Here is a 142712-nt window from a genome sequence, read left to right on the forward strand (position 1 = left end):
AACCCCAAAACCCAAAACCCATGGGTGGGGAAGAGCCATTACTGCCACTGACATTTTGACAAGCCTTTTTTAGCTAGCTTTAAGTAATGAGGTGTATGCAGTGATGATCAGCTGCATTTGACAAGCAAAATTCTCCAAAATACTACGTTTTCTGTGTGAAAACAAACCACAGAGCAGAGGAGAAGGATTTTTGTATTATCCTTACATGAGGAAAGAGATAGGTTTAAATCTTTCATTAAAAACCGAAAATCTATAGAGGACCAATACCTTATTTTCCCACTTGTATTAAAGCTTGCTCTTTCTAAAGGCCAGTCAACCAAATATAGAATATTAGTGTGCAGGAAACCAAATTTCTTTATTTCTGGTACTATATTTTTTTTCCTTTTCTGAAAAATTGATTTTGAAGCTGGTATTTGGGGATATGATCATACTAGCTTTATGAGGTATGGCAAACACACAGTGCAAAAGTTCACAGAACACTATTAGAATTGGAGATATAATTGATTTTTATCCTGACTCAGTATGGGTTGTATGCTCACAAATCTCAGTGAACCTGGGTGGTGTCTGAAACCTTTTTCTCATACCTGGAGTCAGTTCTTTTTTCTACTGTCAATTTTTGCTGATCCATTTTTTGTTTTAGTATTATTTCTCTTTATAGACATGATGAAAACTAATTTCAAATAATTCTTATTTTTATTGTGATGGGTTTACTCTGGCTGAACACCAGGTGCCCACCAAAATTCTATTTACAGCCCTCCTGAGCTGGACAGAGGAGAGAAAAATATAACCAAAGGCTCATAGATTGTGATAGGAGCAGAAAGAGATCACTCACCAGTTACTGCCACAGGGAAAAAGACTCAGCTTGGGGAAACCAATTTAATTTATTAGCAATTGAATCAGAGTAGGATGATGAGAAATAAAAAAATCTTAAAACACCTTCCCACACACACTCCCTTTTTGCAGGCTTTACTCCCAAACTCCCAAGATGCAGGCACTTCTGCAGTCTCCTGCTCTTATTTGCTGTACTCAAAGTATTGAAAGTTAAGAACATTTTTTTGTGTCCGTTGCCATTTCACAGATACAAATTACTCAGAATTGGAGTGCATCACACACTGTTATAAGTCTCTTTTACCAGACAGGCCAAATACCTTAAGGAAAACCATTTTGGGTTGTAAATCTTTGAAAATGATTTAATGAATTCAGAAAGCTGAATGTATGTTGCAATAATATCCAGGGATTATACGAGTATTTCATTTTCCATGGAAGTGAGCTTCAAAATAATGTGTTTATTTTGCTTCTGAGCTGGAGGCACTGTAATTGCCCAAATTCAGGTTTTACCTTCAAACAGAAATCTAACTGAAGCAGAGGGGTCCTCATAACCATTCTGTTTTTTCTGTGCTTGCTTCTTGTATTTGTTATGCCATGTTTTGTATGTAGTTTAGGAAGGATTGTACCCTACAGTTTAATTTCACTAATTTGGAATAAAAAAAAGTTCGAGGCAAATAAAATCTTAGAGAGCCAAATGATTATTTTAACCCATCATTTTGTTGGAAAGTAATATTTTGAACGGAAAAAAAAATAACACTTGATGTTTACCACTTACGTCTATAAGCCATGGTAACTTTACAGGTATGATAGAGGTAAGTAGTTTATATAATTTACGTAGTAATATACAGTCTTAGTTAAGAAATACTACTTACAGAGCTCTTGAAATCAAAACAGGGTTTTGCAGAAAAAATAAAAAAATTAAGTATCCTAAAATTCCAGTTGACTCTTTTGTGTGCATATATATTTCATTTTCATTCAATCTGCTTGAAAATGAAGTTTTTTGTTAAAGCGTTTAGTTGGCATGTGTTTTTCCAGTCCTTCTTTGAAAAGTAATTTTTGAAGAATCTTTAGTATCAGGTAATGCTTTAAATCGCAAGAGACAATTTTCCTTTTTTCAGAATGCTCCAATTTTTTTGTTTCTTACAGTTTCTAATGTTCTTTTTTCTTTCAAGTCAAGTAAAGCAGGTAGATGCTTAGCAACTCTGAAATTCAAACTATATATCTGGGTATCTAGTTTGGTTAAAACATTGTGGCTCAGTTTATCATCTTATAAATTAAGTGAAACCAAGTAATTCTTGTTTCCCAGACAAGTTCTAATTAGCTACTTTGTACTCTGTCCTTCACCTTTTTATCTTAGACTCCAGCATTTTGTGTTTCTCAGTTGCAGTTTCAATCTGTAAGAAAATTACTGTTTTCAGAATCTTTAAAAAGGCTATAATTTCTTTTCAAATGCAGGTGGGAAAAAACCAAATCAAAAAATCCCCAAACAATCAAAATTCCTACTTTAAGAAATAGAACAGATGTAATAGAATTAATGTAATTATTGCCATTAAGTGACTACAAGCCTTACTGGAGACTTGATGTCAAGTTCATTTTAAATCCTTGCAGTCCTAATAAGTCAAGTGAGTGCAGATACACAATGTCCCTCAGTAAGGATTTTTACTGGGCCTAAGGGGATTTTCCAAGATGATCTTGGCTACCTTTCAAAATGTATCACTGAGGATGCTTTTTCATCTGCACTGTATGTCCAAGCTTTATCTGTATTCACCCTGAACTTTGAAAAGACCCTTGAGACCTTTCATTGTATGGAACATCAGCAACATCAGGTGTAACTGCAATGACAAAAAAAGGGACAGCTGAGGTGGCTTTGCACAGCTGTCCCTTTTCCCTCTGGGACTTATTAATGTTAAACAAACAAGATTCTGGTTGTCTTGCAGACTCTTTTCAAACTATGCTATCTGGCCTGTATTGTTTCATTATTATTATTATTATTATTATTATTATTATTAACATTTATCATATAACATGATAATTTTGCAGGGTTAATTACTGGTGAACAGGAACAGTTTTGTTCTGAAAAATTGCCTCAAGCATAGAGTATGATCTCATTTGGTCTGTAGATTGCAGTTATTTTAGGTAAGGCTTTGATTATTGAAAATTTAACATTACAAAGTTATCTGTCAGAGCTGGGTTTTCTGATTTGATGTTTAACCTTCTGTGGAGCTGACCACAGCTTGCAGCTGAATCTGTTTTTACTAGGTGTTGATTATGTGTAAGCCAAAACACAGCCTGCATAATTATACCATAGTTGGCTTTGAAATAGTAGCAAGCATTTGAAAACAAGGAAGATTTGTAGTATTTTTTTCATTTATAACTTTAATAGGAGGAAGGGGGTTTGAGCAGCATGGAAGGCCTTTGGAGCAGAAGTTGTATTTTGTCTTTTGTCTAATCCTTTCTACCTTATTTTGCTCCACAGGGCTTTGATATGGGATTGAATCTGTGTGTGCATAGATCTGTGTATATATATATATATATATATATACACAGAAATTTCTTATTCAGGGCAGAGTGGTTTCTTGAAGTTCCTGCAAACCTGGAAACAGGGTGGGTAGGGTGTCTAGTTCTCTGGGTGTGCAAAACCATAATACACTCTTCAACACAGAAAATAATGCCCAGGCTTATTACCTATCCCATATATTTCCCCTTATATTTTGAAGTTGGATACAACAAGACTCAAGGACTCCTTTGTGTACATGTGTTATTCCCACTATCGACACATCAGGAGGAGGATTTACCCATTGGACTAAATTTAGTATCTTCTCTAAAACTGGACAGTTTAAGCATCACTCTTACCTCTGCATTTTGTATTATTTTTTTTTTTTTCCTAAGGAAACAGTTGTGGAAGTAGCAGCTGGGAAACATAATGATTGCACAGTGTTACTTTGATGGAAATTGCAGCTCAAAGTTGTTTTTCTGGAAAAAATAGCCATTAAGGTGAACCCTGGTAAAAGCTGCCTGTCATAAAAGCTGGTTTCATAAATCAAAGAGAGGATTCCTTCTTTTTGTGTTATATAAGATATATTTTCAAGTATTCAAATATTATTTTCAGTTGTTAGGCCAGATGTTAAATTCTCAATATTATTGTGATTTATTTTTCCTCTTCTACTGCTATCTGGATAGCTAATATCTTTAGCCACATAAGTGGCATTTATATACATCAGACACATCTGGACATAAATGTTGTTGGACTTGATGTGCTCAGGTCTTTCCACTATGTAAATAATAGTAATAGTGTGACATAAACAAGGGTGCAAGAAGGGTTTAGCTTATAAATGCTTGATCTTTCATTTTATGGGCCTTTTGTGGGTTTTTTTTTAATTATTATTTTTTTTTCCGTTTTTGAATCTTCTTTGGTAATCCTGTGTGGAAGCTGTCAGGCGTGGGGCACTCCAGCATCTTTGGAGCTCCTACACATTTCCAAATTGAGACCTGCGAGAGTGTCATCTTAGCGAGAGAAAAGCTCCCTCCTGTGGAAAACATGAACCTCTGCTGTGACAAGGAGCAGCCACAAGGGCATCACACCGGGATTTTAAATTAGCAGGAAAAAGGGTTACAAGCACTGTGGGACCTTGCAAATACGGGAATGAAAGACCCTGCTCCCTGTTTTTTTTTTGGTGCTGGTTTTTTTTTTTCTCAAAGTAAAATTTTAATTTACTATGATTTATAACTGAGATACAGTTTTAAAAGTAACTACTTGCTGTAAGTAAAACTAGATCATTTAAATGCTATGATGTGGCCACAGTGGATTCTGTATTGTTAAAGGGATCTAAAGCAGCTGATGCTGATACTTTTTCAGATTTTGCTTTCTTTGCTCTTTTTTCAGCTCTTTGCTGAAAACCCATAGTATTTTCAACATTTCTATGAATTTGAGTTTGTAGAGCTTACTTTAAAAAAATTCATATTAATTTTATTTTTTTTAAGTTTGATAATCTGTATATATCGAAGATCTGTATTAAAATGATTTTCAGTCTTGCTGTGATTGGTGGTCCTTGGTAGAATGTTCTGCTGAGCTCAAAGCCATGTATGACTTGGAAAATAAAACTGCATAGAAAGCATAAAGATGAAATTGTGATGGAGGGGCTGGAAGTAGAACTTGATATAAAATTCCTGCTAGAAATGGTATTTTTACCTTTGAGCTGAATATGATTCATGCTTGTGATCTGAAGGTGGAAGGCTCTAGCTCATTAGCACATTAACAAAACCCTGAGGCATTTATTCCATAAATGCTAATGTTATTCCCCTGAGAATGAAGCACTTTTGGGGAGGGGGAGATGGATTTTTAGTATTCCAGTGGAGTTTTAATTTTACCAATTCCAATTCATTGCCAGCTAGAGCAGATTGAGCCAGCACCAAGTGCTCTGACCCACTGCAAAAACCTGCTCTGTTGAGATTGAATATTGGGATCCTATCCATTGGCCAAATTTCCAAATTGTCATCTTGTTCAGTTTGGAGTCATTTTTGAAGTAGGGAATGGTTGCTGTGCTAAGGGAGTATTATCTTCATTTATGAGAGCTGTTAAGATGTTATCGTTTGGGTGAGCAGTCCTAATGATTGTGCTTGCAAAGAAATGCAAGCTCCCAAACTTGTGGGCAAGCAGAGATTCTCACGAGGCTGCATGTAACAAAGGATGAAGTCAGGGTCATGAGAGATGCTGGCAGAAATGTGGGTCTCAGATTCAGTCAAAGAAAGAAACTGAGAATTTCTATCCAGGCAAAAGCCTGGGAAAGAGCTGGGAAAGAATGTAAATAATTCTTTATCTCTCTTGTTGTTCACATTGTTTATAGTTAAGTTCTATCACTGTGTGTCAAGCACTCTGCAGCAATGGTTTGGGTTGTTTTCACTTCAGAACCAGTGGATTTGATCCTTGCGAAGCTCTGTATAAAAGAGCAGTGTATTTTGAATAAATTGGAGTTTTACTCTCACAGCCTTCTGAGTCAGTCTTCTCATTCCCGTCCTGCCTCGACAGTGACCAGTGATGTCCAGTGGTGTGTGAGCTCCCCTGGACCTCTCTGATCCCCTTCTGGACCACACAGTACTCGCTGGCTGCTGCTCGTCAGGTGCCAGTTCAGATTAGAGAAAATCAGCAATAGCAAAGGGGAGTTCACTCAGAATTACTTGCACTGGGTTCTGCAAGGCTGGAGTGTTTGTGTGGGAGGGAGAGAGGTCTGTGCAGCTCAAATGGGGATGGGGAGGTTTTACCTGTGGTTTACAGCTCACAAATGGCCTTAGGGTTGAAAGTTCCTTCCTGGTACAGATGAGTCACCATGCTTGCAGGGATTGAGATGTGTGGATGTGGCATTTGGGGACATGGTTCAGCGGTGCACTTGGCAGAGTTAACAGTTGGACTCGATGATCTTAAAGGTCTTTTACAACCTGGCTAATTCTACAGTTCTCTATTTCCTGTTAGTGGCCCCATCTACCGATTGGCTGGGATTTCTGATTGCTGCTTTTTTCCCTACAGCAATTTTTTCTGCTCTTCTCCTTCCTCTGCACCCCTCCACCCCCAATATTAAACATTTTTTAAATGAAAATCAACTCCTGAGTTGCTTTAGTTTATGAAATTACAAATCTGAACACAGTATACTGGATGAAACTAAGTTTCCCTAATGATAGAGGTGCTGCATCATGAATTGAACTGTAATGTTATATCACCAGGGAATCCACAGGAGATGGACAGGAAATTAGTCTCTATAATTCCCATGGTTCACCACGACACACTAAGAGAACAAAAGTAAAATGAAAGTTGTACTGTTTTTAGCATTCACATGGCAGTGATTTCTGCAAAGCAACTGTGACCTGGAAGAAATGGCTTTAAACCTCTGAATCCTCAGCAGTTAATTTTCTTCTACTGGAGCTGTGTGTGGCAAGCACATTTCTCTCCCTCTCAGGATTTTTCATAGAGGTGCACAGAGAGAAATGAAAGAGAAAACAATTTCTATTTCTGCTCCTTGTTTTTCCTATGTGGAATGTGTTTGGAGATTTGTTTACCTGGAGTGAGTGCTTGATTGGATTCTGGTGAGGATTGTTTGAGCCTGATGGACAATCCAACCCACCTGGGGCTGGGCTCTCAGAGAGGGTCACGAGTTGTGTTAGAGTGAGAGACAGAGTCAGAGAAAGTAGTATGAAGTTTTAGTATCCTCCTTTTATATAGTATATTAATGTATTTTAGCATAGTTATAATAAAGAAATCATTCAGCCTTCTAAATTGAGTCAGACATCATCATTTCTTCCCATTGGCTTCACCTGCATTTACAATACCTGTGGAAATTGAAATAATGATGAAAATACAGAGGAGAAAACTTACCAGAGCTGGACATTTACTCTCTACTGGAATGGCTAATAATTTGTACCAGCTCACTTTAAATGAAGTCTTGTTTGAAACTTGTTGATTATGGTTGAAACAATTTCAGAGACAAGTTCTGGTGTTTTTGAAGTAATTTAAAGCACTGGTTTGTATCACCTATTGCAGATTGCATTAAAGCCTTGTCCTCCTCCCAGGAATTCTGTATTAAAGGGGCTAAACAACATGTCACTCTGAGCTGAGATTTGACAGCCTACTTTTTTCCACTGCATCCTAAAGACCATTGTTTTATTTAATTTTTCATTTCTGTGAGATTTTAATAAAAGCCCAGGAGGCAAGAAGGAGATGGGCCAAAACTGATTCCACCCTTTTTTCCACTCAATTAAAATTCTTTGTTAAGTAGTATAAAACTAGCTTGAATGTTGTTCAGCAACATGAGCAGCATGCTTGGCTTGGCTGAGCTGTGCCAACTTCTCCTTGGAGTATTCCTCTAATGTTTTGAGGAGTGCTGCTCCACAGGGTACTGATGTACTCCGTTGCTATGCCCTCTGTGCTGGAGGTGTAAGGGCTTCCTTGCTCATTCCATACTATGGAATATTGTGCTGCTTCGCCCACCCTCTTGGATTATTACTTTAAAAGTTCCTGAATGACTGAGGGCCTTATATTTTGGAAGTTGCCACTTACTCCAGAGCCTTCAGGGAAAATGAGTGGTAGATTGAACAGCAAATGCTGAGAGAAGAGAAAGGCTTTTCTGTCTCTCCATTATGGATGAAAGATGAGAGAGAGGGGATGTAGATAAGCAGTGACAGGAAGTGAAACCTGAGAAGTTTGAGATTAGTATGAAATCTGTGGAAAGTTACTGACCCTGAGTTTAGTAAACCAGAAGCTTAAAGCTACTTACCAATAAAAACCACGGGGAGTTCAGAGGGAGATTTTTGATGTTAGGAACAGTCTTTCTAGCAGAACTGAGAAAAAGCATTAATGGTGACAGACATGGAGACCACCAAAAGAGATTTTTTTTTTTTGGGGAGTTCTCTGCTAGTGTTATATTTTCATATGGAGACTCCTAGTGACTGTTTCCCCCAGTGCCTGTGGGTCAAAAGCACACTCTGAGATTCTCCTATATCTTTCTTTGTATCATGACTCCAAGCCCATGCCTCTCCAATGATTTCCCTTTAGATACCTGGACAGAAGCTGGTGTCTCTGATTAAGGCATGGTTCCTCCTGGATTTGTAGAATCCAGGAGTATAAGTAAAAATTGTGTACTTAGCTGTCCTAGTCATGGTTCTTCAAGAATAAAGGTTATAGGCAGACTGTAAGGTGGCAAATAATCTCCCTTTCTTGTGCTGCTTGCATCATCTCTCAGTTCTGGAGCTAAGTATATGGCAGCATTCCTTCTTTGCTTATGTATTTGTGTTTGAGGGCTGCTGCTGGAATTGCAGGGCTGAAGCAGAAAGAAGTCAAAATTGATAGTTGCTTTTATTAAAAAAAAAAACCCAACCCTTCAAGAAACTTTTCAGCTCTGTAAGTTTATTGTACAACTGATTCTCTACCTGTTTCCAAGTGCAAAATGTTAGTTCTTGCTTCCAGGAGAAAAAGAAATGTATTTTTTAAGATAGGGTAAAATCAGTAGAGGAAATCTTTTTGCTGTATTTGTAACAGACAACCTCCCTGGAAGTGTTTCCTCAACATCTTTAAGTTATACTTAATCTGTATTTAAATGGTTAGGTCCAAATTTTTACAGTTCTGTTTTAAGCAAGGGAAGTTCATTCACATTTTAGCATATTAGGGCAAATTTGTCTCTCCTGTTTACTCCACATGTTTCGGTGGAACTTTGTACCAGCAGTGCATTTGGGACTTTTGTTTTCTTAACTATCTACCTTCTACCTCCCTTAAGGTTAGCAAAGTTCAGTGAAAACATTATAAATTTAATTTATTGTGTGACCAGCGCATTTATATCTGGCTAGTACTTTGTCCTGATACACATAATGCTGCCAGACTTGAACAGTGTAGATGCTTGATACTTTTTTGTTTGTTTATTTTAATGCTTTCGAAGTCTTTGGAGGGTAATCATATAGTTTCCATACAAAACAGGGATGACTGCAGTTGTATTTTCATACCCTGCTGTTTCCTACATTTGCTCAGCTTACCTGTAGCATAGTATTTAGTCAGAGATGTCTCAGAAGCCAGAAGTGAAAATTATACAGTTAATTAAAAAAAAAACTCCTATACCCAACAAATTAAAAAAAAGGCACCAACTCAGACTATATACTCTATGCACAGAATTGATCATAGTTTGTTCTCTACAGTAAGTCTGAATTATGGAAGTGCCTGAGGTGAATCTATTGGCATAGCAAATTAGTGAGCAGGAGAATGCCATCCATCACAGTCAGAAAAGAGTGTATGTTGTGCTATTGCACTACTGCCACTTGTTTGCAGACCCTCTGGGGTTCACATTAAACTCATAAAGATTCAGTTCAAACTTCTGAGAACATTTGGTCCCTGCAGCACATATTCTGTAGTTTCACGAGGATGTTACTGACAGTGCTGTCACAATCACTCCTGTAACAGCAGGCTCCCAGCCTTGTCTTTACTGTGCTGAGAATGAGCAGAAGGTCCAGGTAACCACCAGCATAGTTGTGTAGTTCTTGCTTTCATCATCATGCCCTAAAAGTTTGTAATTTCTTCTCCCAGGATTGTTCAGTCTGCAGATCTTATATAGGACAGCAGGCTGTTCCTCACTGTTGGAATAAAGGAAGTAGGAGTGCCTGTTGTCTGGGGGAGGGAAACATGTGTTACAGAGAGTGTGCAAAGCACTTGCACGTGGATTGCAGCATCAAGACTCAAGTTTGTGTGAGTGAGGACAAACAGAATATCAGAGCTTTACACCTGGTCAAGGCAGATGTGCTGCCATGAAATAATTCACTATTTAAATAAAATTTACTATTTTTTGGCATAAATATTGATGGAGAGTCTGTCTGTCATTGCTTTTAAGCCATGTCTCCAATGGAGATCTGTTTGTCTATGTGCTCATAGTGCAATTCACTGTGGGTCAAATGGTAACAGACTCCAATGACTGCAGTGGGATAACATAAAACCTTACAGCAGACAGAGAGAAGCAATGCAGAGAGAACTGGCTTGTCTCTTCCTAGCTTGATGCCACCTGTCTCCCTGATTCTTAAGATTTTCTAAAGCCTTCTGAGTTTACATTCTGTTAGAGAACTTTCCCACACATTTTCTATAAACAACATATTGTTTTGCATTCCTTCGTAGGGGTGGAGGAAGTTGATGTACTGGTGGTTTGTCCAATGTCTTTGGAGAGGTGGCCCATTCACTCTCCAGTCCACTGTCACCTTTGGAAAAGTATAAAAGTTAGAGTCAGAAAATAAACCTTCTTCTTTTTTACCTTGCCATCGCAGTGGCTCGTGTTGTGCTTTCTCGTGTCCTATAGTGACAGCCACCTTGTCTTCCTAATGCTGAAAGCCAATGCTCAATAGGGATTTGAAGCCTTAAATCCTGGTATCAGGAGAGGGGGGAAAGGAAGCAGTCCAAGGAATGCTGGTGGCAGCTGCCAAGCATGCAGCAGGGGAAGCCTGTGGGCAGGAGTGAGTGCCTCTTCTGGAGCAGCTACACTAAAGGGGACTTTGCAAGTCATTACTTGTGAGCTTTGGAGAGTTAGGAGAAAACATAAATGTTGAAAGACTCATTATACTGCTGCTACTAAGGCAATGCTCACTGCTTTGAATTTTGAAAGTCATAGCATTTGTTTCAGATCTCAGAGAGGGGTTAGCATTTACAACGTGCCACGTCCTTATTTAATCACAGCTTTGCATGAGGCTTTAGAAGAATGGAACATGCAGCACATACATTAAAATTTTGCACAGCAAGTGAGGGCAGTGCTCTTAACCAAGAGAAAGAGAACCTCTCCTGGCATGCAAAAGCCTTGTATGACAAAACTTACACCTTTATTGTACAGAAGTTCTGTCACATCTTCTAAACAAAGAATTACATAAATGATGTCTTTTGATTCTTTGCTAGTCTGGAATCAGTAAGGGTCACTGCATTTGCAAACCAATGGGCAGAGCTTCAGCTGAAGCCAGTAAAATCTCTTTACCATGAGAAAGCAGAGCATTGAGACTTGAGGTGAATTATTTCTGTTTCATATGCAGTCAGCTGGTGGGAGATACCAAAGTCTGTAGTAGCTGCACTAAACACAAAGCGTGCAAAATCAAATGATCTAATACAAAGCCCTGTGCAGGATCACAACTCTAAGAGTCATGACTAATAACTTGCTTTTGAATCCTCTTACTCAGCAGTATCAAAGAACTATCTGCTACCTCAAAATATAGATGAAAAAGTGACACAAAGATTTGGAATGTTTGTTTCATTTTTCTGATGAAAATGACAGCTGGACACTTCATGACAAAAATCTTGAAGTTTCTTATTTATAAAACCTCCAGCTATGAGTGCTTTGTGGCTTCAGCTGGATTGACACATTGTCAGCATTTTCTGACATATATATTAAATCCTAATGTACTGTGTCCTGAATTATGGAGTTCTGTATAAAAATGGACATATTAATTAGAAAAAGCTGTGTAAAGAACAAACTTGTCTGGAGAATTAAATGCTGCTTATTGAATAATGCATCAAACTGTCACAGTAACAGTTCTGTAGGGACTCAAATGCTATGAATATTCAACAGAGTTGTCCTGGATGAAAGAAATTTAGAACATTACTTTCAGGGAATGGCTGAAGTCTTGGGTCTCCTTTACTAGGTGCAAATATTTACTTTGTTAGCAAAGCACTTGATGAGCAAGAGGAGGTTGATGGGACTTTTGCTTTACATGTGTGGAGTAGCAGAGCTGGTGGTATGGATACTCAACCAACATCCCATGAATAATCTATTTAATAATGCACATCACATTTCTGTATGCTTAAACCTCACCCGGGGGAGAAGGATATAAGAGCTGATAAATGCTATTTACACCTTCCCCAGAGAAGTGATTAACCAATTCTCATCTTTTCTATCCCTGCTGCTTCTGTGAAAGGGGTGCTGAAATGTTCAGTCTTAGGATATGGTATGTCCACAACAGTTGTTCTTGCTGTTCTCTCCTTCCTTTTAAAAGCAACTCACTCCGTCTGCAGCCTTTTTCTCTTGAGCATCCTCTCAACTGAATTACTACGGGACATGCTGGGTTGTAAGTGAAAAGATGCTCTATTTGGCATTAATGTGGGCACAAGAATTTACCTTAGGAAGGGTATACTTCCAGCTGGCTGAGAATAACCATCCTACTTTGCCAGGATCAGCTGGATTTATTCATTGCAGCATTTTTGAAATGCTGGACAGCTAGGACACTGTGTTTTTTACTAGGACAGAAGTCTGTGAATTTATGTGTCACATATATTTCTTGCCAGTGTGTAAGTGTAGATATGTGTTAATATGTAGAAACAAAATAAACCCAAATATGCAAATTATTGAAGAATAAAATCACTTTTCTAGCAATGTAGAGACAGAACAACTGGAAGTATAGAATCATTAAATCATGTTATCTGGAAACTTCTGCTAAAATGCTGGCAGTAGTACTTCTGCCTGAAATGCAGGTTTCAGTTTGGTCAGTTTTTTCATTTTGAAGAATTCTTGCTAGGAAAAGTCTAGGAAAGAAGTTAATGGAGAAGATTATTTCTAGATTTTCATTTCAGTAAAATTTGCCTATCTAATGTTGCCTTAGAGTGGAGATGCAGCTGGCTGGCTCACCATTCCACAGCCGTGTTACATCAGTGCCACTGTCAGTTGTTCTGGCTGCAGAAATCTAGTAAAACTAGAAAACTAGTAAAGCCTTTTGATTAATAATTCAGTGGAAGAAAATAGTTATTTGCTCATTCAATTCTGTCCTAAATCTCTACTTTTCACACTATATTACTGGAACTAAGTGCATATGAATAAGCTCTTCTGAGTGTTATCACATTAACCATCTGCATTTTAGCCCACTGGGTCTGTGTTTCCTAGAAACAGTAGCTTTGGGTGAAGAACAGAAGGTACTTTGGACTGCATTCTCAGAAAGCACTGGCTCCATACCCTCTCCTGTCTGATTCTCTAAAACCACTGCCTTTTATTATACACTGTTTTCAGCTTGTTAGATGGCCACAGTAGAGAAGAAATTGTTTAGGTCCTTTATTACAAAGATCAAAAGTCATGTTTACCATTTACATATACAATTTACAAATTATTCACAAAGGGAATAACAGATATGCAGGAACTGACAGCTTACTTCAACCCAAGCTGGGGACAGGACAAATGTAGTTGTTTCCTTGCTTCCCTGTCTTTACTGAAATAAAAGATATGTCTGTTTTGTGTTGTGTGTTTGTGTCAAACACTGATCTAGTGTTTATGAAGCACCTTTTGTTATAACTATGCAAATGCTTGCATGCTTATCTCTATTTGAAAAAATGCAGTGCATGTATAAACATGCACTGGGATCTGCACCCTTCACACTACTGAGTGCTTGTTGGTCAGAAATCTTGTCAATGAATACAGTGGTCAGGCTTGAAAATGTTCATTTGTGAGATTTAACTGATTTCAGCAATGTGCCATTAAAATAAAAATGGAGTTTAATATCAGAACTCTTACTCTAGGAAATAAATTAAGTATGGCTGCTGTATCTCTCAAGGATCCTATATGATCTTAAGATAGGTCTTAGCCACGTTGTTAGATGTCTTGGATAACACAACTGATTTATTGCTCTTCCTTCATAATATTTTATACCATTTCCTAATGCTATTTCAAAGACTGGGCAACTTAATAAAAAAGAATCCTCTTTAGGTTTGGTAAATTAGCAAACTTCACAGAATATCTTACAGCACTTAACAAAAGGGAGAATGAGTTCCCAAATCCCTTGGTATGAAAGCACAATACCAACAGTGCATTAGCTGCCGTTTAACTAAACCTACAAGTAACCATATTTTTAATTTTTGGTGCCCACTGGGAGGACAGTACGACAAAATGCTTGAAGGAACACACCGATTTTGGAGCAAACACAAACGTAAATACAGAAATCACCAATGTGATGTTAATCCAAATTCTAAGCAACGAAGCAAAACACTTCACAAAAGTTGTTACATCTAGTCAGAATAATCCAAATACTTACAACAGTATTATGATATGACTTCCTACCAAGCTATCAGATAATCCTTTACCATGAACCTTTTAGTATTCTCAGGGTGACAGATAAAGAATGTTGCAGATGCCATGGTAAACTTAAAATACAGTAATAGGCAAATATTTTAGTGGCACCACCTGTATATACAATGTAGTTGCTGGAACCTTATGGACAAAGCAGTGTTACAGTATGCCTTTGTTAAGGCTTCTTGCTGGTTTATAAAGGTAGATTTTTCTTTAGGGAGATTGTCCAGCAGTATTGGTTTCCCATCTCTTCAGTGGAAGGTCTCTTTATTGATCCACATGAGGCTGCGTGTTTCGTTTGGTTTGCATTCGTACTCAATACTGCCAAAGCTGTTTCCCCACTGGCAGTGATCCCGTTTGTGGTAGTTGTAGAATTTGACTTGCCAGACTGTCTCAAAGACACCAATGTCATTAAACTGTGAGGAAGAGGGAATACCAGTGTTAGTGAGCTGGTTGTTTTGTTGGTTTCTCTCTCATCCTGAGAAATAGCACTTGTGAAGCTGCAGAACATAAAACACCTGAGATAAGGATCTTTGTTCCTCAGATCAAGAAATCGAAGACCTGTAAAACCTGCTCTAGCAATCAGAAAGTATTTTATTTTTAGCCATGAAGGATAAGATCCTGCATGTACTGTCCTCCTCTTGCACACACACCTGGGATAGACAAGGGAGGAAAATACTCAAGTTGGCTAATGGATAAATGTTACTGACAACACAAATCAAAGCCATAATCTTTCTTAAGATGACAGAGCTTGTATGCACTGTAGATCATGTACCAGTGGTCTGCAGTGATACAGACCACCACTTTAAAGTATAATCACAACATTTACCTTTAAAGGAAAATGGTATTTACCTTTATACCATACCTACAAGCTGCAGCTGGGATTGGGAAGATTCTTCTTTTCCTTAGTCTGAAGCTTGTAATGTATCTGCATTTTGGAGACTTGTGTTTGTAGTGTATTGACTGAGATGTGCTGCTCTTGCACACCACTTATGACATTCCTGGGATTCCATTCCACATTTTAAATGAGACTTGAGCAAGAGAATTTCTGTGCGCATATCTGGAACTGTTAGTTGGACTGTGATAGTGCAGCTGAGTAACAGGAGCTAGTAAAGAGGTAATCAGCCTGTTTAGCAGATAAGTGTCTAATACAGCAAAGTAGTGAGACATTGACTTTGAATTGTCTGTGCATGCAGCTTTGAAGTGAGTGAGTCTGTGGCTATAATGAAAGCTCTGTGGCTATAATAAAAAAAGTTCTGCAAAATAAAGGGTTTTTTTTTTTTCTCTAAGCCACTCCTAGACACCTGTACAACATCAGAAAAACCCCAGTGAAGCTTTCAAGCATAAACTATGATTTCAGTTTTAATGGTAATGGAAAATTTGAGCTCCTATGCCTTGAGACATTGCAGAGAATCTCAAGTGTGGGTGTGAAGCCTATATGTATTGCCATTGGTCCTAAGCCAGTATGGCTTGTTGATTGTGTTATGGTTTTAGAAGATAATAAATAGTGAATTTAGTGCTACTCAATGGCACCATTCTTCAGTACTTTTTCCCTTTCAGTATTTCCATCACTCGCTTTAATGACAGCTTCTTCATTTGACTGTTTTCCATTCCTATCATGTGCCTGGGAACTGATCTTTGATCATCTGCCTGCTACAATCACACTTGCAAAATCAGTGTGAAAGCCCTTTTACAGAGAAATTGTTCCTGATTTACAAGCAGAGTCTTCTGTATCCAGATTTTTTCAGAAGGACATATTTATTGTTGTTTTTTTGAAATTCAAATGTGGTTTGTAAGGTGCTGCTGTGTAACAGCCATTGCTTTAAACCTTCCCTCTGCCCACTGTGGTAAGTTAAATTTAGCCTTGACAATAGCAGAAGTTGCTGTGTGCTGTAAGTGGAGGGGTTTTATTGGCTCCAGTTACAAGTGTTACCTTGAAGGAGTCACTGAAACATTTCTGCCACTTCCTCTAAGAAAGACTCAAATATACAGGCTATTTTATCTTAACTAAAACCTTAATTAAGAACATTTTTAAAATCAATTGTCTTTGATAGTAGCCCTGTTTTGCTTATAATGCATGACAGTAAAGGTTAAGTACACTGGATATTACTGTGCACAATCCACCAAACTTGTCAGAGAGGAGAATCAGCCACCCTCAGTGCAGAAACAGAGGAAGAAAAGGCATTTCTAATAACCTTTGTAGAAGGTGATGTGACACAAGAGCATCATTTGATTTCATTAATGTACGAAGGATCTGAATTTCAAAAAGACAGATGAAGAAAGCAAATTTAATTTTCCTTCAGTGACCCTGTTTGCTGAGTTATCCTGAGTAGTTTGACTGCTGTGGATTTCCAGGAGAAAGAAAAAATTAATTGCACAGCTTTTCTACTACCATGTGCCTCCCCTAGCCCAGTACTTAGCACGTGCAGAAGTTCTGTGGCATAAAGAACATTCTGTATCCTCAGAGCTCCCCTGGTGGCTCCTGCAATCCAACCCTGGCTACTCCACTGAGTTTATATATGGGCATCCCCAGGGAGGAAGAACAGCCCTGCTCTTTGCAGGTCAGCCTTCAGGTTAAGTGCATTTCCCTGTCTGCTCTTCTCTATCATCTGGTGCTGTAGGAGTAAATAGTTATTGAATCACTCCCTCTACATTTGCATGCTGGGATGATTTTATAGTTATTACTGTGAATACAGTTCTAGCTTATTTTTTCAATCTTAGACTGGTCTGATCAAGAATAAAATGAGGCCCAAAGGCAGACTTCTAACTTAGTTTACACCATTTGCCAGACAGCTGAGCAGTTTCTGGATTGTGTGCCTGATTGACAAATCAGGTAACAGAAACCTGTAATCAGATCCTGGAATTCAGAAACAGGATTGTTGTTTAACATGTATAAACTCTGGCTGTCATGGGACAGATCTCTACTAGCCAGTTAAAGCTGCAACACAAAGCATTATTTATTTAAAGTTTCAAAGCAGATAGGAAAGAAGTTCTTATGGATCTTAATGTACCTGAAGTCATTCAGACACTAGATTGGCAGTATCAGACTTGTTTTCGTCTGCAGGACTGATCTCACAATCTACTTCTAATGTGAATTCAGTTTTTATGCCTAAAATTCTGTCCTTAGCACCATAGGATGCACTGGGATTCTGTCTGTTCTAGAAAAGGAAGTGGAGGCAGAAGTTCCTCATGGCTGAAGGAAATAGGAAAATTTAAAGCTGCTTGCAATAAGCTCAGTTTTGAAGATTCAGGAAGTAGGTATCCAAAGCAGTTTTCAGACTGGGGTATCTGAGGTTTGTTCCCTAAATCTGTTACAGCTCCGCTTAGCTAAGCAGCTAAATCATGAGTTAAACATGGAAATCCCTGTTGAGTTGCTTATATTTAATACTTAAAATATCATGTACTGATGAACCTATCTATCAAGATCAGTTCCTGAAAGGACTTAAGAACCTGCTTAACGCTTGAAAATCCTATTAGCTTCATGGTTAATATCCCAGGATCTGATCTGTAAAAGCAGCTCTTTGGGCAAATATTGTGGCTACTCATTCTGATGCTGCAACAAACCATGCCAGAGCTTGTAGGAAGTGTAAGAAATCCTTACATTTCACCTGTGATTTGACTTGGTTTTCTCCAAAGGAAAAGTTAAACTTCTAGATTTTCAGAGTTCACATCACTGCCTCACTTAAGGGCAAAGGTGACCAGCAAAACAGGGATGCCTTAGTCAAAGCAAATGTTTTTTTGGGAATGCAGTCCTTTCTCCTCCTGGTGCAAGGTGAAATATAACTACAGTGATCAGCAGTGGCATCCAGCAGCTATGTTCAGCTTGTTGTGAAAAAATACTGTGCTTTGTTTTCCTGGGTGTTAATAGGAGGTGGCCGTATATAAAAGTGATTAATGTAACACTCCATATTAGTCTTAATAACCTAAGATGATGAAATAGTAATGTGATGTAGTCTCCAAAATTAAGTAAGGCACACTGTAATTATTAGAAATACCAAATGGAGATGTTACAGTTCTTATTCAGAAGGGGATTACTATGCTGAACTATGATTCCAGAAAAAATCCTGAAGAGCAATATGAAATCCCGTGTGCAGTAAGCAAATGTTATAAAATTCTGAAATCTGGTGGGCTTGTATAAACTGGAACAGACTCTTAAGAGAGCTTCAGATGAAGATGGCTTACTGCCTTGATTTCTTTTTTTGGTACAGAAGACATGGAATAAACAGCAGGAATCCCTCACAGCTATAATCAGGAGAAGAAAATAAAAAAAAAAACTGCCAAAATTGAGCATACCACCCAAAGAGTGCTGTGGAAATCTGCCTGCTGCTCTTCATGTCTTCTGTCAGCTCTGCTGCCTTGTGGGCTGGAGCTTTTGTCATCTCACTCTGGGGCCATGGAGCCTCTCTTTAAGGCTGGGGTGAGGAGCCACTGAAACATGAACTTTGGTTTGTGGGTGCAGATAATGGAAACATATGGGAAAAGAGAAGACAGCCTTAGGTGTTGTTCTCATGCATGCTTCTAGTCTCTGGCAAGTCCTCAGGCGTGCTGAGGGTGACAGATGGAAGGGGAAAGCAGTCATCCCTTGTGCTTGGGGCATGCTCTGTGCCAAAAAAAAAATGGTGCTGCCAGGCAAAAGAGGGTCCCTGTATGCCAAGGGATTGGATTTCTAGCCAAGAACCTCGGTGGGAGCTGCCTGATATGTGTAGTATGTCCTATAGAAGGGGTGGGATGTTCAGCTCACAATTCTTTCTGCTGCAGCACCCCAAAGGGTTGCTAGAAAACCTTCTACTTCCTCCTGGCCTTTGCTGTTTTCCTGGGAGTGAAGGCAGCAGGATTTGTATTTCCCAGCTACGTTCTGGCCAGCGACCTTAGCAACCCAAAGCAAAGAGGAAGGCAGCAGCTGCCACCAGATTTTGCCCTGGAATATTTCGCCACACTCTCCCTGGGAATCCACCCCCTGCTGCCCTCCCTGGTTCTCTCATGGCAGCTTGGAGCACCACGTACCTGCATGTTGACTTGGATGGGCTGTCTCTCCCCACTTTTGGTATGGGGCACCCCTTCTGTGTCGTAGATCCCCGTGTAAGAGGCCACTTGTGCATCCCGTGATTTTTCCTCCAGCGGGACATTGACACCGCCGATGCCCATGGTCCTGCAAAAAGACAGGATCCAGCCTTTCACAGCCCCGAATTCCCCCTTTCCTTGCCAATTTGGAGCCAGCACGTGGGTTTGCAGCCCGGCAGCCTGCGTGCTGGGGAAAAGCTTCAGGGATTTTAGCAGACCTGCATGTGCTGCTGACTCACTGGGGCTGCTGAAACACGCCAGGGCTCTGCAGTCACCCAGAGAAGGAGCAGAAAGGAGAGGAAGGCAGGATCTGATTTGGAAGGGATAGGGAGAGGCCAGTGGAATCTCTTCGGCGGGGAGAGGTTTAATTTCCACCCAGAGCTGGTTCCCCATCTCTGTCCCTGCTTTGCCACGCCGCAGCCGGGCTCGGGCATTGTGTAGGAGGAGCTTCTTCCTCCGGCGAAAAGGAGGGAGAAAAGCAGCTGGGCTCGAAAAATCTCCGGGAGAAGGCGGGGAGGGAGAGGGAAGGCAGCGATTCCCAGCCCTGGCACAGGGAACAGCTGGCAGAAACGGGGCCACCGACGGGGAAGGGCGACGAGGGAGAAATCACGGCAACCCTGCGCTGTCAGCCTGCCAGGAAAAAACATTAAACATCTAAAAATAAAGAGGATGCCGCCCTGAGGAGGAGGAGGAGGAGGAGGAGGAGGAGGGCAGCACTTACGTGGCTTGCACGGTGCCGGGTCGGAGGGACACCTCGATCTTGTACTTGGCCCCGGTGAGCAGCTTGATGGTGCGGTTCTGCCCGAAGCGCTGCCCGTCCACCTTGAAGTACACGGCGCCGTCGTTGGGCTGGATCCTGAGCGAGACGCTGATCCGCACCAGCCCGGGGATGTCGCCCATCGCCGGCGGGGCCCGCGGGCTCGGCGCTCGTCTCCGAGGAACAGCGGCTGGCCAGCAGCGAGCCAGACGAAGAGGAGGAGGGAGAAGGAAGAGGAGGGGCTGCCGGATCCCAGCCAGCCCAGCCCTTCCCAAAAGCAGCGGATGAGATCCTCGATTATTTATTTTCCCTCCCGTTTAATCGCGGCGTAGCATCTGGCCGGGTGATGTCTGTCCCCCCACTCCCACAATCGTGCTCCCCCCGGCACCCCGCCGCATATCCCGGTTTGGGGGGGACATTTGCAGCTGCTCAGATCGCAGCCGGTTTCCAGGGAGTTAATCCGGCCCCGATTAGCGCGGGTTTAATCCCGGAGGAAACGAGAGCGGCCCGGGCCGGGCTGCGCCGTTCAGCACCACGGGCGCGGATAGCGGCCAGGGCGGGCAGCGCCCGGGGCTGCTGCGGGGGGGACCCGAACCCCCGAGTCCTCACCTGGGGAACCCCAAATCCCACCGAGGTCTCACCTGGGGAACCCCAAATCCCCCCGAGTTCTCACCTGGGGGACCCGAACCCCCGAGGTTTCACCTGGGGGACCCCGAATCCCAACGAGTTCTCACCTGGGGGACCCCAAATCCCACCGAGTTCTCACCTGGGGAACCCCAAATCCCACCGAGTCCTCACTTGGGGAAACCCAAATCCCACCGAGTTCTCACCTGGGGGACCCCAAAACCCCCGAGTTCTCACCTGGGGGACCCCAAATCCCACCGAGTTCTCACCTGGGAGACCCCAAAACCCCCGAGTTCTCACCTGGGGGACCCCGAATCCCCCCGAGTTCTTATCTGGGGAACCCCAAATCCCACCGAGTTCTCATCTGGGGGACCCCAAATCCCACCGAGTTCTCATCTGGGGAAACCCAAATCCCCCCGATCCATCACCTGGGAGCCCCAAATCCCCCCGAATTCTCATCTGGGGAACCCCAAATCCCCCCGAGTTCTCATCTGGGGTACCCCAAATCCCCTCGATCCCTCACCTGGGAGCCTCAAATCCCTCTGAGTTCTCATTTGGGGGAACCCCAAATCCCCCCGAATTCTCATCTGGGGAACCCCAAATCCCCCCGAGTTCTCATCTGGGGGACTCCAAATCCTCCAGATCCATCACCTGGGAGCCCCAAATCCCCCCGAGTTCTCATCTGGGGGACCCCAAATCCTCCCGACCCATAACCTGGGGAACCCCAAATCCTTCAAACCCATCAACTGGGGGACCCCAAATCTCCCCGAGTTCTCATCTAGGGGGAACCCCAAATCCTCCGAGCCCTCATCTAGGGGAAACCCCGCAAATCACCCCCGACCCCTACCTGGGAGAACCCCCCAAATCACTCCCCACCCCCTCACCTGGGGGAGACCCCAAATCCCCCCAACTCCTCACTTGGGGGAACCCCAAATCCCCCAGACCCCTCACCTGGGGGAACCCAGCAAATCCCCCCAAGCCCTCAGCTGGGAGCCCCCAAATCCCCTGACCCCTCATCTAGGGGGAACCCCCAAATCCCCCCGACCCCTTCACCTGGGAGCCCTCCCAAGCCACCTGCCTAGCCCTTATCTGGGGATCTTTGAAACCGAACCATTTACCATAATTCAACTCTCAGCCCATCTCATTCCAATCTTTTAACCCAGGCAGGTTTGTGTCTCTTTTCCATTCTTTTTTATTTGCTCTTGTTTGCTGTTAAAACTGTTAGTACCCATATGTCTGACACAAGCTTTGGGCCACAAACATATTTTTTGTTTGGACATTATGGCAGAGTTAATGGTTTTGTTAGGAGAATTTCATAGGTCCATGTTGCACTGGACCTAACCTGTTCTTTATTTCTCTAAGGTTGGGATGTACATGTGGTGCTGTAATGCAAAATAAGAAAAATTGTAGATACAGCATTGCCCAGCTGCATTTTCTTATGCATGAAAGTTATCCAGTGATTTAATTTTATTATGAACTTTAAGCAAAATAATACATTCTGCTGAAAACCTCTCGGAAAAAAACCCAAACCCCTCAAATCCTACTGAATACCCCTTGCTTAGAGTCTGTAGGCTTTATAATGTGTTCAGGCATTCAGGTTCCCACAAATATAGGGGCAGGATATGATCCCTGCCTCTCAGAACTGTGTATCTCTGCAAAAATACTAAACAAACAAAACAAAAACAATAACAACACCCACCCCCGGTGCATTTCTCCTTATCTCTTTTCATCCCTGCCGAGAAATCTCATTTTGCATTGCATTCTGCAGAAACTGCTGCATTTTGTGGCCTATTGGAAGTTTTGCTGGCAGTAAACGCCCTTTCTGTAAGTTTAAATGTAATTCTGTATGAAATCACAGAGGTATGACCTGAGGGGAATCTGATACTGTCACTTAAAGCAGTGTGTGAAGAGTAATGGCCATTGCCAGGGATCAGATTTACTTGCTTCATGGGCCAGACATATCATGTTGTAGTAAATTGTGTGTAGCTGAAGACATTGATTGCAATTAGCTTCTGAAGTACATGAGAGGTCAGATCTATAACGAGGGATTTTTTTTCTCTCTCATTATTTCTGCCTGAATGATTATCTTTCTATGGACACAGCTCAGACTGGGATTTTATCCCTGACCAGTACTGGGCAAACGTGAGGGATAAATAAAGAAATATCATATTACGGAATGTGTATGTATAGTAACTGTTTACCATATGCAAGTGTAACATTGTGAGAGTAGAACATTTATGAAGAAGAAATTCTTAATTTAGGCAATGAACTTCTTTTGATTGATCTAATCATTTCACTTGTGTTAATACATTTACTTACCTGATCCCACCAGATGTCCTTTATCAGTATACATCAAGGGCTTGCCTTTGCTAAATCCTTCTGGGAGATGAGTTCTGTTGCTGCCCACCTCAATGGCCTCGACCAGCATCACCTGGGGGTGCCCATGGTTTAGTTTTAGTTTAGTTTTGGTTGCCATGCCCTTCCTGGATTACCCTTAGGATGGCTGTTCTCCAGCTCTGACAGACATCTCCAGCCATGGATACCCCTGACCTCGCCCTGCACGTTGAGTGCTGGCTTGACCTCAGCCCAAGGATGGAGGTGTTTGATGCTGTGGGATGGGCCCTGGCCCTTCCAGTTCCCATGGGGATTTACTATGGATCCCAGATTTCAACACTACCTGATGTTAATCGCTTGATATTCCATAAACAGCAAAATGCCCAAAAGAAGAAGAGTTGGTGTGGTTTTTCCAGGAGCACAGAGTAAACATACTGACATTTACAAGATTCAAATCTAAATAAATTATCATAGACTTAGGACAAAGTCCTATTTCTCCAAAGTCACAGCAGGAATTCGCTTCTGGGAACAAAAAGATAAAGTTGTGTCAATTCCACCATTCTCTACACCATTTGAGGGGTGGGGCTGCAATATTTAATGTCTTTCAAATTGCAAAACTGTTTTTCTGCTTTTCTGTTTGTTTGTTTGGGCTTTTGTGAACATGTCTGTGTTTTGGTTTGGTTTCTTTTTAGTCCTTCAAATCTACTTTTCATTCCCCTGGCAGCTGAGGCTTCCCAGTCTCTTGTGGGGAGTCAGGGAGGTACACTAAGCTAATTCCCTGCCCTTGGGGTGGGAAGACTGGAGCACTCACCTGTGCCCTGGCAAAGGCTTCAGTGCTTTTGCAGGGAGTGCTGAGTGAGTGGTACCCAGCAGTTCTATACCTCTTTTCTTCCTAAGACTATGAAAGTCTCACCCATCCTGCAAGATGTGTGAGCTACAAACAAGCTGCAATTCTCCAAAACCTCTTTCTTGTGCACAGACCTTCCCTGCTGCACCAGCATAACCTGCATGTGTCACCGATGGGGAACTATTGCAGGGGAGGGGTGAGGTGGATGTGTTCCATGAAAACAGTTCTAAATTATCTAGAAAACACTCTGGAGAGATGTGTTTGGTCTTTTGATTGCTTCTACTCAATATGATCTCTCTAGGCATGATAATATGTGTCAACTGCATAAGCTTTCAAGTATTAGCATTTATGCAGACCTTCTCACTAATGCATTAATCCTGCTGCAAAGCTCAACAATCGTTAAACATGTAAAATGTACCTTGAGGAAGAACAAGATGGTTCATTTAAGATGGCCAAAGCACAGCATTTAGATTCTAAGGTGACATGTGATACCTGTATTAGCCTTTTTATGCTTGCCCCTCTTTGATTAATTTCTTAAGACAGTGCTAAATTTGGAAATGTTGTGGTTTGGGGTTTCTTTTCAAGAAGGATATGCAAAGCCACAATCTCTCATGCTCTATAAATAGCCATATGTGTGATTCTGTATGTAAGGAATTGTGCTAAGGCTTGCACCTGCCAGCTCTCAATTTAAAACTGATTCTTTTGAGCGCTTTGCCTCTGTGCAGAAAGAGAAGTGGTTTTTTTTTTTTTTACTGAAATACCAGCTGGACAGTCTTTATCTTGTTTGGAAATCACTTGAGTGCATCATCTTTCCCATACAGACAATTATTTTGAACATATAACATTTGTTATAATTTCCCCTGCAGATGCATCTTGATTTGCTGTAGTGACATATTTATGGAGAGGCCATGTGTTTTGCTGTAGATCAGGTGGAACATGTTAGAACTATCTCTGCAAGGGCTTCTGGAGCAATGGAGCAGGTGTAACTGAGAATTTTTCCTTCCTTGTAGCTCCTGTATAGCTCCAATTTTTGGTATAAACACTTCTTAGTCCCTCAGGTAGATCTCTTGCTTAGATAAATGTGGTTGATCACTTTTTTGTTCAGTCTTGCAGGAACTCATATTCTGAAGGAGCAGAAATCAAGCAGAATTTTCTGAAGAAATCCAGCAGTAAGTTCTCCTGTACAAGAACAGTAAACTAACATATTCAGCTCTGCTGCAGATTGTGATATTGTGACAAATTCTGCTCATCTGACATCGTGCACTTTTACCTACCTGAGACAGAAATGGAGAGGACGTAGTAAATTATAGCAGATTTCCACATTGCAGGTTATCTTCTCTTTCTCTTTCTTCTCTCCTTCCCTTTGTGGGGAGGTGAAAGAAATGCAGCTTTTCCTCTCTCTCATGCCTGGTGCTGCTCTTTAGGAATAGCTGGACAAAGTCCCACATCCACAATCCACACCTGCCACAGCCACTGTGTGTTTAAGGACCATTTTGCCTCACATGAATGATTCAGCTACATCAGCCTGTTTCTCCCTGGGGAGGGGTGAAGTGCTGACTTCCCTGCAGTGGTGAGTGGTAAATGAAACCAACCCTCAGCATTAAAGAACAGGATTGTACCAGACTTGTAAAGTGGAACAGCAAAAGGACCAGCTGAGCATTGAAGAAACAATATAGAGAAGTGTTATAAAAGTGGTTGCCTGCAGCAAACATTAGATGGAAGTTATTTTGTGTCTTGACACTGAGTAGAATAAATAGTAATGGTAAATTCTGGAGCCTTTGGCTAGGTGTCACTGTGTTTAGATTTACATTTCATACCTCCAAAGGCTTTTTATGCAGGTAACTGAGAAAAAGGAGCTTTTGTGAAATTGTGTAGTCACCATCCTTTTCTGTTTTCATTGAACCACTTTTTAGAATAGGGATATATAGATATTCTATTGAGAAGTACCCATCCATGGTCATCTCATATCACCAACTCATTGTGCAGAGCCCTGTCATCCTGATTCAGCACAAACACTGAGTCAGCAGGAGCAGGTGAGCAGGAAAACCTGCACAAAGGATGCCTGCAGGGAGGGAAATATTGGCAAGTTCTTTTGTCTTTGCTCCCCATAAGGCCTTCTGTGGGAATCCAGGGCTTCCCTCTGGCTGCCCTGCAGGTCTGGGACCCTGGCAGGGGTCAGGAACCCCCCTGGACAGAGCCCCCAGAGACACTGGCTGTGATCTCTGTCCATGGAAAAGAGTTTTCAATCTTACAGGATGAATTACCAGCTCTGAGGTTTGATATCAGTAATAATTAAGTGTGGCACAGGTGCAAAAGTAAAATTTTAGGATTCTAGATTAGGGGTCCAAAGGGGACAAGATGGAGGAAATTGGGTGTGTCTTGTCCTTTTTCTCCTTCTCCATGCCCTCCATGTCTCACTGTGGTGTTGGCATTTTTCTGTTGGTTCAGGCTGGGGACACACTGTCCAACGTAGGTGACAGATATTGGCACGTTCTTGTAAATCCAGCCCAGGGAGTTTCTGGTATTTAATGTTTGTAACATCCCACTGAGGGCAGAGACCCACACGCTGCCCTGCAGGACAGAGCTGGGCAGGGCAGCAGAACATGTGAGAGATAAACAGAATAAACAACCTGGAAACCAGCACAGACCAATTATGGCTTCTGCTTTGGCAATGGGGCTGAAAGACAGGGACTTTCTACATCTCAGAATCATCAACACCTCAGATTCTGACAGCCTTCCAGCTGGGAATGGGGGTTCCTTTCCTCAGACCCGAGGTGGGGGAAGCAAAGTAGAGACAGAAGGAAGAGCTAACTGTGATTCTGTTCTCAGTCTTTAATCATAGCTCCAAGCTCTGAAGCATTATGTCTTCAAGGCAGATAATAAAAGGATATCCAAATTACACTTTGAGAGTTACTGTTGTCTGTGACCAATATTTTTGTTTTACCTAATTGGAGAAAAGGAAAAAAAAGTATCTCTTCCTGAAGATAGAACCACAGAAATTAAAGAGAAGAGAAGGAAACAATTCACCTTCTTAAAGCAAAAAGTATTAGTGACCAAAAAAGACATTATACAAAAGGATTCTACAAGCTGCTCACTCCATCAAACATCTTTTAAGATTTATGTGGGATGAAGAGAACCTTCACAGAAATATAATTCAGAAATCCTGTTAGATCATCTCTGCTTTGGGAATCCTTGTTTAGGGATCTTTACACTTGGTAGAGGTGACAGATGGAGTCACCCTGGGCTCAATCAACACTTATCAACAACTCAATCAACACCTGAATGAGTTTAGCTGCAAAAGTGACCTGGAATCCTGTGCTTGGAAGAACACAAGAGGCTGCTTCCAGACACCATGAAACAGCCATACTGCTTCCCATATACCCCCACTTTCTTCTATATGGGGAAGAGGGATTGTGACTCTGGTATTTATAAAAAAACTATGGGTTTGCCTTGTCTTTTCCCAAATAAAGCCAAACAAGCTCTGCAGCAAGTAAAAGATACTTTCAGAAAGCATTTTGTGGTCAGTGCTTTCTGTAAGGCACGGGTCTAATCCATTTGTGCCTGTTTGACAGCTGACGTATATGGGAGGTCTGAGCATCAAAATCCAAATCCTGATGAGGTCTCATAAACAAATTTCTCATATCAGCAGAGGGCGCATCCTCATTGCCCAGGTGAGGTCTTCACCTTCCTGCCAGGCTCACATGCTTGCCCTGAGGGAGCCAGGCTGGGAAGGCAGGGTGGAGTGGAAGCACAGATGCATTGGAAACCTGTCTCTGAAATCATTTGGCACATGCCAGGCAGCAGCTCCGTGCCCTTTGTGTTGTTCTGGGAGAGCTCATGTATTTGCAGAGCAGGCCCAGTTTCTTGTGACTGAGCACTTATTTAATTTATTTAACTTATTAACTTATTTAACCTCCCAGGACTCTGTCATCGAGGCTGGCTGTGTTTGATACGAGGGAGGGTTTTGCCAGGCTGCTGTCTGTGCTGTCAGAGACGGACTATAAATAAACACACATGTACTTCTGCATTTCCCTATCTCTCACTCGGTAAGAGGAAATGGGCCTGCGATTAGCATTGAGAGGAACTTGTGAAATGACACAGCTGTGCTGTAAAAACACCATCCCACAGCCTCTGCTGCCAGAGGAACCCAACAGGCAGCACTGGCAGAGCCAGGAGCGGGACTGCCCAAGCCATGGAGCGAGAGCCGATGCGCATAAGGGAGGGATACTTGGTTAAGAAGGTAAGTGGGGTAGCTTTGGACTGAGTGGAAGAGAAAACTAACCCTGAACAAGTTGGGAAGATGTAGGGGAACATCCTGTGGAATCCTGGCAAAGAGGTTAACAGGAACTAGCCACACCCTACCCAGCGGCACTTCATTGGGTCAAACATCAAGGAAGAATAATGAGATTAAAGAGGTCACATCACCGTGGCCTCCAGACAGTGGTGGGGCCACAGGCACATCCAGTTTTTGGGAAGGAGGTGAAGTCTTTGGGAAGGACTCTGCTTTGGAGTCTTTTGTAGTACAGCCCATAGGATAGAAACTTTACTTTTGTTTAAATCCACAGTGGCTTCCACTGGCAGAGCAACTACAAGGGGAAATAAATGGTGGTCAGAAAAATAACAACAGTGTTTAACTGCATAGTAGATGGGTGAGGCTGCGGCATGTTCCCCTTGAAACACAAATTGTAGTTATTTTAGCATCAGTCAGACACTCCCTGGAAGCTCCCATCTTCCTTGGGTATCACATGAAGAGGGCTTCATTGAACATAATATGTGATTTATTGATGCAGGGCAGCATGTTTAATACCTGGAAGCCAATGTGGGTTGTGCTCTTAGAAGATGGAATTGAATTCTACAAGCGGAAGGCTGATAACAGTCCCAAAGGGATGATCCCACTAAAAGGAAGCTCTATTCACAGCCCATGCCAAGATTTTGGGAAAAGAATGGTATGTACTTCTTTTATATAAAGAATTGATGGTATACTTATACTTCTGGAAGCACTGAAAAGGCAAAAGGGTGGTGGGCTGCAAATTCCTGGCACTCATCCTAGTGGTGATTCTCACTTGCCTTAAGAGGTCACAAGCACACTTGGAATTGTGCACTATTTGAATTCAGGACACTTCAAGAGGAATAATTCAGAAAGCATTTGGGAGGGTTGGTTGGTTGGTTTTGTTTCTAAACTTCTGAGTCTCTTGGAGAGCAGAAATAAATTGTATTGGTGTGAAGACATTTTTCAGCTGAATGGCAACAACTCCTGTATTAAATATAAATCTAAGTGCTACAGAATAAAGCTGTGGGAAAATATTTTGTGAGCAGGAGAAGCATGTATTTTTTGTCAAATGCTGTGACACGTATATTTTGTTACAGGATTCCTGAAAAACAGTTGTTGGTAAAACAGAATTTCTCTTATGAGCAAAGAATCATATAATTAGTCACTTATTATTTTGTCAACTCAGTTTCATCAAATAGGCATGACACCCCCATGAATTCCTCTGACAAAGGGGTGGCCCAGAATCTGGAACATTAGTCCACCACAGTTTAAAGTAATTTACCACAGTGATAGCTGACTAAAGACAGAATTCTCTGTGAGAGTATTAGAAAAATAGAAAGTGTGAGAAATGGCTGAGACAGTGAACTTTACTTTTTTTCATATGAGTAAAGTGAGGATACTTAAAGCTGTCCTTAGGTTTTGTAATAAGTGGAATCAGCATCCCTTGTATCAGATTTGGACCTGCTGGCTTTGCTTTTTCCTTAATTCCTTTCTTCTGATTTCTTCCTCTCCTTTTTTTTATTAAAAAAGGGGGCGGGGGGGGAGTTGGTGGGGTTGGTGTTTTTTTGTTGCTTTTTTTTTGTTGCAGAACCCCTATTTATATGAAAAAACCCACCTTGATTCTTACTAAATCTTTTTAAACTCACATGTTAAAGGAAAGGATCTGTTAACTTCCAAGATGTCTTTGAGACAGTATAGAAAAAGGATGGGGCAGAGAATAAAGATTGCTGTTAATCCTGTGCTGATTATGTAATTAACAAGGCTCAGCACAACACTCCTTACTCCATACATGAGGTATGAAGGGTACTATGCAAGAGTATCACAGACCTAGATTATAATGGTAGAAATTAAGTTTTTCCTCACAAAGCATTCTTCTCCAGTTTTGTGTAGGGTTTTGGCTTTTTCCTTTAACTCTCAGAAAGGCACTGCCGTCAACTTTGTTTCATAGTAGTTGCTTGAAAATATCAATAACATATTTACAATAAAGCAAAAATAATTCACCAGCATATGTGCATTCAACAAAGCAGGCACAGAGGTCTGAAATAGCTGAAGGCAAAGTGAGAGAGATCCTCACCTGCCCAAAGGATTCCTTTCTCCAGTCTCCAAAAAGTGCATCATATCTGCATGGAAGGGTGACATCTCTGAAGATCATTCCTTTGGCTGCACTGGGTTTTCTGTTATGCTTCATTCTACATAATGAGTTTTTACATAATGAGGTTTAAATTATGTTTCATTTAAGTTCCTGGGGTCTTTTCTGAGGGATAATAAAGACAAAGAGAGACCCAGGGCTTGAGGCACCCAGAACAGCTTTTCATAAATGAGATCTGCTGCAGGGTTTGCTAAAGTCAGTAGAAACAATCCAAATTACTTCAGCAGGCATTGGAGCAGATCCTCCATATGAGGTGGAGAGATTGTTCTGCAAGTCCATAAACTAGTAGCCCTGGAGATGGATTTTCTCTTAAAATTTCAAATAGTCAAAAATCAAATATGTTCATTCACTGAGTAAAGCTATCACCAGGATTGTTCTTGCTAGTACTGCCCAATATGATTAAACCTAAGCTCCTACATGCATTCTTGAAAATGTAATATCTTTATTTTTACATTTTACAGCTTTACTGGACTGCTGAATTCAGTGTTTCTGCATTCTGTTCTGGCTTCTCACTAGTTATATGTCAAAGCATACCTCTTATGGGAATTACTCGGGTTCTTAAGTTTATATGGCGAGAAATGAAAGGAAAAGGAATTCTGTATGGTGAATAGTGGGATAATTCTCACTGGATCAGTTTCAAGTATGGTCTCATTTGTCTGGGCCCAGTTTGGGGCAGGGACTATTGGGCCGTAAACAAACTTCTGTATTCCTCTGGTTAAATTTTTGAATCAGCTTGTGTATCTGCACCAGGACTTTGTTTGAAAGCTGAGAGCAGATCACCAGCATGCTTTGTTTACTACATCAATTGCAAAATGCAGGTTCTGAAGGGAAAAGAAGCAATCTTGGATTTGTTAAGCACAGATAAAGGCTGTTCAGAAGGGGCTGCAACTGCATATTTTGAGATTATATTTCAAAATGCATTCACCACTGTCTTCTGTCTATGATTTGATGTTTGATCATTGTTTAATGTAACATAAATTCTGATATTCTTCAGCTTTTTCTATTTCCCCCATGGTTTTCTTATGGACAGCATTATCCTGTTTGGTTGTTCATAGTTAGATTCATCTCTAACAATTTAAACTATGTAAAATGCTGGTATTTAGTTTAGTCTAATGGTCTACTTTTCTCAAAAACACAGCCAGATATATATAATCAGAGGGAGGCTTGGTCACATATAGGATTGGAGACTCAACCTCTTTACCAATTTCAGAGGAAGCCTGGAAGTCTATCTAAAATACTGGCCTAACTTTGTAAATGCTAAAAAGAAATGGCTTTGCCAGTCTTTTCCATGTGCTGAAAATGAAAACTCTCCTTAGCATTTCACTGTATGCTGCTTCTCAGCTCTTTGAGAAGCAGATTTTTCCCTTTGGTAATAAATCTCATCAATGCTTTGGTATTTCATCCTGTTAATCTGGGGTATTGGCTTGAATGTTGAATATTGGGATTTGGGTAGATCTGTCTCTTTGCTTTTGTCACACGCTGTACATTGATTTTCAGTGTGTAGGTCTTTCCTGCATAACAGAAAAGGTGAGTATTGCTGGAAATATGAACAGTGTATAAGATAAGAAAAGGCTACTTTTCCACCTGAGATGGACTTTGAGGACTTGTTGCTTTATAAGTTTTCAATGTATCGTCCATGAAATTCAGTTGGACTTCTGCACAATTTCAGGATGTCAGAATTTTTCCTGTTGGCCGTAGTTTGGAAAATGCTTGTGAGGGGTGTTCAGAAATGTATCCTTTACTAACATGGACTTCAGCAGACTCATTCAGTGTGTGGATTTCATGATGTAAATTTGCTCTCTTTGACAGTAGCCTTTGCCTTCCTTGCCCCAATCAAGTCGTGCTGCTGGCTTGTGGCTTAGCTTGGCATTTTCAGGCACCTGCTGAGTCAGAACCTGTGATATTTATATTAACACAATTACAGAACAAATTAGTGTCACTCATGGGGAGCTATATTTTAGAGGAAGTGGAAACTTGAGTAATTAGTTCCAGATTTTCCATCCAGAAGATCACTGGATGGAAATGAGTTCAAACAGTGTGAACTTTGTTGGACCGTTTTGGGGGTTTGTTTTTTTTTGCTTTGGTTTGGAATTTTTTTTCAGATTATTGTTATTTTTTCTGTTTGCAACTACTTCTTGATGATCTATTAAAATTTTTTGGGAAATACAGTCTTTCCATTGTTGCTAGTGTGTTTAGATAGGTGATCCTAAGGTGTGGCCAAGGGTTGGATGTATCATCTCCCTACTAAGCCATAAAAGGTTTACCAAGCTGCAAATATACTTGGTACTCTCTAGTGTATGGCCTTTTCCTCCCTTATGAGTCAGTAGCTGAATATGATATGGGGTATTTTGCCTTCTTCAGACTGTTCACGTGTCTCTAAACATTAAAACAAATTTACGTCCATTTTAAGCCTGCAGGGGTTGAGTGCTTCTGATGCCTTAGTATTTTAACTTTATAATTTTTCAAATCCTATACTGTTTTAGTGTATAATTCTAAAACTCCACATAGAGTGTTAGCTACTGTCTTCACATTTTGGTCAGAAAAAATGATTCCTCTAGGCCTGCAGCTCAAGGACATCTCACTGTCCCAGACCCTGAAAGTATAAGCAAAAGTAAGTTGGGAGGGAAGCAAACTGGGGTTACATGACTTCATTACCTGAAGTTGTAATTGGAATATTAATCCCTGATATGTAAATAGACCAAACTTATATCTGTCTGAAAAACTCGTGAACATTGTCCATCTCGTCCTCCCCTTGGAAGCTTCTGACTGCCCAAGGTGTACCTATTGAAAGCCTTTAATAAATACTCACTTTTATTCTCTTAATCTTGTCTAGCCTCTGTTCCAGGTAGCCACTCCAAGGAATCACTTCAGCCTTTCAGCTGTTTTGAACTTTCCAGCAAAAGTTAGAATCAGCTGTGTTGGTGGTGCACACTGTCACTATTGAGTCAGAAATGACACAGATAAATGAGTGCCACACTCCATGCATTCACAGAAGGCTAAATCATTTTATTAAAAAACCCATTCCTTTTTTTTTTTTTTTTTTTTTTTTTTTAAATTTTAGTTCACTGCGGGTGGACCTGATTGGCCCTTTAATTAAAACACCATCACCACTGGCTAATTAAAAAACCACCCTTTTGGTAAACAAATCTCCATAACACATTAACACGTTCCACATGTTCACAACACCAGGTGCAGCAAGTCAAGATAAAAATTATTTATAATTTTTTTTTTGTAATTTATAATTATTTTATAAATTTATAATTCTCTCTGAGCTTCTCACAGCCTTTCCCAGAACAATGCCTGGGAAAGTTGTCTGTTTCTCTCTGTGACCAGAGAGCAGCCACCACAGCACACCTTGGATGTGCTGATGATGTCAGGATCAGTGAAGTAACAAAAGGACTCAGTTATGTGCAGTGCTTGTTCATGGTTTTCTTCAGAGTTTCTATCATTTCCCTGTGTCTCTAAGGCACTTTCCAAAGTCCTTAGGTGTAGGTTGGCTGTATGTTGTGGTAGCACTAACTTAATTGTGCCCAACTGGTTAAGCCAAAGCAACCTTTAAAAAAACCTCCCATAATTTATTATTCCAGTTTGTCTTCAAGCTCACTGTGGCCAAGCAGCAGGACCACTTTTTTCAAGCTGCCTACCTGGAGGAGAGAGATGCCTGGGTGCGGGATATCAAGAAAGCAATTCATCACATAGATGGAGGCCAAAGGTTTGCCAGAAAATCCACGAGGAAGTCCATCAGATTGCCTGAAACAATCAATCTGAGGTTTGTTCTCATAGCTCTGCTCCCCCGTTTACTTCCATCTGCAGTCAGTGTGTCAGACATGTAACCCTGGTCAGGAAGAACAACGAGCCTGTCTGTCCATGGATTCTCTCACAACCTTTCTGCATGACTAAAATTTCAGTTTGTACAATGTGTCAGGAATGAGCTAAAAATCAGAACTGGGAAGATCTTTTTTAATATACTATCATTTACCAAATCATGCTTGTTTATCAAAGATTTTCGTTGATAAAGAGATTTCTGGGCATAATGGAGTGCAAGAGGATGTGCCAGCCAAAGTGTGACTCTTCCAGAAGCATTTTATACAATAAATCATTTATTACAAAAAATATTTTAGATCTTTTGTTTGCTCTCCAAAGAAATGCTGATGTTAGCCTAGTTTTTGGATGGTGAGGGGACTGTGGTGCCTGCCAAAGACCATGAAACTGGCCAAGGGAGAAGAAGAGCTAAAGGGAAGCAATCTGTTAGTACTTTTCAACATCAAGCATGACTTGTTTTCTGCCTCTGAGCTGTAAATAGCAAGATAAAAATGAGCCTGCAGTGTTCTTATAAGACAGTAAAACTGCACAGGGCCAAGATCATTTGAGAGCATGCAGGCTTTGGGACAGGAACATGTTTTCTGCTCAGCCCAGGACCTTTGGGTGAATACAGAGCACAGCAGTGAGCCCTCCTGCAGGGGCTGTGGGGCCCTGGGAAGGTGCCTCAGCTGTGGGTGTTCTCTTCACGCTATAGTCACCACAAATAGTTGCACTCTCAAAATAGGGAGATGTGGTGAGCCCTTTGTGCACTCCACCCTCTGCTCCCACAGCTGTGAGGTAACGCAGTGAGACCTCCAGGCTTTGCAACTTGAATTTTTCAGGAGATGAAACTAAGCCACGTTACAGCTCTGCAGAGAGCTGGACATGAAGCCCCCATGAATGACAATGACACTGTTGTACAAACTGGCAAAACCTTTTTATTTGCTAACAGTTTCTGTGGTTCTTTTTGTGCATAGTGCTTTGTACCTCTCCATGAAAGATCCTGAAAATGGAATAAAGGCCTTGAAGCTGGAAAAAGATAAAAGAGTGTTCAATCACTGCTTTACAGGTAAGGAGCTCCTGTCCCTCTATTCTATACAATAAAGGGAGCATAAAGTTGAAAAACTAAAGAGATGAATCAGCTCTGTAGAGCACAGAGAATTTTGATATTTTCTTGACTAACCCAGGAGATGCTAAAAGGATGTATCTTTGAAAAGTGTTCAGTTATGGCCATGGTAAACAAAGGAGAAGGATGAAATTTTACCTGTGTCAGAAAGATTGAAGTAATCTTTTGAGTAGATTGTAGTGTGAAACACTTGAATACAGAAGAATTATTCCATCCTGGATTTTTCATCACTGAAGAGTGTCCCACTGTAATTCCAGGTTCTCTCAAAGTCAAATCTGTGTTTGTGCTCAAAAACACATATGTGTAGCACTTGAGGACACGGCTTAGGGGTGGACATGGCAGTGTTGGGTTAATAGTTGCACTGATGATCTTGGAGGTCTTTTCCAACCGTAGTGATTTCCAACAGCATTACGTTAGCAGCCTGGATCCAGGCTTGGCTATCCTCCATACCTCCCCAGCCACTGTCTTTGAGGCTTCCCAGCTCAGCCCTGCATCCCCTCCCAGCTCTCTTCTCCATCAGGAATGGTGCTTGAGAGCTGTCCTGGCCCCTGCCATCAGCTGGAAAGGCTGCACCTCACTGGATGGCCAGGAACCTCCATAGATTAGCTCCTCATGTTGCTTGTCACCCTGATTCTTAAGATTTTCTAAAGCCTTCTGAGTTTACATTCTGTTAGAGAATTTTCTCCCACAACTTTCTATAAACAACATATTGTTTTGCATTTCTTCATAGGGGTGGAGAAACTTGATGTACTGGTAGTTTGTCCAATGTCTTTGGAGAGGTGGTACATTCACTCTCCAATCCAATGTCACCTTTGGAAGAGTACAAAAGTTGGAGTCAGAGAATAAACCTTCTTTACCTTGCAAATAAGAGGTAGCTTGCGTTGTGCTTTCTCGAGTCCTGTAGCGACAGTTGCTATGAACATTTTTCAGGAGATTGATGAATACATAGAGTTTGCTCGTTTCCTGTGTACTTTTAGGCTTCTTCACGTCTGTCTTGGTTTGTGGCTGATGTGTTGCTCCTTTGTAACCAGGCACCGGTGTGATTGACTGGCTGGTGTCCAGCAGCTCTGTCCGAAATCGCAGAGAAGGTCTCCTGCTTGCCTCTTCCCTCTTGAGTGAAGGCTACCTGCAGCCTGCTGGGGACACGTCCAAGGCAGCTGCTGAGGGACTGTCAGACACCCCCTTCCTGGACCTCAGTGATGCCTACTATTACTTTGTGAGCATTATATTCTGATTTTTTTTATTGTCTCAGACTTACTGATGCTCTGCTTTTCTCATGCTTCTTGTTGGGCTTCTTAAATCCTGGAGGAAAGATTGTACAGAAATGGAGAAATCTATCTTAATTATCTTTTTCCTGTGATACTCAGAATGAGCCTGCTCACTTTAATACTCAGGGCAGATTTTTTTTTTCTGGTATATAAGTGTGAATTGAGTGCTGAGACTAAGTGTGGGAAATAAATTCATAGAGAATTATCAAAGCTCCCATCTTTAAGCTGGGTTCTTTTTAACTTAGACTTTGTTCTGGTAATTGTATGGATGACCAGAATTTAACCATCTGTTTCCCTGTTGACTCAGTGGAAGAGAAGAGAGTAAATCATTATCACAGAGTTTCACAGAGTGGCAGAAGCTACAAACCTATTTTTGTGCAGAGCCATCAAATCTGACTCAGTGCGAGTGTGCACACACACAGCTTGCCTGTGAGCAAAGAAGTAAAAGTTTTTAATATCCCCCAGTAATCTCTCCTGGGTGTCATACCCAGGCTCCTCCATTTATTACTTCATATTCTGTGGCCTGATTTGAAGAACTTGAAATATCACAGTCAAATACTGTTTGAAAGATGTTTAGCTTATGGACTTAAGGTAACAAAAAAGTATGCCTTCTATAAAGTGAAAGCAAGTAAATTGGCATTACAATTCTGTTTGTATTTACCACATGGAATCACTTGGCTTCAGCAAAATGCTTCTCCCACTACTCATTTGTTTTCCTAAACATGTTTTTGCTAGGGAGACTTTACCAGTTCAGCAGAGACACTCCTGGTGAAGGCAGCCTTGTGGCCTCCTGGGATGCTTCCTGTAGCAGCCCACGTGTACCCTGCTTGCTTTTGGATTATTTCTGGGTTGGATCAATACCACTGTGGTGTGAGGAGGCCACAGAAAGTCAATGTCTTGACTTGGTATCATAGAAGTGCAGTCCCACCTCACACTGAAATGTGCCCATGGTGATTTGAAGAGCTCCTCAACTTCACTGGGAGGCTCTTCCAGTAAAAGGTTAGATTATTTAACAATAACCATAACAACAACAACATCAATAATAATATCTTCTTTGGAGTGGCAAAAAGCAGCATGGAGGGAAGCCAAAAGATGCCAGATTGGTACATGTACATAAGCATGCAGCAACTTCTGTAACATTTCTCTTGTGGTCTTTCAGCCAGACAGTGGATTTTTCTGTGAGGGATACTCCAGTGATGATGATGTGGTCCTAAAAGAAGAATTCAGAGGCACAATTGTCAAACAAGGATGTTTGCTGAAACAGGTCAGTGTTGCCCATGTTCCATTCTAACTAGGATGATGTTACATGGGTGCAAGGTTACTCTTTTACACTTAAAAGCTTTAGGTAAGAGAGAAATTACCTTATGGCATCTCCACACTTGGCAGGTTTCATCTCTGTCTCTCTTGCCTTTGCACAAGGAACACTTGCTGCATACAGCACAGCAGCAGTACTCTGGGCAAATATTGCAAGGTTAATTGCTCTCACCACAAATTAAAGTGGTTGATAGCTTTAATTAGGAAAGTGTTCCAACACAGGAGAAGTGACAAGTCATTGGTACAAGGCAAAACTGAACTCAGGTAAAAAAGCTGCCACTCCTGTGTCCCTTTGGACACACAACTGGATTCAGTTGCCAATTTTCATGGACCTTTTCAGCATGCTTCAGCAAAGAAGTTGTTTCAGTCACTAATATTTGATGTATAAGACAGAAGATGAGTGGGTGCCTTCATTTCCAGCAAAACTTTAAGCAATACAGTGAATGTCATGTTTCTAAGGCCACTGCAGGCAGATATTACTGAACTGGAGGCAAAATCAGGATTTTTCAATGAATAAAATGGATCAGGTGGAAGGGACCTGCAACAACCCTCTGGTCCAATCACCTGACTACTCTAGAGCTGACCAAGGGTTAAAGCACATTCTTAAGGGTTTTGTTGTCCAAAAGCTTCTTACACATTGACAGATGTGGTAAATTGATCACCTCTCTAGTTAGCCTGTTAAAGTGTTTGACCACCTCCTCTCTAAAGAAAAATTTCCTAATATTGAGACTGAACCTGTGCTGTTAAAATAGTCTTTTAGGCCTAAGAACTTTTTGGTGGTGCTAACAAGTATTTCTCTTGTTTAATCAGTTTACTCAGTGGAAGAAATAAGACCCACACCTTGCTGCTCTTTTTCTCTGTCATGTTCTTACCAACCTAGTTAGTAAGAGCTTCCATGCAAACAGGAGCTAATTGAGAAACTTGTATTTTGAAATGCCAGAGGAAATGATTCATGACAACCTTCCACCAGTGTTAGTCTGCACTTGGTCACCCTCAGTGAGTTGTGGGTCACTGCTTCTGAAAATGCTTCCACATCCGTTCTTTTCAGTCATGAAAAGGGGCCATGAGGCACCTATATATCCATATTTCTGCCTCAGCTTCTCAGCCATGAGCACTCCAGGGTGTTTAAGCTAGATAAGCTGTTTTTTTCTTTTTTTGCTGTTATCTTTGCAGGGACAGAAAAACTTTCAGCTAATCTTTGCCAATAATTCAAGGTACCTTCCTGCAAGGCCCTTTGCACCCATGTTTTCTAGCAAGCAGTAAAACCCAGTTCTTACAGATCTCAAGTGAATGCCATAACTACCAGAATGTGGGGTATGTTTAGGGGAATCTCCTCTGCTTAGCACAAAAAAAAAAAAAAGAAAAAAAAAGGAAAAAAAAATGAAAGCAGTTTGATAGTCCAGTTCTTGTGCAAAAGATTGGAATGTAGAAAAGGCAGATTCAAGTCCTACTCCAGTGAGTATTTCCTGTCCAGAATATTCAGGTTTTTCCCCTTTTGTATTTGCCTGTCCTCTCATGTGTGGGTAACATTTGCATGCAGGCAAAGCAGCTCTGTGACATTCCTGGTTTTGAATTTTCCTAGGGACATCGGAGGAAGAACTGGAAAGTGAGAAAGTTCGTTTTAAGAGATGATCCTGCATATCTTCACTACTATGATCCTGCTGGAGTAAGAGAGATTTGGGTTATTTCCCTGTTTGTTTTGAATCCAGTGCCTTGTAGAAGTACCTGCATGGAGTATTTGCATGAGAATGTGACAGGGAAGATCAGGCAGGACACTGGGACTGCTCTTCCATGGCCTAGCCATCCCTCTGGAAAAACAGAGTGAAAGTTTCTGGGGCTGTCAAGTCAGGGTGGCAAGTGCCACCCAGACCTGGGAATAAGTAACACTGATCTGTATTTTCACCTCTTATCTGTGATTAATTGGAATTAATGTGGACTCTCACTTGAGCAAAACAAATTAGGTCCTAAGTGCAAATGAACACAATACAGTAGTTTTGCAGTTTATATTTGAGGTATTTGCCATGCTAGGCTGAGACATGGCATCTTGTGTACTTCTAATGGGCCCATTCCCATACTAAATACTCTGCAGACCATGAATTCTAAAGCACAAGAGATTCCCTGATTATTTGCAAGCCTTTCTCTTACCACACCCCCAACCCTTCATATCAACACAGACTGAAAATCCCCTGTTCTCTCAGGGGGGACATACTAAATAATCAAATGGTTTTGTCTTCATTCTGGAAATGTAGCCATATATTAACATGCTACTTTCAGAAGTGTTGCATTTAATTTTGATTTCATGTCCTCCCCAGGGAGAAGAACCACTGGGAGCAATTCACTTGAGAGGCTGCGTGGTGACAGCAGTGGAAGATATGCCAGACAGTAAGGATCCATATTAAATTACCTCTCTAATAAGTTTTTAAACCCCCCCTTTCAGTCTGCCTAAAATCATGAGTGTTTTTGTTCCAAAGCAATCTATGGACAATGATTCAGTAATTCTAATAACTGATCTCTCTCTTTCTGTCTGAATTACTGGGAAGGGCACTGTGGTAAAAGTAGCAGTAGGAAATCTTGTGCATTGTCAGTACTTTGGGGAAGGCTGGTCAACAAGATGACACAAACCCTGTGTTAGGAGAACTGGCCTTTAGGCAAAGTAAGCTGAGTTTGATCTCTTTGGTTAATGAATTTGGGATGGAAGCTTCATGTTAGAAATGGTTATGCCAACAAATTGCTACTGTCCAGCTTCTCTTCCTTCCCAAAGCTAGAAGTTGTGGGAACAGAAACAGTGCTGCTGCAAGGACCAAGAAACCTTCATTTCATGCATTCTCCTCTCCCCAGGAGAGGCTGGCTATCATATCCAGCAAGCAAGTTTGTTGGCATCTCCGAAAAGAAATGGACTCAAACATTTTGTTTTCATAGCTGGCAAGGCATGGGAGGGTTTGGGGAATATGATCTGTCCTTCCATGATTTGAGACCAACAAACCAGAGACTCCTGAAGGTGAAACATGCAGAATTCATGAGTGGTTTTGCTGAGAGAGGGACTCATCTCTTGGACCCAGTCTTTGTGAAGGCCTGATCAGGCTCAGCTGTAAAAAGAAAGGAGATCCCCTTACAGTGTGTAAAGGAGGAAATATTGAAAGTACAACAAGACTTTTTTCTCTCATAGCTGATTTTCTTATTTTTTCCCTGTAGCCAAGAAGCATGATGCTGACAACATCCTCTTTGAAATCATCACAGCAAATGAAATCCACTATTACTTGCAAGCAGCCTCATCCACAGAGCGTACAGAGTGGATCAAAGCAATCCAGTCAGTTTCTAGGACTGGTAAATGAAGATGATCTTCCAACAAGAAGACAGACAAATTTATTCAGAAAAATAGAAAATAGAATTTAGCATTTCACCAAGAGAAAGCAGTATCACCCCAAAGGGCTTGTGTGTTGAGGTTGAGGACTGGGTGGAAGTTTCAGTTCTATACTGGGCACTAACAAACTAACATTTTTTCCACTTGTGTTATGGCAATATTTTACTAAATTATATCATAGAACATGCCATATTAGTGTGTTGCTTAGAGAAATCTGTCTACCTTGAAAAGGTTGCACCTGTTGCCACAGCTGATAGTGGGAATCTCCCCATTAACAGGGATCTCAGTCATGTCACTGACAGAGAGTACCTCCATTAATCACCCTCTTCAGCCTGTGATGTGTTTCAGGATTTTCACGTACTTCAGTCTTCTCCAGACAATTTTCACATTTTCTTCTTTATCAGTTCTTGTTGCTCCTTGTTCACTTATACAAATAATGCCATAGATATAAGGAAAAGAAGTCAACTCATTTGGAAACCTGATCCACTCCTTTCCAATCTGTCAGCATGGAAACACCATGTGGAACCAAGTTTAACTCCATGACAGCAGTTGTGGAGTCTCTTCCCACAGTATTTCAAACACAAAGCAATCTCACTCCAAACTCCATATCACCCAATTTTAAGTCTTGCCAAATTTCTCCACAAGAATCTGCCCCAGGACCATTGTTTCCCTTTATTTAGGTCTCACAAAGCAGATGCTGGGTTGTTAGGTACTGCACTCTATTCGAATTAAGAATCTTGCAGAAGAAGGGGAAGGATGCATGGTTGGTTACTTGAACTTTTGATTGAAGTAGTTTTGATTAGGTTTTCCTTTTTTAACCTCCAGCAACATACTCAGTCCTTGATTCTGTGCCTTAGCAATATAAGAGAAACCTTATGCTTGTAACTGAAATAAATATTTTTATTTGATAGGGTCAGTTCACCTGATTATTCCTTGCATTTTTGTCTGACTGTATATCAAACAAACTTATAAGTCTTAAACTCTAAGGAGGAGTTGAAAATCAAGTTAATGTCAGACCGTGCATGTAGGCTGTTCCTGATACAGACTGATGTTTGACTGATGGAGACTTTAAAATCTTTAAAACTCTGTTCATAGATCTAATAAGGTACCTTATCCTCAAGAATCCTTATTGGGATCTCTTCCATCTAAAAATAAACGCAGAGCTAAAGCTTCTCTCTGGTTGTGCTTAATTATACCTGTAGCTGAGATAATAAGCCTGAAGCCTTGTTGCCTTGCATTACTTTTGCCAAAGAAAACACAGCTTTGCAGGAGCAGCAGGCTCAGACACTGCATCATCGTGTCCACTTCAGCTGGCCAGCAGAAATCAGCTTCTGGCAGGCATTTCCTGTCTCCCATGCAAGCTGTCTTGAAGTCTGATGTGTCATTCTGAGGAAGGAAGACTCATGGTAAAAAGATCCACTTTTTGCTCAGCCTGCTTTCTTGATAATTGCTGCTTGTTGCTGCTTATTTTTGCTCTCAGAGCTCACTAACCCAAAAACACCCGAAGGCACGGGAAAAGAGAAAAAAAACACCCCACACAACCAAATAACAGAAACTTGTCCAGCTTACCAAAGGAGGGACGTGACTGCCAAAATTTAATAAAACTAAAATGTTTTACCAGTCCATGACCTTATCATTTTAACTTGTGTCCAGTCCAAGGCATGGCTGCCCACCTATAAATGGTGTCTTCTCGGGCAGAGAATGATAGAGTATTTATGGGAGGGCTCTTATGTTTGTACCATTCTATATTGATGGGGTCTGTAATCTCATGGGTAGTGTTGGAACTCAAAATGTCCCTCAGACATTTTTGGAGGTTCCAGGCCCAGGTCAGAAGCATTTGAGACCCTGGCAGGCAGCTGGAAACAGCTGTGATTCTGAGCTTGAGCTATAGTATGATTTACCAACTTTGCAAGAAGAACAAGAAGTCACAAACTTTTAAATATTATAGCAGAAGTAGTTATAAAGTAGAGGGAAGAATTTTTTAGTATTGTACAAGGGGGTTCTAACACCTATACAGGTTTTTTTTAATTCTATACATAAGGGTCAGAGGGTTTAAGATGGAAGAATGTAGGCCAGTGCTGTTCCTCCTTTTTCTTCTTCCTTGCCTCCATATTCTTAATGATGTTGGCACTCACAGATTGGTTTAGAGTAAAAAAGCACCATTTAATATAAATAGTAAGTATTAGGGAAAAACTATAAATATTTATCACATAATATACCATATAAAAGATAGCAGCAGCCCTGGGGCGAGGAGAAAAAAGAAGAAATCAGAGGACAAAGAGGATGTCAAGGGTGTGTGTGCCTCTGCCTAAGCTACTAACCAAACCACAATAGCCCAAGAAGACAATCTTTTAGATAGCTTACAATAAACTGCCTTGAGACCAAACAACAAGAAACTACTAAGTCTTTCTTTAAAAGTACAAGTTAGAAAAGAAACTTTTCCACCACACGGAACCCCTAAACCAAGCCTGGGTTCCGTCAGGTAGGAACATTTCAACACTTCAGAAGACACATTTCAAGGGTTTGTAGGTGTCTCTGCTTCTTGGCAGCAGCGAGAAGGTCTTGTCCAAGGGAATTCAGAATTAAAAAGCAACTGCATGTCGATCAGAGATGATAAGGCCAGCCCAGTAACTCAGAAGGCATGGAAGAGGCACAGATCCTGAATACTGGCACAAAGAAGAGAGAGGCAGCTTTGTGCAAGGAACCTCTAAACAAAAGGGAGAAAACGGAAGGGCAGAGCTACATGTGTCATGCGTCCTCTAACTTTCACCCTCTGACTATTTAAATCACACTTCTACCACACCCTCAGCAATTACTACATTAACATCAGTTTCTGTTTTACTTTTAAGAAAGACCTAGTCTAAAGGACAGCAAAATAAACAAACCATAGCAGATAAAGATTGTATTTATTATCTTCAGTTACTGAAAGACATGTGCAATATAATCTCATATAAACATCCTCTTAAATTCATGTTTGTCTTGCCACAACCTGCACTGAGCAATTTTCCCTGCCCTGGAACACTGCCTACTTGCTTACTATAGTCAGTCAGATTTTTGAGAATGTTGCCTAACCATGCAAACCCATAAAAACACCCACACAGACACAGTACTCCTACTTCCATTTTAAAATGAAGTTTAAAAGAAAATGGCATGAAGCAAACCACAAACACAGATGCTGAAGAAATAATAACCCCAGCCCAAGAAGCTTTCAGCTTGAGTCAGTGTTAGTACTTCTTATAATCCAACAGAAAACACATATGGATGTAGTTTGGGCTTTATATGTCTCTAGCATTTTTTTCAAAGAGCTGTTTACTTTCCCTGCCCCAGAGTTTTCTTCTGAAGGTGATATAACTTTGTTGATAAGTGTGGTTATTTTGGTGCTTTTCTTCCCAGTGTGCTGTCTTTGCTTTTTATTTGAAAGAGTTAACAGAAAGTGTGAGAGGTCTCCTGAAAATGTGGATTAGTAATAGAACAGTTTACTTAGTAGCATTTAATCAAAGTTGTTTCATAAAGACAAAAAAACTCGTTAAGGCCTCAGGTATCTAACATTTACTGTCAAACCTCTCTTTTAGAAAAGTTTTTATTTCATTTCTTTTTGCAATATTACATATAACTCTTCAATGCAGTAGCACCTCTTCTGTCTTTGGCTTAGAGTTCACTTTACTACAAACGTTAAACACCCATTTTTCTCCCCCAGTTTGTTCTCAAATATTTGAGAAGTTATTTTAAGTTCAAACTACTTGCTTCACAGGGCTCTTGATTAGTGCTTTTCACTGTTTGAAATGCTCCTCCATTTGTTCTGAGTTAGAGCTTGGGCAACACTGAAATCCAGAAAAAATTTCCTTAAATAATCTTTTTGGTGAGGGCCAGAAACATTTAACTAGAGTGGGAGTTTTTGGGGGAGGGCAGTGGGGTGGGAATGGGTTGGGTTTTTTGGTTGTTCTTTTTCAGCTCGTACCTTTTAAGACTGTAGGAGACTATAGGAGAAACTTAAAAAAGGAAAATGAGTAGATAAATGTCCTCTGCAGGTTGTTGGTATTTCTGTGGGTGCCCTCAGTTTGTGTTTTGAAAAGTGTAGGTGATTTTTGTTTGTGAGCTGGGATCTTCTCGTTGATGTATAGAGATTTTTCTGCACTCAAGGTGAACTCTGACCGAAAACAAAGTTCTTCTTTTGTTGTTACTCATCACACTATTGGAAATAGAACTTCTTTATTTGGCTTCAAAATAAGCTTGGGAGGGAGGTTTTGATTAGAACATAGCACTTCCTGCTTTGCATTTGGAAGAAAAACTGTGGTTTTCCTTACTTTGTTTCTGGTTCTTGTAGATTAACTTTTTTTTCTTCCAGTGCAGTAAAAGGGAGACTAAGACTCTATGAAAGGTGAATAAAATGCTGTTTTTAATGCTTCATTTGCCTTCCATGTTAAATGTTATGGGCTCCAGTAGAACTCTTTGCTTTCCTGCATGGACTTTGCCTTTTTTTAAGATGACAATGTATTTCTCTCCTTTTCTTCAACTCATTAAAAGATGACTGGGCAGAAGGGAGGAAAATAATCAAAGGGAAATGCTGATAAAACTGATAGAATTTTGCTTCCAGCACTTGAAAGGGAGAGGGATGATGTTAGTATTGTTTAAAATTTGCCTTCAGTATGTTTTTCACCACAATTTTGAATATTAATAAACTAGAGTGATCAAGGGAGAGGAAAGAGACCAGGGGATTGACTGGTTTAATAAAAAAATACCAAAAAACTAGTCGCCCTAACCTTCCTACATCCTCAAACTCTGATATAAAAAGGACATTGAGAACTCTCAGAGAATTGTCAGCAGCCTCTCTCTCTATCAAATATACTAGAACAACCTAGTTCAGACTAAAAGAGTATCAATTATGTAAATCAGTATATGATCAGTCTTTTCATGTACCTGCTTCCATATCATAAAGAAGAGTCTGAAAATCCTTTCTTAATCACCAAAGTATATCAAAAGAAAATCAAGAACACATCTCTTTTGTCCCCCATTGCTTCTGCTATATGTGTATGTATGTATCCTGCTTTTGAAAGCTTAAGTTGCTTAAATTGCTGTGTTTCCCAAATACACGATGGTTAAAATGCAGTAACAAAATCAATGCACATATGTGAGATATTTTTGAATAATAGGAAGAATTATTTAGATCAGGCTTTTAACACTCTTATGTAGTTTTTTGCTAAAAGGAAGTATTTCATGATTCTGGTATGCAACTGGTAAAATAAGACTGGTTTGTTGGTTTGGGTTTCTCTTAATATTTTTTACTTAAAGAAACGGTTTATTTCCCAAGTTAGATCTTCAATTTTCCCTTTCTTCACTTCTGCCCTCCCCCATATCCTTCTTCTTATAACTATTTTGACCTAAACATCCTAAAAGACAGTTTGTGTTTCTGCTTTTAGGCATCACAGAGTGGATCTTGGAAGAGAAAACATAAATGCCTAGTGTCATTTCAGAATTGCTACAGCATGCCATGTGTTCTTTAGTCACCCCCTTAAAACAGTAAAAACTTCCTCTCTTCTCCTCATACTTGTGGGCTGTACATAGATATGCAGCTCCTTTATGGTTAGTGGGTCCCTGTTTGAGCAGGTCCCATGTTAAAATTACTTTAAAGAGCAGTGTAACTTAGTGAAACAAATTGTCGGCAGACCAGTGGATGTTCAAAAATAAAGGTGCATTAGAAAAGCCAATTTAGTCTGGTCAGTCACACTGGGTGACTTCAGACACATTTTTGTCTTTGGCTATGCTGGTAAAGGGCTAAATAGAGTACCTGGTGAAACCTAGGTGTTAGGATATCCCAGATATATTTGTTCAGTGCTCTTGTTCTTTAGCAATATGATGGAAAAGTAAAGGAAACTATTTTCAATATTCCTTCAATGAAAAGTAAAACTCTTATGGGGTATTGTAATATTTCATTTATTAATATTTCCTTTGCTGCTGCTGCTGCTGCAAAAAAAAAAAATACTTTGTCTTTCTCAGCTTTTCCTTTTTCCCATATAAGGATTAAAGGCTTAAGTTGGCTGGTTTGTTAGATTTAAGTTTTCTCTCTGTCCCCAGCTTGCTCAACCTACACCTTCAGTTCAAGTCTTCAAGCTGAATTTTCCAATAAGCAGCTGGCAGCATCTTTTGGTTTTGGCATTCTGAGACCATGGAAATGTTTAAAAGCAATATTTGGTGCTATGACTGATACATTACTTCACGACCACTGCTGTCCTGTGGCATCTGGAGAAGCCTTTGTGGTTAGCTCTGGTATCTCAACAAGAAAAGCAGCCCATGCAGTCAGCACCCCTGGACTGGCAAACAGCAGCTCCTTTGCCCCTTTTTAAGGTTTTTAAAAATGCAGTTTAACAACATTTTTAAATGTGAGTTAAAAGCGGCTAATGTTGCACTTAATTTGAGGTTAATTTGAGTGCTCTAGCAGGCTGGATTTTATTCCCCTGTGGCTTTGTAAATCCATAGTTGCTGGGCAGGGTGATTCTGAGGCATAGGTAATGGACAGGGTGATGCTGAGGAGCTGGGGGAGACTGCAGCAAACTGTGCCAGTACATAGAATTATCCTCTTGGGTTTCATCTTGGCAGATCCTCCAGGATTTCTGAGTTTGCAGTCTATCACCTCCCTCCTTCCCTTTCAACCCACAGTTGTAGCTTGGGGTTTTTGGTTTAGCAGAATAGCAGAAGTGGGTCTAGCCCTTCCTACACTGAGGCCTCAACCCCTCCTGGCCCCCTGCACTCAATTCTTGGCTTTGTGCTGATCAGAAGTTCCTGCTGGCTTAAGGTGTTAAATGCTCAAAGAAGGTAATTTCTTCTATGGTTTTAGAGATGGACTTTTCTGAACAATCAATATGGTGAAAAACAACTGCCAAGAGTCACCATGCTCTTGGGAACTCAATATACCTCATCCCAAGTTAATTTGGAGGGAAAATAAAAAAATAACACCATCACCACCTAAGTCCTCCCAGCTGTATGCTTTTATTGTCTTCCTGTCAGCTCTGGTGGGCTGAAACAACTGATCCCAGTCCTGAGCTCAACTGCTCGGCCTTCAGTTGCGATAACTTTGTCACTTGGTACCTTCTAAAGATGATCAGGACAAAGACATGACTATCTGCACGTTCCTGCCTGTTGGCAGAAACACTTGACAAAATTAGCCTTGAAATTTGAGCGGTCTGATCAAAAGTCAGTGCTGATTAAATACCTCGTGCATACTTTTTCATTTAGTCAGTTGATGGTGAATGGCCCAAAGCCACATCCTGCGCCATGGTGAAATAAAGCCACACTGTCAGCCAGTCACTTCAAAAATGGAGCACTGCAACAACGAGCAGCTGCAAAGAAGCTTCTAACACCAACGGGTGTCATTAAAAACACCACAGGTGGTTTTGGAGATGCAGAAATAAAATGTTGGTCTGGGGGGCCCTCCAGCTGAGCTTCGATGCTGCTTTATTTGATACCCAGCTGTGCAGCACCTCACAGGGTTTTGTGCAGGAGGGATGCCTTTTGTCCTTACAGAAGCCTGGCTGGTTTAAAGCCTTGATGCATAGTGGAGTTGTGTGGGCAGAAAACATTTGCAAACAGCTCTGCACACCAAAATTCACGTGCTCTGTATCCTAGGAAAACCAGGTGGGCAGGATGGTGAATGTCAGGAAGGCCAGGTGATGCCCTGTGAAGGCTGACCTAAAACAAAAACTAGTCAGAGCTCAAGAATAAAGCAGGTATTTGTCGCTGTCGAGGCAGGACAGGAATGAATAGACTCTGACTCAGAAGGCTGCTGAGAGTAAAACTCCAATTTATTCAAAATACATTGCTCTTTTATACAGAGCTTCACAAGGATCAAATCCATTGGTCCTGAAGTGAAAACAACCCACAGCATTGGTGCAGAGTGCTTGACACACAGTGATAGAACTTAACTATAAACAATGTGAAAAACAAGAGAGATAAAGAATTATTTACATTATTTCCCAGCTCTTTCCCAGGCCTCTGCCTGGATAGAAACTCTCAGTTTCTTCCTTTGACTGAATCTGAGACGCACAGATTTATTAGAAGGCCTCAATGGATCCACCTTGGACAGCACAAGAGCCCAGCCAGGGCTATACCCAAGATGAACCCAAAATGGTCACAAAATGCACGAGTGCTCACGGGGTCTCACACTTTTATAAATTCTGGTTCATTTTCATATTAGAGTTAAGTGTCCAGTTACAGCTTTAGCCCATGAAGTCCCATCCTCCTTGATTTTCTCTCTTCAGTACACGTTGTTTAAGCTCTTGGGCCTGAAATTTGGAACATTTGTCCTTGATCCCCAGATAGAGAAGGAATTGTTTTGTCTACCTGCTCTGTGAAGAGAGTTTAGTATCCTCTAATATGAAGCTCAAAAGTGCACACTAAAGCAGCACAGAATCTGAAAAATAGAAAAGCTAAAACCTGAGACATCACAGGTGGCTAATGCAAAGCCTAGGTGATGGACACCCTGGGCACCTTTCTGCAGCTGACACCTTCCAAGTGTCAGGGGCACAAAAATGGCATGAGAATGGAAGGTCAGTGGGGTTTGCAAAAGCAGAACTTTGAGAATGGGGTTTGCAAAAGTAGAACTTTGCACTTCAGCAAAAAAACCTGTGGGTAAGAGGTAGGCACTGGAGTGGAAAAAGGGTTTCACCAGCCAAGGTGTGAGGGTAGCTAATGCATGCCCTGGGTGGTGAGGGCTTTACACGTGTGGTTTTAGCTGCTGAGCACACTTTCTGGGGAAGGACACCCACATGAGTGCTAATTTAGGTACAATCTTCCTATTTCTTGCATTTCAGTGGCTTTTGTTGGCAGAGCAGAAGGGGCAAGAGATGAGCCCAAACCAGGAGGTGCAAGGAGCACAGAACTGGATGGGATGTTTTTTAAGGGAAGGGAACACATCCATCCTGCAGCAAAGATGGGAGGCTGAGTAGAAGGTGCAGGGGCAGAGAGAAGAACAGATGATCAGATATGATGTAATGAAATCTCCAGGGGGAATTAAAACCCTTAAAGGAAGGAGTCAGAACGGGGAGAGGAAGAAAACCTTGTTTTTATGTGGATTTGCAATTAAATACTATTTTTTCCCCCTCACTAACAGATTTTTCACAAGAATTTACACCACTGTTACTCCAGCTTTAAAGATGCAGGCCTTGTGTAATTGCATAGCTGCATGTTTAATTCCTTGATTAAAAGAGGCACAGCCACCTGATTTCATCAGAGGCACAACATATATTGAGGATTCTTAATGCTTATTCAAGAATGGGGAAAAGCTACAGCCAAGTGCACAGTGAAGTAACTTTTAGGATTCATACTTGAATATTATTCTATTTACAAACGCTATCCTGAGACAAATACATGAGAATTTACAGCAGAAGAGCATGAGAGGAGCAGGAATAGGGGATAAATGTCAGGGAGTTACAGACTGGAGGTAACAGTGAAGGCTGGATGAGAAAGGTGAGGGACCAGATCCATTATTGTGCAGTTTCCCTATGTTATGATTAAAAAACGGGGCAGTTTTGAGGTGAAGAGAATGTACTGCTAGAAATGTTTTCTTCTTTATTAACTTAGATGCACTTTTTACACTTTATACTCTCTTCAATCAGGGTAAAACATTCTGTGAGCAGGGAGTGAAGCAGTACCCTCAATGTGCTTGGGTGTGCCTTTTTCTGCTGGTTTTATTTTTTCTTTAATTTGCACTAACAATCTTGCAGCAGAACAGCTAACAATAGCAGAAGCAGTGTTTGCAATTGATCTTTTTGCTACATCCTCTGTATTTAGGAATGCTCTTTACTCTGAGTTACACTTGTTGGAGGTTAGGATTTTTCTTTTTTTTTTGTTTCCCTTTTTCTCTCAAGGATTTTTCTCCCGTCTATTGCCTAAAAAATTATAATAATGGTACTTAAGAGAGACAAAACATGTAGCCAAGGGGGAGGGGGTGCACTCTTATAGGTGAGGAGTTTTTTTCCTTTGAAAGGGGGAGATTTTAGTGAGGGGCTGGGCTCAGCTCCTCGTTCTCTCGTTTTTGGCTTGGAGGGGAACGAGCATTGCTGCCCAGAGGATTCTTTCCAGTGTCTGGATTTGCCCCTTCCCCAGCCTACTTCTGTAAGCTCTCATGTGCTGCTGATACAATACATTTCATATCAAAAGGTCAAACACACCTTAGGGTGGGTTTTTTTTTTTGTTTTTTTTTTTTTTTTGTTTTTTTTTTATAATATAAAAATCATCTCTTCCAAAACAAAAAGTGCAAACTGAAACGATAATCAGCATATTTTTGACAGTGCAGTAGAACATTAAATTTATAAATATAAATTACAACTGAAGATTTAGTTGCCTTTAGAATTTTGCATAAAATTAATACAGTAAAATGCAAATTAAAAAAAAGACACCCGTAACTTTCTTTTGGAGAAGTTTTCATCATAAATTCATAATCAGTTCAAAATCAGTTTCACAACTGCTGAACGGTGTGACTGCTATTGGCAAAAGTTTTCTGAGTTGCAAGAATCAGCACTGGTTTATCATCTCTCAAGTTCTGCTTCCAAGATTTCTCCCCACGTGTCGACATCCATTGGATACATGCTTTTGTCTGGCAAACTGAATTGAGAAGGAATGTTGCTGTATTTCCCACTTAGCCATTCTTGCTTCACTTTGCTTTTCCAGTAGTTTCTCAACAGTGTAATCTGGTGGAAAAACATAGAGACAGATCTCAGAAAGGAACCAATTTAAAATGCAATCAATATTGCAAGATTATACTAGAAGAATAGTGCTGGAAAAGGGATTTGTAATGTGCCTTTGGGATTTGGAATGTGCCTTTGGATATCTAGACCTTAAGCCCAGGAAGGTGCAATGCTGCCGAGAAGCAGAACATGTTCCACTTCCAACTTTTCTGTTCCTGCCTCAATTCTTTAGTGGTCAAGATGAAAACCCAAACCAGGAATTCCTCTTACTCCTTAAAAAAGGCACCTTTCACTTTCTGTTTAGGTTGTGACCTTTCTTTGGTTTGGAGGCCGGCTGGGTTCTTTTCTTCTGCCAGCCTTTAAGGGCAAGAAAATGTAGACTGGGTGTGTTTGTAGATTGTATTTCAAATCCCCTCCAGATAAAACTGACAATCAGCACAGGGAGTTCTGAAAATTGCTGTGCTAGGGTAGCAAGATCTGTACACTGAAAGGGTAACCACTATCTGCTCATGGCTCTGCCTCATACTGCAGAAAATTTATTGAAATGTCAGAATCCAGTGGCTGCTTTTGTTTCTTTTGCGGCTGCTTCTCTCTTTTCACCCCTCAAACACACCAGCTTAAATAAGGTGGGAGATTACCCTATAGCTGGCCCAGAGTAACCTGTGGAACCAGTGACCTGGTCTACCTGATCAGGTTCTGATCTATCTCAGCTTCCAGGCTGGATTCATCAGTGAGAGATCATCCAGCAGGTTCTGAAGCTGCACCTGCTGCAAACTCCTCAGAGCAGTCTGCATCTGGGGCGATTTTCTAAAAAGTTTATAAAAACTCCTGCTCATTTCTGTTGCTATAGGACACGAGAAAGTACAACATGAGCCACTGCGATGGCAAGGTAAAAAAGAAGGTTTATTTTCTGACTCCAACTTTTATACTTTTTTAAAGGTGACAGTGGATTGGAGAGTGAATGGGCCACCTCTCCAAAGACATTGGACAAACTACTAGTATGTCAACTTCCTCTACTCTCACGAAGGAATGTAAAAGAATATGTTGTTTATAGAAAATGTGTGGGAAAGTTTTCTAACAGAATGTAAACTCAGAAGGCTTTAGAAAATTTTAAGAATCAGGGTGACACATTTCCTTTTCTAGTCCCTTTTTTTTTTTTTTTTTTTTTTCTTTTTTTTTTTTTTTCCTGAATGCGTCTCACTTGAGATGCATTGAGACAGCGCTATCCAGGATGCTTTTTCAGGAAGTCTTTCCTAACCAGCAGAAAATACAAAAGACAGAAAATACAACCAGAGAGCAGACGCTGCCTATCGGAGTTGAGTCCATTCTCCCTGCCTGCGGGAATGTGGCCTTTGCCCCGTGAAAGACGACTAATGCGAGGCGGGCAGGCTGTATCCCGGGTGGGAAAAGGGCCAGCCTTGCTTTATTCCCAGTATATTCATTCCCAGCTGTCCGCCTGCCGGGATGCGCTCCGGGATGCGCTCCGAGCCACGCTGCGCGCATCCCCCGCCACCACCCCGGGACGGGCGCGACAGGCTTGATGTCACTTCCTTGCACTTTTCCATTGGCCCTGGGCATCCTCGCCCGTGTCGCTGCCGGCGTGGGGCGGCCGGAGGCGTTCTTACCTTCCAGGAGTAGCCGTGCCCGCGGTCGCAGTCGATCTCCCGCTGGCAGACGGCGCGCACGGCCAGGCAGTGCTGCCGCCACAGCCGCTCGCTGCCCTCGATGAGGCGGTGCCAGCCCTTGCACGCCACGGAGGCGCGGCACAGGCTCTCCACGTCCAGCCCGCTGAAAATCCGGCAGCTGATCTCGGGAGGAAGGGCAGACACCAAGTCGCCCGCTCCTCCTCTTCCCCCCTCGGCGCTGCCGCGGTCCATCCCCGCGGCGGCGAGGCGTCACTGCGGCCCCTCCGAGCGCGGGCGGCCGCCGCCGGCAGCGCCGTGTGCCAGCCGCCCGCCTGCCGCCATGTCCCGGGGCGGGCGGGCCCGCGGGGCGCTGCCCCCGGCCCGAGGCTCCGCGCGTTCGGCTCCGCGGAGGCGGCGCCGCCGGGCGGCCCGGGGAACCGCGCGTCACGGGGCGGCCGCGCGTCATCAGCCGGCGGCGGCTCCCGCGGGGCTCGGCGGCGGCTCGGTGCCCGTCCCGGCGGGGCTCGGCGGCGGCTCGGTGTCCGTCCCGGTGGGGCTCGGCGGCGGCTCCGTGCCCGTCCCGGTGGTTCCCGCGGGGCTCGGCGGCGGCTCCGCGCCCGTCCCGGTGGCTCCTGTAGGGCTCGACAGCGGCTCCGTGCCCGTCCCGGTGGTTCCTGTGGGGCTCGGCAGCAGCTCCGTGCCCGTCCCGGCGGTTCCCGCGGGGCTCGGCGGCGGCTCCGTGCCCGTCCCGGCGGTCCCTGCCGCCCTCGGCAGCATCTCCGTGCCCGTCCCGGCGGGGCTCGGCAGCACCTCCGGCCCCATCCCGGCGGTTCCCGTGGGGCTCGGCAGCGGCTCCGGCCCCGTCTCGGTAGCTCCTGCGAAGCTCGGCGGCGGCTCCGTGCCCGTCCCGGCGGGGCTCGGCAGCACCTCCGTGCCTGTCCCGGCGGTTCCCGCGGGGCTCGGCAGCAGCTCCGTGCCCGTCCCGCTGGTCCCTGCCACCCTCGGCAGCAGCTCCGTGCCCGTCCCTGCCACCCTCGGCAGCAGCTCCGTGCCCGTCCCGCTGGTCCCTGCCACCCTCGGCAGCAGCTCCGTGCCCGTCCCGGCGGCTCCGGCAGCCTGGAGGTGAGGCCGGCCCGGCCCCGCTCAGGGGTTCCGAGGGCACCGCTGGAGCCCCGAGGCGGCTCCGGCGCGGGTGGAAGGGGCAGGGAGAGCTCGGCTCCAGCAGCGGGGATGTTTGGGAGTGGAGCATCTCTCGTGGGAGGAAAGGCTGGGGGAGCTGGGCCTGATCAGCTTCGGAAAGAGACAGCTGAGAGTGGACCTCATTCATCAGTATAAGTGTCTAAAAGTGCCAAAAGAATGGACCGGGCTGTGCCCACCGGTGCAGAACTATGGGACAGGAGGCAGTGGGCAGATACTGATGCACAGAAGTTCCACCTGGCTATAAGGAAGAACTTCTTTACTGTGCAGTGGCTGCACGTGGAACAGATTGCCCAGAGAGGCTGAGGAGTGGGAATATCTCTCAGTGGGATACTCCAGAACCATCTGGATGCCATCCCGTGCCATGTGTTCTGGGATTACCCTTCTTGAGCAGGGAGCTGGGGCTGGATGTCCCGCTGTGGTTCTGCTGAACCTCGCCCATCCTGGAGCTTTGTGAGACCCTGCAGAGCTGGAGGAATAAGGCAGAGCTCAGCCTTTGGTGCTTCTCTTCTCAGGGTGACAAAGAGAAAGTTCAGCTGGTCAGTGTGTGCTCTCTGCAGTACAGCAAGTTCTGGAAGGGTTGGTGTCAGAACTCAAAATGTCCCTCAGACATTTCAGGAGGTTCCAGGACCAGGTCAGAAGCATTTGAGACCCTGGCAGGCAGCTGCAAACAGCTGTGATTTTGGGTTTGAGCTGTGGAACAGTTTACCAGCCTGGCAGGAAGAACAAGAAGTCACAAAAGTTTAGATATTAGAGTAGAAGTAGTTACAAAGTAGAGGGAAGAATTTTTGCGTGCTGTACAGGGGGGTTTCTGTTTTGTACATGGGGGTCAGAGGTTTTAAGATGGAGGGATTTGGGCCTGCCCTGTCCTCCCTCTTTCTTCTTCCTTACCTCCATGTTCTTGGTGATGTTGGCACTCACAGATTGGTTTAGAGTAGAAAAGCACCATTTAATACAGGTAATAGGCATTGGGGAAAACTGTGAACATGTAACATGTAATGTACCATATAAAAGATAGAATATCACCATTTAATATAGGTAATAGGCATTGGGGAAGAACTGTAAACATGTAACACGTAATGTCCCATATAAAAGACAGCAGCAGCCCTGGGTGGGAGAGAAGAAGCAGTCGGGAGTCAGAGAGGATGTCAGGGTGTGTGTGTGCCTCTGCCTGAGCTGTGAGCAAACCACAGCAGCCCAAGGAGAAAATCTTTTAGATAACTTGCAATAAACTACCATGAGACCAAACAACAAGAAACTGCTGAGCCTCTCTTTGGAAGCACGGGTTGGAGGAGAAGATTTTTTCACCACACAAAGCCACCCCGTGACTTAGGGTGGTCTTCAGCAGGTTGGCAGAGACACCCCAGTGCTTCTCTGCAGGCAATACTGCACCAATTAGACTCGTTTTCCCCTGATCTTTTGTGCTGGTGCATTGAGTAGTGTAAGGGCAACGTGTTGAAAGAAAAACAGTTACAGTTTGGGTGTGCTTTCATAACCTAAAAAGCTTTTTAGACGTAGTGGCTCTGAACTGAGGCTTTTGAGACTAGCACCGGTGTATCTAGTGTCTCCTCGATAGCCTGTATGGAGAACTTGCTTGATTCATTGGGCATCTGGTCCTGAAATCCTAAAATCGTTGCCTGACTTTTAGGATTGGATCAGATTTTGGGGAGTTGTGAAGATTTACCATAAAGCAAATTCTGAGATGCAGTTTCAGCTTTCTCAAAGTTTTGTCATGGCAGCAACCAGTGTAAATTATGTACTTAAACCCCAAAACACCACAGTCGTGGTCGGCAGTTATTAGAGAGTCTTTTGGTCAAAACTTTAGGTGTGAGGTAAAAGGAAGGTGCATTTATTTCCTCTGTAAGCTGATGCTAAGAGGATGTTGATGGTCAGTTTCAAACTGCATTTGTTAATGGCAAACATTCAGACCAACTTTTGTGTTTGAGTCAAAAGTGCATGTTTATATTTGCAGCGTGTGAGTAGATAAAATCGTTTTTTGTTTTGTCAGAAAAAAATCAGGAGGCTGATGCAGAAGCACCAACTGTTCATGCTGTTGAGATGTCCTGTATTCCATTGTTAATGGAACCAGCATGTTCCAGCTCTGAGGTAGAGGGAGCCGCAAAAATGAGGAATAATGATGCTGCCTCCAGATTTTTGGTGGGTGTTTAAGTTTTTAATGAAGTTTAATATTTGTAAGCATGTGTTGGAAGTTAAGGAGGTGTTATGTTCTCTATACAAATGAAATGTCAGCCTTTGTTGTGGTTGCGATCCTGGGGGTGGACTTGCTCAGGAAATCCAAAAGGATAGTGTTGTTTTCAGTAAATAATGAATGTGACTCAGAGATTTAGAATCTGATTACTTTCTGGAGAAATAAATTGTAGCAATGCAAAAAAGACTTTTATGTTTGCAGGTTTTTGCCTTTTTTTTTCTTGGACAAATAGGCTTTTGTTAAACTTGCTCTTTCTGTTTTATATATGTAGGGAAACTAGAGCAAGGTGGTGGTAAAGCTCTTCTATGAATCCTTCAGTTTGTAGCCTTTTAGATATTTATTCCAAATATCTAAGAATATTCTGTTTTATTTTCTTTTGTTTTTACTGCACAAAGTTTCCTATAAATGTTGTTTTTCTGAGTGGATGGAAACTGCAAAAAAAAAGTAAAATACTTGAGCAATGGCCACCATACAAAAAGTAGGTTGTTACCCAGGCTGCTTTTGGAGGACATAACTGAGTGCAAACTGTGGTCTGGCTTCCCCCCACTCTTCTGTAACTGGATAAAGGCACTAAACAGTAAATGTTCTTTCAGGTTCCTCTGTCTGACGATAATGAAAGCAAACAGTCAAAATCTATTCAAAGAAAGAGAGTGCTTCCATCCTGGATGTTGGAAAGAGATCTTCTGGTGCAGAGGGTTTCCAAGCCTGTTCTGACAGGAGGTAGGTTTGTAGTGGGACAATGATTGCATTCCAGTGTGCATTTCTGTGCTTTGATACAATTTTTACAATTATAATGATGGTGATAGGAAGTATAATTTGCTACTTCTCTTTCCATGCTCTATGTGGGGCAGCTGACAAAGTCTGACTTCTGTTGTCTCCTTTGTCATCAGTCCTACGGGTGTTGTAGAGCTCTTTTTTCATCACTTAATTTTCATTCTGTTCTTTTTGTTTTTAATGCCAGATAATAAACTCTGTTTGTACAGCTGAGCATTGGATGTTCAGGAGCCCTTTCCTACAAACTTGACTATTTTGTATGTAAATTCTAAGTAGTTTCTGTCTCTTTAATTCCTAGCCTTCTCCACACTGATGTTTTGCTTTTCTAAATTTAGATTCTTAATTTCACAGGTTTTACAGGCAGAAGGGTTTGGGTGGTGTTGCATGTTAGTTTTTTAATCATTGCTGAATAAAACTTGGTTACTTAGTCCAAACTTCAGTGTCTTTGCTGATCAGTCCAAGTGCAAGAACTGTGGCTAGTGAGTGTGTGTCTGCTCCCCTCTGTGCAGCATCTCTACTCTAGTGACTCTTTCCAGAGTTTAAAAACTGGTTTTCCTGTTTCTGCTTTTATGCATTTGGATCTTAATATCCAAGCAGGCCCCCAGGAGTGTGCTATGCAGTGTCTGGCCAGCTGCTTCTTCCCTCCTGTTGTAAATACAGGTGTCTGTGTGCACTGATGAGGGCAGCTGTGTCTTTAAACACCTCAGTCTGTGTCCTCCACCACACTGCCTATTCTTTTCATCTAAAGCTAGTTTGGAAAAAAATATAAGATGACAAAGAAAAACTGTGTTTCAGTATTTTTTTCTTTCATCCTATCTAGACTTTTCCCTTCTGCCATATTTATATAAAAATTGCATGGTGTTGAGTGCTGTACTGGTGTGATAGTTTTCTTATGTTTGTGCTTTTGTTTTGTATTTTTGGGAGAGTTGGGATTTGTTTGTCCATTTGTTTGTTTCTCTGCCAGTCTATAACGTTTGTTATATGTGTGAATATAATGTTTATTTCAAAGACTGAATGTTTTGGTTGTGTTGGTGTTGAGATTAGGAGCTGTGTGGGGGAGATGTATCTGAAGGCTGACTTGAGGGAACTTGGGATGCATGCAAACATTGGAATTGTTTAAAAAGCCTTTCTCACAACTGCTGCTGTTTCTCATGCCATGTGCCCAATGTTCTGCTTTAATAATTTCTAGTGTCAGGATTTCACTAAAAAGTTGCATTCCAAAAGTACCCTTTTTCTTTTTTTTTAAGGTAGCAGGAAGAAAAAAGGGCAAGGAAGGGGAGAAGGTCATACAGAGTCATTCAACTCAGAAGTACATGTACAGAAGAAAAAAAGATTGGCTTCTGAAGAAACTATAGAGGACCTTGAAGATGGAGAGCAAGATCAAGGGAAAAGGAGCTGCCTTTCCATCCCTGTTCACTCATCTCAGGTAACTTTTTGGCTCAGGGCAGAATTTTGGCTTTAAGGTTAATTGAAACAAACTGTGCATGGAGAACAAGTAGTAGTAATAGTTTGGTATAACAGTGGTCCACTAGGTCCATTAATGACAGCTGCTGAGCTGTTTTCTCTTTGCCAGGTTATAAATTGAGTGACTACATAATGAATTATTCAATTTTGCAATCTGTAAGTAGGAAATCTTACTTATTTTCACCTAATAATCTCATAAATCATTTTAATCTCAATTACAGTTCAAGAAATTGATTTCTGGACTTTGCAGAGATACTGATGTATTAGGGCAAGCAAGAGTAGTAACCATAGAGAGCTCTGAAAGACTGTAATTTGGATATCAGAGCCTAAATCATGGTCTTGCTGTTGTGTTTAAGGCAATGGAAAAAATGTTCTGTAGGGAAGAAGGCAAAAAAATTTGAATTGTTGTGGTTGGCAGCAGCCACCAGAAGCTGTCCGAGTGCTGAGTTTCCCTGGATCACAGGCTGGTGTGTAACCAAGCATCAGTGTGAGCCTTCTGTGTCCTTATGTACACAAAGGCAGTGGTGGAAGAGAACTCACAAGTGGCAGTGGCAAATAACAGTAATTTATGTTTTCTTTTGCAGAGGAAGGGTTTATTTCTTAAATTGCAGTTGATTGATGAGCTGTATTTTGGGAGTTGTCTTGGAGTCACTAAATATGCTTCTGTCAGGATCATCTGATGTTAATGCTGACTTTGCCCTTCCTTAATCAAGTTGCTGCTCAAATGTAATTGGTTTTGGATAAAATTTTATGAGACTTGCTTGGAAAGGAACAAAAACAGGAAATCACTGGCTGATTTTCAAGCTCTGCAAAACACACCTGTGTAAACTAAGTATAAATTAACTGGAGGGGAAACATAGATAATCTTTAGAAAGCACAGACCTTTGAATAGCCCTATGATATATCAAAGTAGTTTAGCCTTGAATGTAATATGCTTTCAGGTAATGTCTCAATTGTCAGGACAGTTTTTTCCTCAGCTGTGTGTTTCATATTTTTTTTCTAAAGTACACATTTCTTATTTTAAATGTACAGTTTTTTTTCCAAAATTTAAAATGCCGTTTGTGTCAAAACTGAAATATTTGCTTAATGGTGTCTATGACAGACTGTTGTGATTTAGAGTTGTGAGCTGAAGCATTTAAGATGTATCAGTGTGAGATTAACCTCAGGATATGTATCCTGACTTCCCATATATCTTCTGTATAGATAAATATATATATACTCCATGTATCTTGGTGCTTAAATTATTAAGAAACTCATTAAATTAGTAAGTGATTCCTTAATAATTTAAATTGATTCATGGGTAGGAGTCTACACTCTTCTACAGTCTACTACATCTTCACCTGTATAATCTCCATTAATTTTTCAGGAGCAGTACTTTAAATTGTAAGTTAATTTAAACTAGTTCTTGGACTGTTCACAAACTGAGGTGATGAGAGAAGAGGTCGTGTGAGGGAACTGAAACTGAGGAAGGAAGCTGTTAGATGAGTTTTTCTTTAAGTTTTTCCTTGAAGATAAGTTTTTCTCTGTTTTCTGAACTTGAGGTTTTCATTCAGCAGCTGTGTTGAGCACTGAACTTGAGTTTGGGAGGTGCAGTAGAAGGTTTTTAAAATCTAGGCCAGATGATCTTTCAAGGTCCTTTCTAACTCAGGCTGTTCTGTGACTGATTTTGAAAGCAGAGATGATGAGGCAGTTTTACTTCAAAACTTTTAATTCTGAGGAGTGTACATTTTCAGGTTCTTCAAAATGTAACCTTATTCCACAGAATACATCCGGATTTCCTCTTGAGACTGTCATGAGAGATATGGAAGGAAGTGGCAAGACTGGAACAAAGAACCCTGGAAGTTCTCTGGAAAAAAATGCTAGGCAGCTGCACAGCAAATGGACTAAAAGAGTAGGTCAGAACTCCAGTAAAGACAACAGAATTGAGGAAACAGAAACCAAAGAGCACATTACTGGTTCTACAAGCCAACAGGCTCCCTGGGGCAGGACTTGCCAATATCTTGGTGCCCAGGAAGGCATTCTTGAGCCTGATGCAAATCTGGACTGCAGCACTGAGATTTCTGATTCAGCCAGAAGTGCAGATGCTTCCGAAAGCTCCAAAAAGATGCAGCATAAGAGGATACCTTGCAAGTATGGAAGTAGCTGTTACAGGTAAAGCAAAATTAAAACTAGCTTGGTCTAGCTTGTTATTCAGAAATAATGTATTAGCTATGGAAGAGAAAATTGTAAAGTTGCTATAAGCTTTGATTTGGAAAAAAACCCTTTTGTTGAGCAGGGGTCTGATGAGAAACAAATGGCAGAACACTAACTTTGGAGGGATAAAAGGAGGAGCTGGGACGTTTTGCTAACTCCTGATACAACCCAAACAAGGGATGAAGTACTTAAGCAAACTAAAAGATGAAGTGTTGCAGAAAATAGAAGATAAAAGTTCATTATAAAAGGGAAAGAAATAAAAGACCTGTGTGTAAGGTATGAGGTACTAGCAGGGAGAAGAGATGTAAAAGGTTCAAATGCCCAACACAGACCCTGTAGGTTTGTTTTTTTTAGCAGATGAGACTTATATGAAAGAAAATTGTGCTTATTGAAGTAACTGCCCACTTTGTGATCTGAATGTTTAAAATACTTATTATTTGTCATCCATAAATAATCAAGAATTTATATTATTATAACTTAGTGTTTCTGCAATTTCTTTAAAGTTTTGAGGCACCCCTAAAACCAGAACAAAGCATACTTAGAACTCAAAGGTAACCCTTATCTGGACAGTCTTTGGAAATACTGCAAGTGAGGAATAACAGGGGTTTTTTCTCTTCTTTTTCACCCACTCATATCCTGTCAAGATGGAGTGGTAGAAGATTTGTCATACAGATATTTCAGAGAAATTCCAAAATACCACTGCTGGGTGCCTGGCCTCCTGCTGGTTCTTTCTGCCCAGAAAAGATCTGTGGTGTCCTGGGGTGTTACATTGAAGGGAAGGTTGAAATTTAGAGATGCTCTTGAAAATGCCCAGTAACCTGTAAACTAAAATTAGGAGAAGATTTTGAGCTCTAGATAATCCCATGTACTTCATAAATACAAAAGACAAGGCTAATCCAGGAAACAGCAGATCCTGTGACTTTTTAAATCTTCCCCCAAGGGGCTTCAGCAATAATAAAAGCAGTGAGCTTGATTAGGAACCAAACAAGCACAAGTGACTGGCTTCTTGTATGTTTGGTGGGCCTGATGCTGAGATAACTGTGAATATCAAAATTGTAAAGCTGCTGCGTTCATGTTTTGTCATGATTACGACAAAAGCATGTCTTATTAGAGAGTTCTGTTGATCCAGTAGTGCAAATGCAGCCTCTGGTTTGCTCAGCTACTTTGAATTTTGCTGAGACAGGTTTTGCCCTGTGTGGGTATTTAGGAGATTTAATGCTCTGCTATGAAGAAATATTCCTTTTCTTTAAGAAGGCAAATCTTAGGTACTTGTCATAGGGAGTAGGAGTCTGTATGTGCACATTTCTTCCTGGGTCTCTTGATTGTGAAACACTTGGCAGCAATACTTTTGGAAAGTATTGGAAGTATTGCTTCTGAAATAACAAATAGCAGTCTTACTTTGTCAGAGAAATTTGTAAATAGGGAGAATCAAAAATGAGCTTTGATCATCAGGAAATATTATGAAACTCAACTTGTTTGCTTGCAGCAAAAGAAACATGCTTTGTAATCTGTCTTTGTATTTGCTTTTAGTTCAAGGCCCCTAAGTAGTTGTTCCTGCATGGTGGCAAAAGTGTGTTAGAGCAAAGATTAAATGTTAGTTCTAGTTATTTGACTACATTTCTATTAGCCTGTTGCAAACATTTAGCAAGTAAATTTGTAACCCATAGTCCAGTTTCTTCATTTATGAATTTGAAAACACTGCTTTTGAAAGAGTTAAACTTGATGCACACCTCTTGCCCCAAGGACCCTTCTTGTCACCTTTGTCCAGTGTCACTTTCTGAGGTGGCCAAATTCAGAGGAGCTGCTGTTATCATTAGGAGACAAAGTGCTCTGTGTATTTGTAGCTGCCTTTTTTTATTGTTGAGGAACTTTCCCTCTGATTGTTGTCACATGTCTTTGTCTGCTGCTTGCTTTTCTGAAGTTAGCAGAATAGGGAATTAAAATAAATCTACCCCCACGACCCTTTTTAAGGGCCACCATAGAAGGGGTATAGTAGACCTGAAGTCTCATCTCTGAAACTGGAGCTCACAATCTTTTTTCCACAATTCAGTCCTTTTGCCATAGCCTGGAGTGCAGTTCTCTGCTGACTGGGGGTGTGTAAATCTCTCCCAGAACTCTCAGAGGAGGGGATGCTCAACCAATGTTTGGATTTGTTTATGGGTTCTTCTAAATACTTTGCTGTTTTTTTTTTTTTTTTAATAATTCACTCTAAGCTTGTAAATCAGGCAGCTAGAGACCTGCATCTGTCCTTTTTTTTTTTTTTTTTTTTTTTAGTCCTGTCTCCTGTATTTTAATTAAGAATTAAAATATAGAACTTAAAAACATGTTATGTGCAGTCATGGCATAACTTCAGTCTTGAATTCTGTGGCTTTATAAGCAGTGTTGGTACTTCATTACATTTTCACTAGGAGATTTTTCATAGCTGAAGAAATAAGCCCGTGAGGTGGCAAGGGTTCTTCTGCATGGGATTGTGAGGAGCCAGGGATTCTGAACTGGTCAGTTAAATTTGCTTTATAAAAAGTTTTTAAAGTTGCTTTTGCTCTAGCTGTACAGATGAATAACTGTCTGAAATATTTCACTGAGCAATACTCAAGTTCTGCTTGAGGATGAGAGCATTGATTCTGAGGAAGTTTTAGTTTTATTTGCATATTTTAGTTCACATAGTTTCCTGCATCATGAAGTGCTGAGTACACAAATTTAGAGCTTCTGTGAAAGCAAGGCTGCACTAACTATGTCAGTATGTTTATAAGAACGCGACAGTCATAAAACTTCCTTATTAAAATAGGCTTTTAATTGGTTACTTTTCATGCAAGTAAAGCCTAATGATTTTGTTTTGGTCAAATGAATTAGCATATACCTGTGCACTGAGGCTTTGTTGTGAAACAATTAACTTTGGAGTGCAACTTATAATGTGATAGATGTGTTCCTGTAACTCAAATATTTTATATCTATAAATAAATATTAAAAAACCCCAAACAAAACCTTTAAGGAAGAAGCCTTGGGGTTTTTCTGAGAAAAGGGAAGATATTTACTTATTAGCTATGCACTTCTCTGCTTCCTTGTATTTTGTGGGGTATTGTTGCACTACACATAGAATATAAATTAGCCAGGTAAAGCTAAGATAAAATAGGATGTTTCTACTGAGCATCTGAGGTAGAACATGTTCAGGAGATAGAACATGTTTGAGGTGCTCCACAGGTAATGTATAATTTGAGGAGCATCATTTACTGGCCAAAAGACTCCTGAAGCCTAGTGACAAGGACTTGTACATCACAGCTCTTTCATTGCTCTTCCTTCTTTCTCCCCTGTTTCTTTTTTCCCCTTCTCCTTCAAGAGTGGCCGTTTGGTGTTGTCCAAGTAGGTCTTGAATCAACGTTTTAAAAGGAAACAGATATCTCCTGAAATACAATAAAACTGCTAATTGACAACTATTAGTCCTCCTTTCCTTGGCAGCTAGGATGCTGTATGTATCTTGATGTAGGAATAAGGATTAAAATTATTTCAAAGAACATCAGTTGCTGCTGTGTCCCTTTCAGAAGATAAATTTTACTTCACGTGACTGAGAATTCTTGCTGTTACTGCAAGTATGTTAGTTCTGTGCATGAAGAAAACAAAGTGGCAAATGGCCTCTAAATTATTTAATTTCATCCCATTTATTTTTAATGGGGAAAGAAGTAGGCAGCCAGTCTGAATTTGTCACAAGAAGTGATGCTTCATGAGAATTTGTTATGGAATAAAAGATGGGAACCCTGCAATAGTTTCTGGTGAAACATTATTCAATTATCCTACAGTTTGTAGAAGCAACAAAAAACCAGGACAAGAAGCCTATCACCTATGTAAGTAGATCCAAGGGATCTTTGGTAAGTGGCTTGTAGAAGAGTTTATCTGTAGCTTGCTTGTGGAGTTTCCTGAGTGAAAGATACCTGGCAAATGAAGATTTAAAGAATTAATACTAAATATCTGGTATAAATGCTAAAAGGAGGTCTGAATGGCCAGCAGAGCTCATGATGTTTAAGTCATCCTTTTATAAAAGCTGTAGCAAATGCTCTTTTATTATAGTGGTAGTTGAAATTCTAAAATGAATATTGGCTCTCCTCTGTGAAGTTCAGAAGAGGTAGGTACCTGTGAGTCTACAGGAGTTTCTCTGATCAGTGAGGAAGTTTCTGTGTATGGAGGTGTCTGCACACGTCCTTGGTGTGTTCCATAGCTGCTTCTAAATGCAGCTGTAGCAAGTCTGAGCTAAAGCAGTAGCTGCTCTGTAGCTGGAAGTTGTTATTCCTCCTGCTTGAGGCAGGCAGCTCACTTCTATCATTTGCACAAACACACTAAAGGTTATGTACTCTGGGAATGACTGAGGTAATCAGTCAAGTATTTTGCAGGTGTCTTGTGGAAAATAATTTATTTTAAAATCTCACATTTCTTGCTTCTCAGTATTACGCTCGGAAAAAGAAGTCTACAAGAAATTATAGGGAAAAAGTAGATTTGCTTTTGCTACTAGTATGTTAATTTTGATGTAATTTTTTTATCCTGTTTGGATCTGTCACATTAATTTCTCTGAAGTGGGAATTTGATTTTCTGTGTTCTTTTAAACTCCACTTACAACAGTTCTAGAAAGAAGACAACTCTTCTTTAAGTGATGTTTATGACTGCCTAGTCTTGAGTGGTGTGTGTACAAAGTTCTTGCCTAGAAGTGGTAGAAATGTTCTTGCAGTGATGCATAAATTTGTGTTCCCTACTTGTTCAGCTCGGATTCAAGTGTTGTAGAGCAAGAAGCTGTGGATGATGATCTAAGGTCTTATGGTACAACTTCATGTCAGCATGTTAATTTTTGTAATTCAGGTAAAGCCTTCTCTGTGTGTGTTGGAAGTCTGAAACTTAAAGCTGATGGGAAATAGGAAAATTCCTGGTTTAACCTCTGTTGCAGCAGGTGCCAAGACAAAATTTCTTCTGTTATCCTGAAAGTAGGTCATAGATTCTGCATCAAATTAAACATTAAAATCTCCTCTTCATGCAACCATAGAAAAATGAGCTGTCAGTGATGCGGTAACACGTTTTATATGTCCTCTCCTGCTTTGAAATGGGTCAGTTTCAGTGTGTGTTTGTCTTTTTGCAGGAAGAATCCCGTTCACTTCCAGCAGTTCAGTCACCCTGATGATGATGACTATCACAACATGGAGGTGGTGGCTCAGGGTGACAATGACAGCCGGCCTGAGTGTCCCTATGGAACAGCTTGTTACAGGTGAGAAATCACTTGCTATAGGTGAGTTACAGGCTCTTTTTGTTTAGATTAATGACTAATTATTGATGTTTACTTTGGCTGTAGCCTTCCAGAATTTACAGCTTACCATTAAAGCATCCAAGTCTGTGCATATTTTTAACATTGACACAGTAAAAATTACTATTTTGGTAATGATGTCAGCTGTCAGAGATGAAAACTTGACTGTTCAAAGAGCCTATTCAGTGACCTGGAGATCAACACTGTATCTCTTTTCAACATTCAGTAAATTGTTCTTTGATATAAGCAATTTATTGTTACATGTTGTTCTTGATCTGTAACTTTTGGTTTAAATTTTGGTAATGTATTTTTTGTGGTTTTGTAAACAAACTATTTTAATCAGTACTTGATTTGTTACAAAGCATAATTGAGGTAACAGCAATAAAATCCAGTTTATGTCTGACTGCTGTTTCTTTTAAGTGCTGTTGATTTTCTTCAAAATATTGTTGTATTACATTTGTTTTTCAGTATCTAGGTTTTACATATTTAGCAGGCTGCATAATTACCACAATGCACAGAAAGATATATTTTGAGGCAATAGCATTCCTGTGGGAGCATATTGAAACTGGTGGCTGCTGTTAAAGATTGTTTCTGCACAGAAACATTTATTGTGGTCTCCATGAAATTTAGCAGAATGAGGACAGCTCTTAGGAAAAAGCCTTGGTGATACTCAGCTAATGCAGAAAAAGTGGTTAGCTTAAAAACACCTATGAGATGAATTTTCCATCTCAGGCTGAGTGATACAGATTTATATCAGCAATGAAATTGCCAACATGCTTCTCAGGAGTACAGTGATGCTTTATCTAAACCCCAAACTGGCTCTCCTTCTAGACAAGACAACCTCTGTGTTGCATTAGTTGGTAATTTCTTAATCTGTGCTTCATTCTTTGAGGATAGAGAAAAGGAGGCACCCATGAAAAATGGATTATTCTTCTGATGAAGCAGCATATATAATTTGAAGGGGTTTCATGTTAATTTTCTTGTCCTTATCTGTTGGCTGTTAATTGACTGATTTAAATGCTGTGCCTTGAAAATGATCCATAAAAAAACAAGGGAATTCTGCACTTTTTAAATGTGGAACAAGGTGATGGAGTCAAGCTTTTACTGTTTTCTTCTTTGCAGGAAGAACCCCCAGCACAAGGTGGAATACAAGCACAGTGCACCTCCAGGTGGGCCAGTTTGTTTAATATTACAGAATCACAGAAAATTCTGAATTGGAAGGGACCCATAAGGACCATCAAGTCCATCTCAATAAAACGCTTTAATCTCCCTGTAGGAAATAAAATTCCATTTATAGCTCCCTCTGTAATAGGATTATTTTTTTTCTGGGATATTTTTTTACTAAGAAATTCTCAGAGAAGATAAAATTTTAGGGTATTCTGGTGCTCTAAACAAAATACTGCAACCATAGCTGTCATTTTTTTGTGTTGGGTTGTTTTTACCAGTGATTTTCTTAGAGTGAGAGCTAATTTTTGCATATATGTTCTCTTGAGGCCTGGAGGAAATATAAGTAAAACTGAATTTGACTTCCTAATCTAACACTTTGTAGTCTTTTTGTATTCCAGTAACTTGATTTGGTAAAAAACCCACAGGGGAATGTGCTGTTTACATTTTTTCTGCTCTTAAAGAATTGAAAGAGATACTTCTTGGTTTTATTTTTTTGGGGTGCTTTCTCTTGATTATTGGATTGGAGTTTTTCCACATGAAATCCCAATGGAATAAACAGTAGTTTAGAGGAGAACACTTATGAAAATGTCATGATAATACATTTTACTTTGAAGATTCAGGGCTGTGACATTATTAAGAAAGAACAGCATTTATAGAAACAGTAGTGTAAAATATTTAAATGCCCTAAAATATTCCAATTTCCTGCTTAAAATACCCCAGTCAGAATTGATGACATTTGTCTACAGATGGCAGGGGTAATAATTTTAAAGAACAATTGATCTGGGTAATCTCTTGGGAATGATTCAAGACAAAGACAGTAGTTTTGGGGCATCAGAGTAGCTTTTATAGCTGTAAGTACAGCACAACCATTTCAGCATTTGTTTAATAGGTGAGTTTCCTGTTGTAGCAGCTCTAAGAATAACCCTTATGGCAGGGTTCCCTCTGTCCTGACTGACAGCTTCCCTTTCTTTAGTAACTGGAAGAGGAACACGACAACCAGCTCCAAGCAATGGTGAGTATTCCATTATTATAAGTGAACACATCAGACTGGGACACAGCTGGTCTGCTGTGGCTCTTTTTGCATTTAATAGTGCTGGAGATGCTTGATAATGAGCATAAAGTAGTCATTATTTTAGTAAAATCCTTCTTGTTTTCTTACGAGTTTTCTCTCAGCTGCATTTGTGCCTGTGTTCTTGGGTACTCTGTATGATAATACCTGTATTTTCCTAGAAGCAGACAAGAAAACAAACATAACTTCAGTCTGAGAAGGGAGATTTTGTTCTTACTTTATTCAGCATCTTCATTTTTGACCCTTCCTTTCTGAGACATAATTAATTCTGCATGATTGATCACTATAGTCTGTGATTCCACTAAGAAATTCTGCTGGTTATGTGTCTTGGTTTGAGACAAACTGGGAGGAAACATCCTGAAATGAACATGCCTTCCCAATTATGGCATGATTAATTTCCTCTGAAGTCTGTTCAACAATAAGCCAGCAAGCATAAAAAGGCAGGTAATTCTGCAACAGGAGCATTCTCACTCACAGAAAAGTGTGACTGAAGGAGGCTGTAGTCTGGCTACATGAGGTACTGGTGGTGGTGTTTGTGCCTAGAGCTCTGACCTGAGGTTTAAAGAGTTTGCTGAGAATTGTTTATGGTTAATGTAAAGAGTTAGGGTTTGGGCTGTGGTCTGTAGCTAAAGAAAAGAAATATATATTTATAGTTTCATATGAAAGCTGGTGACAACTGCTCAACAGATAACTTAGCTAGACTGATACCACTGCATGGTTATTTCTAGGTGAGGTAAGAATGCAAAACTGAGAGGGTGGGAGGCAGAGGAATGAACATGATTTTACTCAGATGTGTGACTTAAGGATAAATGAGATATGATTGGAATATTAACAGGCCATGGCTAGTTAGGAATTTTGGACATTTAAGAAAAGAGGGGTCACAGATGTTGAGAGCAAGGCTGAAACACATCTACCAAAATGCATTTCTGAAGGAAGTGACTTTCAGAAGGGAAACACAGACTATCCAGCATGAAGACAAGTGGAGAACATAGGAAGTGAGTGATGTAGAAGATTTCCTTCTCATGTGAAGCTATTAGCTTCCAAAAGCCAAGAATATGATGGATGGATGGATGGATGGATGGATGGATGGATGGATGGATGGATGGATGGAGGCAGAAAATTCAGGGTCAGAGTAGCCATTTAGCAATAGGCTTAACTGGAAGATAGATGTTTAGGTGATTCTTTCTTTTGAGGAGAAACGTTTTTACTCTGTGGGCTCTGGGAGGCATCTTGAGCTCTACATTTATTAGTCATGAATGCATGACATTTTTGTCCCTACAGGAAGAAGGGCTGTGAAGAAGGACAGTATCAATGATGGTGAAGCCAATGAATATGACCTCAATGACAGCTTTATAGACGATGAGGAGGAGGAGGAGTGTGAACCTACTGATGAAGACTCAGATTGGGAACCAAGTTCAGAAGAAAAGGATGACTAAGATGTTGACACACTTGTACAAGAAACATCGAGATTTGTTAGGATCAAAAAATAGCTGCTGAGAACAGCCTAACAAATGTCCAGTGTAGTTGTGTTAAAACATGGTTGCACAAAGGAGAGGAGTTGTTTGAAAATTTTTTTCTCCATGATGTAGGCTACAGGAAGATAATAATGAGGGTGAGGAGATTCTGCAAAGACTTATCCATGTGTATTATTTTGGGGCTGGTGTGGTGTTTGTTTTATTAAGTCATGGACCCACATGGACCAAGAGGAGAGAGCTCTGAAAACTTTTGTGGGTTTATTTTTTTCCCTTTTTTTTTTCTTTCTTTTTTTTTTTTTTTTTTGCAACACCATTGGTATCTCATATTTTGAAATACAATTTTAAAGGTTGTTAAAACTTCATCTTCCTGTGCTTGAAAAAAATACTGGTAGGAAAGCCTAAGCCATTTTTATTGTTGAGTTAGTGCAGTTTTAAACTTCTTTATTCTGCTTCCATCTTTCCCAGATGTTGTTTTGTTGGTTCTCATGAGGTACAGTAGTTAAATACAGGTTGTCTAAATCACTTGAGAACAGGATCTCAGTGTATTGAACCACTTGATTGGCTCAACAAGTGTTATTTGCTTTAATTACAACAGTTCTTCTTCTGTGTACATCACTGGAACTGTGTCCAATTCTCAGCAAAGTCTTGATGACTGTATTTTTGCACAATTAAACTTGTAACATACAGTGGGAAAAGCATGTAACTGTGTCTCTGATTTCTGAAGACGTTGTTGGAAGATCTTGCCTTCAGTGTGTTCATCACTCCCATGAATTTCCTGGAAAGCAAGTTAAAAGGTTTTACTAAGCCTCATTACACAACCTTGGCACTTGGAAACTTCCATTCTTGGAGGGTCATCTTGGTTCTTCTGCTGAAAGGGGAAGCATTCTCTTGGAGGGATTTCTCTGATAAAAACGAAGCACTAGTGTGGCAATATTATATCTGAGAACTGTTTCGTGCTAAAAAAAGGATATAAACCCAGCTAGAGGGGGATAGAAAAGAGAGCAGAGAGGGAGAAGGAGAGACAGAGGGAGAAACAGAAGACAGGGACAGCATTAATGCCAGGACACAGGGGCATCCTTCCATTTCTGACATTGTGGATTAATTCACCTGACACCTCCATTTTCTGCCTCCCTGTTAAGGCTCCCAGCATGTCTAGCAGCCCCTATAGTAATTTTTCAACCTGTATATAACATATGTTGAGACATAAAGAAAAGTCAGATTGGTTTCTTTCAGGTCCCCTGTGCCAAAAGGGAGGGCATTCCTACGAGGTGCATTCACTCAGTAGGGTGGAGGGATTGCTGTCTTAGGTACAGTGCCATGCCTTGTGGTGGCACAGGGGAAAAGCTGCCATGGGATTTGTGCTGCCTGTGTGTCTCCTGTTTTTTGGGCACACAGGGAGGGTGAAGTGAGAGTGACCAGAGGAGGACAGATGCAGATTCTGAGTAAAACAGGAGTTCTCCAGGTCATTTGAAGGGGCAACCTTGTATGTTGGCCACAGAGGGCCTAGCATGAATTGCAGGTTTCTTCAAAGGCTGAAAAGTGTGTTGTGCGTTACAGTGTGTACTGAACCATGTGGTATTTACTGTATTTTATTGTTAGGAAAATTAATCCACAATGCCAGGGGTTTATGTCCTAAAAGGAGACAGGGGAGTGCTGCAACATTATTCAAATAAAGGGAGAGGCCATGGGACATTTCCCATGAAGTCTCTCAAATTGCTGGAGGATGCAGCCTCCTTTTAACCCTCATTTCCCTGCTTCATTTTCCTCTTTCCCCCTTGGCTGAGGTACTTGAGAGGTACAGACTTCCTGAATAGCCTAATACAGAAACCCTTCTAATGTGCACCTCCCCACCCTGTTCCCCCATTTTCCTTCGTATTGCTCTTCTATTTCTCTAAGTCCAGGAATTCAGCACGGTCTTGGATGAGCAACAGTCTGTGTCAATTAGTGGGATTCCTCTGGAATTTATGGCTCCTTCCATTGCTTCTTTCACCTATCAGGATTTGGCTTTGTCTGCAAGCAGACCCACAGTTTGTAACTCATATCCCACTCATTCCTTTCATTACAATGCTGGATGTGTTCTGTGCTGTCATTCCTGTTTATTGTAGTTTACATATTTTAAATGCATTGCAGAGTATGTACTGCATTATACCATGGTTTCTTGGGTAGCTGCTGTAGCAGGTGGTACAGTAGTGTATTGTATTCTGCATTGTAGGGTTTTACTGCTTTGTGCTCATCATACCCTGCAGGAGCCAGTTCTTTGGCACCCCTTAGGAGCCTCTTTCCCTTGTCAGCCTTCACGGTGCCATCTCTCAGGAGCCCTTTAGCCTGCAGCCCCACAGCAAACCTTCTTGTCAAGCCTCAGGATCCCTCTGCCACGAGGCCCAGCTCTTTTTTGGAATCTTACATTGAATTCTCTTGGATTCCTTCACCACACTGCTGCCTTACTCTAATTGGAGTTGCTAATCACAGCCTCACAGAGGCGTCCTTGGCTGCATATTGCTTACTGACTCTTCCAGTTTCCTCCTCCTCCTGGTATTTTTTGGAGAGTGTCACCACATGGCCCTGGAGGGGTTCTTCACAACTTTTTGGTGTTTTTTGGAGTGTTTTCCCATTTGGCTTTTTCAGAGGCTCTGCCTTTCAGAGGTGTTTCACCCTATGGCTTTTTTCTTTATTTCTATAGTGCCTGACATACATTGCAGCACTTTACAGAGCCATCCTGGAGCAGTGTGTCACTTCTGGAGCTTTCAGAGTGCTGTGCACCCAGATCCTATTGCTTCCTGTGATTGCTTTCCATGTGTTACCTTCCACATTTTTTCTTCTGGAATCAGCAGATGAGCAGGTAGAGTTTTGATGTTCCTTTTTATCTCAGGGATGCCTTTTTCCAGGAGGTGTTACCATCTTAGTGTTTTCTGTCACTTGGTATTGGTTTTGAAGAAGGTGATGACTTTACAATTTGGGCAACTTTGTGCTCAGTGATGTTGCTTACTATCCATGATTATTTGGTGACTTTTCTACTGGGATTTGTTCCACGTTCTTCTGTTCTGGCTGGTGTTACAAGGTCACTTTTGAAGCTCCAGGAATTCCTGCCTCGCCAGTGGTTTTGAGGAACAGCTGAGGGTTTTGAGGAGCAGCTGAGGGTGTGTTTGGTCTGGAGAAGATGGGGCTCAGGGGTGACTTTGGCAGTCTCTACAGCTACCTGAAAGGAGGTCATAGCAGCTGGGGGTTGGTCTCTTCTCCCAGGAAACAGGACAGGAGGACACAGCCTTAAGCTGCACCAGGGGAGGTTCTGGTTGGACATTGGGAGTATGTTCCTTCACAGAAAGGGTAATTTCATTGGAATAGAGGTGGTGGAGTCACTGTATCTGGAAGTGTTTCAGAAAGGACTGGCACTCAGTGCCATGGCCTCGTCCATATGGTGGTGTTTGGCCAAAGGCTGGACTCAAGCACCTCAGATTTCCAACATAATTGAGTGTGCAAGTTAGGGCTTACCCTGGCAATGTGGGTTACAGGGCAGCCCATAGGACAGGGTCTAACAGAGAGTATGAGAGAGCAAGATCTCTGTGAGTCTGAGGGACAAGGGTCTGTCTTGCCTCAATTCTGCTTTTTTCTGCTCAATGGTGTGTGTTTTTCTGCACAGGTGGTACAGAGCATTTAGACAGGGGACAGCCCAAGCACCCAGCCCTGCCAACACAGGGAGAGGGGGAATGCAGACACTACAGGCATTGGATAAGTGCCTGGGTACCCAGCTGTCATAAACTGAAGCATCTGTTGCTACTTGTTGGAGCCATAGGAAGCCTGGGAATACCTGCTTGACGCCATTCCCTCGGTGTTTGATGTGAGCTGATGCAGTTTGTGGTGATGCTGAGCTGCAGAGGCAGCAGCTGGAGGGAGCTGTTGCCACAGGAAAGGCTCAAAGAAGGATCACAGCGAAGTCTTAGCTCCTGAATGAGTCAGTCTCCAGGGAAATTTTCTGTACTGGCTACTTTGATGTATGCTGGCCTGGGATCTTGCAGGTCATCCCCCTTTTGTACAGGGACAATTGATTTAATGACACAACCTTTGTTTTCTCAGTGCCTGTTGCTGAGAATAGCTGCTTTTTCTTCTCCTTATGCTCTCTTAGCCCTTCCAGGTCACTGTTTTAGCTTCCAGATGCACCTGGGTTTATGTTTTTCAGCATGAAGGAGCAGAGACTGGATTTTACTCTCAAGTTATCCCTGGAGGAGCTGCTGTAGAAGTAAGTGAGGCTATGGTTTTGGAGCTGTGCTGCAGGAGGACAGCTGAGCAGTGATCTGGTGTGGTAGCACCACAGTTTTGCATTGGGCAGCAAAAATTTGAGCTAGCCACAACTGAGACATGGTAACATCTGGTTGATTCACTGGATGGTGGTCTAAACACTGCCAAAAGCTCTCAGGTCTCACCCACTCCTGATCCATGACACATGCCACAGTTCTTGCATGATGGAGCTGTTCTAGAGCTTACAGTAGGCAGCTGGTGGCCACAGAGGTCCTGCTCAGAGGAGTTTTTCCTGCCTTCCAATAGTCAGGAGTTGTGCTGGAAAGGCACAAATTTCTCCTCTGAGATAAGTGCTGCCTTCTTCCTTCCCAGCTTATGCTTGTCTTTCTCTTTTTACAAGCAGAGCTCCAAGTAGGTGCAGTCCATATTCAATTCCTTCTCTAAATGTTGTCCTTTAGGTAAATTGTGAGGGTACAAAAAAGCCTTTTTTTTCTTTTCCCTGCACAGCTCATGTAAGCCCTGGGGAATGTGGGGTCTGGTCCTGTCCCTCAGACCCTGCCCTGAGGGATCCACTTGGGTCACAGCCTGTTCCCACTGCCTGCACACTTCAGGAGTATTCACAGTAGTTTTTAAGTGACTTTTGGTCGCCATGCAAAGCCCCAGGTCTCTGCTTGCTGGAGCTCAGTTTGGGAGCAAACACTGCCTCTGAAAGTGCCCTGTTTTGGGCTGTTTGGAGCTGGTGCCAACACAGGGTAAGGTGATGTGCCTGCTTGGATCAGGGAACAGAGCTGTCTCCCTCCCTCAGTGGGAGTCCCCCTCTTTCTGTGGATGCAGCTCACAACAGATGCAGTTGAAGGCAAATCATGATTTCTGCTCTATCCAGATGTTCAGGCAGCAACACTGCTTTGCTGCTTGGAGGACCTCAACATGTCAAAACACAGCAGTCCCAAAACCTAAACCCTCAGCAGGGGCTGTGGAGGATGCTGCTTTAATACCCTTGGCAGGCACGGGGAGGAGAACAGTGCCAGTCCACAAAAGCTCTCTTGGAGCTCAGAGTGATCCCCAGAGTTTTAAAGCAATTCTCTGCACCAGATTTTGTTTAGTACTATATTTCTTGGCTGAAGTTGTTGTTTTTTTTTTTCATTAACTCAGCCTTAGATGGATTTCCCTAGTGTGGAAATTGCCAGTTGACTTTGTTGCACCAAAACCATGTAGGGAAAACAGGTGGGAGGAGTATCACACACTCTAATAACAGTAATGCTAGCTAATCCCTTACAACTAGGGCAGGTTTCAGAAGGAACCATGAGATTTCAGGAGATTACAAGATTAAACCTTTTGATAGTGAAATACTTCAACTCTCTGGTCCTTTAAATTTCTGTGGCAGGCTGGAAAACAAAGGGATTTAGTACTTACCCCTGTTCAAAACTGACATTTTGAAGGATGACTTCAGTCTTTGTTTTCATTAACAGCAAATGATGAAATACTCTTCAACATATATTTAAGAGCAGCTAATGATGGGAGGCTTTGAACATTTTAATGGATTTGAAAATCTTTTTGCCCTTAAATTTAATTGGTCAATTTTTCTTCAGCAGCAATGAGATCATTCACATTACTCAGGTGGGTAAGAAAGTGATGGCTAAGAGAAAAGGACAAAAAATAATTCAGAATGTTTAAACTGAGGCCATGTTTTATTTGCAGGATTTGCTGATCACTTTAAATTCACAAATAAACAAAAGTTATTTACCAAAACCATTTACTCCAAAAGTAAGCACAACCACATTAAAACAGGAAGCATTTGTCATCACAGAAGAAGAGATTTTATTTCCACACACGGAAGTCCATGATACCTTATGAGTAGTTGAAATGAGCAGGTATTACTGTTACTGTCACCTGCTTTGTCACAATTGCCAGTCATGAAACATCCAAACTGGAGTTGCAATAAATCAGAACAGTAAAAGAAGCACTGTGGAAGGAAAAGCAGAATTCATCTGAAGTTGTTGCATCATATCTGAGCAGACAATAAGTTTCTCAACTCAACCAGAGGATGGCTGGCTGAAGCCTAAAGCTTGCTTCCAAAAAGATGGATGGATCATCTCAGGATCTCCTTGGTATTTTGGTGTTGCTTCTCCTTTATTGTGAAGGTGCACACTTGGTAAGATGCCTGGTTGGATTTTTCCCACCTCCATGCTGTAGGTTTGTATGGATCCCACTGACAAGCAAGGTAAAACACATGAAACTCCATCTCAGCGTAAGAAAAGACTTTTTCACTGAGTGAGGGCTGTTGAACACTGACACTGGTGATCCAGGGAGACTGCCAGCATTCCCTGGAGTCAGTCAAAGCCTAGCTGGACACAGTCCTGGCTAATGTGTGCAGATGGGCTAGAAATGTGGAGATGTTATTCACAAGTGCTACAATTCTGTGATTGATTCTGTGAGGAGCTCAGCACCTCAAGGCAGCAGAAGCTGGCCACAGGGTGCCTGGAGGTGAGGGAGTAGATCCTTTTGATATATATCTGTGGCATTTCCAAATGCATAACAGAGTAACACTCTCCATAAAACTAAAGAGTGGAATATTGATAAAGCATTCTTAAACAAGGTGTAACAGGAAACTTGTGGCTTTCACTTGACTGAAGCAGATTTTAGCTTTCAGAGCATGTGCCTTTCAGAAGAGCATGCTGTGCATATTGTCCAATGACAGTAGAAAGCTGGTGGTCTGTAGACTTCAAGAGGAGGGGTAAACTGAGAGGTTAAAGAGTGACAGGAAGCAAAATGGGCTTTTTTGGCATCCTTTCTCTTCTGAGCAGAAAGAAAAGGACACCAAATAGCTTGAGGGTACAAGTCATAAGCTCAAGGGAGTTAAGCAGTTTCTCTTAAGAAACAAGCATCACTGCTAGGGTCAGCACTCAACTTTTCCATCATTGTAGGATGCTCTAATGCATTCATAAACTTCTTTGTTCTTATTTAACAGCTATAAAATTAGTGTCTACATCCCAAATTGACAGATGCATGAACTGAAGCACAGCATCTGTTCAAGCTTAAGGATTATCCAGCAGTCCAGTGAGAAGAGTTCTGGTGGGAATGCAAAAGTAGGCTGCTTTTTTGAGGGCTCTCACCAGTGGTGGGTATTCCCACAGACAAGGAAGAAACTTCTGAGAAGGTGGTATTTCCTCTTTAACCCTTCTCCAAAAAAGGTGAGATTAGAACCTCAGAAAATTCATTGTAGTTTTATGCAGTCTACTTCCTCTGTGACTGGCATTGCACTTGCTCTCAGGTCCAAATCTGTGCTAGATTTGCTTCCCTTGTACGTTGACCTCCATCTGAGCAGCATGATCTTCTTGAAGTACTTGATGGTGTTGTTTTTCACGGTCACGAAGCACATGGTGTTTATCATGCTGTTACTCATGGCAATGCACCTGACTATGTAAAAGGCAGTAAGATAATGCTTCTCTTTCACCAAGAGGGTGGGGAAAAAGTCCCGGACAATTGTGAAGCCATAGAAAGGTGCCCAGCAGAGAACATAGGCAGTCAGAATGCACATTAGCACCAAGACAGTTTTCCTTCTGCACTGAAGCCTCTTCCTGATTTGTTCTGTCTGAAATCCTGGGACAGTTTTAAACCAAAGCTCCTGAGAGATCCTGGCGTAGCACAAGGTCATTGTAATCACAGGTGCTACGAATTCAATGCCAAAGATGAAGAGGAAATATGACTTATAGTAGATCTGCTGGTCAACTGGCCAAATTTGGCCACAGAAAAATTTCTTCTGGTTTTTCACTATAAACAACACAGTTTCAGTAGCAAAGTATGCAGATGGAATAGCTACAAGTATGGAGATGACCCAGATCAAGGCAATGAGGAAGGTTGCTGTTTGATAATTCATGCGTGGTTTCAGTGGGTGGACAATGGCCAAATACCTAGAACAGAAAAATATATTCAAAATGAAGTCTGAAAACACTGTTGGTCAGAACACACTTCAAAATACAAGCAAACAGAATTGGGCAGGAGGAAATTGCTGTCATTCCTGAGGGGAGAGCCTGAACATATTCGTCTGTAAGGACATAATCATCTGTAAGAACATGCTGTGAAGTAGCAGCCTGGAGCTGAGCTACATTTTTGTATCACAACTTTTCCTTTGAAACAGGAGCAAGAGTCTGAAAAATGCAGTATTATGCATCTAGTCAGGCCCAGGGAAGAAAAGACAAGTATGTAGAATCAGGAAAATGTTTTCCCTAGGCAGAGAGCTACTTAAATAGCTCTTTTTATAAAGAGGTGAAATACCCATCACAGTGTTTTTCTTATTTTTGTAGTTATTCCGTGGGGTGTAAAGACCTGAAGGTGATGCTAATGTATGGTTACAGGTGAACATGATTTTAGGCCACCAACAGAATGAGTATCTATTTTCTGCCCACACAAACCCTTTTTGTGTGTATTCTGGAGGTAACTATTGCTTATTCATCTTAAATATACATTATTCAGTAATATGGCTAAGCAGGACACTTGAGTTAGATATTTGCACTGCTTAGAACTGTAAAGCTGCAAGGTTGTAGGAGGAGATTTTTATCAGGCATTCCAGTACAACAATATTTTACGCAAAGTATTGTTTCAAAAAGTGGAATTTCTCATTCCTTTGGAGTCTATTCCATCTGTATATATTCAATACATAGAATAGTATCTATAAGTTATATTTATTCAAAAGTAAAATGGAAAGTCAGCAGCACTTTTCATCAGCCAGTTCTTGGAAGCAGATAAATTGTTCATGGCTCTTAACAGTGCAGGGTAAATGTCAGGGGACAGCAAAATGGGTCAGCCTCACTTCAGAGCAGAAGGTTAACATTTTTAGATGAGGTCCTGGGGAAGTAAGTCGTGGCATAATGTATGTGTATGTATTAAATGTGCTCATATCATAATGTATTCATATCTGCTCAGCAGAATATTTGGCTGGATGGGATCCATCCGTCCAGCAGAGTCCAGAGGAAGCTTTTGTGGTGGATTTCCTGATTGTCATTGCTTACCCCTCTTGGGCTGCTACCGTGGAGTGGTTCTGCAGCTCACAAACTGAATTCAGATGAAATATCCTGGAAGATTATGCTCCAAAAGTGCACATAGAACACACCAAATGCCCATGGGTGTTTGGTCCAGCGGACCCAGTTAAATATTTTCAGTGCAGACATTAGACCCTTACCATGCGCTCTTCCTCTTCAGATGTTGTATTTTTTCTAGTGTAGGTGTGGCCTTAAAAATGTGAAATTCCTATTTTTTCATGTGAATAGGCATGGATGAAGAAGAAAGAGAGCCCTCCCTAAAGAAAATCCTCAGTGGGACAGACTTACTTTACACGGCTGATTCCTTTTAAATGACCTAAACATGGGAAGACTTTTGTTAGCAGCCTGTAACTTTTAGAGACAGAAGTCAACAATCCACATGGCATAACTAACATGGAATATGTGCTTGTTAAACAATGGGATTTCTCTCTGTTTACCAAACCAATAGCTTGCAAAGAAAAAAAAAAAAAAAAAGAAAAAAAAAAAAGAAAAGCAATGAAATCAAAACAGTGTGTTCTTATAACAAACTTCAGTGATTAATCTTGTTAATCAGGCTTGTTTTTAAAGATATGTGGGAAGATATGCTATAAATCTGATTTCTTTACAGGCATAAGGGCGCCATGACCCGTTACTTCATCAGCCTGGGATGCACTGGCAGAGCATTCCAAGAAAACTTTGTAGAAGCTGAAAAACTGGTAGAAAATGGTAATGCATACATAGTGTTTAGAAGTTTATCCCAAGTCCTCAGCTGCTGTGAAAGCCTATTCTGTTAGATGCTTGTTAAGGATTTGTTTTGTAGGAGCTGATCATCCCCTTGCCCACACCAGTGAAAACATCTCTGAGCTTCTCCAGAGTGTCTTCACAGACTTCCATTCACATCGGGAACAGCTGAATCAGCCATAAGCTGTATCTGTACAGCTCTCAGCAGGGCTCACTGCTCCTGAGCTGATTTTTGCATCAGGGACTGAAAACTGCCATGCTACACTGAAGTTTGAAGTGGCACATGAGAAAAATTGGGGAAAGAAGAGGAAGAAAGGGTGGGAATCACATATGTATGTGCAAAGGGTCTACAGAGATGTGTATTGTGTTTGTACATGAAAGAGGTCTTGTGATGATGGCCTTTCTGTAAAGAGCTGGTCTCCGACTTTCTGTGAGTCAGTCATGCCAGACTTATGCCAGCACCAGACTGATCCTCAGTGCCTTGGTCTGTCAGAGCCTGTGGTGCACGAGGCTGAGAAAAGTCTTGAGAAGGGATACAATTAAATTAAATTATTAAAATTCCTGGAGTAAAAGGCAGGCAGTCTCTTAGGGCTGCTGCACAATTGGAAAAAAAACCCTTCACTGAAAGAGTGGTCAGGCATCAAAACATGCTGCCCGGGGAACAGTTCACAAAAAACGTGGATGCGGCACTTGAGGACATGGTTTGGAACCTCGGAAGCTGTGGCTACATCTCTGTGCAGTTGTGGGATCCCACTTACCTGTCAACAGCTATAGCCAGGAGAGCGTTGGTGGAAACGTAGAGGGACACAGTTCGTAGGTAGTTGACGGAGGCGCAGAGGACGTGGCCGTGCTCCCAGGACAGCTGCTGCACCACGTAGTAGTCCATCTCAAAGGGGCAGCACACGATGGCCACGAGGAAGTCTGAGATGGCCAGGTTGGCGATCAGCAGGTTGGTGAGGTTGCGCAGCTTCTTGTAGCGGGCGAGAGCAGCGATGAAGATGAAGTTGCCAACGCCACAGACCAGCATGATGCCAGCCAGAGCAACCCCGATCACAATCTTGGCTGTGAAGAAGGTGCGGGTTTTGGTCATGTCCTCTTCGCTGTCCAGTGGCAGGTCGTAATCACCGTAAGTGAAATTGAAAGGGAAAGAGAAGTTTCTCAGAGAGGTGAAATCCCCGTCATGGATGTCGTAGATTGCAGCAAAGCTGAGGTGGGTGGTGGCATTTAGGTCGCCTTCAGTTTGCTCCATGGCCACGTCTGTCTTCTTTTGGCATGTGCAGCTTGGTGTTGTGTTAGCCACAAGAGTGGCAGGTGAGAGACCTCCCCCAAAACTTCCTTTTTTGCTGTGAGTAACCTTGTGTTTGTCCCCAGAAGATTGTGGGACAACAGCCTCACTTGTCTCCTTCTGTGGGAACAAAAAGAAGAAAATGTTTCCTGAAAGGAAATGACAGCAAAAGTACTGATCTTGAAGGAAAGCAATAGCCACCTGATTGCCCCACAGATCTGTTGCTGCATGTGCACAGAAGGAGGAAATACCCTGTGAAGGGATGCTTCTGTTCTTACAAAATAAATGCTTCTAGTTGCTTCATGCACTGTTTGTTACAGCAGCAGTTTTATTTACTAACAATGAAATTTTCACTAGGCAGTGAAATGACAGTCTAGGAGGAATGTAAAATCTAGTTTAAAACTCTACCAGCCCGCAAGCCCATGGTGCTGTCATCACTGTGTAAGGTAAAAGACGCTAAAATGACAACTCAGTGTGCTGTAAAGCATTTAATGTGCCATTTGGACAAAGTTTATTCTGGTTGTTTCACAGTGATGTGGTAGAGGGGAATGAAAAGAGAACTGATGTTCTTGCTTCTAAATACATTTCTTAATGAAGTAAGAGTCACAAAGACCCAAGAAAATACTACATCCCTCACTTCCCTTTTGGCAGCCATTAATTGAGTCAAGGACAAAATTTTTCTGCCAGTGTAATCCATTATCACTTCTGTCAAACAGCTGAAGTATGCCAACTTGCAGAGACAAGAATTTTACCCCATGAACCAACTTGTAGAGCTTAGCTGTGAAGGCAAATCTGCCATTCACTGGGAAAGTGTTTCCACAGAGAGTGAAAGGTGAAAGAGAAAATCTTCTGTAAGCAAGAGAGAGTGCCTTGCATTTTTGATGCTGGGAGGAGGAGGCTCCCCTCTTTGTACTGCCAGTTGTACCAAATATTTTAAAAATATTATTTTTTTCCCACACAGAGGGGGAAAAAAAAGTTTCATCTACTCCTTATTTTTGCCTCTCTGTATCAGAATGCTGAGAGGGCATCTTCTTGTATCTTCCCATGGGCCATCTAGGAATCATCACAGCAGACCCCTAGCTGCCAGGACAGCCTCACCTCATCCGAGCAGAGGATCTGGGAGCATTACTGCTTTTTCTACCCTGAAGCAGTAAGTCCTCGGGGTGTCAAACGCTACTGAACAATTGCAGTCACAGCTACAAAGGGTAATCTGCTCCCTTCTTTCCCTGGAACCACCTTCAGACCCTGATGTACCGACACTTAACAAATACCTGTCAGAAACTCTCTTTTACAACTTTGGTCACCACGTTGTTTTTTAAACTGAGCATTGCAGAACAGAATGACAGAAAGCTGAAGCCTGAAATGAAACAATTCTGACAAGAGGCTGCTTCAGGAGACACTTCCACTGCCTGGAAAGGTAAACGTTCATTTAAGAGGAGTGCTATATAAACACCTGGATGAAAAATCTGTTGGCCAAAGCAAGGGGCAGTATCTGTGACAGATTCCACTGCTGTGGAATACCAAAAGAGCTGTAAAACAAATACAGACAACACAACCATCTACAAACTGACATAAGACTCAAAGGGTACCTGCAGTTGTGCTCATCTTGGAGGTCTCAGGAACTGTGGAGAGCCGCCAGGTTTCTCCTCTGCTGCTCCTGGAGGAGAGAAAGGACCACTGGAAGCAGCCCAAGGACTCTGCTGAGCGCTGCCTTCTCTCCCATTAGGATAGCCCTGTGCTCAGGGGAGGATGGCTCCTCTGCCTCTGTGCCTGCATCTAAAGCCTCTGCTCGGTGGGAGGCACCTCGAAGCTGTCCGTGCATTTCTGATTTTAAAGAGGCAGCACGATCTGGAGACAATAGAGCACAGCCCTTTTGGGGTTCCTCTGCCTCAAAGCCCCTGAGTTCATGGAGCTGGCAGAGGGGCTTTGTTAGCAAGGCTGAGCATGGAGCACACAAACCCCGTCTGCCCTCCGCTTTGGGTTTCGCCTGTGCCGGGCAGCAGCAGCCTGCACCTGATGTGCCACAGAAGCAAAATACAAACAAAATGGAAAGGAGGGGGAGGAAGGAGGGTGATGTGCTTCCCCGGGAACCTTTCTCTGTGTGTCTCTCTCTGGCTATTGTCTTTTGGAGTGCAGCTGCAGTAGCTCCAGCAGGAGGGACACACAGTGAATAGCCGTAAATCACAGGACCCCTGACAGCTTTCCTTGCCCTCTCAGGGAATTACTCCGAGCAGAAAAGTGGCAGTGAATCCTTAAAGGCTTGGTGTCCTTTGCTAACGCTGCCTCCTCACTGCCCTGAAGCACTCACAGCTGAGGGAGCAGTTCTTTTGCTTTCCAGTTGTCCAGAAGGAAAGGAAATGTGTGGCACATCACCTGTCTTCTTCACCTCCAGACTTACTCACTTAGCTGTCATTTTCCAAGGTGCACAGTGGGACACATTACATTGTCCCCATCAGAGGCTGTCAAAGGTCATGAAGGGTGTAGGTGGTCTGCAGAAAACTTAGACTGTGTGTCCCCAGTGCACAAGGCTGGGCTCTTCTGAGCTAGTGGGCACTTAGCTCTGGAAAAAGAAGGTAAGGAAAGAAACCTCTGAATGTAAAATATATCTGGGATAAAAGAGCCACTACTGTGGCATTCCTTCCAGAAAACTTGAAGAAGATTGGAAAGCACCCAGTGTCTGCATGTAGGAGAGAGAATTAAGAATCTCACAACAAATACTTTCCTTGGCTTTGTTTTGAACATCCAGTTTAATACTTGAAAATACACTAAGGAATTTTTAGTGTCCTGAAAGGGTGCAACCAGATGAACAATGAGGAGATCGGATCCAGTCCACCTGTTAAATTCTGTTACATAAAAAATGTAAATATAGTAAATATGGAGAGAGAGGCAAAGGAAACTGTATATCAGAGCCATGTTAAAATGGTCCCTAAAATGGGCCACAGAAACCTTAAATGCCCCTGAAGAAAAGCTATTACACTAAAGGGAGTTTTACATTAAGAATGTTCTTGATCTCTTTAAGACTTTGCTCAGCTGTCTCACATGAAGTTATCTAGTGAGCTAATCAAGCAATATGATATCCAAATATTTATATCCCTTTAGGCCAAAACCTCATCTGCTGCAGCACTGTCTCTCCCCATTGACTCAAGGCAAGCTGGCATCAGCACCTTGATAACTCCAGATGTGCACTGTGTTCTCAGTGAGAGCTTCTGCACAGCAGTAGCTCATCTCCTGTGCTCCAAGGAATGGTGCTGTACGTGCCAGGCTGTTTCTCAGAGAACACCAGCAGCACTGTGAAACAATGAGATTTACACGTGCTGTGCTTTACAGCTGTTGACTGGGAGTAACTGGACAAAGAACAAAACCAGAGGTGCTGGGAACTGTCCTTGGGCAGAGTGGAGGTTCAGGGCTGGGTCTGGAGCCTCAGTGGCTGTCCCAGCACCCTGTCCCTCTGCAGCAAGGGCTAGTGTGGTGACCTGAGGGCTCTAAAGCCATGGGGTGTGTGCAGCAAGTGTATGCACGTGATTTGGGCGTGCAGTTTCTGCAGAGGACAAGGTTTCTCCTGAATAACATGAATTGATGATTCCCCAATGGTGTCACAACATTCAACACAGCATCACAAGGTATTTCCTGGGCCCAGTGTTACCAGTGCCACACGTTCAGACTTGACAGAACCTAGGTCTGGTTCAGGGGCTCCGTGTGGTGGAAAAGTCTCTCCTCCAACCCGAGCTTCCAAAGAGAGGCTCAGCAGTCTCTGTTGTTGGGTCTCAAGGCAGTTTATTGCAAGTTATCTAAAAGATTTTCTCTGGGGCTGCTGTGGTTTGCTCACAGCTCAGGCAGAGGCACACACACACCCTGACATCCTCTCTGACCCCGACTGCTTCTTCTCTCCCCGCCCAGGGCTGCTGTTGTCTTTTATAGGGTATATTACGTGTTACATGGTTACAGTTTTTCCCAATGCCTATTACCTATATTAAATGGTGCTTTTCTATCTTTTATATGGTACATTACGTGTTACATGGTTACATTTTCCCCCAATGCCTATTACCTATATTAAATGGTGCTTTTCTACTCTAAACCAATCTGTGAGTGCCAACATCACCAAGAACATGGAGGTAAGGAAGAAGAAAGAGGGAGGACAGGACAGGCCCAAATCCCTCCATCTTAAAACTTTTGACCCCCATGTACAAAACCAAAACCCCCCTGTACAGCACTCAAAAATTCTTCCCTCTACTTTGTGACTACTTCTACTCTAGTATCTAAACTTTTGTGACTTCTTGTTCTTCCTGCAAGGTTGGTAAATCATTCCATGGCTCAAACCCAAAATCACAGCTGTTTCCAGCTGTCTGCCACGGTCTCAAATGCTTCTGACCTGGTCCCAGAACATACAAAAATGTCTGAGGGACATTTTGAGTTCCGACAAGGCTGAGAAAGAAAAGTTGCTACCGAAAACTGTGTTGGTTTTGTACGGCCTGGTTTTTGGTGGAGGGGAGTGGTGGTTTCTGTCAGAAGCTTCTGGAAGCTTCCACCACGTCTGGCAGAGCCAATTCCTGATGGCTTTGAAGATGGACATGCTGCTGGCCAAGGCTGGGTCAAATAGAGATGATGGTAATGGCTCTGTGATAACAGATTTAAGAAGACAATCAAACCAATGGGGGACACAGGTGGCTTTTTTTAGCCAAAGAAGAGGAGGAGGTGAGAACATGTGAGGGAGACAACATGGAGACACCAAGGTCAGTGGAGAAGGAAGGGGAGAAGGTGCTCCAGGTGCCAGAGCCAAGATTCCTCTGCAGACTGTGGTGAGACCATGGTGAAGACCACGGTGAAGGCCATGGTGAAGGCCATGATGAAGGCCATGGTGAAGACCATGGTGAAGACCATGGTGAAGGAGACACAGAGATGCACCTGCAGCCCATGGGGATCCACAGGGGATGCAGAGACCCACCTGCAGCTCGTGGGGATCCACCCACAGCCCATGGAGGAGGTTCCCACGCCAGAGCAGGTGGGTGCCTGGAGGAGGCTGTGATCCAGTGGGAGACCTGGTGGAGAGAGAGGGCCCTGCTTCCAGCCTGGAGCAGCCTGGCCTTGGAGGGCTGCACCCCATGGGAAGAGACCCACGTCGCAGCAGTTTTGGGAGGACTGCTGCTTGTGAGATTGGGCCCATATCAGAGAGGTTCATCAGAGCTCTCTCCTCTAGAAGTGACCCCATGGCCCCATTCTGTTCAATTGTAACAGGGGAAGGACTCCTCTCCTGGAGCAGCAGAAGGAAATCTTGGGTGACAAACTGACCAAACTGACAAATTGCCCTTTCTCCCTGCATTGTCAGTGGGAAGGAGTGAGGGGAAAGAAAAGGTGGTTTTAAGGGCTTATTTTGCTTCTCATTATCTTCCTCTGATTTTGTTAGTAATGCATTCACTTTGTACCTCTAGGCTCATCCTGTTTTACCCTTGGGGTGTTTTCTCCCAGTCCTTATCTCAGTTTTCTCTTCTCTGCCCAGCTGAGGCAGGGGAGGGCGAGTGAGTGATTTTCATGTGTGCCTGGAATTTCACCAGCATCAAACCACGACAAAGATTCACATTCCTGTTTATTTGTTGATCATTATTTTTTATCATTGTTGATCAATATTTTGATCATTAGTATGCTCACAGGTTGAATAGGGAGGTTATTTGGAGGCTGAATGATGCAACAACAATTGCAGTGTAAAGTACTTGTTTGGAGACTTTGAAATCATGAAGTTCTAAACCCAGCATTTAGACCTGAGGACTCAGGCCCTTCATTGCAAAGGAGCAAACTCAGCTACGGTCTAATTTCTCCTAATTGCTAAATAAATTTGAGTGAAGTAATTAATCTTACCTAAGCTTTGACTAAAAGCACAGCTGGAATTTTCCAAAGTTTGATAATATAAATCAGGCAGCGAAGTGGGACAAAGCATCAGACTTGTGATTTTCTGGGAAAACAAGCAAACATGTGGTGCAGGGACACATGGATTACAACCATGTGTATTTTTGCTCAGTATTCCCACCACCTGGCCCAGGGCTTTACTCAAATTGAGAGTCCGTAACTGATATTAATGAACACTACATTTGCCTGCAGAAAGTTAGTTATTCCTAATACCTAAAGTATTCCTTTGGGAGTTTTGGATGCAATTTTTAGGCTTTGTTTTTTTGTTTTTGTTTTGTTGTGGTTTTTTTTTTTTTTTTTTTTAATCTCACTGCCTTAGGACAAATGTCTGTTAGCACAAACCCTTCTCTTGAGCAGAAGGCTTCTGCAAGGCAAATGTTAAGAAATCTCAGGATTATTGTACTGTTGTTCCTGGGCTACATAAATGTTGGGGTTTGGGATTCTTCCTCTTGGTTCTTTCTCTCAGAGAATTTTCCCCCATATGTATTGCTAGGAGACAATAACGACCAGGAACTTAAGAGAGACAAAAGCAGCTGCCAAGCTCAGGGGAACAGGGCAGTGGTTTCACTCCTCTTATCTGAGGGTTTCTCTTGGAGGGGCAGAGATACCAAAGACCCCATATTCAAAAGCCTTTGAATTTAGAAACATCCAAAGGAGCTTAATCTTTCCTATATCTCATTCAGGCTTGTCACTCCTTTGGATTTTTAGTCTTTGTTGACTTTGGATTTTACTCAGAGACACACTTGGTTCATCTTCACTTTCAGTGGGTGCTATGAGCTGTGGAATGTTTTTGGAAATGAAGCAGCATTTTAATTGAAATGTCTCAGTAGGAGATAGATCCTTCCAAAAACCTGCCAATTTCTTTGGTGGTCTAAGTAGGAAAAATTGGATGTTGCATTAATTAAAAAAATTGAGTGTTATCCATTCCAGCTACAGTCTCAAATTTAAGCTCAGTTGCCAGCACTTTCCTTTGCCATTGCTGTTCTCTTTTAACAAAATTATTATCATCACTGCAGCATTTCCTTTTCTCTGTTCTTTGTATTCAGTGATCATTACTTTCTGTTCATTTGCTGCGGACAGAATCCTGCTCCTTCACGTCTCCCCTTTGGAATATTGTGGTGGATTTGCCATTGCTATTTGTCATTGACAATTTGGTATTTCACCATGGCAGGCAGAATGGTTCCAAGATTTTCTTGAATTCTAATTCAACAGAATTATTCTTAATGGTGGTGGTTTCATTTGAAGCTACCCAGAGCATGAGAACACAATCTAACACAATCTTGGTGTCAGGATGAGTCATGTAAACATGGTGTCACCTAATTTCTAACACAAAAAAGGCCTTGTGATACTTCCTCCTCATATTTTTGAAATCTGAGAGTAGCCCTGTAGAAGGGACAGGAGATGAAAGGCATGTCCAGGCTTCCCAAACTAGGTGGAGATTAAGCAAACCCATGCCAGAAGGTGTCCATCCATGTTTTGGGGTGGAGTCTGTGTCCCCCCAGGCACTCCAGGGCTGACTGCTGACCTTGTGCTTGGCAGAGGTGGAACAGGATCTTGCTCAGGACTCTGTGGAATATAGATTATTTACAGTCAAAAGGAGATGGATGCTGGTTTGTCTGAGAGGGGCAGCTCAGGGGCATGGATGTGAGAGCCAAGGGCTCAGCACTTCCATTCTGGTGTGCTGCACAGACTGATGCAATATTTTGGGGCAGGAGTGCTGCGAAAGGAATCTCTTTACCATTTGGTAGTGATGAGGAGGAAAACCTTCCCTTTCTCTCTGCTGGTGCTCACAGTTGTCAGGCAATTATACCCCCATGTTCCTTGTCTTTAAAATTGCAGCCACATGTTCTTGTGTAAAAATCCTTTTTGTGAGGATTTGAGAAAATCCTGTCAAAGCTCAAAACACTAAAGTGTGAAAACCTTCCTATGGATGTCCATCAGGATGATGTGTTTGGATTGAATAAGGTACATCCCAGGGGTCCCACTTGAGTCAGGTAAGATTATCCATGCTCTCCTTTTTTGTCATATTAACTGTAATAAAAGGCATTTTAGGTGATAATGTACAAAGTTTGAGTGCCTTTCTTAATGGGATCACAATGAATTAGCACCTCCTGGTTCAAAACGGTGGTGGTGCTTTTCTGAGAATATTCAGAAATTCTGTGGACAAATTAGAGGCAATAGGAGAATGTGGCACGGCTAGAGATGTGTGGGAATGGGTACCCCTAAATTCCCGAATTACAAGTTCTTGAGGAATAAAATGCATGCTAAGTCCCAGCCTTTTCTAAGGGACCTCTTTATAAATTGTTTCTATTTGGTAGAGACCAAAATTGGCATAGAATTGCCCTTTTGAAATCATATCCCATTAACTGTGGTCTAAAAAAACAACCTGTATAGGGGCTATGACACAGTGTCACAAAACTAGCTTAGGAGGAATGAGATGTTCAGCCCAAAGTCACATTTCTCAGCATTGGGGATGTCATGGTTTAACCCCAGCTGGCAACAAAGCCCTGTGCAGACACTCACTGCCTGCCCCCTCCCAGAGAGATGGGAAGAAGAATCAGAAAGAAAATAAAAAACCCTAGTGGGTTGACATAAGAAGAGTTTAATAATAGAAGCAAACTGAAATATAATAGCAACAATAACAACAAGAATAGATAACTAAATCCCAAGAAATACAGCTACTCAGCACTTGTTGAGCAAAGCCCATCCAGTCCTTGAGCAGTGGTCAGACCCTTTCAGCCAATTTCTCCCAGTTTGGGTACTGGGCATGATGCTCTGTGGTGTGGAACATCCCCCTGGCCAGTCCTGCTCAGCTCTCCTGGCCGTGCTCCCTCACCTGTGCTGCTCCTTGCTGGCTGAGCAGGAGACACTGAGAAGTCCTTGACTTAGGGCAAGCAGTGCTCAGCAACAGCCAAAACAGTTATCAACATTATTCTCATCCCAATCCAAAGCACAGCCGTGTACCAGGTGCTGAAATGAAAATGAGCTCTAGCCCAGCCAACACCAGGACAATGGATGAATCAGCTAGAATACAATCTCCAGACTTTTTTTGGGAAGAAATGTAGCTGTTCAGAGGTCATTTGTATCTCTTGACTTCTGATCCCAAAGTAAATTATTTCCTCTCCTCTCCTCTCCTCAGAAAAAGTCATCCCATGTCATATAACCCCAAAGGCCAGGATGGTGGATCCAATCCTGTTTGTGGTCCACAGTAAAACGGAGCTGCTGTGAGAGAGCCTTTGGGGGTGTTTCTGTCCACATAAGTGCAGAGGCAAGGGAGATTACTCCTTCCAGACTGGGAATTAGCTCCCAGGCCATGGGATGCAGCAGGATGGCTGATGGACAGCCTGCTCTTTCCCACAAACTTGTATTTAAATGAGTTTGGAATTTTAAAACTGAAATTCTCCCAGAAGAAACATGTAATCTGAGCTCAGCTGGCCCTTTAAAATGAAATTCTTTATTAACTGATTTGTTGTTATTAGTCATCAGGAAATTCACTTGTAAAGACACTATGTAAAAAAATTTATGGTTTCCCAGTACCCTAATTTAGTATACTCTAATTTAGGGAATTTTGCTTCAGGGAGTTCACTTGGAAGAGAAAAGGATGACTGACTGGATATTTGAATACTATTCAGAAGGTTTATTTCTCACTTCTCATGCAAATGCAGACTGAAATCATGTCAGATTCTTTTCTACCCAATAGCTGATCCATTACTTTACCACTAGATATTTTTACCATTTTACTATTTTCTTTTGCTGCTTGTGGAGCCAGTTGCATCTCCCAGATCTGTAGCCCCCTGTTGAACCTGAGACAGCCTCTAAAGAAAGATAAAAATGATGAGAAGTCACCATTCCCTAAAACTCAGGGACATTATGCAATATTTTTTCTGCCAGGGCATTGGTTTCTTGGGCAAAGGAAGGTTTTTTTGCTTGAGTTTTTGTTCTGTTTGGCTGATTAAGAGGTCATTTGCTAAAGCCCACAGAAAAGTAGCACATGTGTAAATTTATTTCAGCCCACTTAGTGAGCAATATGATATCCAGATATTTATATTATATTTACGGATATTATTTATATTTACAACATGATGGTGTGAAAGCCTGCCTTGGGATACAAGGAACCTGCTTGTGTACCCTGCTGAGGAAGAGCAATTCCCAAACATGCTCTGAAAGTCAAAGAACCAGTGCTAACCAAGTGTCTGTTGTCTTCAGGGTGTGCATTTTTTACAGTGAGACACAGCATCCTCCAGCCCCTGTACACCTGACTAAAGAGATTTAGGTCAGGGAATTTAACAGCAGGCAGATGGAAGTGTGCCAAGTCTCCTCTCTGCAATGGAAGCAAGTCCTCTGCAGGATTTGTATCAGGGACAAGGACATCCTAAAAGGACAGGGACACCCCAAAAGGGTCAGGGAACCCCCAAAACGGATAGGGAGACCCCAAAGGGGACAGGGATACCCCAAAAGAGACGTACGAATATCAGAAGGTTGATCTCTTAATGAATTGCTGAATTAATGAAAACAGAACTTACAGTGGTCACTAAAATGGGGAAGATATTTGGAGTCAGATAAAATCTTGAATTTTCCAACTTCTGCTCTCTATACCGTTTTTATTCAGTAATTTCCAAACAGACTGCTAGTCTGCAAAATATGATAATTTATTTCACCACCCAAGATGACATACATAGAGCATAGAGGATATCGCTGACCCCTTTGGGGTGGCCCATGGAAACACAGAAGGGTTGCAATTGTGTTTCCTGGGGGTCTATGGCACAGGAGAGACTCCTCTCTCCCTTAATGAACTAAGAATTGATTATATGAAGGGTGGTAACATGATCAGGAATCCAGGATTCTGTAGGAAAGTCTGCAGGTACAGCTGGCAAGGCAAGGAGATGATAAGAAAATATTGAGAACCTTCAGCTCTACCAATAACGGGTCCTAACACCAGAGCTACTTCTTATTTTTTAGGTCTGTTCAGAACAAAGCCACCCTAAGATCATGCTGATCTGCTGGTTTTAAAATAACATCTCCTGGTGCTGGTGGGGTGGTCTAAGGTTTGATCCTTGCTGCTGATAGGCAAGAGTTTGAAACAAACCCTGCCATTAATATGGCAGGCAGTAGAAATTGCCAGATATTAAAACTGATGTTTTTTGCTTTGGAAAGTTGAACTATTGGAAAAGATTAAAAATTAATCACATTGATTGGATAGCCTGGGATCACTCAGAGATGATAAACCTCTCTAGAACTGACACTGGCAGACAAAAGTGTCACTGTTAAGATGGGTGGGGTAGAGGGAGGTGGAAAGGCACTTGTGATGTCTGTCATGGTTTAATTTATATTATGGAGTGATGTATTTAAAACCACATTGAAACTCTCACTGTCTGTCAATGACAGCTTCGCACAGTACCAACCCACAGGAAGAGACAAGATCTGTCTTCAAAAAAAGTAGATGTGTTTTAGAATTTAGAGAAAATTCATTTCTACTCTTTCCCAGTAAATATCAAGCAATGGATTTCAGGAGTGACTCAGATGTTTTGTATGTGACCAAATATATAAAGGGTAAAAAAACCTCCAAACCCTTGAAATTTCTGTAAGTTTTTGCAAGTTGTCAAAGACTTACATCTATTTTTTGGATTGGAATATCACAGTTTTGAATCTGGAATATCACAGAGGGAGGTATCAATTGTTGGATGATATCCTGAATCAGACTAACACTGATCAACACAGGAATCTGTCAGTAAACTCTTAGCTTGGCAATTCCTGGATTGTTGTACCAGGAGCAAGCATTGAAATTGATTTAACATTTATTTTCTAATAGTTTGGCACCACAGCAGATGGTGAAGGGTCTGCAGGAGAAGCCACGTGAGGAGCAGCTGAGGTCACTTGATCTCTTCAGCCTGGAGGAGACAGAGGGGAGCCCTCATTGCAGTGACAGGGCCCCAGGGAATAGCCTGAAGTTGTGTCAGGAGGAGTTTAGACTGGATATCAGGAGCAGGTTTTTCACTCAGAGGGTGGCTGGGCACTGGAACAGGTTCTCCAGGGAAGTGGTCCCAGCACCAAGCCTGACAGAGCCCAAGGAGCATTTGAACAATGCTCTCAGGCACAGGTGGGATTGTTGGGGCTGATGTGCAGAGCCAGGATCTGGGATTTTAATAATCCCTGTGAGTCATTTCCAATCAGGATATTCTATGATTATGTGATTCTAAATGTTTAAAGTACTTTTCCCTCTAAAATTGTTTTGCCTGGGATAATAACACAGTATTCTGTCCTTGAAATTGAGTTCAGTTCCCACAATATGCAGAAGTAACTGCTTTTTCTTTTGAAAGACTGTGGAAGGAAATTGGCAGAAGCTGTTTTCTTTAAGTTCTTCATGGCCCTTCAAAGCATCAAATTATATTTTTCTACTGGTAGCCCTTGAAAGAAATTTCTTATGGAAACTATGAGTGGACTCTGCAATGAGCCTAAATGAGTTGTGAAGCAATGACAGGATACTTGCAGAGGAAACCTTGTTCAACCCCTGTTAGCATGACAAGCTGCTGAGATTCTCTGATGTAAATACCAATGATTTGACAACATAATTCTTGAACAATTATTGGAGAAGACAGCAGCTATGTGAATTAGAAGTCAGGGCTGAAAATGTGGCACAGGGACATACTGATCAAGTCCAGCCTCTACCAGCCTTTAGAGCTGTATTTGCAGAATTAATTTGCAAGATAAATTAGGAAATTCCAACACTTTGAGGAAAGATTAAGAAAATCCTTGTAATGTTAAAGCAAGTTACAATCCTTTCCAAGGGCAAAGGGATTCTTACAGTGCCTGTGTGCACTCTGTAAAATTAAGATAATACTGATAGACAATGGTATTTAACCCTTCATTGTTATTTTGGTCTTTTAAAATACTTTACTTCTCTCCAACCTATATTCCCCTCAGAACTGCAGGTTTTGAGATTAATGCACTTTGACTCTGAACAGGCAGCAGTGATTAGGAATGTTGTAGGAGGGCTTGATTGATTGAAATAGTTGGTATAGAGATATAGAAATAAGGGGAGCGTTCACTGTGCTGAAGGTCTGACCTCCCTTTGCCTATTTCAGAAAGAAGGGTTAAAATTCTCTCAGTTACTAAAAGAGGTTAGGGCATGCATAAATGCCAGCTCAGAAAGCTTCATGAATGTGGGAATCCAGGGCATCCCTCTGGCTGCCCTGGCAGGTCTAGGACCCTGGCAGGGGTCAGGAACCCCCCTGGACAGAGCCCCAGAGACACTGGCTGTGATCTCTGTCCATGGAACAGAGTTTTCAATCTTACAGGATGAATTACCAGCTCTGAGTGTTTGATATGAGTAATAATTAAGTGTGGCACAGGTGCAAAAGTAAAATTTTAGGATTCTAGATTAGGGGTCCAAAGGGGACAAGATGGAGGAAATTGGGTGTGCCTTGTCCTTTTTCTCCTTCTTCATGCCCTCCATGTTTCACTGTGGTGTTGGCATTTTTCTGTTGGTTCAGGCTGGGGACACACTGTCCAACGTAGGTGACAGATATTGGCACGTTATTGTAAATCCAGCCCAGGGAATTTCTGGTATTTAATGTTTGTAACATCCCACTGAGGACAGAGCCCCACACGCTGCCCTGCAGGACAGAGCTGGGCAGGGCAGCAGAACATGTGAGAGATAAACAGAATAAACAACCTTGGAACCAGCACAGACCAATTATGGCTTCTGCTTAGGCAGCGGGGCTAAAAGACAGATTTTGTACAATCTCAGAATCATCAATACCTCAGATTCCAACACATGAAGGTCAAAGCAAATGAGGTGTCTTGGGTTACAAAGTAAGGTGTACCCAAAGTACATATTCTACTGCCATCTACATGAGCTGTGCACCAGGATTCTTTACCTTCTGCATGACTCAGCCCTGGTAACTCCCTCTGGACAAGCAGCAGCCAACCTGAGGGGACCATCTCTGCTAATGGGCCATCAAGGTCTCCCAGAATTTCTCATAAAATTGTATCATCCCATTGTGAGATGCCCTGCCCTGGGAGAGGAACTGAATATCCCTACCTGTATATAATCTCGGACTTGGGACACCACAATGCCACCCCTGGATTCCCAGAGGAGAGGAGCTCTTGATAACCACCACTGGACCTCCAGAGAAGGACCAGACCTTTCCACAGGATCACCACTTCAACAGGACCACATCCATCTCTCCAACAAACTTGCTGCCACTACCCTGACCAACAGGGTGTCAGGTCATATTCTGATTTTGTTTGTATAAACCACTGTTTCTGTAATTTTCTTATCAAATTGTAGCTCTGACTTGGCATCTCTCACAATGTATTTGTGCAGAGCCAATTCCTCCTGCTGGTTTGCCATCAAACCAGTCCATGGAGACAAACAGAAAATAAGATTGGTGCTCTTTTGATAACATGATTATTTTCATGAAGTGCTTAGACATCTGGCTGGCCTGTGGACCACGTGTCCCCATTGTGACCGTGGTGTTGTTGCTGGCATCTGGCTGTGCAGCTGTGTCCTTTCCTCCTGGCTGAAAACTTGCTGCTCTCAGCTTCAGCAGTGCACTTGTGCTGCAGCTCACTTCAGGCTACACTTGGATCCTTTTAAAGGTAAAGCTTGACAGAGAATTTGGCCATTCTTAACACACTGTCAGACAGCAATAGCTCTGTCATGTTGACTGACTTGATGCTGAGCAGTTCCAGGTGGCTGTTCCAGGAGTCTTTGCCTCTATTTGCATTTAGACACTGCTCCTTTTCTGGCCTGGGAGTAGAATTTGAGTAGCTACTCCTTTCATTTTTTAAGAGAAATGCCACCAGAAGGGAAAGCTCCATGAACCTCTTTTGAGTTTGGCATTTGCTCCCACAATACAGCCTAATCAGTCACTCAGCAGAGTTGTGGGTGGAAGCATCACCAATTTTTTGAGATTCACTCTGTACAAGAACAGACATTGCCACAGTACCTGGGCAGATCTGATGGCTTTGGTCACCTCTGTGTTTTTGCATTAAATGATGGATATTTTTTTGTTCCAGTTGTCCTTTCACCAAAGTGTGAGCAGGTTAAGACTGTGCCATAAACACACAACTGGCAGAGAAAGCGTGCAGGGGAAATTTTGCATTGAGAAATTGGGGAAAAATTGCCCCAGGAAATCTTTTGAAACCAGTGCCAATCTTGGTGCCAAGCAGGACTTCTTTTCAGGGAAGTGTCCATCATGTCAGAAAAGCCACTACAAAAAGGAAGCCAGGTATGTGGGTTACATATTTCCATATAGTTTCAGTTTTCTCACATGGGCTGTAATGTGTTGGAGTCTGGTTGAAAGTGCAGTTCCAAATCATGTTCATTTAATGTCTTCTGTCAGAAGGGGAAGAAGTAGGGGCAGAAGCTCCTTGGGAAGAGAGACCTTTCTGGAGCTCCCAGCTGTGCTGAGGTCATGTTTCTCCACAGGCTTTCCCAGGGTCAACACTTGCCCTCCCTCATCTCTCCTGGGGGTTTGTGTTCACAAGATCTCTGTGAGGAAATTCTGGGTCCTTTGGCTGTGTGAGATGAGGCATTAATTATGTGGAATGTTTGAACGTGCTGTTGTTTTTCGCTGTGAATCTAAGAAACATAACATTAATCCCTGTGTGCTGCCTATGCCAGCCTTCATAAAAAGCCTCAGTCATCTCCCTTAACAAAAATGTGCAATTTGCTGCCAGGTAATCACACCTCTTGTTATATGCAGAGGGTGACACTGCTTTAATCTGTGAAAACGCCACTTTGGAAGGTGCATGTCAATGGATGAACTCACTGAACTTCTAATTCTCTAAAATCTCTTTTATAACCTCTTTTAAACCTGATTTAGTGGGTTGTTTGTGAAAGGCACATTTCAGTTTCCAAGGGCCTGGTGCTGTGAATTCATTGCCTGTCTGTTCATTCTGCATCCACATGAGTGCTCTCAGGGAATGCTCATGTAATCAGCACAGCCATTTCATGCAGGATGGATCTTGGAAGATCTTGTGGGGGTTTTTTTACACATAAAATAAACTAATCAACCTCTGACTTTGGCTTTCCATGGCTTTCCATTAGTAATGCACTGTGTATATGCACGTGCCACTGTTTTGAGTTTAGACAAGCACCAGTAATACCTCTGGTAACATTAAACTAAGATAATTAATCTAAAATTTAGCATTTACTCCTGATGTAAAAAAAGGCAGTGCCTCGTCTCTCTGATACTCTGATGTCTGTATTTGCTACCTCTCAACTCTTTGCAAAAGTGTTTGTCAAGTTTTTTTCAAAACTTAATCAGAGTAAACATTTTTCTCTCTATTTCCTTTTAGAGATACATCTGTTTAGTGCCTTACAGCAGCTGCCCTCATATATTACTAGATAGTTAATCAAAGCTAATGTTTCAGATCCAGTTGGTTTTGGCAGCAAATGCTAGTGGGTCATTAAATGCACTTAGCCTGGGTTTCATATGCCTGAAAACCATCCTCTTTGATTGTGGAGGAAGCAGTTTTCAAGTTTACATTTACCTTGTGTTGATCATTGCTCTTGCTTAGACATTTGAGCTCTCAGAGATTTGCAGTGCCCAGCTGTTTGCAGCATGCAAGGTGGAGAAAGAGGGATAAATCTTCAAGTGGTGTAAAACTGCTGTTGATTTGTTCAGTTTGCAAAGATAAACAGTAATCTGTCCACTCTTACCAAAATATATGGATTTTACTAATGCTAGTTTTTTGTAGGGGATTCCTGGAATTATCAACAGTAGAATAGGGCTCTGGTTTTCCCTTGTAGTTCAGGATTTTTCACACTAGAACATGGTATATTTTAATTAGAGATGTGTCACTTAGTGAAACAAAGTCTATTAAATGGAATAAAACTTCAGCTTTTTAGCAAGGAGAATATGGGCTGGACTTCATCATGCAATAATTTCCAGCCTTTGGGAGTGGTGAGGCTTAGCTTTGTCACCTTTTACCTAGGCTTTTGGAGGTGCTAGGTTAACACTATTACTGTGCAAAAATATTCTCCATCATCTGCTGGGGGGAAAAAACCCAGTAGTGGGACAATCTGCTTTGGTTTCCCATGTTTTATAGCTTTGCCTTGCTGTATTGCTGAAATTTCTTACTGATCTTGTTCCTGAGCAGCTCAATGCATAGCCTGGAAGCTACACAACAGTACAAATCCTTTCTGGCTTTTCTGCATCTGTGATAGAAAATGTCACGTTCAGCTGGTGCTGCTTCAAATTATTAGAGTGAGAAGCTGTAAAATAGACCCTTGATAATGCATGTGTGTGAATTTAATGGCTATGAGTAGATTAACCTTGATCCAAAAGAGGTGACTACCTTGTCTTGATTTATAACAAGGAGTTATGTTACCAAAGAGAGATAATTTGCTTTGAACATTCTCCTTTATAGATGTACTGTATCACATTAGCTGCTGTATTTCTCATAGAAAAATTATCAGGATTTCTCTGTGTAAATATCAAGTAACCTCCAAAACAGGTAATTGTGTCTATTTAAGTCTCAGTATTTATCTTACAAGGGAATGTCTGATATAGGTGTTTGAGAACTGTTTATTTTCCTCAATAAAAGGAAGCTGTATAGATTCAGCAAGAAGTTGTATATATTCAGGGTAATTATGTTGTGTTAGCACTGTTCTGACCTGACTCTGAAGGAATTTTATTTGGAAATTCTAACTCTTTGATTAGACAAAATACTGTAGCTACACAAGGAGTATAGAGGGATTCTATTTGTTAGTAATAAATAGCAATTAATTTTTTAGTTATCAATAATATAAATTATGTTAGCAATAATATTTGTTAGTAATAAATTCTTTCATGAAAGAGAGCACTGAAACCAGACATAAGCACTAGAGAGCAGATCTGTTAACACTGAGCTTTGCACGTGTCAGAAGGCACCTGACTGTACTGGTGCTGCATGGCAGCTTGGATGCTCAGTGACCTCTAGTTTTAAGTGGATTTATGATTTTAGAGGCTAAAATAATTTCACTGGACTGAATGGGCTATGCTTTGAAACAAAATGTTATTGCCTGTCTTGCCATATCTTTGCAATTGGGAACTGCTAATGGCTTCCATGTCCTCATGCCCTTTTCTTTAATTCTGCATGTTGAGAGGAATAGCAATAATGGGAGAATATCTTGGGCTCCTGGGATAAGAGATGAGAAGCTGTTATTAATCTCTCTTAATAGATGTGTTTTCAAAGCTCTCATTTGTCTAAGTTCAGTGAAGGGCCAATTGCTTTAAAATGGTAGAAAACAATTATAAATACAATCTTTATTAAAAGAAATAACTGGTGATAGATTATTTTAGTGTCCTGTTCTTACACCCTAAACTTTTAATACAGATTTTATAGCCTTGCTCAAATTGAAAGGATGAAGTAGCATGTTTGGAGTTTAGCTCTGCGTGTTTTTCCATGTTACCTAAAAATAAAATGAAAGATCTGCACTTCAGACCAGCTCTCATTGCAATTTCCATCCCTTCCACAGAGCAGCCTCCTGGGTGAGAGGAGTTTGAAGTTGCTGATTAGGTTTGAAACTTGGCTTTCCACCACCAAACAGATAGAGTAGGGCTGAAATTCTGTGCCTGCTCACTCCTACAGGATGTAGGGAGGAGCAGGAATGGAATAGCTGGGTAGCTGGATTGTGATTTTGCCTCCAAATTTTAGGGATTGGCATGTCAGAGGCTTGTATTTGTGAGTCTGTTGATGAAAGATCCTTAAGGAGAAGTACATCTCTCAGTTTCCTGCATGACCACAGGAGAGTCCCAGTACCACCTGTTTCCATCTCCTAAATTCTCTTATCCAGAGTCCCTCAGAGCCCATCTGGCAGGAAGACAAAGGATTTCTGGTACACCAGCTTCATCTCAACACTGGACTGAAACATAGCTGAGCTACTGTTTAACTGGCTCTGAAATAAGGTCTTTGTACCTAAGTTCTTCTTATCTGTACTCCAACACAGCTTCCTAAGGATGGCTGGCCAGTAGTTGTATTTTATTAGCTTAATGTTCATGATCTTACTGGTTATTAGTTGTAAATCTATATATCCCCAAGTTTTTTGCTGTTCTCTGTCTGCCTCACAGTTGGCACCGTATCTACCGAAGTAGTAGTCTTAGGTGGAGATTTGTGCTGCAGAGATGCAGTGCAGAAAACTGAATTTTCACTTCAGCACTTCTCCCTCTGCAGCCTTGTGGCTGGAGACCTGCCTGGCAGGGGTTGAACCCAGCACAGAGACAACAAGTGACAGCTCAGGGTGATGCCTAATGATTTTTACCTTTTTTTCTTTTATGTATTCTCTCTGTATTCTTCAGACATTTATTTGTAGCTTTGTAATCTATTATTGCACTCACAGCCAGTTTTTCCCAGAACTTTTCCCTACCCTAATAGGCAGAAAGCAAAACACATTCCAAAGCTCCCATCCTGTCTTGGTTCTCCTTAGGAACCAAGGCCAAGAATCAGCTCTTTGAGACACATTTTCATCAACAATGTTTAGGCCTGTCTGATGAGGGGATGATTTAGAAGGGGCTTGGACTGACAAGGGAAATTACATCACCACTTGTGCTCCTAATTGGTGATTTTTGTCAAATATGCTAATTTGCTAAACCTAAAAAACTGTATTCACCCCTGTGGGGGTGGGCTTTTGTGGACATTTTTCATATCTACCCCTGGAGGCCTTCAATAAAGATCAACCTTTATATTACCTCTTATACTAATGTTATCTTGAAAATGTGTGTTGTTTCATTTTTAGATTCTTAAGGCTTCATGGGTATTGTGATTTTTGGGCACCAGCACTCAGGGCAGGCCTGAGTTTTCTAAGCCTTCTTGTTTTCTTTGGAAAACAGATTCATCTGCCATATAAAAGAGAATATTGGATTTTGTCCAGATCTTTAGACACAAAGGGCAGAAGCCTCCCTTGTTCTGCAGTTATTTAAGAAGATTTGGGGTTTACTGGTAATGCAGGTGAGTTGCAGAACATCACTTTTCAATAGCACTTGCCCTGCCAGTGACTCTAATTCATCAAAACAGCAGAAAAGAAGTTCTCTGTCTATGGTAATGCTTAAGCTACAAGCTAGAGGGGAAATTAAACTGGAGGCAGGCTGCATGTTAGAAGGGCTATTTATATAAATAGCTTTGATAGTACTTTAGAATCTGCTTTTCTTCTGATGTGGAAAATGGCCAAGGATGTGCAGATGGGACCTTTCACAGCTGGATGTAGGCACAGCATGCTCTGTTGGCATTGCTGGCAGCTGTGCAGCCTGCAGGACAGCTCCTGTGCCCGTGGCAGGGCACTGTGCAGCTCTGGCTGATATTCCCTGCAGTAGGAATGGGGGGAATCCCTTCATCCTGGCCTAGGAATCACATGGGCACCTGGGAGGTGGCATCAGCACAGGCTCTCTGAGCCTCTTCTAAGTCATTTCCACTTGGCTGAGCACTTTTATCACAAAACTCGTGCTCCAAAGCACTGGTTTTGTGATAAAAATAATGAAAATAAGTTGAATTTTTTTTCTCTTGCCTACTGTGAATTTGTCTCTTTGCAAGAAAATATATTTTCACCATTCATCTGTTCTTCTGTTTTATAATAAAGATGTTCTTGGAAGCCCACTGATCTGGATGGCTTGTGCATTAGGCATGGAAAGCCCTGCAAATTATTACCTGGCTTTGAAACTGAAGGGGTAATAAATTTATGAAAACTGGTTCATGTGGCCTAAGGTAGTTGATATTGGAGCAGATGTGATCCACCAGTATTCCCATTTTTCTGCTAGACTCTGTGAATTTAACTGGGATATTGCTGAAAGAGGCAGGAATTCAATCTGTAAATAACTTTCTTAATAACACCTTTTCCACGCTTGGTTTTTCTGGATGTTATATTCACCAGCCCAGTTCCTGCTGATGGGATTGAGAGGGGTGAGGAGAAATTTGGCTTTTTGAGGGAGCAGCAGTCGTGTTAGCAGAAGGGGAAGGTTCCTGTAGTTATTTTCTTATTATCCTGATACCCAGCTTTCCCCTGGGTATCACTTCCCTGCTTTCTGCTGTGGCAGCTTGACTGCTGCTAGGTTAAACCTGAGTCCCTACACTCCAAATTTTCAAAGTTGTTGTCTTTTTTTTTTTTTTTTAATGTATACTGAGATAAATTTAATAGCAGAGCAATGCAGAATGTTAAATCACTGAACACCTCTCTGAACAAAGAGAACCCCAGAAATCCAAAGCCCAGCAACATTGTTTTAGTAATTTCCCACATACCTGCTCTGAGAGGATAAAATAATTTACTGAGATATGGTAAAGAACTTGAATTCCTCTTTTTGTCTTGAACTTATTGGCACAGTCAGCACTCAGTATAGCAGATACAGAGAGTGAAATAAAACCAAGCAACCAAGTTAAGGCCATAAATGTTTTTCATTTTTTTCCAGTAATTTTATGCATTTGATCTCTGTTTTCTAAACATTCTTTCATGCTGATATTAAACATACTTCCACTTCTTGTATTTGCACCAAAGCACCTCTCTTAATATTTTCTATGAATTAAAATGTCTAAACCTCTAAATTTTCAAAACGGATCCAACATTTTCAATGGCTAAGATACAGATCTATTTATAATATATTTTTTTATCTATTCATATGCAATGACTTTTTTTTTTTTTAAGAGAGAAATAGTTATTCAAGGCTTTTTTTTGTACTTCAGAAGATGTTGTTTTGAGCCTTGTATTGACGTCAAGGAGCTCGTTATCATTTTCATCATAACAACAGTGATAACAGTGATAACCACTTTATGTCTAATAACAACAGCTGGCCAGAAATGTTTTGTAAGTATTCAAACTTTTTCTAAAGTACAGAACAATGATTTTCATAGACTTTTCATTGGTTTTTGTCTTCTTTCAGACAGTATTTCATGCACATTTGTCAATCCTTAATTTGGAAGGAAGGAAATCAGTGACATTTGCTATTTGGATGTAATGAGCTGACTCTCAGAGAACCAGCACATCAGAGCTGCTCCTGGGGAACTGTGCAAATCCTTCTGAGCATCATTGTTCAGCAACAAAAGTCAAAACAATCCCTATTTTTGAAGACTTTGTTTCTATAGTCCCTGATTTCACAAATTTCACACGCAAACATGCGGCAATGCTTTAACTGCTGATTGTTCTCTCAACTTTGGAGTTTTATCAACAATCAGGGAAAACTGCTGACTACGTCATTTTAATCCACTTGTGGAGACGTTTAGCAACTTTTGGAAGAAAACATTATTGTTTGGGCTGAGTGCATGTTTACTCAAACAAACTGACAGCTGGATTGCCACAGTGAAGTCATTCCTCCAGAATCCATAATGCACTTAAACAGGCAGGAGGTTTCCTCCTGCATGAATACTGTCCCGATCTCCTTCAAACCAAAACGGTTTTTGATATGTTACTCTGGATTCAGAATCCATAATGCACTTAAACAGGCAGGAGGTTTCCTCCTGCATGAATACTGTCCTGATCTCCTTCAAACCAAAACGGTTTTTGATATGTTACTCTGGATCCAGGCACTTTGAAATCACCTTTTTTTGAAGCCACTTCAGAGCTGCAGTATCAGCACCTTAAAATCTTAATAGTCACCTTTACTCCCGTTCTTTATTCTGTATATTTCAATTGTACTGTGCTTTTTTAAGGACTTCCTTATACAATGCTCTGCATGAACCAAGTTTCATTCAATTCTGGGAAGTTGCCCTTGTCACATTGTGCCTGTGAGGAATTCTGTGTTCTCCTTCATCAGCACCACAGTGGAAGATACCCATGAAAGCTCAAGAGACAAGAACATCAATAATCTGTGGCAAAATAACCCAGAATTGTAGATGTTTTGATCCTGATAGTTCTGATCATCCCGATCTCTATCCATGGTCATGTTCTGGAGTTTACTTCTGAAAAGATGCTTTTAAAAAAAAGTTCACATTCTAGAACTGAAACTTTCCTTGGAGGGATTCCCAAAAGACCTCTGGGGTCAGAGTATGGAACATTTTCCCTCATTTTGTGGGAGAATTCAGGTGACTTGTGCTGACTTTCTGGAGTTCCTTGTGACAGGACAGTGACAGGCATCAGATTTCTGCACTCTTACTGTCCATTCACCACAGACCTGACCTTTCCTGGAGGCCATGACCTCAATATTAATTTGTTAATCCTGAATATTAGGAGAGAAGAAGAAAGGAGCAGTGGAATGGTAGAAGACAGAAAAAAAAAAAAAGAAAAAAAAAAGAAAAGGAATTTTCTGACAAGATGTTCTAAGTAGAAAGGTTTAACTGGCATGGTCTTTCTTCAGAGCAATGAACAAGCAGCACAACAGCAAGTGTCTTTCTAGTTCATAGTCAATAAACACAAGAGATGACAGTTTGGAAGAAGCAATTTCAGCTGTTTGAGCACCTTACTGTGTATTCAATTAATGGCAATTTAGCAATAATTGCAGTATTAGTGGCTCCTTAGCTGGGAAGGCTGGGCACACAGGCAAGAGCCACTGAAGAGCAACAACACAAGGGGGTGCTTGGAGAGTGCAAGGAAGATACCAGGGATTTAATGACCTGAAAGTGAAATATTTGAAACATAATTACATGAAGAACATTAGTTTTTCCCCTTGGATAATGTTTGAATAATGAGGACTGTACTGAAAAGTAAACAGCAGCCAGGGATTTGTTTTCTTTAGTCTCAAGAAGGGACATGATTTTTGAAATGTAGTGTTTGATTTAAATGGTGTCTGTCTGAATTTGAGAAGTAAGGAAATAAACTGAAATGTGTTTAAGTCAGGGGGACCAAATCCGTTGTTTGTGTCTATATTGCTGTACTTTTCAAGGCAGTTGTTTTGATTCATTCCAGCTGTGCTGTGCAGGAGTCCAGAAGCACTGGGCTATCTCACCTGCGTGTTGGGCATGATTTTTAGTAAACCTCCCTCATGTGTCTCCAAAAAAGGAGTGATATTTACCCTCCAGCATTTGGACCCACGGCTGCCTCACTGGGAGCAGAGAGGGCCAGATGCTCAGGAAAAGATGCATTTTACAGGTTTCTGTCCCTTCTCTGGCTCAGAGCACCATCACCAAGCACAGTCTAAGCAAAAAACAGATTTTTGAATAAGGTGCTGATTGCCCAGAGACTGCAGTGCTGCACAGCCAGTCTGGAATTTGTTGTGAGATTTGTTTAATTATATAAAATATTCTGCTCTGATATCCTAGGGTTGCTAAAATTCCCAGAAGATAAGTTGGTCTTTAAAATCAAATGAATGAAAACAGCAATTTAATTAAAACTTTAGTACTTCTGGGAAGGTTTTTTGATGTAGGCAGAAGGACTAAATTTACTTTGTTGTGATCATTTTCCCCTAAACACTGGCTTGCTGGGACTGATGGAAGTTGAACACTCTCTGCATCCCACATGAATTTCCTTCAGTTGTCCTGCTCCTGTCCCAGCTATGTCCTGAAAATAAATGTATGGCATAGATCCCTTTCATTTCTCAGGAGGATAATGCTTCTCCTAGCTGAAATAGATTATTTTAAAACAAAACCATTTTCATCCTCAGCCTGCTCCTAGGTGCCACTCAAATTCAAAAGGCAGAGGCGTGAATGCAGGTTGTCCAAAAAGACCTCTCAATCTGTTTAATTCTCAAAGGCTATTCTGCCATTTGACTGTAACACACAGTAGTGCTTCAAGACTGAAAATTTTTTAAAATTCCAACCTCTTCCCCAGCACACAGGAAAGCTTTTACCACTGTCATGGAGGCTGATGGCAAAATTGATAACTACAATTTTCTGGCAAGGTACACATTCCTTAACTTTGCTTTCTAGTGTATCAGTAACTTTCACTCATTTTCCTGTGCCAGGTCAGGGTCTTGACATGTTCAGTCTTTTGCAAGAAAGTAAACTTGATTTTATTATGGCTTGATACAAAATAATGAGCTTTACTTGTCTTATCCAGCCTTGCCACAGGTTTTTGTGCTTGAAATTTCATTATTCTGGAATGAGAGTTTTCTGCCTGAATGGGCATCCACCCCAACATTTGCTTCCTGTGTCTTTTTCTGTCAACTCTGTTTTTTTTACAATTTTGCAAAAATGCAGAGGGAGAAACTTTAGATCCAACAGATTTAATCAATAAGGATTTCAGTGTAGAAATGCTTGTAGCTAGAATTTAATACAGGGCTCAGATGATGATGACTAAATAGAAGGGCATGAAAGGGATTTTTCTAAGGCTGGAATGTGTGGGTTTCTGGAGTTTCTTATTTGGGCAAGAGAGTTTAATTGTGATAATTATAAGACTACAGTACTACAGCTAATGAAAACATATGAAAATATCTAATGAAATTATAGTAATGATATTTGAAGGCAGCTTAGGGTCTCTTTTCTGCCTTCCTCAGGGTGGTATGTCTAGACTCTGCAAACCTTCTGTTAATCATGTTAAGAGGGCCTAGAACAGAGCAAAGTCCTTTGCTTTAGCAGCAAAGACTGCTGAACATCTCAAATTCTATGATGGATATCTTGCAAGGGTTAGTCAGGTCCATTTTGCCCTCAGTCCAGTCTGGCAGATCACACAGGGCTCAGGGCAGTTGGACCTCTTGCAATAAGGGCTGTACATCTCCTTAGCTCCTGCATAATGTCCTTAATCTCTCTTCACCAAATAAATGCCACTGCTCTACTTTCCACTGATCTCATGCAGAAAAAACCCTTGAGCATTGCTGGGGAAGCAGTTCATTTGACAGTATGGAAACAACTGTGCATTCTGTGGCCTTGCATTTCTTTCCCTTTGAGAAATTAAACAATTTTGTTTTTAAAACACATTTAAAATATTTCAATTAGAAAAAAAAAAAATCCATTTCTGACTTATAAGCACACAATGAGTATATACTTACTAGACATGTAGAGCTCTTTCATGCTTTTCCTATAAGGTACTTTTGAAAATACCTAGGGTATTCAGAGTTTGCATTTTTTACTTCTCTTCCCCAGCAGAAGACAGACCAGCCCTGCTTGATAACTAGTTGCAGAGGATCAAGAAAAAAATTGCATTAGTATTTTTCCACTGAATAGCTAGAATATCATCTGCTCAGCTAAAGCTGGCCTTGGAGTCTAACATTTTTTTTAGTGGCACATTTCTGTGTTGTTTGTATCAGTGTGTTCTTTGTAATGGCAATACTGGGGAGATGGTACTCTTGGTTTCCACCAATGAAGAATTCCATGACTATTAGTACATGCAAGAGCTGGGGAATGGACTCTGGAGAAGCCACTTTCTTTAATTCTAAAAACCAAGCTATGTTAAACAATGACACCTCCCCCTACACACACTCATACTGTAACAAAAGAAAACCTCAAAATGCCAAAGAAAGAGAAAAACAACAGCTGACCATGTGATGGTGTTATGGATAAAAATTGATCCAGCTGAATTAAAAATAAAATTTTATTATAGTGATTGAATTCTGTCTGAGCCAGCCACAAAAAAAAGGACAATGCTGAGCCTGGGATTGGCACTGGGTGGGTCACAGGTTTGACCACTCCAGCAGAGGTTCCCCCTCTGCCCACACACCCCTCCCAGTGCAAGCAGTTTTTACAGAGAATGTTTCACCCAAGGCTGGGATTTTGGTGATCAGCCTTTTCTTTCCATTGAAATTCCTACATACTCATAAAGTCTCTTTTCTCTGCGTTGGGGTGGAACAATTTGGTGTCAGTGGTGATGAATCTCCCTGATGGAGTTACTGGAACACAGCATTCAGATGTATCAGCCCGGAGGATTCCAGCAATCCCAAGCTGGAGTTGTTGCCAGGATGATCATATAATGATTTTCACGAGGAGGGACCTTAAAAATCACCCAGTTCCAACCCCTCAGCCATGGGCAGGGATGCTTCCCACTAGACATCCAGCCTGGCCTTCCACACTTCCAGGGATGGGGCATCCACGGCCTCTGGATGGCTTGTCCAATGCCTGGATGAGGAAGTTGTCCTCTACACGCTCCAGGAGTGCCCTGGTAGCTTGCAGGCAGCTGCATCACCTTCTCAGCAGGTGTTGGTGAGGTGGGTGTTAAAGACTACATTCAGTGCAGCTGAACTCGGGATGCAGCTGCAGTACAAGATGCAGGTTGAGCTCTGAGGGGGCAGGAGCCCAAGCCCAAGGCAAGGGACCATGACCTGCCCTTTGCAGGGACCTGTGGGGCATCAGGAGACTCAGGGGCACAGTAGGAGCTGATGAGCCCAGACCTTCACATCAGACAGCGAGGGGATAAAAGCACACGAGTTTCTTTATTCAAGGTTCCTCCTCAGAGGCACCAGCTCGAGTTGTTATTTTGTTATTTAGTTACTGCATCATGGTTAAACTGTTTTGAGGATCTGGACACCTGAGACTCTGCTATGGGAAACCCAGGGCTAAGCTGGTAAGGAAACCTTGTCTGACTTTGTGGGAGTGGAGAATACAGCTGGGAAGACCTTTGGTCCCAAGTGAGGTGATGTGAGAGTGGCTCCAGAGCAGCTCTTGCGTGGTTGGACAGGGAAGTTTCCTTAACACTGACCTCCCCTCCCTTCCTAGCCTCTTGCTTCTGAAAAGCCCATAGCCCCCAGCTGCAGGGCAGTTTGGGAAGTGTCCCAGCATGCTTCCATGATGACAATTTGATCATAGCTAGGTTTGGAAGGGACCTAAAAGCTCATCTGGTTCCAACACCCCTGCAATAGGCAGGGACACCTTCTACTAGACCATGTAGCTCAAGGCCCCATCTAGCCTGGCCTTCAACACTTCCAAGGATGAGGCAACCACAACCTCTCTGGGCAACCTGTGCCAGTGCCTGACCACTCTTATTGTCCAGCATTTCTTCCTAGTATCCAGTAGAAACAGCTTAAGCTCTTCCCCTCTTCCCTGCCTGCCCCTGGGACGAGGCCCTCTCCAGAACCTTCTGCAGGTTCTGGAAGGGGCTCTAGAAGTTCTAAAAGGCCAACAGCAGCCAGCAGCCGTTGGTCACTTGACCCTGGCCAGTCATGAGCCCAACATTCTGGAGCCTGGGAGTTAGAGAGACGGACCAACCAGCAGGCTCAGATCCAGGTGACATCACAGGGACTGCAGAGCACCTGAGGCAGCTGCAGGCGCAGAGCAGCAGGAGGGCACTGCAGTGTGGGCTCCTGCCCTGCTTCCCTCTCGTCCCCTTTGGGTATTGGTGTCATTTGGCAGTCACCCTGCACCTTCTCGAGTCAGAAGAGGAATGCCTAAAGACATGGGTAGAATCAGTCATTTGATGGACCTTCCCACCTGTGAACTCCACAGACTTGGTGAGATCGCAGAGCTGGTGGCTTCTGTTCGCCTCTCACGCATCCGTAAGAAAAAGCTAGCGCTGGCCTTGAGGAATGAAGGCTATATTCCAAAGCTGCTACAGCTTTTCCAAGTCTGTGAGAGTGTAAAGAACACTGAAGGCTTGCATCTTCTGTTTGACATTGTGAGAGGAATTTTGTACCTGGACAAAGCCATTCTGTTCGAGGTGATGTTTTCTGATGAGTGTATTCTGGGTGTTGTTGGATGCCTTGAATATGATCCTTCTTTGGCTCAGCCAGGATGGCACAGGGAATTCTTGACCAAAACAGCAAAGCTTCAGGAGGTTATTCCCATCAGAGACCCTGAACTCAGGCAAAAAATCCGCCAGACATCCAGGGCACAGTACATTCACACCATCATCATGCCTAACCCATCAGATGTTGAAGTGGGTTTTCTTTCTACCCTCAATTCCTTCATCAGCTCCAGCAAAGAGGAGATTTTACATGCATTGCAGGTAAGTGAGGTTAATGAGGCTTAGGTGGGATCTGTAGAGATCCCTCTGGCTCTAGTTTGGAAATTATTTAAAGCTGGTGAACACTGTATAAGTTAATCACAGGCACTTTCATTCGCACAATGTTTTGAATGCTTTCCCTTCTTTCTGATCCCTTGGATTTTTTGTATTTTCAAATTGATAAATTTCAGGTGAATATCTTAATACTTTTTATGGGCTGTAACAAGATAAAGTCCTCTTTGATTGCCAAGCAAAACTTTGGAGCTGGTTTTGTATAACTATTTAAGGAACATGTAACTTCTGGTATTTCATTCCAAGGACATTTACTACACTGTTTTCCATGTAAAGGGGTGCAGAGAAATGGGTAGACAGACATGGCAGAAAGTGCCAAAACCCTTGAGAGATGAAGATATTCCTGGGTTTCTTGGAGTCTAAATAATGAAACGCTTTACAAGAAGTGTAGTGTTGGCCTATATATCCTTAAATATCTTACACCAGCAGAGGATGTGAATCTGAAAAGCAATCAGATTTCAGTTTTCAGAAGGCACTGAGTAATTTTTGTTCTCTTTGTGTGCTTCACAGAAAGATGAGGAATTTTTGCCTGAAGTTTTTGCACAATTAACAAATGGAGCTACAGCTGGTGAGCAACAATGTGAATTGGTAAGTCAGCAGTCTGGGTGGTTCCTCAAAGGCTTTAAATAAGAGGGATGAAGTAAAACTGTTCTGAGAGTTCTGCAGTCTTAGAAGTACTTCTGGAGAATCAGGCAGTACAGCCCCCAGTAAAATTGTAACTGCTTCTTTCTTTCAGAGAGTTTTCTGACTCAAATACACAAAAACATTTTTCTTTTCTCTTGTGCACCAGATGAAGTTTTTCAAGGAATTCTGTGCCTTTTCTTTAACATTACCTGAGAAAAGAGATGAATTTCTTCAAACTTTGTCAAAGTTGAGATTTCTTCCAATTCTTGAAATGTTAATGGTAAGTGAAAACTTAGAACTGGTTTTAATAAAACTAGAAAAGCCCACAGCCATATAGTGGTTGGGGTTTATTTTTGTTTTGTTTGATTTGGTTTGGTTTTGTTTTTAGTCTGCTGAGCACCTTTCTGTAAGTCTGATTGGAAAGTTTTACTCTGCTAAGAGTGGAGGTTTCTGGTAATGTCCAGAATCCAGATCTGGTAATGTCCAGTTCTGCTCTGGAGTAGCCTGGCTTGACTGCTCTTACTATTTTTACTTTTCAGACTTCATGATGGAGTAGTCTAAGGGCCATGGAGTCCTTGTGACAAGGTAGCCAAAAGGTGAAAAAGACTTTTTCATGTGGAAGCTTGATTGTTGTTTTCTATTATCAGATAAAATCACATCCCTTAAGGAAAATTCTGGATTCTTGTTGCCTGTAAATGGGCACAGAAACTGTGGTTCAGCTTGATTTGTACAGTTGTCCTTAGGTACAAAATTAAAAAATAGTAGATAGAAGGCTTAGAAAATCAATAAAGTCTTTGATATTTAAGTAAGTAGGACATTGTGAATGTTTCCTGCTTAAGTTAGGGCTCTGAAATACACAGAAAACCTTGTGTCCTTTCCAAAGGAGGAACATAGTAGGGAAAGGATTTGCCTAGTTCCTTGTTTTTCTGTAACCACATTATTGTGTTTCTCATTAAATTTTTTGCAATGAAATGTTCTCCAGTTTTTAAACTGCCTCTTCTTTGCAGCTACATGTGATAATAAATGCCAAACTTTATTTACTCTAACAAATTAACCTCTTTTTTTTTTTTCTTTTTTTTTTTTTTTGTGAGGGAATGGATGATGTGCAAGTTAGATCTGCTGCTACAGATATATTGTCTTATCTAGTAGAATTTAGTCCAGCCACCATCCAAAAATTTGTAATGCAAGAGGCCCAGCAGAGTGAGAATGTAAGTAAAAGTGGCTTGGAGTTTGTTGAATATAACCCTTTTAGGGCAAACAGGAAAATAACCAGCAAAATAAAACCTAAATTCCTGTGTTTTGTTTTATTTTTTTAAAAATTGCAGAAAGTAGGGAACTCATTCCATCCTTGTGAATAATTATTTTGTGATTTCTTTCTTTGGGTTTTTTTTTGCAGGATACCCAACTCATCACTGAGGTCATTGAGCAGATAATCTGTCGTCCTGACCCTGAATTTGGAGGAGATAATCAGTTAATGGAGATTTTGTGTGCTCTGATTGATCCAAAGAAAATGCTGGCCACAGCTAGTGTAAGAGAACATGAATGGCAGTGAAAACATGGCAAACTTAAAAGCCTGGTATTCTCTATTGCTGTTACTGTGGGCAGAGGATAAAAAATTATAGGATTTTTTTAACTGAGTGGAGTGTGGTCTGATAGTGACTTTAAATAGGACAAAAAATAATCTAATTTTTCTGCTGAAAGGTATGTGTCTGGGGCATCATGCCAGCATTAAACCACACAATCCCATGTGTCCGTGCCATAGCACTTTCTGACCGTAGCTCTCTCCATCTGGATGGTAAATCCTGAAAGATTTTAATCCATTGTTAAGTACCAGAATACCTGTAAAATGTCTTACAGGTTGTTCTGAGCAAAACTAGGTACACTTCAGAATGGTTTAAGGACACTATATCAAGCACTTTGAGTCATTGGTGTTTTTTCCAGTATATATTCCCAGCATCCATGCTGGGAATTCTTTTAGTGACAGCTAGCTTGTTTGGAGACACAAGAAACACAAGTTTGTCCCAAAATAAAGAAATTGATCTTGTGTGAACAGTGCTGCAAATCCAAAAAACCCAGTAGAATTCTTTGTAGGCTGTTTCTTCTGTTACTACTCTGTTATTTAAAAGGTTGTATGTGAATTCCAATGTTTAATGAAATTATTTTTGTTTTAGAGTTTAGAAATATTCGAATTTCTCGATATCTTCTACGACCGTTACATTCATGTTCTTACAGCACCGCTTCTGGCTGATACATCAGAAGAATGGTATGAAATAGGTAATGACAATTTTGATTTTTTTTTCCCTTTGAAGGGCCTTACAGTCCTGGTAACAGCAATAGACCTGTGATGCCTGCTGGGAATACACTTGCTGCAAGCAAGTCCCCAGGGATTCTGGGGGCAGGATTTTCATATCCCTTTCCTGAAGCTGTGAATGCTGACATAACTTGATGGAGTATTTTGCAAAGATGAACTTCCTTCGTGTATATTGAGAATAATGTCATGGTTTTACAAGTCTAATTTTAAAGAATATTTACTGTAAAGGCAAAAAAGCCACAGTTGTGTTTGGATTTTTCCTTCTGACCCAATGCCCTGCTTCCCAAATCAATCCAGTAAAACAAAAGCCCACTAAAAATATGTCAGGAACTGCAATAGCAATTGAGCACAGTGTACTTTGATGGTACTTTTTTTTTTTTTGTACAACTTATGGAATTAATTTTTCTTCTAGATAATTATCAAACAGCAGAAACACTTGCCTCAGTTTTGGAGCTGCTGTCTTTTTGTGTGGAACGGCACAAGTATCACATGAAGATTTTCATCATCAAGAAAGATCTCCTAAGACGAACATTGGTCTTGATGAAATCCAAACACAAATTTCTGGCCTTGTGTGAGTATGGAACTGTCGTGATTTCCTTTTTCAAGGCTTTGTGTGTCCTGTGTGGAAGGTGTAGCAGTACCAATGTACACTTGAACTCAGAATTCCTGTTCATTTGCTGTGTTTTACAGGCTACAATTAAGTAATTTAAGGAAAAACTTAATTAAGGAAAAAAGGAGGTATTGGCTGTCTGTAAGCACAGACCAATGCAGTTTCTTGTGGGAAGGGGATTGTTGTCTCTTTTGAAGTCTACAGGAATCCTTTCAAATCTTCATGACAGGATCCTTTGTTTCTTGCCTTTTTCAGTGGAAATTGTGTCCTTTCTTAATAATGTCCTAAATCTGGTTCTTCTCATGGAGAGTGAATGAAATTCTGTGAACCAGGATTTTAAAGACTTAGGGCTGGTTCTGGGAGGGGAACAAGGACAAAAGCATGGTGGGGAGTTAATAGTTTATCTTTATGCATGATGGAATGTATTACTGCTGTACTTGAGAAAGAAATCCATGGTTTCTGATGACCTTCAAATATGCAGGAAAGTCCAAGAAGGAAAGAAAAGTGACCTATCAATAAGTCTGCTTCTGCACTTTGGGGGTGCATCTTCCTCTTGGGATAACGCCAGGTTTTTCAACTCTTCCACAAGAAGGTGAGATCCTGGCATGTGGTGGTTGAATGCTTGGATGTCTTTCTTCACCCAGGTGCTCTTCGCTTTCTGAGGAGGATAATTGGCCTGAAAGATGAACTTTACAACCGCTACATCACTCGGGGAAACCTCTTTGAGCCAGTAGTAAACGCTGTGTTGGACAACAGGAATAAGTGCAACCTGCTCAAGTCTGCCTCCATGGAGCTGTTTGAATTCATCCAAAAGGTGAGTTCAGCAGAGCAGCCTCAGCACCAGCACATCCAGCACCTCATAGATTTTCCAAAATATCAAACATCCTGTTTTACTGAAAGGGTCACAAATGGGACTGGGACGTTTATTGTCTATTGCCCATTTCTAAGGGAAGTTTAATAATTCTTTCTAGAGCTCATCTTTTTTCCTCAGAATAAATCTGATTGCTTCCCATTTGTTCTTGAAAAGAATATTTTGGTTCTGGACAAGGAATCAGTTAGTTTTCAAAATAAAGTTAAAAGCTTTCTGACTTTCTGTGTGTGAACATTTGAGACTGAAACCCTGTTTTGTTCTTATTCAGGAGGATATTCAGATCCTTATTGCACATATAGTTGAGAACTTCTCTGATGCACTGGAATCTGTCAAATACATTCACACATTCCAGGGACTGAAGACAAAATATGAGCACAAAAAAGACCAGCAAAACAAGCAACTGAACAGGTATGGCCCAGTTTCTGCCTTATGAGGCTGTCAGTGACTGCCATTCTGCAGGCCTACTGGTTGGGTTTTAATTTCCCACAGAGCAGCAGAAGCAGGTGGCTGGGATTGGGGTTGGATTTCATTTTGGCTGAAAACTTCTTGGGTTAGAGTAAACCCCCATCTACCTTTGTTTGAGTAGAGCTGATGTCAGTAGATTAAATGTTCTGCTCAGAAAATTCTCAGCTGATGAAGGGCAGAATCTTGCTTTGTTCTTCTGAGTTAGGATTCAGTCTGCCTCATTATCACCTGGGTATTCGTGAAGCTTATGGTGAGGGTGGAAGCAGGGATGGAGCTGGATTGTCTTCTCCAAGGCAATTAATTCTAAAGCTTTGGAAGCCATTTATGACCTGGCTGAGTCTGAAACATCAGGCAAAGCTTCCATCATTTGTCCCATGTCTCTTGCAGCATCCCCGTCACGTTGGCTGGTGAGACATTTGTCAAAGAAGCAGCAGTCTCACAGGTGGATGAAGATGTGCAGCTCAGTGAAGAGAAGGCAGCACCAGCATCACCAGCAAGCTCCAGTGGCTCCTATCCAATGTACACAACCCAGAACACAGTGGAGAAAGCCCCCAAGGTGGGAGAGAACTTTTAGGGAAGCTCCTGTCCTCATGCAGGACAGCAGAGCAGCCTCGTGGAGCTTTACTGGGTGTAATGTCAGCAATAGCCTTGTACAGGGTACCTTAGTTGGGGACAAATTCACCCAAATCCCTGACTAGTTTCACCAAGAGTGAAACCCTGACTAGTCTGGGGTAGGGTTCAAGGAGGATAAGGCAGGACTGGAGTCTGCTGGTAATCTGGTCAGCACAGGTTAATTTTGCCTCTTCTGCATGCTTGAACTGTTGCTACTCCTTGGCTTTCGTCCCTGCTCAGCTGGTGCCCTGTGTGTGTGATATACAGATGAGATTGCCTTTTGTGGAATCTGTCTCCCATCAGGGAATTAATAAGTGTTTTTAAGCAGATAAAATGCAGGAAGTGTGTGGGAATCCAGAACTTCCCTCTGGCTGCCCTGGCAGGTCTGGGACCCTGGCAGGGGGTCAGGAACCCCCCTGTACAGAGCCCCCAAAGACACTGGCTGTGATCTCTGTCCATGGAAAAGAGTTTTCAATCTTACAGGATCAATTACAAGCTCTGAGTGTTTGATATGAGTAATAATTAAGTGTGGCACGGTGCAAAAGTAAAATTTTAGGATTCTAGATGAGGGGTTCAAAGGGGACAAGATGGAGGAAATTGGGTGTGTCTTGTCCTTTTTCTCCTTCTCCATGCCCTCCATGTTTCACTGTGGTGTTGGCATTTTTCTGTAGGTTCAGGCTGGGGACACACTGTCCAACGTAGGTGACAGATATTGGCACGTTATTGTAAATCCAGCCCAGGGAATTTCTGGTATTTAATGTTTGTAACATCCCACTGAGGGCAGAGCCCCACACGCTGCCCTGCAGGACAGAGCTGGGCAGGGCAGCAGAACATGTGAGAGATAAACAGAATAAACAACCTTGGAACCAGCACAGACCAATTATGGCTTCTGCTTTGGCAGCGGGGCTGACAGACAGAGACTTTCTACATCTCAGAATCATCAGTACCTCTGATTCTGACAGAGAGTGATAAATCTTTTATGCCTTTGACAGTTGAGCATTTTTTGAATCTTACCTTCCAAGCAGCTACAGAAAACGGTGGCAAGAATTTTATTGCTCACCCCTAAGACTTGAGGACAAAACACATGTGCAGCATGTATTTTTTCACTGTGGGAACTTCATTTTTTTACCTTTTTTTTAATTGGCAGAGAGGTCTATTTGAAGTATTTGGCTATCCTGATGGTGAAGATGATGGGACATCACCAAAGAAAAGAGCTCGTCTGGACTCCTAAAGGAAACGTAAATTGTAAAATATGAACTTTTATTGTGGATTTTCCAGTGCTGCAACTGTTTCATGTTAAAATACAGAACCAGCTGCAATCCATCACATAGATCTCTCTTATAATATATATTATTATATAGTAATAGTGCAATGTAGTGGTTATATATTTTTAGAATGTAATATAATATAAGTAATATAATTAATATTACAAAATATAGTAGCAATATATAGTAACATATGTGAGGTCCATTTCTCATGGAATAGTTTAATATGAAGCCATTTCTATGTTTTGGAGATTTAGTTAGTATTTAGTTTAAGGTAGTAGCTTGTTTCAATTGTAGCTTAAAAAAATTGCTTTCTGTATAGATAAATAAGATAGTTTGTTCCCTCAAACAAGTTTATTTTGTATTAAAGATCCCAATGTACTTGTTTTACACCATTTGTAAATATGTGGCAATATTAAAGCTGAGCTGTAAAATTCAGGAACTAAAACTGGGCTCTGTAATTTTGTAAGATCTGTTATTTGTAAGTACTATTTTAATAAAAAGTTACATGAAACCTGACTGGGTGGGTTTGCTTCTTTTCCTGTGAGTTACTGCTGTAGTCAGTGATGCCATGCCCTGTGCAGAGGGTAACCCCACACTTGGCTTCACTTTCAATCTTCCAGGACCCAGCCAGAGCAGGGTTTTAAAAGGATTTCTACTCTTTTGAAACTGAATTGCAGGTGACATCTCAAATTTTGCAATTAAAGCAATTACTTTTGCCTGAAGTTGCTTTATTTTTAGCGGATATCTGGTTGTCTAGAGGCTCTCAAGAGGCTGAGACCAGTGGTTGAATGAATCTGCACACCAGGGATGCTCAGCAGCCCCGCTGCTGAACACATCAGTGAGTTTCCAGCATTCTGGAAAGTCAATATCCATATAATTTGAAATACTGATATTGCTTGTCTGAAAGTTCTGTAAAACTAAGTGTAAAATTAGAAAACAAACCTTTTGGCTTATTGATGATGCAATTTATTCTCAAAACATCCATCTTTTCTTGGGGTCTGTGATGAGCTTCTCAAAGCCAAGTTGCTTCCTTCCAACTTCTTTGCCTTTGAACTGAAAGACACCCTGAATAATCAGGGTGAAGCCAGCTTGGATTTCTCCAGCAGTGCACTGTCCTCCTGTCCTGGAGGGCTGGAAGCACTCCCATTTATTTGGTTTTTCCATGGAAGGCAACTTGGCAGGTGATGGCAGCACCCACCCCTCTAAATGCCTTGTCCTTCTAAAATTCATCAGCAACATGTCACTTCTTGGCTGAGGAATACAGAGAAAGGATTTAACCATTTGAAAACTCCCAAAAAGGAAAAAAAAAGAACAGAGCAAATTTTTTACCTATGTAAAATAAGACTTTTCAATAGAAAAATGTTTTTATTTTTCCGTTCAGCTGTGGGGAAAAAATATCCCCGAGATTGATGGGAGCCTAAAGCGTAGGTCACAGATTAAGAGCTAAAAAGCATTTTAGCCATTCATTGGTTAAGTTATTGGTTATCATAGATGTAGCATTTATTCCATTAAGCTGCAGCAATCCCCATTAATGTGACACTTCATCTTTCATCAGGAAAATAGGGTTTTCCAAAAACATTCCATGTCTATTTGAACCACATACTATGTGCTTGTGAAAACTAAGATTTTATACTCTTGTCATCTTGGCTAGGTATGAAATGAGAAAAGAAAATAAGAAGAAATGAGCTGCACTACCAACCCAAATCACTTCTGCAGAAATCTGTAACATATTTGTCAGAGCACTTTCTTTAGAAGCCTGTAACAGAAACTCATTTTTTATTCAACAGTATAGAAAAAACGTTCAGCTCCCAAACCTTATAGCTCAGGGGGAAAATTAATTATTATATCTAGAATAGTTTGTTATACAAATTTTTAAATCACTTATTCTTAAGGTTTCTGTGAGGAGCTGCCCTCTTGACTTCTCAGAGCTGATAATTACTGTGTCTGGAGAGAAGGGATGAAGAAATCAGGTAAGATTTTCCCTGAAATGAGATGAAGTGCTGTGGATCATGATTGAAATGCAAAATTAGGTAAATTGAAAATGGATAAAATTTAGTTAAGTGGAGACATTTTATGCTGAAAATAAATTTATATTAAAAACAAAACAAAACAAAACCAATCAAACTAGAATAAATGTAACAACTGTATGATGGCTCTTGACCAAGACTGGCCTTTTAATGGTACTCTAGACTTTAAAATATTTGAGTTGTTTACTTCAAATGTGTGAACAGATATCACCTGCCCTGCCACACATACAGGGAAATTTCAACCACACTAAGAGAGAGTGCAGGATCTATGAAATCATGAGTTCAAAGTGCTTCTCTGAATCATCTGTTTAAGAAGATTTCTCTCTACTAGAGAAATCCCTCTGTTACAGGAGTTAAGTAAATCTCTCTGCATGGAAAGTAAACCAGGTTACAAACACTTCTTCATGGCTATTTAGTATAGCTCATGTTGTCTCACTGTCCTATTCCAAATTAGAGAAGTGCAAAAAGGCCAACATTTCTCTGAGCAAAATTAATGTGCAACCCTTACACTGGTTGTGTTTCTTGACTCCAGAAAGCAGCAAAAATCTGGGTGGTTTTATCTCTAAAGGTTCAATGTATGAGTGGACAAAAAAGTTTGTATTTGTGCAAGTGAAGGTTCAGGAATGCACTAAATATATGGCTTTTCTGTATTTTCCAGCTAGCTGTGGGATCAGAAGGGCTTGTTTTGGGTGACCCTCATCTGTGTGCTAGACACTGCCTTGCAGACTGCTCAACCACATAAAGCTACTTATTTTCTAGAGCCTTCTCTCTACTGACAGCTTATATTCAACATTTAGCTGTATGTATGGAGAAGAAAATGCAGTTTCATCCTCAGAAGGTGTCACATAAAGTAATTCTTTGTTTCAAAAGTTTGTTGCAGATGTATTTCTGCTGTTGTCTGAGAGTTAATACACATCTTAAAGCAACCTTGGTGTTCTCTCTCTTCCTGGCTGTATTTCTGGTGGTCACAGATAACAAAGGCAGAGAGAATTGTTCTGTGCCATATCACCATGCTTCTATCACTGAGAGCTCTTTTTTGTTTGATTTCTGGATTCTGTGGTTACTGTCTAGTGAAATAAAACACAGCTTCAACACGAATTACCTAGATGTCAGAAAAGCTATTAAGAGTGATTATACAATTTATTCTTTTTATTCCCTGAAAGTATTCAAAACATTAGATTCCTCAAATGCCCAAGCCAAATTAAATGGGGTGATTTTTGGTATATTTTTTGGTATTTTGGATTTTTGGGTTTTTTTTGGGGGGTTATTTGTTTTTTGGGTGGTTTGTTTTTGTTTTGTTTTTAAATTATTTCCTAATTTTCTGTTGTATCATAATATTTGTCATCCTCCTTCTCCTGTACTCTGGAAGAGGCCCACAGCTGCCTACACCTTTTCTCATCTTGACATCATATTCTGCTGCAGTGCCCCCACCTATAAAAGGAGAAGAAAGGTCCCACCATAAGAAGTCACAGGAAAGTCACAGGGGAAAACCAACATGTGTGAGCTAAGATGATGATGGATGATGCTCAGAAATTGAAAAAAAGTAATAGTTGAGGAAGACAAAGGAAGAAACTGGAGGGTGTTTTATGGCAGGAGGTTTTTTAGAGTGCCAAGAAATGCGTGTTGGATGTCCATGTGGTCTGCCTTTATTAATCTTGTGGGCTGAGCAATTCTGAGGAAAAGTGATTTCCTGATAGATATTTGCCATGGCATCAGTGGGGTAAGGTTACAAACAACTGAGCTCGTTTAACAAGACAAATATGAGAAATCAGGAAATAAAAATTAGTGGATATTGAGCCCTTTTATTCCAAATAAGGAGGAACTCTACAGTGATTAATCTGTTTTATCAAAATTGGGAAAACCAATGGAAAGGCAAGTTACTAAGCTTAAATCTCATACATGTTGTAGTTTTATGTAGTGATTTTATTGTATATAAACTTTTTTCATGCCCAGTAGGAATAAAAAATGAAGCTACATTTAGCATCCTTTCACTGTAATTCACTGAAATTTATTTTTCAGTACCTCAAATATTCATTTGACATGGAGATCCTTCAGCTCTGCCTACCTGGCTATTTATCAGATGTGGAGAGAAGCATTTTTTTTTCACATAAATGAATCTTTATTCTTTTTCTGTTTGGCTTATTTTTTCTAACTTGGCACTTAGGCATAGCAACAGGCCAAGATTAAACATCAGACTTTGTGACAGTGAAATATCACAAGACTGTGGAAAGAGTGCACAGTCTGATTCCATACATTTGCTTTGTGCACACCCCCTTCTCTCATTGCATTGTCACCATCTGGGGACATGTCTAATGTTGCCCACTCAGAGACAAATCAATCTTCATCCAAATTCTTCTAGAAACAATACAAATACCCACTAAATTAGACATCTACTTTATTTTCTCTGCAGTAAGTCCTATTTATCTCTGTATCCATGAAGAAGTCCAAGGCAATATCCTGGATCAGTGCAAATCAGTTGAAATTTCACAGCTATCCCCAGGAATATTCCAGAGCAGAAGTGTGAGGAACTGAAGAAGTCCAACTGCCTTGAAACATTATTGAAGCTGGCACCTCAACTGCAGGTTGTTGTAGCTTGAAGCAAATCTAAGCTACAGAAAACCATGTCTTTTCTTGGAAAACAAATAAGAGAAATCAGAACATGTACATGGTGTCTGAGCTCAGGTGTGCACTGTTGATGTGTTGATGCTGGCCTGTTGTCTCACAAGTATTTAATAAATCATAATCCATGGTATTTCAGTGGTGCAGTTCCTGCCCTTGGGTTGGGTTCTGCAAGGTGTTTTAAGCAAAACCAGGACTCAGTGCTCTCTGCAAAATTAGCTCTGAAAGCTGTGATAACTCCTGAGTTAATTAACATGCCAAACACATGTTACTGTGACTGTACAGTACAGCTACAGAGATCCCACTATGGTCCTTGGGTATATTTATTGCCACTACTGCAATGTGGACACATCCAGTAAATTTATCACAGTTTTAACCCTCTCTTTTAGATGCCAAATTGATTCAGTTTCCCATGTTCCACATTGTAAAGCTCTCTGGAATCTGGAGACCTTTTCTTAACTTCCTTCTGAAACCTTCCAATTGCAGTCTTGACTGTCATCTACTTAGACAAGAGGATTGATGATGGGAAGAGGTTGATGAGGAGAAAAGGTGGAAAATATTGTCGTAATTGCTTTGTACATTATTGCAAAAGATTTTAGAAGGGGGAAAAGATATTTTTAAATTATTTTGATCTAAAATACTATAAAGTATTGTAAGGAAGAGGAGTACCACTGTGACATATTCTGTTTATTTGAAAAGATTAAGTATTTTTGATTGCCTTGATGGTAAGTTTTCAGTCAGCTCTGACTACTGATCCAATGGCTGAAAGCCAAGAGTTATTTACTACCCAAGTTTCACTTAGGCAGACAATCAAGGGCATTATCCCAATTATACAACAATAATTTTGGAAGAAGAATGTACCATTTGAATCCATAAATAATGCACTTCAGCATCTTAGCATTGTGAAGGGGGGCACTGGAGCTTGGTAACTGCAGACTTCTGAGAAATTGCTTTGTAGGGATTTTCAAAGATGCCATCATGGAGGCAGGTGTCTGGCTCCTGGGAGTCAGATAGCAAACGGGTATTATTTAAGTTCTTCTGAATTGCTGCTTTTGTCTGAGGGTGCTGCATGGTCTTCATTGACTTTGGGGGAAATGGGCTCATTGCCAGAGCTCCTGCTTGGACCTTCCCCCACATTTCCAGTGCCAGACACTACCAGCTCCTCTGCTGGCAGACTCATACCTGTGCTCCTCGTTCAAAGTAGCTCAGTGCAATGCTGGAGATGCCAGTTATCCCTACAGATAGTCACTCACACCATGTTCTCACAGACAGACCTGAGCTTTTCGTGTTGGACCTTCCACTTCTGAACTTGATGACTTCCCCCGAGCAGTTCTATAGTAATGCATGGAGTGACAACAGGGGAAATGCTAGTGTTGTATTCACCCTAGACAAGTAATTTAGTCTGGAGTCTATAGGTGTTTGGTGAGAAGAGCAAAGAATCCAGTAATGATGAGTTAAGAGTTCTAAAATAAAACAAAGTAATATCAAGTTTTAAACAGCTATGTCTTAATGCACAGGAATATCAATACATTGGCATATCCTGATTTTTTTTTTTCTGAGCTTTAGAACTTGCTATATATTATATGATTCTATTTAATTCTGAACATTTGGTTGCCTGTCTTCCTTGTGTCCTTTCGGTTTTCCTGAATATAAAAGTGGAGGTAACAATCAAGTGAAACACTTGGAATATGGACTTCAAGATGTAGATTTTATACTTATTTATATGAGTAAATGCCTCATCTTTACTTTGCTTGTTCTTTTTAAGATACTAAACTCTCTTTCCTCCAGTTGAGATTGCCAGAATGTAAAAAATCCCTTTACCTCTGCTAATACATGCAAAACTGGCATTTGAGCAGTAGCGTTTTTTGACCATGACATTTTTGGAGTAAGCAAAAGCCATCCCTGTGATCACCAGCTCACTTACTTGTCTTGGCTTTTTCAGTTTGTGAGGTCCATGGCAAGGTCTGTAGCAGGACATTTCCCCCACCACACGAGAGCTGCTGGTTAGCTGATGGAACAACTCAGGGCATCTCACATGAGCTCACCTCAGTTTTGGTGACTCAATCGGGACAGTTTGCCTTGCAGTGAGTGATTTCAGCACCAGGGAATTGATGCTTTTAGGTGACAGGGAACATCTTGCTGTGGAAGCACATTTAGAAAGATAAGCTGGAATTTCTGACTGACAGATGCTTCACTTTGCAAACTGTAAAAGCTACACCAAACTTTCACAAAGCAGAAGTCTTCTGCACATTCCCTGGAAACGTGGAGCTTTGTCCCCAAAGTCATGACACCAGCTCTTTGTGCTTACTCTGCTGGGGAGTGAGTGAAAGGACTCTATGTACACTATTGTAATTTTGGTGGTAAATAACATTGACTTCTAATCTAAACTGTTTCTTTGCTATCTTTAATATAGGTACCCTAATCTTGTGCCCTGTTTCTTGTAATCTACTAGTGGTTCTTTTGTACTGTGTAGTAATTAACTCTGTTTAAGACCTTTTGACTCCTAATCTCCTATCTATTCAATAAATAATGCATTTTGTAATAGACCTCATCTACCATTCTTGACAACTTGTGGGCTGAAGTGATTTAGGTGCAGGCTGCCTGAATTTAAGCTGCTGCCAAAAAATCTTATCCTAAAGCAGGGCTTGTCTGAAGCTCCCATTAGACCTGTAACAAGGTCAAATAGGAAAAATGGGAGAATGCTGCCTAGGTCGAATCTCTGAGCAAGATTTTACTTCAAAAGGTCAGATTTGTGTCTTACCCACCTTTTCTGACTCCTCTGGGTCAACTGACAAGAGCATCCTGTCATAACCTAGGTCCTAACTGGAATTGTCCTGCTATCTTCAGTGCAGCTGCTTTAGAGATGTCTTTTTTTTACTAAGGGAGTGTAATTTAGAGTGAATTTTGAGGAGACAAATGAAAGCCAACAGATATTAAATGTGGAGTTTATAGACTGGAAGATTGCTCCTAGGTCTATAGTGCCATGTAAAAATATTTTCTGTAAGACATTGGGGAACACCCAAATCCACAGACAGGGGAAGGATAAAAGTCAGAGCTTCATCCTATTTAATTTTTATAGATTCTTCTGTATTATGAATATGACTTATCTGTTATATTCATAGTTGGAGAGTTTGTATTCATAACTTCTTTCAATCATCAGTTCCTTAGCTCTAAAGTAGACTTTTCCCCAGTGTGTTCAAAGTAATATATACAATATTTCCTGAATGCAAGTATAAGATGCACATTCCACTTGGTTCCTCAGACACTATTTTCTAGTGAAGCACTGAAAATTCAAGTACTGAAGAAATCTTTTTACCTGTAGTTTTATAACTGAATAACTGAATAGCAATAACTAAACACAAAACACTGACACCTCTACCAGTGATACTATGTAGTATGGATGTATGCTGTGTAGGAAATAAATATTACACCTGTTCTTAGTTTTAGAAACAATGTACATAGTTTGTAAATTTTCATCTGGTTTTGCTTTATACTGATAAATCAAGCCTTGCTTTTGATGATATCCAGACAAAACCAAGAGAAAATATAGTTTGTGTAGATTAAGATGAAGCTTTTTTTTTATAGACATTAAGAAAAAATTTCAAATATAAGACCCCATGCAAGACTTGATTTCCTCAAGATCTCTCAAGCCCATTGAAATTAATGGGGTATATACTCTGACAGCTGCCCTGTAAGAGTATAGACAATTAATTCTTGCATGTATTCAAAAGTTTCAAAGAAGGTTTGGGCATTCTTTGGAAAAATGGAGACAAATGCTGTTGATTTACCATTCTACACCTGTTCATTGACCATGTAACAGGCAGCTGTATTTTGTATTCCTAGGCTGACCCATCTCTAACTAAAATATTCATGGAGCATCTCTGAACAGTTTCAGCAATCATCCATTATAGATTCAGGCCGTGCTTTGCAGTCTGTATTCACACTTGTTTTGATGCAGAGCAGCAAAAACTCTGCAGCTTAAGGGAGTAAACCCAGATGCCACAAACACAGTGGGAGGAGAGGGCTAGGATTCCATCCCATGTGGAAAAATTTAACTCTTTGCTCTGTTCCCATGCTCTTCCATCCATTTCGTGCTGGACCAGGCATGAACCTAAGGAAACAAGGAGGTTTTACAGGGCATGAGAGTGCAAAAAGAGAAAAATGAATAAAAAACAGGAAAAACAACTGATACCAGAGGACAACAAATAATTAACAGAACGCAGAACAGCCTGGCTTCATATTACAATTAGAGGGAGAATACTGACCTCTGCAGACCTTTGGTTTGACACATTCTACCTACTTTCAAGTTATTATCCTCAGGTCTGGAGGTGGTCAGAATGAAACTGTATATTTTTTGGAAAAATTTGCTCTCTAAGAAAGGTCTGCTACTAGCTTCTGGAGGTGAGGATTTGGTTATGCTTCAAATTGAGAGAATTTATATTTCTCTCTAAGCAAAATGCATGACTTCACTGATTGCTTCCTCTTCTGTGAAAATTGACAAAAGGAATGTGTATTTTAAGAGTGCATGAAATAAAGAGTAGAGGAGGTAAATTAAGATTGTTCCCCTGTTTTCCAGCATGGAAGGAGGGAGTACAGCTGCCCTTTACTGCAGGGAGATATTGCTGCTTCTCATTCCTTCACTGTCACTTGTTTAATCCATCCTAGGACTTTTCCTTTAATGAGAAGAATATCAAAAGCCAAGTGCTGTATGCTGTGGAGCAGATTTTTTCCTTGTGCAGCTCTCTGCCTTCGGCCTCCTTTAATGAAATTTGGCATAAATCCATTTTTAATTGCACTTTCAAATAGGTTTATCATTGGGGGGAATGGGAACTTGGGTTGTGATGGATTATTATGACCAAAATACACTGTTTGTCAGTCTGCAGAGGGGTGTAGAGCAAAATCATGCTCGCTTCATATGGAACTTTTTCTTTACTACTGATACTGCTCTCTACTCCTCCAAAGCCAGGATCCCTCTTCTGTCTTGGTTATTATGGTAAGTTTTGTGTTCTTCATCCCTCCGACAGAAAATAAACAACCTGTGGAAAGAAATTTGGAAAATACATTGTTTGTATCCATTGTCCAGTGACAAAGTTATTTTTTTCCTCATATTAAATTAGCTCACAGCAGGATGTTCTCACCCTAAATAAACTAATCTAATAAACAAAACATAAAACATAACATACTCTGCAAAAGAAGTGGATTTGCTAGCCAGCTGTCTATATACAAGCTTAAGAGATGTGCAAAACCTCTACCCAAATTTGGCTGATTTTGTGATGTGAGATTTGCTGGAAGAGAGAAATAAGTACTGGGACTTGTTGCACATAAACTGTGCATTTGTATGGGCTTCATTGCTGCAGGGCATCATGGCATAACATGGCTCCTCAATGTTTTTGTCAGATTTTTATGTCATGAGAACAGCTCCTAATTTTTTCAAAATTTAATATTTAAGTGGTTTTATTTTTTTCTTTAAATTTTTAAAGAATGCAATAAAAAAAGTAACTGGAATATGTTTTGTGCATCCCACGCTGCAGGGCTGATAGTCCTGTTATCACTTGTGAGCCCTGAATTCATGAGAAAAGCTTTTTAAATTCTATTTTGCAAGAGGTTTGTCAGTTAGAAATCATTAAAGAGAAAGATGTTTTTTGTGATCCTACAGCAAATTTACCAACTTTGCTTTTTGTAGCATCAGGTACACTTCCTATCTGTAGCCACAGGTGCTGGCATCAGCTACCTGTTAAATTGCCCAGTGTGTTTATTTTTTGAGTCAGTGAGCCAGAGTGAACAAGTGAAAGGTATGTTCTGCCTGACTTGCAGCTGAATTATTTTGGAGTAATTCTCTATAAATTTTCCTAGTTCCCTGGGTTTGCCTGGTGCTGTGTTTAATGATCTGTTACTTGACCAAATCAAAAAGCTTTTCCTCTGTGTGAGGGTCTGCCAACTGTAGCCAACAAAAAAACCCCAAAAACTGTGTTAAAATGACATCTGTTCCTCCAAATGAAAGCTAATAATTTTTGATTGCTTTACCTTTAGGCACAAGGCATTTTCAATTAATAAATAAACAAGAAGCAAACAAACTCTACCCGAGACATGTGAAACACTAATTTTGCAGACGAGTGATCCTTCTGAAGACCACAGACCATTTATATTGTAGTTATCTGCTATAAGTTATCTTACAGTAAGAGCTAAAAGCCTCCACTGAGACTGGGAGCAAAATTCTCTGCTATACCAGAGTGGGAGGCAGCTTCTGCCCCAAAGGATTTATTACTCCAACAGAGAGGGGGAAATGACATAGCAAATGTGCAAGCAGCCTGTAGGAAAATGAAAATTTCTCACGTGTGATCCTCTGCAGAGCTGTGCAGAAGAAGAGATTTGGTCCCTTTGGTTTCCAGAAAGAGTCAGAAGCAGCTAAGGAGAAACATGCCACTGATATTTTGCTGCAGAAAACAGGAGTTTTTAACAGGTGTTAACCCCATGGATATGCTGTGAAAACTGCAGCCTGCTTCTATCACTTTAGTCTCTTACTTGCAGTCACACTAATTTAAAACCCACATTAAGTGTTTTTCTGCTCAGGGACTGTAATTAGCTTGCATGTGCTAACTCTAGAAAGATGACTGTAATTTTTTCAGGTTCACATGTGATTTCAGCTGGGTTCTCTGTCACACAGGTCCTGGGAAAAAGTTACAGTTTAGGAGCAGAGTTTTGATTTTTATCAGACCAGAAAAATCCATGGTTTAGCTAAGTGGGAGAGACAGAAGCATCAGTGACTACTAGTGACTGAGAAAGGTCCAGCATTTGAATCTCATTTACCAGGTATAAATGTTCAATTGCTTTTACCCTGTGGGCACTTTCATGCCTACAAAAACTTGTAGGTCAAGCAAGAAAAAAGTAGATTCTCCTTTTGCTGGGAATGGGTAAAGGGATGGACTCACAGAGCATGTAAAAACATATCTTTGAGTAAAAGGTGACTTATTTCACAAAGGGTCTGATTCAAAGTGTGAAAAACGCCAATTGCTTGGTTTTTTAAAATTTTAAAGTTTAATAATAATAAAATGGTTATAAAAATAGTAATACATTTAGAGTAATAAAGTTTAGAGTTAGGACAATTACAGGACAATAAAAAGAATTATGGACATCCAGATGCTCTTGGACACTAAGTCACGAAAAGCATGTCTTGTGAGCAAAGGAATAACCTTAAAACAACACACTTGTTGCATATTCATACATCCTTTATGGTTATGCATACATTTTACTTAAAACAAGAACTCTGTTTGTTGTATGTCAACTGTTTCCTTTAATCCCCCTGGCACCTTCGAGCCTGAGCAAGGCCTGAAGAAATTAGCTTCTTCTGATAAGAAGCCATAAATTGCTCTCCTTTGGAAGATTTAGGTGTTCCTCAAAGCGAGTATCTCATTCCTAAATAAAACTTCCCCACATACATAGCCTCTATTTTAACATTATGTTGGAACCTAAAGCTGTATTTAACACACTACTTAAGAGAATGAATACAGCATAACTTTCTAACATTACACATATAATATTCATGTAACATTTGCGAAAAGCCAATCATAAAATATGCATTTTTCACAAAAGGGTACAAGAGTGTTTTCAACAGGATTTCTAATGCTGTGAGTCACCCTTTGAGCTGTGGAAGGGTTTTGGAAGTTCCTGTGCTCAGTTTGGAGGTGCGAGTGGCTTCTTCCATTGTAGCTGGAGAGATGGATGTACAAACTGGGCAGTTTCCACACCTGCCTCACCTGTCACCATCCTCCAGCTTTCATGGTGTAAATGAGCACCCAGAGCTTGTTTCTGTGCAATCCAGGGAGGTTTTATCACTTCTTGGCCCCAAAGAGGATTGTCAGTCTTCACAGTGCCTCTTACTGCAGCTCAGGAGCTTCCTAACAAAGACCTGACCATACAGAAAAGTTTTCCTGCCTGTAACTCCCATGCTGGTCAGTCCACATGTGCCTGAAGCATCACAGAGTTTCAAGAGAATCTCAAAAGAACATTTTTGGGAAATGCAGGGAGTTGAGGCATGCAGTACTCACCTTGGAGCAAGTGCTGGAGTCAGATGTGGACAGTTAAGGAATTTTTTTCCCAATCCTGGCCTCCAAGCACTGTTTGTGTGCCTTCACTGTCAAACTCCTGTTCATGGTGATGGCATTTTCTTTGGAAATCAGTATTGGGGACTTGAGCAAAAGCTGAAGAAGAAGAAGGTATTTTTCTGTTCCAGCATGAATGTTAATTTTTGAAGTGGTAATCACCACCAGTAGCTCAATGGCAAGAGCAACATGAAAATGTAATAAGGCAATTGGGAATAGATAAGAAATAGTAAAGCTGGAATGGAAAGGCATAAATCTAAAATGTGCATGATGATAATTTACTTTTTTTAAAATAGATAAATATGTTGAAACAAGTGAAGACAAGTGAAGCCTAAAGCTTTTATGTTAAATAAGAATTAATGTGACCAGACTGACATTGACAGACTTGTAACAACTGTCTTTTGTTAGATTTTATAAAAGCTTTAAATTTGGGGGGGGCTTTATTATTGCTTTCCTTAACAAGAGCAGACAACTACAAGACATTTATCTAGAGTCTGTTTCCGTGAGATAACAAGTTTACTTTTTCAGTTTCAAATTTGATGTAGTGTGGAAAAATATTTGTGCTCACCTTGTCATATTTAGTTGATGTGTGTTACCCAGTTATATTTTGCTACACACTGCTCTGGATGGAGCTCAGTCCCTGCTGACCAATTCATGTTTTAAATAAGTTCTAACTCCATATGGCAAACTTCTGCATGCTGTAGATAACTTATTGACTATCAGGAACAAGAAGTCCATTTATGTGTTTTCAAATCCAAATCTACCAAAATGTCCAGGTCCAAACAGTATAATCCATTAGGTTAACCTACAATATAATTCATTATATTGATGACTTAATAGAGGGAGAACATTCACCTTCTGAGCAGGATGATAAAGTTATGATTTTCTATTATTTTCTATGCTCTTTGCATAGTTCCTGTAAGCTGTCACCAGGGTTCAGGTTCATTTCTCTTGTCTATCAAACTCACTTCAGCAGAATCTAAAGAAGTCAATTGAACAATTATTCTAACATGAAAAACTGTTTGCCTGTGGGAGACGATCGATCATTTTTTTACCCTGTGGTGATCTGACTAGAGGATTAGAGCCAGACATTTCTCATCCATTTATATTTAATTAGAAATAGCCATTACCAAGACTGGGACTTTGAATAATTTTGTATTTCCTGCTTGCATTTGTTTTTCCTTATCTCTGCTTTCCTGTAACTCTCACATTAACCAGTAATGATGCACTAATTGATTCTGAAGTTGTAAATAGCAGACATAACTTGTAAGTGCTTTTGATTCAATACTGGAACAGCAAGGCTCCTGGTTGCTGAGAAACACTTCATAATATCTGATTTTTATATGTTTATTCATACTGAATTACACACTATTGTTTAGGTCCTTCAAATGACCTTGCTGGACTTTAACAATTATCTTGGAATAAAATTTGTCTCTTGAATACCAGTTACAGTGTCAGAAGCCCAACCTAAGCAGCTCACTGAGGACTTTTGCACTTTCTCAGAAGTTCATTAAAACACTGATATCAATTCTCATAAATTTTAGAACAGTGCATTTTTATTTCAGTAAATGCTAAGCACCACAAAGAGGTAAGTTACTGTTAGCAGTTACTCTAAAGCAGATTGGTTTGGATACTCTTCAAAAATCAATTTGAACCCATTTAAAAATACTGTGATAATGAATTGCATTAATTGTTAATGTTTACTTTCAGTGTCATTACAGAGCCAATCCTAAACCTTTCCCACAGAACAACCAATTGGCAATATGTGCTGAGAAGAGAAAGGCAAAGATCCTGAGTGTAATTATTTGTTTGTAATGGCTTAAAACCCATTACTTACTTAGGAGAGTGATTTTGTTCACACGTTCAAACTCTTGCAGCTCACTGGCTGATTTATGTGAGCTGCTCACTTTGAATCCACAAGATCTGTGTAGTCCATGTAGCAGGGCCAAAATTACTTAAGAAGCATCAGCTATCATGTTCTGACACTGTTCAAATAAGCCAGTTGCATTTTTAAAAAATACATAAAATATTTATAAAAAGCAACAATTAAAACATACACCCCAAACTACATCCTGTGCAAAGGTTCAAATCAGAAGCAGTGCTTATTTTCATTCATTGCTGGTTTTATACTGCTTAAGGCTTATTCTGGGTATAATATTTTTATTCTTTCTCCTGTCCCTGTAACACATCTGGGGTGGTACATAAGGTTCATTATCTTCATGAGATGAGAAATAACTTTAAATCTCTAAAAGACCTTTCTTCTCTTGGTGGTTAATTGTTTGTTCTCTGTTGATTGACTGATTGATTGATTGGGCATTCATTGTCTATTGGCTCCAGCTACATTGGGGATTATTCAGCACACAGAATAAACATAAGCAGTTAAAGATCAGAAAAGTGTGATTTGATGATTAAGTCATAGGATCAAGATCCACGTTCTTCCAGATATTACTGCACCTTCTAGTGCTTTAATTTTTCACTTGAAGAATGAGAGGGTGTCAGGAGGTTTATAACTGGTGTTTCATGAACATGTTGATAACTGTTTACAGAACCAGAGAAAATAGAGCTTTCCATGATAAATCTTTTGGGAGGTCTTGGAAATCACTAGATAAAAAAATCAAAAACTTTCAAAATATGTTCTAGTTTTGCTATATGTGTCTAGAAATGTGTTCTGCTGTTTTGCTAAAATTTCTAAGGGGAAAAAAAACCCTTTTAAGCAGTTTGTAGCTATCAAAATCTTTTGCAGTGCCTCTGATAAAAATCCCAGTAGTGGTTGACTCCATTTGTACCTTGTTTGAATTTATGCTGATTGACAAAATAAAAAGCCTGGGCAAACAAATGAAATGTGAATGTGAGAGGTTTCTAAAAGCAACTCATTCCATGTAACTGCCAGATAAAACTTACAGTTCTTCTCTACAAATCCAAGGTCAGCTGTTTGGGAGGACAGACACTAGAGGAAAGGCTGACTGATACTTGCAAAAGGAAGTTGGAGAAGTGAACCAGAAAGAATGAAGGGTGAAACGTTTAAGATCCAAGAGAAAAATGAGAAGTGAGTGCTGGAGTGGTACAGAATTTAGCCAGCAAGAGCCTTTAAGGCAAGGATTTCAGTCCCTTCGATCAGATGGCAGGAGACATCTGTGCAAAGTAAGTAAATAAGGAGGGAATCATGCAGCAAATATTGCAGTCTCTTTGTCATCAGGGAAACACATGGCAAATTCACCTGCTGGTGAGTGCCAGCTGCCCTGATAGGGAGGGCAGGCAAATTCCAAAAGCTGCCGCAGCACACAGGCTGCCTGAGGAGTCCAGATGAGACACCAGGAGCACTGGGAATTCAGGCATTTTACACTGATGGAAGAGCTTTTTGGACCAAGGAATCCTTGCTTCTTTTTGTGCAGTTTGCAGGAATTGAGGGGGATCTTGCCTTACCTCCTTGAATGGGTATTGCCGATGAGGAAAATATATTTTTGTCTGCAATCTCAGCACAGGGGGCAAGACTAAGTCTGATTAGAATTTACACAGGTGTATTTCCCTGAGATGTTACATATCCAGGTCACTGGTGTGCTGTACTGATGAATTTTTACTGCGGGAAAGGGCAAAGAAAAAGCTTTCAAACTCCTATATTCAGAGAATTACAGAATTGACTAGCTTGGTTGGCTGTAAAAGCTGACAATGTTCTGCCTTAGAAACGACACCTGCCAGCTGATATTGCCAAGCAATCAGCAAAAAAGAGCCCTGGATATAGATAAGAGAGCTTAACTGCACCACTAGCAAGGCAAGCTCCTGAGCCTTCAGGTCTGTCTTTGACACCATTTGCCACAGGTTCTGATCATGGATCAGCCAATGCAGCTGTGGATTTATAGCTGAGACAACACAATATTACTCTATGACCTTAGTCCTGTTCATTTAGCACACAAATCCTCTTAACATAATTAATATTTTGTTGAAATCAATAAGCATTTTGACACTGAGAGAGCCTGTCCTAATGGCTTCTAATTTTCACTTTGTACTTCTCTCTACCTCCTATAAAAACAAGAGAACAAAAAATTACTCCTATGTATTTCTCATTACCTGGTGCATCAAATTACATTTGATTTTCCCACTGTCTTTTTAAAACAGCAAATTCAATCTGCCCATGCTGTGCATGTTTAGAGAAGCCATTTTAGAATAATTTATGATGTTTAGCCAAGAGCAGATGTGAAAATGCTCCTGCTGACAGCTACCACCTTCTACAAACAACAGAAGAGAAATTTGGATCCTGTTCCTTTGAAGTGGATGAAAATTGGTCCAGTGTTTCCATTTCCCAATTGAAAATTGGTCCAGCGTTTCCCAATACAGGGAAAACAAAAGAGAAAGCAAGAATATTACATTATCCTCTTTCAGATTCCCAGGTATCAAAGAAACATCAGTCTTTATTGTTATTCAACACATACATTAACAAAATGCTCAATATCTCTGTCTGTGGAATGGGACCTGTTGCACTGAATATGATGCCAGTCCTCCTCCCAGGGGTTTCATGGAGCACAGAAAAGGAGAGTACAGACCTCTAGGAAGAGCTGGGATAACGATGGGAGAAAAAGGCATATATGACTTCAGACACCCAATGCCAGACATTTTAAATTCCTTTTTCAACTGCTTTGGGAATTCATTCCCATAGCTGTAATTTCAAGCCTTATGAGTGCTTCGAGCATCCTCTGAAACACCCAGTTTAATGTGTCCCAAAAAAAATGGGACGTTTCAGTTCTTTCTTTTTGCACCTGCTTATTAAAATATGAAAGGCTGGTTCATGTAAGCTCTTTCAAAAACGAACAGTGTACCTCATGATTGGCAAACAACCTGTATGCAGACTGTTTGGAGTGTTGCAATTTTCCAGTGGAACCCCTTTTGCAGGGGCAGGCATTGAGGCATGGCAGTCACTTTTGTCTGAGCAGGATGGATCTATGAGAGGTTTGTTACATGTGCTGAATGGTGACAGTAATTTTATTGACAACAGTGAAATGAAAGCTTCAAAGTAAAGCATTAGTGACAAATACCTTGGAAATACATAATACCAGCTGGCTGGTCCTCCCAGGAGGCAATTTTTTTTTTTTAATTTTTTTTTTTTTTAATTAAAAGGAATTTCTCTTTAGATGGCCTGTTTATCTGTCATAATTTGACAGTGTATGAAAATGATACCTAGATTTATTTCTCAGAAGATAATTGCCCTGGCATTTAGTCTCTTTGTTCTCTAAATCTTTCCAAGACTTTGCTTTTCTTCTGTTTTCAGGCAGATTCTACATTTCCTATATGGAGAGGTATTTTCCTGCACACGGGCAGTCAGTCACTTAGTGGCTGCTCCCAACAGAAAATACATGTTTGCACAAGGAGAAGAGCACAGGAAGGAATGGATGCATCAGACAGGAAACTCTCCTCCTGCTACCTGGGGGCTCTTTCCAGCATATTTCACACACCGGGTAAAAAAATATCATCTTTCCTTGCAATTTCTTTGCATGTCACAGGATCTTCCAGTGGGAACACATAATGCCAATCCTGGCCATCTCCTGGCATCCATTCCATTTTTCCTCATGTCCTGCCATGTCAATCTCACTGTAAGGAGGCAGAATCATTGCAGGCACAGCTCTGGGACACCCAGCAGCTTTGGGTGGGTGCTTGCCCTCAGCACCTGCCAGATTACTGATTGTGCTAATTTCTCTCTAGTTCTCAAGGATTACGTCTCCAAAAAGACACTGAAGGGGATTAAGGTTGCCCCTTAGTTACCAAAAAATTCACAGGCCATTTTAGGCTACTGGCTAACAGAAAGGGCAGAAGTTATTCCATAGAGTATAGGAAAACCGTTGTAAGACATGAAAGATTCTTCATATTAATGTGTAAATATTCTTTTTTCTGCAAAATGTTATTGTTTCTCTTTGTTTTTACAGAAAAACACCAGCTAAACCTCAGCACGCCTTGGGCTTGCCTTGCTTTATGATGGAGAACAAGAAACCTTGTAAAGGCACAGGTAGGTTTTGCATATATTGTGCTTTATTCCTTATCTTTTTTTTCCCTTTTCTCAGTTATTTTGTTTGATGGACTGTGCTGGAATTGCTAATGGTGTTCATAAAACTGTTCCATATCCCCATTACCTTAGGCAACTCAAACAGAAAACAACCCTATGGTTTATAAAGTGAGTGGCAGAGTGTATTTATTCACACTTTAAACAAGAAGCAGGACTGTGAGCTGCCTCTTTTTCCTGCTGCAGAGCTGGACCAGGCAGGGTGACCCACACTGTGATAACCCCAAGCATCTCGTGGGGACACAGCTCTGTGCAATGCTCACATGGATGATTTCCTCCAGGAACTTGGGAGTAGCAGCAGCAATGAACATATTCTCTGATCTGCTTCCTTATTTTACCTCTTAGAGGGTATATTGGGTTTGAACAGCCTGGATTTGGTAGCCAGGAGGCTACAGGAGCTTCAAGGAGCTGCCAGAAGCTTCCACCGTGTCTGGTAGAGCCAAGCCCTGGTGTCTCCAAAGATGGATGTGCTGCTGGTCAGGGCTGGGCCACTTGGAAATGATGGTAACACCTCTGTGGGAACACATTTAAGAGAAAAGAAAAAGAAGTTACTGCACTGTTGTAATTGTGGCCAGAGCAGGGTGACAACATGTGGGAGGAACAACCCTGCAGACACCAAGGTGGGTGCAGGAGGAGCAGGAGGTGCTCCAGGCACGGAGCTGGGGTTCCTCTGCAGCCTGGGGTGAGCCCATGGTGAGGCAGCTGTGCCCTGCAGCCCACGGAGATCCAGGGGGATGCAGAGACCCACCCACAGCCCGTGGGGAGCTGGGGGTGCCTGAGAAGGGGCTGGGACCCTGTGGGAGGCCCATGGAGAGAGGAGCCCACGCTAGAGCAGCCTGTCCTTGAGGGACTGCACCCCCTGCAAGTGACCCCACCCTGCAGAGGTTTGGGGAGGACTCTCCCCATGGGATGGGCTCACATTGGAGAATTCACAGAGATGTCTCCCATGCAGGGAAGCCAGGGTGGAGCAAGGGGCAGCTCCTCTCCCTGGGCAGCAAGAGATCCAGCAAGGGGAGGAACTGACCATAACCTCCATTCTCTGGTCGCCTCGTGCTGCTGGAGCAGGAGGCAGAGCTGGGAAGGAGGGAGGAGTGGGAGGAAGGTGTTTCTAATGCTTTCTTTTACTTCTCATTATTCTTCTGTGATTTTGTTAGCAATAAATTTAATCCGTGATTCTAATTAAAGCCTATTCTGCCCATGATGGTATTTGATGATCTCCGAGCATAACCCATGAACTGTTCATAAAATTTTCTCTCCCCTTTATATTGGTGGAGAGAAGTGGCTTTGGTGGGTTCATGACTTCTGGCTTTTACAGAGGGTAAAACTTCAGCACATTTTGCCAAGGGAGAGAATTGAGACAGCACATATGAAATCTCTGTGTTCAGCACACATTTGGAGCTAGCTTAATTTACCTTATCTGACAATCTTGTAGCAAACTGGACATAAATACAGAATTAAACACAGCTGTGGGCAACTAGCTTTTTGCGTACAATTGCAGCAATAATTTAGATGTTAATTATGTTGATGTTTTCTTGTCAGGTTTTGAAGATTTGTGAGCCATTTAGAATGAAAAGACAAATCAAGGGGAGTTTGTTACAAACATGCCTCAGTATGCCCTTTAGAATGAGCTCTGCACAAACCTTTCACAGGGAGGAGGTAAATAACATTTTACTGGAACAGGAAACGGCCACAGTGAAGACCAACACTAAATGACTATAGGAAGCAATATAACAATTACTTACTTCAAATTCCTTTTGGTGAGCACACAGCCTCCATCCATGGCATAATTTTGCTTAAAGCCCTGGGTTCTGAACTAAAAGAAGCCACTTAAGGGAAAAAGCTATGAACTGTAAATTATATTAGAAAATCAGATTACAAAATAAATAAATAAATATAAAATAAATTTGCATCTTAATCTTTTGCTACTGTAGGGATGCTTCAAGATCAGGAAATGATTGGGAAATCTTTTTCTAAGCAAAAAAGGCTATACTGAGAAACAATGCCCTGTGAGAGAGTCTCTGGCTGTGCTGTACAGCAGGACTTTGTTTTCTTATAGGCTATGGTTTTGCTTTTCATTCTGCCATTGGAAATCTGAAATCCACTCTCAGAACTGCAATTTCAGGTAAGTGAAGAACATTTTAGCCACTAATCTTTAGTAAGTATTACAAGCTCACTTATATACAAAGATAAGGGAAAGCTTTTATTCCTTTTTTTCCCAACTTTTCTTTTGGTTTTGCAACACCTCTTGATAATGCCAGGAACATGGGAGATAGGTCACAGAAAATGCCAATGATACTCCCACTCACACCTATTCTGTAATTTTTGTGTGCTCATTATGGAAAATTGATCTTAAGTTTTCCCATTTTTCTAGTTTCCAGAGTAGGAGGAAAAAATAGCTTTGCAGTGATAGGAAGAATAAGATACTGAAGTCAAACAGTTCAGTTCAACCTGATCCCTGTTAGTTTTGGAACTTTCAGTGAATCCATTAAATAAATTGTTTGAGACACTGGAAGGAAAATCGTACATCAGCATATGATTGCAAATGATTTGTGAGACTTACTCTAAAACACTATCAATGCTAATAAATAGTGTCATTTTTGAGGATGGTAGCCATCCTTTTATATAAATTATTTACAGCAAGATGTAATTTTTACATTAAATGGTTCGTACCTAAAAACTGGTAAGTAATCTTGAGATTAAAAAAAGGTGCAGAATTAAAAAAACGGGGTTACAGTTCGTGGGTCAGGCTTGACAAGTTGTGAAGTTCCAGTATTGCAGTGGGTGTGAAAACAGCAAAGCTGACTGAAGTCATTGCAGGAAAAATGCACCCCTAAGGTTGCAAACCAAACCACCAAGTCCAGCCTTGAACAAGAACAAGGCTGGGTTTCAGGGAATAAAGAGAGGGTCCAACCAGAAATTGTGAAGAGAGCAAGAACGAGGTGGAGGAGATGATAAAAATAAGTGATGTCAAAAGGACAAATTGGTGCAGACACCTCAACTGGGAGCATGTTACTTGGACTCAGCCTGTTCTAATGTAAAGCTGGAAGATAATGGAAATGCAGATAACAAGGGACATAATGGAAATGCAGATAACAAGTGGCATGAAGTTTTCTGCTCCCAAGGATGATCCAGTGGTGGCAGCTGGCATCAGGAGTCGGTGAGAGGAGCAGGGACATCTGCAGTCACCAGCACCACTGGGCCAGATCCTTCCCCAGCAGCTGGAACCAAGGAGTTGCAGCAGGGCAAGAGCTATGCCATGTGCCCGAGAGTTACAAGGAGACTTAAAGGCTGCTTTTCTCCATTATCTCACACAAAATCACAGAATCACAGAATAATGAGGTTGGAAGAGACCTCTAAGATCAAGTCCAACCTATGCCCTAACACAACTAGACTATAGCACCGAGTGCCAAGTCCAGTCTTTTTTTAAACACATCCAGAGATGGTGATTCCACCACCTCCCTAGGAAGACAATTCCAGTATTTTATTATTCTTTCAGTGAAAATTTTTTTCCTAATATCCAACCTAAACCTTCCCTCAATTCGATTTCCTCTCCACAAATGAGAATTAGTATTTCCCTGGCAGATCCTTCCTAATTCCTTGACTCAACCTGCCAGACATCAGAGGGAATTTGTGGCATCATGGAGAAAAGGAGAATTTATTGTGAAATGCATCTCATCATAGGGTACTTGGTTTCTTTTTTTTCCCAGCTATCACTGGGGATTCCTCTCTCCCTGATGCACCCTCTTTAAATCACACGGTTGACTGCATAGTAACAACCAACTTTCTACATTTCTCTTAGGGAGTCACAAAATAATAACATATCTGGAGGATCAGGCAATGCCCCCAGAGCAATTCTGTACAAGCAGAATTGGAGAATTTGCCTTGAGTGCTTAGGAAAATTTCCCTAAAGGCTGATGCAGTGAATTCAGAGTAAATTATAGGTGGTTTCCTTTTGTCAGGTAATAGATTATCAGTGATTCCACCATGCAGTTATTTCACATGATTCAAGAGGTCAGACTGCTGCCAGCAGTAACTTGAGACTCAGAATTTTGCTCAGTAAAAAATACTTGGTGTTCAGGCAGAATCTGTACAGGCAGGTATTGGGTAATTCTGCAATGAATGCCAAAGGACATTATTCATGCTTGTGTTGGAAATGATACAACTTTTAACTTCTTGAGTAACTTTAATCATGGGTTTGTTCACCTTTGCCAAGGGGGGTGGAATTAAGGTTTCTCTTTAAAAGACTCTGTGCACTGAAGGTTTGACTTTCAATGGGTGAGGGCTTCAATCAATTAAAAGATTCCTAGACTCAGAGAATTTCACATCTACAGATTGGGAGTAGACAGAAGATACAGAGGAGATAAACAGACATTAAAAAATGTTACTCTGATGCAGTCAGAGACACCTGGTCTGGGAAAAGATTTATAACAGAACCAGAGAAGGAGGGCCAAACTAGTATCGAAGAGATCAATAACCAATAGGAGACTGAATATTAAGAATTGTGTAATATGGAATCAATGAACAAGAGTTTCTTTAGTTTATGTATAAATATGTGAAAAATCTGGTAAAAAAAAAAAAAATATATATATATATATATATATATATATATGATGGAATGATTTCCACTGCACAACTGGGCATGTGTGGATGGAATGATTCACATTTCACACCCTGTACAGAATAACATCCTGGCTAGAATAAAGTAATGCCTGATTCTCTAACACTTCAAAGATGGTGCTGGACAGTTCCTGTTTTTCCCACAGTTTCAGTGGCATTTGGAAAGCAAAGGCCATGGCCTTAGGAGAGTTTCCTGATATGATGGCACCTCAAAGTTCAGCTTTGCATGTCTGCTCTGCATGTCTTTTTTGCTTCAAGGGTCACTACTGGCAAGGCCAGACAGGGGAGGTGAAGGGCTCCATGGTGCTCTGCTCCACACAAACCATTCAGAAACAGGCTGGAAATGAACAGGACTCTCCTTTTTTACTTAAATACCTGTGAATGTCAGTGATTGATACTGACATGACCAAACTTTCCCTGCTGTAGGCAATCAGGGAGATGAACAAGAGACTTCTTAAATGCCTTTATGACATGGAACACCTTGTATTTATGATGATAGCTGGTCTTTTCCCTTATATGCATTAACCTCACAAATTCCTTTCTTAATTTGTGGTATGCATGTCCTCTAACAGGTTTATGCCATAACAAAAATAAGATGACTGCTGGACTATGCAAACCAGTGTCAATGGCAGTGAACTGATGGGCTGCTGCTTCAATCATAGGAAGGGTTTCATTCATAAAGAATACTATTTAGATTTTTACCTCAAGTCACAGACATCATCTTTTTGTTTCCTGAACTTTTGGTGTAGGAAAACAAACAAAGTGCTTTATCATATCTCCTGTTTAAAGAGATTCATGGCAAGCAGAGCTGACAAGCAATGCAAACAGAAAGGGAGATAGTTTTGTTTTCACCTCCCATTTACTCAAAATTACTTAATTTATCCTGTTACATGTCTTACATTCTTTAACATTTCACTTTCATCTATGGTAAAATTAGGGAAAGAGGACAAGGAAACACTACCCCTACCCTGGTGTAAATACTTCTCAAAAATTCTCTTGTGGGTTTTGTTGCAATTGGTGAATTCTGTTTCCTGCTCTCAAGGCACAAACCTCCCTGTTGTTTACTTCTCCCTCTGTAGGTCTGTTCATTACTAGAATGCCCTTGGCATCTCTGAGGGCAGAATGATTTTCCAGAAAAACAGGGCAGGATAAAAATTGCCTTTTGAATTAGAGCATTTTTGCTTCATTCCTGTGACACTGCACTGGAGATGTGATCCAGTAAAAATCAGTCCTGATAGTATCTTTCTTTATATATCTACTGCTGGAGAGAATTCAAGCATCTTACCTAGCTTTATTGCATTCTGAGAATTTAAGGCAGGATTTTAGCAGTTCTTTTGCTAAATATTCAGGGCAGAGGGGAAGGAAAGAGAAATAAATGCTATATGTTTAGAATTTGCAGTCTTCTCTGTGCACAGCGTGTGTAATGGCTCATTTCATTTTGGAGCAATGTACTCATCCCCAGTATTGTGATGAAATGTTGCTCAGATGTGTCTGAGAGGAGCTCTTCAAAGTGAGCACACACCCATGTGGATGCTATTAGGAAAAACATTCTCATTTGCCAGATGTGTGGTTTTTAACTGTTGTTTCCTGGGCAGGAAAAAACAGCAACAGCTGCTGGCATCAGAGACAGGAAGGAGATGCTGTGTGCACTTTGGTGCTGCTGGGGGAGGAGAGATACCCATTCTGGCTCTCTTCTGGCTCCTTTATTTGGCCTGTGGGGCCAGGAAGGGCCAGTTAGCTCTGAATGCCAGTTTAACCTGGGTGGCAGGTGCCTTTGGAGGCTGTGAGGATCAGGGTCAGCTTTTCAGATTTGCAGGTGCTGGGACATGTGGGGTTTGTGGTCTCGCTCATCCTCTGCTGTGGAGGCTGTCCTTAAGAGACTCTGGGGCAAAGACAGGAGAGGAGTGGAGCTCTGAGCCATCCCCAGTTCTCTCCCCATTCTGCTGGAGGCTCCTTGTCTTGTTTTTTATGCTGGACCTCCTTACTGTCAGTGCTGAGTTGCCATTAGCTCTTCCTCTGAATCCCCAAACAGCCAGCTTGGCATATGCCCACAGCTGTGGAATATCAGCCAAAATTGCAATTTTATCCTTTTGCCTTCTTTTTAAGCTCTTCTTGATTCCCTTCCCCGATTCTATTGCTTCATTCATTTGGGGTGTTTCTTCCAGCAATTGGACATC

At 41.3% G+C, this 142712-nt stretch overlaps 6 protein-coding genes across 6 annotated transcripts; 3 read left to right on the forward strand and 3 right to left on the reverse strand.

Annotated features, from left to right (window-relative positions):
* Positions 1–13346: 13346 nt before the first annotated feature.
* On the reverse strand, positions 13347–20416 carry CNRIP1 (cannabinoid receptor interacting protein 1). The gene is made up of 3 exons (XM_021555865.3): positions 20152–20416; positions 19374–19518; positions 13347–14785 (listed from the first exon to the last, which is right to left on the reverse strand). The coding sequence occupies exons 1-3, from the start codon at positions 20328–20330 to the stop codon at positions 14621–14623; spliced, it is 489 nt and encodes a 162-aa protein (XP_021411540.1). The 5' UTR covers positions 20331–20416; the 3' UTR covers positions 13347–14620.
* A 7729-nt stretch (positions 20417–28145) lies between these two features.
* Positions 28146–41637, forward strand: PLEK (pleckstrin). Its single transcript, XM_021555876.2, has 9 exons — positions 28146–28232; positions 28783–28938; positions 33999–34180; positions 35190–35281; positions 36370–36554; positions 37766–37870; positions 39503–39586; positions 40233–40302; positions 41113–41637. The coding sequence occupies exons 1-9, from the start codon at positions 28185–28187 to the stop codon at positions 41250–41252; spliced, it is 1062 nt and encodes a 353-aa protein (XP_021411551.1). The 5' UTR covers positions 28146–28184; the 3' UTR covers positions 41253–41637.
* An 8807-nt stretch (positions 41638–50444) lies between these two features.
* On the reverse strand, positions 50445–53897 carry FBXO48 (F-box protein 48). The gene is made up of 2 exons (XM_077781847.1): positions 53586–53897; positions 50445–51963 (listed from the first exon to the last, which is right to left on the reverse strand). Exons 1-2 carry the CDS (start codon positions 53835–53837, stop codon positions 51802–51804), a joined length of 414 nt encoding a protein of 137 aa, XP_077637973.1. The 5' UTR covers positions 53838–53897; the 3' UTR covers positions 50445–51801.
* A 694-nt stretch (positions 53898–54591) lies between these two features.
* APLF (aprataxin and PNKP like factor) lies at positions 54592–71103 on the forward strand. Its single transcript, XM_031504218.2, has 9 exons — positions 54592–54707; positions 56791–56939; positions 57585–57711; positions 59013–59191; positions 60992–61380; positions 66536–66661; positions 67820–67866; positions 68838–68876; positions 70215–71103. Exons 2-9 carry the CDS (start codon positions 56841–56843, stop codon positions 70367–70369), a joined length of 1161 nt encoding a protein of 386 aa, XP_031360078.2. The 5' UTR covers positions 54592–54707; positions 56791–56840; the 3' UTR covers positions 70370–71103.
* A 5207-nt stretch (positions 71104–76310) lies between these two features.
* PROKR1 (prokineticin receptor 1) lies at positions 76311–83460 on the reverse strand. Its single transcript, XM_021555877.3, has 3 exons — positions 83275–83460; positions 81159–81805; positions 76311–78552 (listed from the first exon to the last, which is right to left on the reverse strand). The coding sequence occupies exons 2-3, from the start codon at positions 81647–81649 to the stop codon at positions 77856–77858; spliced, it is 1188 nt and encodes a 395-aa protein (XP_021411552.1). The 5' UTR covers positions 81650–81805; positions 83275–83460; the 3' UTR covers positions 76311–77855.
* A 26288-nt stretch (positions 83461–109748) lies between these two features.
* On the forward strand, positions 109749–117090 carry LOC110484900 (serine/threonine-protein phosphatase 4 regulatory subunit 3B). The gene is made up of 11 exons (XM_031504518.2): positions 109749–110297; positions 110877–110954; positions 111157–111270; positions 112082–112198; positions 112387–112518; positions 113162–113264; positions 113714–113872; positions 114556–114725; positions 115051–115190; positions 115635–115803; positions 117007–117090. Exons 1-11 carry the CDS (start codon positions 109749–109751, stop codon positions 117088–117090), a joined length of 1815 nt encoding a protein of 604 aa, XP_031360378.2.
* The last annotated feature ends 25622 nt before the right edge of the window (positions 117091–142712 follow it).

This window comes from Lonchura striata, chromosome 3, assembly GCF_046129695.1.
Source record: "Lonchura striata isolate bLonStr1 chromosome 3, bLonStr1.mat, whole genome shotgun sequence".
NCBI lineage: Eukaryota > Metazoa > Chordata > Aves > Passeriformes > Estrildidae > Lonchura > Lonchura striata.

Coding starts and splice junctions, on each gene's coding strand:
- PROKR1 (XM_021555877.3), bottom strand. CDS start 81,649: ATGGAGCAAACTGAAGGCGACCTAAATGCCACCACCCACCTCAGCTTT. Junction 78,553..81,158: donor CTGGCTATAGCTGTTGACAG/GTAAGTGGGATC, acceptor TTTCTGTTCTAG/GTATTTGGCCATTGTCCACC.
- APLF (XM_031504218.2), top strand. CDS start 56,841: ATGTCCTGTATTCCATTGTTAATGGAACCAGCATGTTCCAGCTCTGAG. Junction 57,712..59,012: donor CAAGCCTGTTCTGACAGGAG/GTAGGTTTGTAG, acceptor TTTTTTTTTAAG/GTAGCAGGAAGAAAAAAGGG. Junction 68,877..70,214: donor ACAACCAGCTCCAAGCAATG/GTGAGTATTCCA, acceptor TTGTCCCTACAG/GAAGAAGGGCTGTGAAGAAG.
- FBXO48 (XM_077781847.1), bottom strand. CDS start 53,837: ATGGACCGCGGCAGCGCCGAGGGGGGAAGAGGAGGAGCGGGCGACTTG. Junction 51,964..53,585: donor GGCACGGCTACTCCTGGAAG/GTAAGAACGCCT, acceptor TTTTTCCACCAG/ATTACACTGTTGAGAAACTA.
- CNRIP1 (XM_021555865.3), bottom strand. CDS start 20,330: ATGGGCGACATCCCCGGGCTGGTGCGGATCAGCGTCTCGCTCAGGATC. Junction 19,519..20,151: donor CCCGGCACCGTGCAAGCCAC/GTAAGTGCTGCC, acceptor GTCTTTTTGCAG/GACCATGGGCATCGGCGGTG. Junction 14,786..19,373: donor CCATCCAAGTCAACATGCAG/GTACGTGGTGCT, acceptor TCTTCCTCACAG/TTTAATGACATTGGTGTCTT.
- LOC110484900 (XM_031504518.2), top strand. CDS start 109,749: ATGGGTAGAATCAGTCATTTGATGGACCTTCCCACCTGTGAACTCCAC. Junction 113,873..114,555: donor ACACAAATTTCTGGCCTTGT/GTGAGTATGGAA, acceptor TTCTTCACCCAG/GTGCTCTTCGCTTTCTGAGG. Junction 115,191..115,634: donor CAAAACAAGCAACTGAACAG/GTATGGCCCAGT, acceptor TGTCTCTTGCAG/CATCCCCGTCACGTTGGCTG.
- PLEK (XM_021555876.2), top strand. CDS start 28,185: ATGGAGCGAGAGCCGATGCGCATAAGGGAGGGATACTTGGTTAAGAAG. Junction 39,587..40,232: donor ACTACTATGATCCTGCTGGA/GTAAGAGAGATT, acceptor TGTCCTCCCCAG/GGAGAAGAACCACTGGGAGC. Junction 40,303..41,112: donor AGTGGAAGATATGCCAGACA/GTAAGGATCCAT, acceptor TTTTCCCTGTAG/CCAAGAAGCATGATGCTGAC.